The following is a 144179-nucleotide window of genomic DNA, read 5'->3' as shown; positions in this document are numbered from 1 at the left end:
TAAAAATTTGAAAACTAGGGCAGCACAAAACAAAGGTATGAGGGTTTTTCACACACTTAGGGCCTTTTTATGGATAGTTTGAGAGCCAAACCCTAAGAATTTAAAAGGAAAATACCACCCACAGAATAGGGCATAATTAGGATAACCTAACAATTTTCAGGATTTGATAAGATAAAACCCTAATTTGCAAGAATCAAAGACTTAATTGATTTTTCACCCAAATAATAGAAGCTTTTCTATACCATGAAAAATCATACCAACAAAAACCTTATGGCATTTTCTTTTCTTCCCTAAATTTATTTCTGTTGGCCTGCAACCTTCCACGCCGTCAAATCTCTGGCGATCTACGGTGGGTGCTTTCTCACATTTTGAAAATGCACTACCTTTACATAATGCGGGGAATCCCCTTTGCGACACGTGGATCGATGAGTCCTTTCATTTTGTGTGGGCCGTAGGAAGGAAGAAGGTTAGTCTAGTTGGTGATTCTATTGGCGCCCGCTTTCTCGCATTTTGAGTTTTGTCAGACTTCCTGACAATTCGGGGAAGCACTTTTCGGCGGCATGGCAAGTGGGTCCATCTTCTTTGAGCCACCACAGACAAGGTAGACAAGGTGGCTGGTGAGTTGGCAGTTTGATTGGAGCCCACTTTCCTACTTTTTATTTTCTTTCAAACCTTCTAAAAATGTGAGAAAGTGCCCTAGTGACACATGTCCATATGACATCATGGTGGATATTCACGAAGGTTCAGAAGGTATGAGTTATGTGCACCGTCTGATGCAATCAGATCAATGGCTGGTGCATGCCTACAAGATGAAGTTGCAAGAAGATTAAGGAATGCAGGCAAGTGCCTTGGTGACACCTGTCCCATGACATCCTATGTTCCCAGTCGTACCTTCCACCATCAGATCTTCAAGGATCAACAGTTGGCACATGCCCATAAGATGAAGTTGCAAGGATGTTAAACAATGTGGGCATGCCCCTTTGTGACATGTGGCTGGTGTGACATCATGGGCCCACCTTTCTCAGAAGGTGATGATGACTTGTCCTTGGTGGCAGTTGTTAGACAAGTCAGAGTACAACAAAGGTGTTTCATTGGCCCGTCCAGCTGACTAGGTATGCAGTCTTGTAGGATTTATGATCATCGTAGATTTAAAGAGGATCAAGGGTTGGCGCTTCCCTGCATTAACAAGATGCAAGGAGATTAAACAATGCGGGCAAGCACCTTGGTACCGCGTGTCCTCCTAGGGTTAGGTTTATTCCATATGTTGCAGGATAATACCAGGGTGGATGCTAGATTGCTGAGTTGGATGCCAGGTTGTGCTGAGTGTTTCATGGGCCCATAAATTTTGAAGGGGCAAGTGTAGTATTATAGGGATCTTTCACAATTGTTGATCTTGTAGAGATCGACGATCAGTGCTTCCTTGCATTATGGAGATGCGAGCTAATTAAGAAATGCGAGCAAGTGCCTTACTGTCGCATGTCTCTATGGGACCTATTTCTTGTATGGGTCGCCAAGGTGGTGCCAGTTGTATGTTAGGGTGATGCCAGTTGGGGCCGAGTTAGGCTGAGACATATATCAAAGTATTTTGTGGGCCTAGAATTTTGAAGGGAAAGCACAATATACAGAGAATCTTTCTCGATCATTGATCTTCTGTAGATCGACGATTAGTGCTTGCCCACAATATGGAAGTGCATGAAGATTAAACATTGTGGGGAAGCGCCTAAACAACACGTGTCCCAACAGACCTAGCCAAGGTATTAACAGTTAGCATTGATAATTAGGGCTGGTAGATACATCGTGGTCAGGGTTTGAGGAGGTGGCACAATTAGTTAAAAGATATGGTCAACCAGAGTGGCAAAACAAAGGAAAATCATTGGCCCACATGGCTCATCCTAGTGGTAGAGCTCAGTTGACTTGCTAACCCTACTAATTCATGAACCAAAAATGAAAGAGATCAAGTTTTCTGATGTGATCTGATCCCTGTGATGAATTCCAACCACCCTTGAATGAATGCTAATCCCAGGAGAACACTCCACCACCCCAATTGATCTATCTACCTAGCCAAGACAGTTTAATGGTGCTGTTTCTGTCTTCTCAGGGCCCTATTTCAATAGAGATAAAATATCATTACATCTAGATCTGTGCTCATATTAGATTTTCTTTAGATCTCCACGATTATTCCCTGTAGGGCTTAATGGCAGTGGTTGTGGAGTAACTTTAGTAAGAGGACATCACAGTTATGCTTGAACTATAAAGGCAATTTTTGTAGATTTTGTAAAGGTCGACTCTTCTCTGTTTTCTCTGATATTACTCTACAATTTCATGTGTAAATTCCCTTTGCCTCTAAATCATATGGCATTCTGCCTTATCTCCTTTAGCCATTGATGTAAAGTGAAAGAAGTATTTTCCTCTCATTGGAGTTTTGTGGATATCTGCAATCTTGCATGACTATATCTCTTTTGGCCTATGAATGGTATATAAGTGAATCCTCTCTTTCCTTGTGTCATTCATTTGGGTTTTTTGATCTAAATGTGATTGTTAGATTAAAGCAAGTCTAAATGTGTATATCTTTTGGTGTCATGATGGTTCAATAGTGCATGTATGGGCAGAGATTGGCTTGAACACTCTATTTTGGTGCATCACCTCCTTAGGTTAGAGTAGGTAGATTTTCTTTCATGCATTCCTACTCCCTTTTCCTCTCCAAGAGTAGTTAGGTGCACCTTGATAGTAAAGGAAGCCGGCCTTCTTCGGAGACTCAACCTCATAGTTCAAGTCCTACAGCTTGGAGGTTGTTTCCATGTTTCACAAGGTTTTCCTTAGGTAAAAACTTTGGACGTGGGTGCAAACCTCTGTGACAAAAGACAACAATGGTTACACTTAGTTCAACTTTTCTTATTTCTTTGTTTTCCTCAATATGAGGTGCTGAAACAATCTTTCTATCTACACTTGTGTCTTTAGCTTCACCTTTTTCCTCTGTACCTGTGAGCCTTTATTGCTCAACCTTTGGAGTGTTAAGGATGTCAGCATGTACTAGTGACATACTTCCTTGCGAACTCGACACACTTGAGCTTTATCCACTATTCTAATAATCTTCTATGTTTATAGTTGTTGTCTTTTCTACCTTGGTAGATAATCCAAAAATTCTTTTCCATAGCAATTCATCTTGATGTGCTAATTCTTCCATTTTATTTTGTAAGATCAAAAAATATTCTATACTTAGGAACAAATCTGTAGACACCTAAATTTGTCCAAAACCCATTTCATGACCAATTAAATAAATATTTATTATTTATTTAATTCCCCTACCTTAATTAAATAAATTTTACATTTATTTAATTATGTTTGCCTTTCATTGATTTAAATAAACTAAGGTTTATTTAAATCCTAGCCTTCCCAGTTGCATCCTAACCCATTCCTTCTAATTAAGTAATTCGTTTACTTAATGAATTCCTTGCCTAATCTCACTAGGAATTAAATATTACATTTAATCCTATTTGAGCATATGGCTCCTACATTTAACCCTCACCTAACCTCACTATCCTACCTAACCCATCTTGCTAAACCTACCCACTTCCTTAATCATGCTTGCTTTGCATAATCATCTTGCTAATCACCTTTTAATCCTAAGTGTGTTCTCACACATGTGTGAGGAATCCTCACACATGTGTGAGAGATGTTCACACTTTCCTCATCCCTCATGTCTTGCATGCCTCTTGTACACTTGTCCTTTTGCATGAGAGTCAAGTTGTCTCACACATGTGTGAGAAGCCATCCTTCTCACACCACTTGCACACTTGTCCTCTTGCATGAGAATCAAGTTGTCTCACACATGTGTGAGAAGCCATGCTTCTCACACCTCATTGATCATGTCACCATCAAAGGTTGCTCACACATGTGTGAGCATATTGCCCCCTTTGAATGGTCAAAATCCTAATCTATGTGGAGTCTACTTGGCCTCCACCTCATGGACACCTCATCGATCCTGAGAGATCCTAGCCCTCCATCTTGCATTCAATCTCAATCGTCCATTGCATCCATTTTAATATTAATGGAGAGCCCTCTCCTCATTTTCAAAAGCACTATCTACCTTATTGTTATGCTGCTGGACTCGTGAGCAACCACATCCCATGAGAAATGAAATCATCTAGACTTGATGGTTTCATGAGGTTTGCATAGTGCTATTTTTATGTTCATGTTATCTTTATTTTACATTGTTTTCTTTCATATTTTGAGGTTTTTCATGATAATGTAGGAAGATGCATTAGTTGTTTAGTGTTTTCCTTTAGTTACATTTTTATGCAACACAAAATCTGCTCTTATACTTTTTCCAAAAATGTGTCCTATTGTTCCTGGGATAGATCAGGCATAACCTTGACTGATGTGTTAGTCCTTATCTTTTTCTCCTCTCCTTCTGCCTACTGCCATCTTCTTTCTAATCTATCATACAAATCCTTAGGTATTTTCTTCTCAATTTCACTAGGAGCTAACTTATGATTAGAAATCATATCCATCATAGCCTCCTCAAATTTTTTCTATCAACATTCTAACATTTCATACTTTACAAATCTAAAATTAGATAATCTTGAAGATCCTCATAGATTTGCACACACCTCTTCAATAGATTTAGATAGCCCTTTAGGTGGTCCTCTAACCAATCTCCTTCTCTTTTTTCTAGGGGCATTGGGCTCAGTAGTCTCTTTTACTCTCTTCTTTTTGCAGACTGCTCAACACTAGTAGCTATCCTAGTCCTTGGCTTATTTGGTGATGGAGGAGAGAGGGGTGTCACTATTGGCTTCTTCTTGGTTCCTTGAGCTTTCTTGCTTGGTAGAGTGACAATAGCTATGGCTTTACCCTTGTCTCCTTCTACTTCTTCCTCTTCCTCATCACCACTATCTTTTTCTTCATCCTCTCCAAGACCTTGTGTTAACTATAGTGGTTCATTTCACTTGCCTAGGGTGCCCAATTTTTCTTCTAGGCCTTTAATCATTCTTTTTCTTTTCTTCTCCTTAGGAGCAATCTTGATACTTATAGTTATTCTTGCTTTATCTTCCTCATATTTACAAAATGGTTTAACCATGGTGTCTATCTCTTCATTCAATAATGCAAAAATGTTTGCACTCACTAGATTACTGTCAATTTCATAGTCAAAACTTTGTAACCAAGCCTTCCTCAACTTCACTGCCTACATAGATGTGTTGTCTGTGTCTACAAGAAAATATATGTCTCTGTAATATCTTGTGACCAATTCTCCTGGTATCCTCATCCTCATTTTCATTCTTTTCTTAAATTCATCAAAGTAAGCATCCATAACATTCTCAAAATTTTCTCCTTATTGAGTAATGTATTCATTTATCTATCTTGTTATTGGTGTGTCTTGTTACTAAAAAATATCACCAACAATAGGAAAATACTTTTGGATATAAAAGAAAATACATACAATGAGGGATCCAAACTTAGACATTGAATTCTTTTCTTTCCTTATAGATGATAGATTTTCTACTAGTTGTAATTTTTGTAGCTTGGCAAGATCAAACTCATGATCTTTCATCACTATCTTCCACACTTGATCCACTGCCATACACAACACAATATTCAATTTGCTTGACTAATAAAATTTTGCGAGCTATAACCCTCACTGTAAATTCAAATAATGGATAAAAAATGTTTGTAATGGATAGACCTTGTTCATTCCACTCAGCTCCAGTGTTTGCCTCGACTTCTTTACGACTCAGGCATCGCATGATTTTCTTCTTATCTAGGGTTGGAAAGTCAGTGACTCTGTAAATCATTTTCTTCAAGATCTCCTTGGGTTAAGTCTTAAACCAATACTTCATGTTGTGGATCTTGCTTAGAACAATCTTAATCCATTTGATCTTGAAATTCTTTGAGAATTATAGGGCACAAGTTAACCCTTTCGTCTCGACAACTTTATATTCATCCTTCAAAATTCCTCCATTGCATAGCTTCACATATGCTTCTTTGATTTCATAGTCTCCCACTTCTTTGATTTTACACATGTAACAACTTCTAACATCATGAATCATAATAACTTGCGATGGTATCAAAGATAGCATACCCATTGAATCTCCTTTCATCATAATTTTTGGAATAGCTCCAAAACTCGATGAAGGAAAAGTGTCACTCTTCATTAGTTAACTTTTACTAACCTCTTGGCTCATTCTAGTGGTAGATGAATCTGCCATATTTTCTATTAGGGTTCAAAGTCTCTTTCTCTTTTGAATTTCTTGACATGATTCAAATCTTCACTTGTTCAGGCTTCTTGTCCAAATTTCTCTATGCTCTTAAAATATGTATGCAAGCTATGAGATAATGTTTTCAAAATTTGATATATACCTTCTTTTGATCAATTTAGGGTTTCCATTAATGTTTTGTACTTAGGTAGGTGGAAGCTAGTTGTCTTGATCGATATTTTCCTTTTGAACTAGATCTTTACTTTACAGCTCAGTCTCTTCCATATCATTTACTCTCTAACATTTCATTCGGTCACTACCATTTCATTTAATCTCTAACATTTCATTTGGAGGTGCTTGGTCTATGTTGCAATGCTCAATCAACATAAACAATTTTATAGATGCTTGACAATCCTTCATGAATTTGTTCTTAGACATCTTTATATATGTAGCTATGAACTTTGGCACATTTCATGTAAGGAACTAATGTATGATATATCAATTGAATATATAGTTCCATATATACCTCTCTTACTTAGTTTTAGATAACATGATCACCTTCTCCATTAGATTAGGTGACCTTAGCTCCATTTTCTCCACTATTTCCATCTTATGTTCACTTTTTCCATTTTTGATTCACTGCCTTCTTAATTTTCTCAATGTCTACTTTCCCTTTGCCTTTGTCTTTTGTTTGGTTCATTGACTGTACTTGAATCTTGCAATTCTTGATTAAATGCCCAAACTTGTGACATTTAGAGCATGCATTGTTAGGTGCATTATTCTTCCTCTGATTTGTCCAGTAAGGCTTTTTCTAAGATTTGCATTCATATACTCTGTGCCCATACTTCTGATAGTTATAGAAATATCCTTCAAATCTATGTGTAGTATATGCATTCCTTATTCTTGACCTACACTCATGTATTTGATGTCCTTTTTTCTTGTAGCAAAAATAGTAACCAATAAACTTAGGTTTTGGGTTTTGCATACCATGTTTGCTTTGAAAAATGTTTGTAGTATGACCAAGTTTTCCACAATGATAGGATGTTGGTTTTTCCTTTGGTTTTTCATTCCTTGAGTCTCTATTCTTGGATGATTCTCCTTGCTCAGTGAATGAATGTCTTGACCCATTAGAACAACTATTCAAAGTTCTTCATTGCCTCTTTAGGTTTGTTGAATTTCTCCATATATTATTTCTCAATTTTTAGTTCATTCTCCAGTATGTCCTTATGTGATTTGATATTTTCAATTTCCACATCCTTGTGATTCAATTTCTAATTTGCAAGCATTAGTTGATTCATCATGTCCAGTTGTGTGTTTGTGAGCTTCTACACATCTAGTATCCTTTCTTCAAGTATGGTAGCCATTACTTTTTTATCTTCCTTGGCCATAGTCTTGTCTTCTTCAGCTTTCTTCTTTTGTTTAGTCACTTCACACAATCTTATTGATTGGATTTCATGTTCTCTTTTTAGTCCTCTTATTATTGTAGACACCCAAAATTGGCAAAGACCTAAAAAAATTGCAATTTTGATCAAACAAAACAAAATTTAGGATAGAATCAGAGGAAAACAACAAACTTTCAAATCAATTGTTACACCAGGTCGTTAATCAATCAAATCATCTATCAAATAAAAAAGGACCTAAATCAACTTTAAAAAGGGGAAAATCAATTCACAAAATCATAAAATGAAATAAAAAAGGAAAAAGGAAAAGACAAAAGTTGAAAATAAATAGAACATTTATTAAATCAATAAATCCATTTATCCTCACAAAAGTGAAAATCCTCCTTTTTACATTTAAAAGAATTGGGAAATCCTCTTTTATCCTCAAAAGCTAAGTCTATTGGACTCTTCCTCTTGGTGCCTTATGAGATATTCAAAGTTTCACCATTACCCCCAGTCAAAAGTGAAACCTTGATTCTTACCCCAACCCCTTCTAAAATCCTATAAATAGGAGGAGAATTCAAGAGTAAAGGGATCCAAGTTTTATGTATTTGCACTATAGGCACATTTAGAGTTATCATCTTTTAGCATTGTTATTATAGAAAATTCATGTCATTTTGATAGCATTTTAGCAGTCTTTTTTATGTTATTTAGTATCATTTAGCACATGTTTAGTCTATTGCATGCTCATATCATAACATTCTAGGGTTATTACATAGATCTTGCATACATCTTTGTAGATCTCAATTCATAGCATAATCTCATTCTATAAGTGTTACTGAGATGCTTGTTTGAGAGCAATCTTAGCCATTGTAGTTAGGAAAACATTCAATGTTCATAAAGTCTCTATTTGACAATGATTTCTTGGGTTTCGATTAGTTTTTTGTCATCTTATTTGCACTCTTCTCTAAGGTCTCATGAATACACAAATTCACCATGTACAAATTGGCATCCACCATGGGGCTTCATCTTAAAGCCTCTCTGTTCTTCAAGTTTTCTTCCTAATCTTTACTTTTTCTTTTAGATCTGTATTTTTCTCTAGTTTTTGGTGCAAATCTACCCATTGCAGGTTCTACAACATTTGGGAAGCTTCATAACAAGATCAACATATTTTCAAAGATGTTACTAATCTCACAAAGATTAGATCTGCCATTTTCTTGATGTTGTAGTACTTTTAAACATTGTTTTAATGCTTTTGACCAATCTTTTAATGCATTTGAAGCATTATATCACACTTTTGAATCTTTTTGTAGTGTATTTTCTCTGTATTACAATGCATTTGCTTCTTCTTATAGTGCATTTGATTATTCTTGTAGCGTATTTACATTTTTCTATGACGCATATGCTATTTTGTGTCATACATCTGATTTGGGTTATTAATCATCACATCTAATGTTAAGATATAATTGTCAATTATTTTTTAGATCTCTTCTAAGTTAACAAGAACTCTTAGGTTGCTAGAGTCAGGAGGCCACAATGAAGACCCTAAAAAATGTGCCTAGCCTCTACTAGCTTCAAACCAGGTAAGTAGACCCAGGCCCTCGTCAATTAGATTGTGACATTTCTAAATCTATAATCTAGTCTAAGTAATAAGTTTGATCTCACTAATCTGATTAGAAGTAGGCCTATGCTCTCAACTCACAAGAGTTAATTAGAATGCCAAACCTTCTATGAGGGTTAGTAACAGTCAAACAAGGAATGAAAAAACACCTAGCTTAATGAGGAGCCCCTTTGTCTTTTGTAGTTAAGGGGTCAAAATTGAACAAAATTTTGGCTATCATGTTTGGGAGATCAAAGTAGTAGGGATATGCTCTCACTCTCTTAGAGTGATCAAACTTCCAAACCTAATTTTTTTTCTACTTTTCTTGCTTTTTACTAGCTAAGTTTATTTGCCATAGAAGGGTTACCTCTTGAGATTCTCCTTAGCAAGGTTGGTGAGAGGGAATGCCTTCCAATCTTGCATTCTTAATCAAATGCAAGCCAACCATGTTCAAAATATAGCCTTTCTCTAGTAGTCTCATGAGAAATTGCACCAAACCTCCTTAGTGTTGGTGGGAAGCTCTTTGTCACAGAGATGTAAATTCAAACATTTTTGGTCAAACACTAAAACCTAGTAGTCTCTAGACTTAGACAACCTTGTAGGAAGCCATTTCTACCATTTTCTAGGTGTGTGTTAGTTTAATTTATTGTTATTTCTAATGCAATTGTGTGTGGATGTGTTTTCTTTAATATATAATAATTTCAATTTTTCAAATCACAATCCCTTTAAGAAAACGGCTAAAATAACCCAAAACAATGCATCCAATCCACAAAATAGTAGATTTGACCTCTTCTATACTACATTTTCACCTTGAAACAATGCATATGACTAAAATGACAACACATTTGAATAATGAGCTAATGTATATGCCCTACAGAACAATGGCTAGTGAACTGTGAGATAGCACCTATACTCATTGAAATAGTGCATCCAAGACTTTCTATAGTGCAATTGTGGGAAAATGCTAAAACAAGGACTATCTGCGCATGCAATTTTTACGAATAAACTATAGATTTGGATACCCTTTTCCCTTGTTGACATTTTGCCAAACTGAGAGTTTCAGAAATTGACTGTCACCATTTCTCAAACAAGCAATGTTCTAACTCCAACATAGGCCCTTATCTAATAGTTATTGTTATTTTAGCCTTGCATTATTTTAGCCTTGCACATCAAGTCAAAAATGAACCAAAAACACACATCCATTCCCTACCTAACTTCATGAGCTTGAATTTTTCCATTATCAACATTGTCAAACATCCTTCTGAACATAGCTTGTTGCTTAAAGAAATATGGTCTACAAGAAATTCTCATGTTGTCAAAAATGCAAATGAAGTAAGGGAATCCTATCTACATCTCATGCCACTACAAAAAAATAGTGTAGCCATGAAACATAAATGATCACCTATATGGGTGAGTGCCATAATAGCCAAAAGAACCATCAAATGTACATGATCTCCAAACTTCAGTGAGCCTGTTACACCTACCAACTGTTCACCAAATATAACTACCCACATCTTAGATAATTCCATACTCTAAGTATGGAATTTGTCCATGACACAACTTACCTAATGTAGTTGTTTCCTAGAAGCCTAAGTGGGTAAGCCATGGGGTTTGTCTCCTAGATTCCTTCTAACATTAAGTCCTTTGATCAATTTGCCTCAGTCTTCAAAGCATAATATTCCTATAATATCAAAAGGAAAGTTACCATGATTGATTTATGCAATACCAAATAACTCCCCAAAGAGTCATTCAAAGTTTTCTTGCAAAGTACCATAGAGACATCCTAGACAAGGAGAAGATAGGCATCTTCATCAACAATCTCTTAAAACCTATGAATTATTGGTTGCAACTTCAAGGTCCTAAGGACTTTAAAAACATGTTAGAAAATGCATAACGATGTCATCAAGCTATCAAAATGTGGTAAGGGTTTCTCAAAAAAATCCTCATAGGCTCACAATACATCTAATCAGTCCATTGATAAACAAAAGTCATGGTGGAGAAATAACAACAAAAACACAGTCAATGATGGGGTGGTTGAAGCTAATCATGTTAAACCACAAACTCAACCCCATCTAAACCAACAATATCCTAACGTCAATAACACTAATTTGAATACTAGAAAAAACCCACCTAGACAAGATGATTCCTGTCCATTTTACTAATGTAATTTAACTACTCCTTCAAATTTTGATCACCAAGTATCTTATAATCAAGTTCCTCCCCTGAGAGGATACCAATCTTCTGATATACCTAAGGAATATACACCTATTGGGGTGTCTTATGAGAGTGCATTGCAAACACTCTTAGTTGATGAACTCTTTGTACTCGCTGAGGCTAAGCCCTATGAGCCACAAGTTAAACCAAAGTGGTGGAGTGACAAGAACTTTTGTGCTTACCACCAAAATAGGGGGCACTTAACCGACAACTGTTATGCCCTTAAAAGGGCTATATAAAAATTGATCAACAATGGAACTATTGAAGTGAATAACCTCCACAATAATAAAGACCACACAACCTTAAAAAACCCTTTCATGAGCCATGAGAAGGGTGAATCCTCTAGAGAAAAATAGAACACACCTTCCCATGACAAGGTTAATTATGTTTATCATTGTGATAATACCATCAAAATGATCTTACGATTTGATGATACCGTAAATTTCATCATAATTAAAGATAAAAATAAGAAACAATCATCAGACACTATTACCCAAGGTCAAGCCTTTAAATTCATTCTACCAGGGTGTGTGATGGGTTTTGATCATGCAACTACGAGTTCCACCTTACCCAAATACAACTTGGTCAACTAGTTACTCAAGACTCCTGCCCATATCTTTATTTTTGAGTTGTTACAAATTTTCCCTAAGCATAAAGAGATCCTCACCAAAGCCTTGGTGCCAAATGACTTGGATGTTAGCAGACTTCAAAACATGGTAAGTAACCTTGTTGCCCCTCATTGCATATCTTTTTCAGCCCAAGATGACATGTTTGTCATTCATCTGCAAAATTCTCCATTGCACATTGAAGTGTTTATCCATTGAAATAGAGTCAAGAGAGCCTTGGTTGATGGTGGGGCAGGCCTAAATATTTGCACATTGAATTTGGTAAGAGCCTTAGGGTATACTGAAGATGTGGTTGATCCAAAGAGAAAATCACCATTAAGGCTTATGACAATGAGGAGAGATCCTCCAAGGACATGGTTATTCTGCCAATTAGGGTAGGTCTAGTGGTAAAAGAAACTATTTCTCAAGTCTTGGACTTAAAATTAACTTACAATATCCTATTAGGAAGGTAATGGATCCACGACATGCAAGTTGTTCCTTCCACTTACCATCAATATCTCAAATTTCCATACATGGGTCAAGAGGTGACCATACTTGGGGATCAAAACCTTGCCCAATATTGTAACTCCCTTATTCCTCATAACAGGGAAGCAACCAACATGCTGACATATGACATCAATTGGTCCACATCAATAGACATTTTGTGCTCCACTAGCCAAGATAACGACCACTTATCCACATCAACTAAGGGTAAAGAGAAAGTTGGTTGTTCAAGTTCTTCTATTCCTTCACCAACATCATCAAAAACCCCTAAATAGTTACATTATGAGGAAACATATAGGCTAATTAAAGAGGGGTAGGCAAGTACTCAGTCTCATTATTGTATCCCCCACTCTCTTTGAGATCTCATGGAAAACCATCATCCACCACTACACCTTATCATGCACATTTTTTCAAAGAAATTGGTGTATCTTTAGATTCCATAGAAGAAACTAGTGAACAAATAGAAAAAAAGGACATATCCCCTCATCTATATGGAAAAGGTTTTGATTAAATGAAAAATATAGGATATATGGGTGATGGCCCTTTAGATAAAGGGAATGACATCATTAAACCCCTAGTAGCACAATTTATGTCTAACAAATCAAAAATAGGGTGAGGGTACAGTAAACAAGACAATGCACAAACCACTTCTAGGTCTTGTTCCAAACATAAGGAATCCTCCTCTTCCACCTTGGTATGGGTACCCAAGGAAAAATATGTCAACAACCAAACAAAAATTGGCAACAAGAATGTAAATCTATCCATCTTGAATTCACATCATACAAGGGAACCATTCATGGACATCTCTAATAATTTTTAGATGATGATGATTCCACTAAGTGGGAATTCAAATCATTATCTGAAGAGTCCATTCATGATAAAGAATATGATTTTGTTCACATTCCCGCATCCAATAGTTTCATTGCACAAGGATCAACCTCTTGTCTGGGCTTTACTTCACCAAGAGCCAACACACATCATAACAACTTAGAGGTTGATACAAAATAGACACAACACATCACATCATATTAGGATGATGAACCTATTGATGGGTTTCAATTTCAAACATTATTTCCTGACTTCTTTCTAGTAGAAGTCAAAGATGAGTACTATGAGCCACTCACTAGCTCTACTTTTCTTGATACTTTAGAGGAAGCACATGCTATAGACTCGATTGATATAGTGTATGAACCATTAAATGAGGTCATGTCTTTAAACCTTGCCAAATCCTATCCATATTACCACTCCTCTCCTTAATCCATCTTGAGCTCATTAGCTGGGATACAACTGACCCTCGCCATATTCCCAATTTCGACATTGACCACAATGTTTTTGTCTACCTTAATGTGGTTGAAGTGTCTTATTTATAAAGAATAGGAGAAATGAATATATATGGGTTTGATATCAATCATCTTAGCCATACCATAATAGGCTAAAAACATTAAAACATTAATGACCAACACTAGGTTGTAGCTGATCTTGAGAAAAAAATCAAAATAAATAGAAATGATGCATCCAACAGTGAAAACCCAACTGTGGTACCCATAGATGAGATGATTGATACCTTACTTAAGAAATTTGAGGAAAGATCATATATCCTAATTGAACCTATAGAAAAATTCAACATTGGGATAAAGCAAGAACCAAGGATAATCCATTTGGCACAACCTTTAAACATAGAAGAAAAAAATGAATTCATTAACTTCTTCAAAAAGAGGTGAACAAACTTTGCATGGTCTTATGGAGACATGCTAGGGTTAGACCCAACTCTAATCCTGCATGACCTCAACATTTCTCCAAAGGCCAAGTTGGTTAAGACAAAGCTAAGGAACAATGCATCCCCACATAACCTTGCTAGTCAAAATAGAACTAGAGAAATTACTCAGCACCAACTTCATTTGACCCTTAGTTTATGCATCATGGGTATCAAATATTGTGCCTATCTCAAAGAAAGATGGTAGCATATGCATTTGTATTGATTTTTGGGATGTCAATAATGCATGTCCTAAAGATGATTTCCCCCTTCCCAACATCAACACAATTGTAGATTTGATAGCAAGCCATTCCATGTTTTCACTCATGGTTGGATTTTTAGGGTACAACCAAATTTAGATAGTTTTAGAGGATCAAAATAAAAAATGTTTACTTGGGCATGGGGCACATTCTATTGGAATGTTATGCCTTTCAATCACCTCCTCCATAAGGACATCATTTTAAAATGGGATAATCAATGTCAGATGACATTTTTTATCTACTCAAAAACTACTTGATGAATCAACTTGTGTTGGTATCTCTATTATTACACAAACCATTATTGCTCTATATTTCCCTAATAGATAAATAAATAGGAGTTCTCTTGGCATAGGAAAATGACCAAGGCAAAGAAAGAGTCATTTATTACATCAGTCACACTTTGGTCAACTATGAGCTCAATTACACCTTTATTGAAAAATCTTGTTTGGCCATTATTTTTGCTTCACAAAAGCTATGCCATTATCTTTTGATACACAAGGTTAAGCTCATATCCAAGATTGATCCCCTCAAGTATCTTCTTAGTAAGACAACATTAATAGGCAGATTAGCCAAATGGGTAATGATCCTGAGTGAGTTTGATATTCAAGTATATCGATAGGAAAGCTATAAAAGGACAAGCCATCGCTAACCAATTGGCAAATGTGCCCATAGAGAGCTTGAATCATATCCTAGCTAACTTTCTTGATATTAACATTCTTCAAATAGAGTTGGTCACTTGGAAGTTCTACTTTGATGGTTCTTACACACATCATGGTTCAGGCATTGGCATTTTTTTCATTACGCCCCTAGGCGTTACCATCCCCAAGTCCTACAAACTACTTTTCCCTTGCACAAACAATATGGAAAAATATGAAGCCTTAGTTTTAAAACTCAAACTAGCCTTATAATAGAAGTTAACAACACTAGAAGTTTATGGAGATTCTTAGTTGATTATCAATCAAGTCACATACACGTATCAAACCAAAGATGAAAAATTGTTACCTTACAAGCACATGGTTGATAGACTTAAGGCATGCTTTGTTCACATTCATTTTGAATAAATTCAAAGATACAAGAACATAGCAACAAATTCCATGGCCTCCTTGGCATCCTTGCTTCAAGTACCAGATCAACATGAGCGATATGAGTTCTTAGTAGAAGAGGTGCTTCAACCTGTGCTTACTCAACTTGATTCCCGCATTATCTGCCATTTAGACACCCCCGATTCCCCTTGGTATGACTCCATCACCACCTAACCTCTAATATAACACCATTCCTATGAGATCTCAGGAAAAAAAAGGTGTAATTTCATTTGACAGACCTCACGTTACACTTTGGTAGCTGATATGCTGTATAGGAAAGGTCTTAACAGTACTTTGTTTGGACATCTTGAAAAGGATGAGTCTAGAGTTGCTTTATAAGAAGTTCATGTAGGCATCTGTGGGTCACATTTTAGTGGGTTTACATTAGCAAAGAAAATTCTTAGAATGGACTATTTTTTGCCAACTACAGAAAAGATTCTATCGACTTTGTTAAAACTTGCAAAAAGTGTCAAATCCATGGTAACCTTATTCACGGACTAGCACAAGAACTTAACCCTGTGGCCACACCATGGCATTTTTATTAGTGAGGATTTGATTTGATTGGATCCATCCACTCAACCTCCTTCGATGGATATAAATGGATCATCACTGCAACTGAATATTTCACCAAGTAGGTTGAAGTGGCACTACTTGCAAACTCTATAAGAAAACAAATATCCTCATTCATTTTAAACCATATCATTTGTCAGTTTGGCATACCTCATGCCATCCTAACGAAAAATGCCTTGTATTTTAAAAATTAAATAATTGAGGAATGATGTGAGAAATTTTATGTTATACACCATTCCTTGTTAATATCTTATCCCCAAGGCAATGGCCAAGTAGAGGCCACCAACAAGACCATTATCAACATTCTTAAAATAATTGTCAATGATATTGGTAGAGATTGACATTTACAACTAAATCTTGCCCTCTATGCCTATAGGACAAGTGTTAGGATGCCTACAGGTGCTACACCCTCCTCCTTGGTTTATTGTTGTGAAGCCATTCTTCCTTTAGAGGTTGAGATCCTATCCTTGAGAGTTTCTCTTCGTGATATCCTATTTGATAAAGACTACAAACTATCCTATCTAGAGCAGTTAGAACTATTATAAGAACATCAGTGTACAACACATGATAATCTAAAAGTTTATCATAATAGGTTATCTAGACACTATAAGAAAAAGGTCAAACCTCATGTCTTTCAAATTGGTGACTTAGTTCTCCGAGAAAACCTTAAGAATCAGGTAGCTAGAGAAAAGAAAGGAAAATGAGAGGCCAGTTGGATTGGTCCTTACATTATCATAGAATCCTTTAGGACCACTACCTAAAAACTTTTAGATTGTGATGGAGAAGATCTAGCAGAACCCATCAACAACATCCATCTCAAAAGGTTTTATGTATAAAGCCTTGAGGAAGCACCTCATCATTGAAAATACCAAAAAAAAAAACACCAAAAAACATTCAAGAAAAAAAATGGTACAAAAGGAATGAGAAATATCACTTTTAGTTTAAAAGGAGTGAGAGATAACACCTTTGGACTTCCATAAACAACACAAGTCTTTCAATTCCGAAAGACAACAAGGCATGACACAAGAAACTCTCTCTGAGATAATTTTTTCTTGTTTGTAGCCTTCTCATAGTTGAATTCATTTTACACATACCCAGTTAAGAAACACTTGTGGGTTACAGTTTAGTGGTTTCTAGGCATCAGACATAGTTCATAGTAGTGGAGACAACCACAAAAACAATGATGAAAGGAGACAAGCAACTTAGAGGAAACATGGAGTTTGATGATGTTCTAAGATATGACAAACATGAATTGTAGGAAAATCAGTGCACATCTCAACTATATGCCATGGCCAATAGTTTGCTATACCCATTTTAGCGTTCATAAAATATGTTTGAAGTCCCAAAAATCCTTGTTTTCTTGTATTGTCTCAAATATAATCGCTAAGCCCACTTTTACTCTTTTTTGGGCCCTTTTTGGTCTCTTTGACTCTTCATATGCTCCAGCAAGGCTCTGGTTATCTCCCTATTCCAACAAATCTCACTCACATCCTTATTCCACTCCCACGAGTCCAAAAATTATTAAAAATAATAAAAAATCGTTAAAATTTATCAAAAATAATAAAAAATTTAATAATTGCCAAAAATATCTGAAAAATCCTGAAAATATCCAAAACAGACCAAAATTCTAGCCCAATATCGCCCAACTCAACTCAAATAGGCTATTTAATGTTACATAAATTATTTTTATATTTTTTAAACAGATGATCTATTGATTTCATGTCAAACTGGTGTCCGTCTATAATTGTTACTCCTTTGGGATAGGTTTACATACCTCAACCAATTTTATATGAAATCAATGATGAGTCCCACTACATTGAAAAATATTTCAATATTTTATGGAATATTTTATTGACCTATTACCTTTGGAAAAAATGATAAACAAGTCACTCAATTAATTAAGAAGCAGAGTAGTTATGTCTTCAAACATCTTCCCGGGCTTTGGAAAATCTAGCACAACATGAATAGCAAAAAAGCTCTTGTAGAGTCCCTTTTCTTTCCTCCTGCCAAGAACAACAATTCCTTGCGGATTTCCAATCTTATTTATGTTGCAAAGGCCATGATTGATCTAGATCCCTTCAAAAAATATATCAATGCTATCCTGAAAGGCCTAGATATCCTTCAAACTCTTTCATCATCACATAACAGGGGGCACAGAATAAGTAAGTGTACGTTTGAGAGATCGCAACATCTCCTCACCTTTTTAGGCCCCTCAAGTGCCTTTTTAGGCCCTCGAAGTGCCTTTTTAGGCCCAAATGCCTTTTTCAAGGCCTTGTTTCAACTTTTTAGGCCCCTTAAACACCTTTTTAGGCCCTTGAAGTGCCTTTTAAGGCCCAAATGCCTTTTTCAAGGCCCTATTTTTCCTTTTTAGGCCCAAACATCTTTTTCAAGGCCCTATTTCACCTTTTTAGGCCCCTCGAATGCCTTTTTCAAGGTTCCTCTTATGCCTCTTTCAGCCATAAAAGCCTCTCATAGGCCCAAATGCCTTTTCATAGGCCTCATGAGTATCTGTCTTAGAACACACCTAGAGAAAAATCCCAACTTTGGTCTTAAGCTTGTTTGTAAAGGCTATTAGTATATATAGAATTGTGCCTTACAATTCGTGGCTTAGCATTTCTTGCTTTTTCCACCTTAAACACCATGACTCTCCAAAAGTTACACAAGTTTGTACTCATGTTTCATTGAGAGCCCACACTACCATTCAGTTACCACACATAAGTGAAGGTCGATCTTCCACTACATATCCTATCGTTCCCACTTTTATGGAGATTAACAAACCTTTCAAATATTTTGAAAAACATCCAAATATTTTCAAAAACTCCAAAAACCTTCAAATATTTGCAAAAATTCCAAAAACATCCACATATTCCTTGAAATGCGAAAAACATCTAAAAACATATCCATGAAAACAACAAACATGGAAATGACAACGTTTGTTAGATGTCTCAATTACATAGTTCATTAACATGCGCACCAATAACCCTCTTGATTGCCCCAAAAACACACTTTTTATTCTATTATGATGACAACAACACTATTACATTCCAATAACATTTGATAGATCATTTATTTTGGCCTCCCTTACGGAGGTGGTAGGATAGGGTGTCCAATCAAGGGCATTTTTGTAGACCCAGTCCTAGAGGATGAGATCCTCAATATCATCCCTCCTTGCACTCATATCACATTCATGGGAATTAAAAATCTCCTACTGTGAAATTGAGTGTTCAATGATTGTGTGAATTCCCTATCTACAAACTGTGTCTCTCATCACTCATCCTTAGGGAGTGACTGATGATGAAGCCTCATATAATAGGTAGCTTTCTAGTGCACTTTTTTAGTCCATTGCATATCCACAAAAACATTCTTCACCATCTTGTTTACACCTGGCACAATGATTGCTCATTGGGCCACATCCCGCTCCTATTGCATCTGATCAGTGGCCATTCTCCAATGCTCCACATCTATTTTTACTTCACTCAATCGCTACTATAACTACCTCACCTTTGACTCACTCAACTCTAACTTATCTTGCAACTACAAAGAAAAGGGTGTTTGATCTTGCAATTTCCTCCATAAAAGACTTAGATTGTGCTTACAATAACACTAGTTCATTCTATACACTTTCCAAACCCACTTGCACCATGCTCAGTGATTCTTGTAGTCTTTGCACTTGTGATAGCTCCACTTGCAAACCTACATCATTTTCCCCTATTCTTGACTGTTCCACTCATAGTTCTACTTCCAATGACTGCACTTGAGCCCGTTCTAAATTTACCACTACCTAGAGTCACTTTTCTTCGGTTTGCACTCCATTTTTGTGAGCTTTCTTCATCAATCCCAACAAAAATGTGACTTCTTGGTCTGTATTATCCACTTAGACTAGCTCCATGGCCAACATTTTTCGTAAGTCCTCTACCTCACTTGTCATCTGCGCTCCTCCCTTTGTCTTTGGCAGTGGCTTCACTGCACTCAATCCACCCCCCTCCTCTTTCAATGACTTTTTTCCCAGAATCTTGTGGCTAACCAACTAACTTACTACACTCATTACCTCACCCACGTTGACATCTTCTATCACTCTTTGAGATTTTCCCATAGTCTTCTCCAGAGATTTTATCCCCCCCACCTCTGTCGCTACTTCTAACATGCTCTTTGTTACCCTAGGTAGAATATTATCTGCCTGCATCATCGATTCCTCATCCAATACCACATGCAATGCCTTTTGTGCTACACTCCTTGACAACATCATTAATGCCAACAATGGCATTTCTTCCACCTTGACTCTCGACCCCTCTGATTGTGCTTGCACCAATCCCGCATGACTTGATTAACTCTACTCATGAACTAACGCTTGAAGTTCAAACTGATACACCAATTCCTGAAGGTCCACCAACTACATTTTTCCCTTTGTCCTTGCCTCACCCATCCTTCCTAGCTAACATCACCCTCCTATTGTAACTGATTTGGTGAGCTCGACATGCTTTCACTTACACACTTCCTTGGACTTCCCAATAAACTCAACGATTGCACTCTTCCCTTTAGCATGTTCATCTATATATTATCCACCTATTTATGGCCATCACACGCCACACATCACACTTAACTATCCTTTCCACATGTCTTCACTCTGCATCCCACCACACCAGTACTAGGTAAACATGCCACTTGACCCTAACAGTTAGACACCCTACTCTACGCCGACACATATCTTCCACCACAATCACAAGATCCCACTGCTAAATTGTTGCTAACACCTCTAGACTCCTACAATAGTTGCATCCATGAGGAATTGAACAAACTTGGCACTATTGCGCACAAATTTCAGTACCACTAGTTCACAAATAACAATTTTTCTACTATTATGAGCTTCTAGGACCTCGATGATGTACTTGACTAGAGGTACCATGATGAGGTCATGATATTTTATTTGCCTTTGGTTTTTCACTGTTTTGCTCCACTGATCCTCAAATTTTATGCATTATTGGTGTCCACTTCTAAGTGCCTCCTCTCGTCTAGAAGGCCATGTGTACCTCGACTAGTTCTATATTATACCTTAGATGAGGTTCTTTATCAAACATGTGACTATTTGTGTGCCTGCTTTCATTTGTAGTGGCTATAACTTTGGATCTTAATAGTTGTCTTATCTTTCATGTACATTTCTGGTGTTTGGTTGTACTTCTCGATGTGATACATTATTCATATCAACATAGCTGAGCTAGTGGTGTTTGTCCTGGGTCACTTTTTACTAAATGCTCTATGATGACAATTAATTCACATCTCTTTACAAAAAGTTACAGTTAATTGCATTCATTTAGTTTTCATTTTCATCTTGGGTTCCTTGAAAATAAATGGTTTGCAAAAAATTTAGACAAGCTTAATTAACACCATTCAACAAAATGGTTACGCAATTTGGGGAAAGCTATCAAACAACAAAACACAAAACAACATGCTTGTGCATGGTTAACACTCACCTATTGGGGACTTGGTCTCATCACAACAATACCACCCTTCATCACACTTCATTCTTGCATATCATTATTCCACCTATTGCATTATGTGATTTTTTAATCTCAAACAATTATGGTCATTAATTTATCTGCTATTTCACCTCATGCTTCTTTACACCACATCATCTATTACATTGTGTGGCCTTCAAATCTCAAATAATTTTGGTAACTATTCATTACACCATTCATCATATTTTATACATTCACTATTTCACTATTTTTACTTGGATCTCAAGTTTCATTTGTGACTTTTGAATCTCAAATATTGAGCCCCATCCCTTCACGTCTTTTCATCTCTAGGATAATCATTTCCTTCTGTACATTTCTTTCCATCTATCATTTCATTTACCATTTCATTTCTTTGCATTTCCCCACATTTCACTTTCTATATCACTTCATTCATCATATTTCATTTCATTTCATTTATCATTATTATTTCATTTCTTCATGTTTCATTTATCCCTACACTTATTTCTCACTCCAGTTATCACATTTTATTCATCATTTCCTTTCATTTTACCATGTTTCATTCACCATCTTCTTTCACTTTTTCATATCATATCATTACACTTCATTTATCATATCATTTCATTGTATTTTATCATGTCTCATTTACTCACATTTTATTTGTCATTTCATTCCTCATTTCATCTAATCTTGTTACCTATCATTTCATCACACTACATTCCATTTACACATATCCTACCATCGCATTTCACTTTTCATTCATCCATCATTTTACATTTTATATTTTACATTTATCCATATCCATTGTTTTCCTTTTATTTCATCCCCTCTCGTTTCCTCATTACATTTCATTTCATTATATTTCATTTACATTCCATTTCATTTCATTATATTTCATTCACCCATATTTCATTACATTCGTGACATTACATTACATTTATGTTCATCACCTTTCATTTAATTTATGCATCTCCTTACCTAACATTTCATTCACACATCTCATTAGTACATTTTCATTCATACATATCATGTTATTATATATACTACATTAATTATCCATGATACATCAACATCTATGATTATCATATCAATTAAATGACAACATCACATGTATACAAGATTCCATGATACGACAACTGCAACATCAAAATGTCTCCAAGATCAAATAATCATATATCAAAAGGATCACATCAACATGAAAATCAAAGGTCCCAACATATATCCACATAAACATAAAAAGGTCACAAAGTACATCCACATGGACATCAATAGATCCTCATCAATGATACACATCATAAGTTAATAAAAGTGTGATACAAAATGATACATAGATCAACCTTGTGTCTTACAGTCTGCATCATCTATCTATATCTACTATGAAGGCCCCTGATCACTGGGGACACTATTCTCATCTCGAGGAGCCTTCTCTATGACACTTGTTGTCAGTGTAATAGGTATGGTTGTAGTCATCTAATTGGTCGTAGCCCCATCTATCCTCAGTGGCGGTGGCGATGGAAATGGCCTCGGTGACATCGTAGCTATAAAAGCCTGAAAAATACTCATCAACTCACTCATCCCTACCTCCATGGAACTCATTCGAGTCTCTATATTTGATGAATCAACTAGTCTCTTTGGTGGTATATTCCCCTATGGTGGTGCCTATTGCTACCCTTATGGCTGTAATTCTTGTGCCCCTAGAGTGAGAACCTATATCTACGGCCTCTGTCACTAAATAAATTGCACATCATCGAGTAACCTATCCCTGACCTACTCTATCCTACTCTAACTCACATCATCTACCCACTGACTAGACCTTGCACAACTATCTATACCTCCCCTCATCCTCACTCCACCCACTACTACATTTGATCTTATTTTTCGACCAAAAATTTTGACCATCAATTAAAAAGATTTACGTTGGTCAGATTGGAGAAGGGAAAAATCCTCTTTTTAAAAATCTAAGCCCTTGTTGGTCAAAATTTCAACCAACATGGGTTTGACTTCAACATGAAAAAACATTTTTCATTTCATTGATGTTTGAGAGCGAACGAAGGAGCTGGAGCTGTGTAAGGGTTTTCTTTTGCATTGTGGTCGGAAAAGATATGAAGTGGCAGCCCATCTTTTTAGATCTTGAATCCCATCCAATAGTTTAAGAAAGAGTTTCCTCTGCCTCTCATTCCTCCTTTCCTACTCGAAAAACCATTTCAATCCCCGGCTGGTGCTTGCTTTCAATGAGAAGATCGATCAGGGAAGGAGGGAGACAATGATATGATTGGCAGATAATGAGATTTCTTGTCCCTGGCTTGACACTGCTTGTGCATCTCCACCTGAATCTACTTGAAACATTTTTTATTTCATTGACGTTTGAGCGCGCGAAGGAGTAGGAGTTGTGTAAGGGTTTTCTTCTGCATTGTTTTCTTTTGCGTAACACTTGAGTCCTTAGTCAATGATTGGGCCAATGATTTCTCTAAGAATAAAAATGCTCTATGGATTGAAATTTTCTTTCCCTCTCTCCTCACACTGATTTTGGGAGGTTCCTTTACTTGGATTGCATGGGTGGTGTTCGACAGTGACAAGTTAAAGGAGTGGGAAAAGCTAATTTCTATAATGAAGTTTTGGATGTCTCATACAATACTTGAGGGTTTTCATCTTCTATTATGTATTCATTTTTTGTGTAAGTTCTTTATGAGCCATTATAATACATTTTTCTACCTAAATTTTAGGATTGGGAAATCTAGATTCATTTACTAAAATCATCTTCTAGTATTGTAAGTGGTTCTTATCTACACCATTGCTCACAAGTTTTGATAAGTGAGGAATTTGCACACCTCTAAACTATCTCTGAGGTCTTAGGATTCATAAATAGCCCATATGTGTAAGCATTTGACTATACCAAATCTACTTTACTATTTTGAGGCCAAGTATCATCTTTTGGCAATAACCTATCTCTACCTACAACAAAACTAGCTTTATAGGGATTCATATCAGGCCCATCTTTAATCCCTTTTTCAAGCTTAAATTTTTACAACCCCTCACACCTTGTCCAAGAACTGGTTGCATTATCACTTGCAGATAGAAGCATTTGCAGTAAAGTAGAGGAGCTTTTGGGCCCAACTCCTTCCTTTTTTCTTTTGTTGTTCCTAGGTGTTTAAACTAGAGAATGCCTAGACACTTCCAAGATACTTTAAGAACTCTAGAGAATTCTAAGAGATGTCAAGAATCCTTCTATTTTGGTGATGGTTGCACATTCCTAGCTCTGTTTACATATGGCTTGAATCACCCTAACAAAAACCAAGCCCTCTTTAAGAATGATTAGATGCCATTATAATTTCACCATCACTATTTGGGGATAGATAAAAGTTCCTAAAATATAATGAGGGATTTTATACCATGAGATATCTAAAGAAATATTTAATAAACTAGGTTCAACTTGGGTGCCTAAGAATCTTAGAATGGGAATGAAAAATGGGGGTGTGCCACAACAATACCAAGATGATATATAGCTTGGATTTTTTCCTTAGATTTCAGAGACAGAAGTGGAGCATTTTATACCCAATTCATTTGGAAATTTAAATGATGCACTAAGTGATTACACAATTTCAGCCCATCCTTAATCATTTCCATAACAATGCCTTACCTCAACTTGCCAATTGTTTGGCCACTCTAGATGTACCAAAAAAGGCTTAACTATTTGGGAGTTCAGGCCTCCATTATCATCTTAAGCCATATGTTATAAAGGAAACTAACTATAACTTTGTATGGTGCATCAATTGAAAAATATTCTATGCTACTAAAACTTAAATTTGTTTGGAATTCTTAGAGGCCTTTCATGTGCCTTCTCTTTTTTTTGGGCTCTATTAGGGATAACATAAAAAAATAGCCAAAATTTTGCACTAATTGACGTAGTCTTTCATCATCTAATCTATAATTTGTTCACCCTCGAGTGAAAGTTGAATAATAAATCTTGATTTTTGTGTAACCTTATGATTCTGGAGTATGGGAATATTGTAATTCACACTTCTATACTCCAATGGCAAGGAAAAGATAGAGAATCTTAACATTCACATTCAAGGTTTGCATTATTTTCCACATTTGTGCACTCTTCTATGCATAAACAACAATCAAAATCTAAATATTTTGTGATATAGACGAGAGGAAATATAATGAGTAGCTAGGCAATATTGTAGGTTAGTTGTGCATGTCAAAAGTGCTCTCTGCATTAGAGTTCCAGACTTTGAAAATATTTCCATAAAAAAACCAAATATCTAACTTGTGGCTGCAAACTAGAATTTCATACCATTGAGTAATTTTTTGCATCTGATGCAATTTTACATGCACAAGAAAAAATTGGAATAGAGTCTTCCATCACTTTATGGGCTACTTCACCAACACCAATTGTTATTGCTAGCAGACCTAAAAGAATTTATAAAATTCTTTCATCTCCCAAATTAGAAAATCTTGTGGAATAGCAATAGAGCTACTATGTAAAACATTTCTAACTATAATTTACTTGCAGCGTGTGCAGCAAGAGCCACCTCAGAAGAAGACCCTTTTTTTATCGATTTCATAAACATATCGAGCAAAGTTTCATTTCTGCAAGAAAGCTAATGGTTTAGGCAAGTATCCAATTTACATAACAATTGTCCATAATTTTAAATGTGTAGTATTTTTAAGTCCATTGTAAATGCTTACAATGTTTTTGAAAATCACTTATTTGTAATGTTGTAGTACTATAATTTTGAGTATTTTCTCAATTTAACATTTTTGGTATATTTTGTCCAATTCTGATTGTTTTAGACCCTTGTATGTCACAAAAAATAATAATTTTGGCAATGTTCATAAGTATATCAATGGGCATAAAACATAGAAGTAGGAATATTATCCGAATAAAGACAAACATAAGAATTAAACATATGGCATATTTGACAAAGATGATATTCTTACTTGCTTTCTACAAATTCATATTGAAAATCATTCATGAAAGCATTGATAAAGCCTTTTAGACCATTTTATCTAGTTGATATTAAAAGGAGAGAAAGCTATTTGTATTAGATATCCATATCACAAAACTACCATATTTTTCTTAGTGTATATAGTCCCTTTTGGATAGTTTTGCCTCATTTCGAGGCAACTATACTCAAATGTTAATTTGTTTCTTGGATCGATTTTGTGACAGTTTTTAGCATCAATGTTTTGGATCATCCTACGTGATCTATCATCGTTACTCTCTCATATCCTGATGATGGATCATGTAGTATGATCCGAAACATTGATGCTAAAAACTGTCACACAATTTATCCTAGAAACAGATCAACATTTAACATGGATTGTGAAGATATGGTAGACTTACTTGTATTTAAGTCATGTCAATTATTCATGATACATTCTTGGACATTTATTATCGTGGAATCTACTTTTACATAAACAAGATAGGAAAACATGGCTTCATGCCAAGCAGATCTTCATGCTAAATCTTATAGTTTAAATCTCATTGTGATGATAAAATAGAAAATTTCATTGTACTTCAACCATGAACTTTACATTGGTTAGCATGGAGAATAAATAGAAAGCAAGCACAAATTAGTAATATATGCATACTTTTGATTTGTATATTTAGCAAATAAAAAAAGAACATAGATTAAATATGAGGGGTTCCAAGCAAGCTAGTTAATACTAGTCTCTTTCTAATTTATTCCTCTGATACAAAACTTTAGGAATACTCAAAAAATTGTTCCTTCCTGGTATCCAATTAAACATCTTCACCTTAGTTCAGAAACCCTAGGTCTAAAACTGAATACATGCATGCTGAAGAAGTTATAAAAAAAATCAGATAGAACTCAACATATCTTAGGAAATTAAAATATACATCAATATGGTATATTTGAAACATGATTGAAGCATTTCATAAACCTTTGTAACTGCTCCTCTAAAACCTCGCACTTGGTAATGGTATCTTTGCATTGCATGCGCTCCTCCTGAAGCTCTAGCTCCAAAGCACCCACTTTTTCAGACAACTCTTTCATCTCAATTTTTGTTGCCTTGAATTGAGATTTAATATCTGATTTATGTGAAATCATGGCTGCTAGTTCATTCTCTAATAACTACTGTGATTCCTTAGCAGATTCAAGCTGCATTTGCAAGTTTGCCAACATTTGTTCTGATTTAGTAAGTTGACTTTCTGCGAGTTCAAGTTTCTCTTTAGTTGCAGCTAGGAATGTTAGGAATAAGGTGTCTCAACCTTGTATAATTCCTATTCTTATTATTTATTTTGTAAAATGTATTTCTTGCAAATAATGTTGATGTGTCGACATCTTGAATTGTGTGTAAGGAGATCATGACTAAAATGGTTATGACGGATTCCTATGACACGTAAGTGCTATGTTAGGAAGATTCAATGACAGGTGAAGACATGTGGCAACTAAGATATTTGAGTACTTACACTCTACCCCAATAGTGGGGTTCGGGGCATCGCCCAAAATTTTTTTTTGGGGTTCCTATTTTCTCGGAGAATGGTAAAACCCTAATATGATTTACCTTTTGGGAGTATCCCTAAAGTGAACTGCATGTTATAAGAATTTTTAGGGTTGCGAAGAGATGTGAAAAAAGGTGTATTGTTGGTACTGTGAGTAGCTACTGGAGTCTTTTGTTGTTGATGTTGAACTTGCATTGCAAGTGTATTGTAACCTCGTGTTGAAGATAATACATTGTAAAAGTTCTGAAGGGGTGGGGTTGTTTTACCAAAAGGTTTTTCTCCATCGGCAAATCCTTGTGTTATGTGTTCCTTTCTCTGTCTATTTTTTGTATGCATGTTTGGTTGCAATATTTTTTTTTACATGATATTGAATCTGTAAGTGTAGAAGATTTTAATAGGATTTGCATAATACTTTCCTTATGAGATTAGTGTAGGAAGCTGTTTTCGCACCTGAGTTTCCTTACAAGGAATACCTTTTAGATTAGCATTGTCACTCTTCAAATGCATAAGTTGTTCCTCCAACTCTATAACTTGATGCTGGGTGTGATCAAGCTTCTCTTTTATTACAGTGAAGACTCCTTCCAGATTAGCATTCTAACTCTTGAGACATATGAGCTCCTCTTTTAACTCTCCAATTTTGCTTACTTGGGCCTTCAACTCAGATTCCAAAGATGTTTTTTCTACTTGAATGCTGTTAAGCTTCCTAATTATGTATAAATTGCCACTAGCTAGTTGAAAGCGTAGGCTATTAGCCTTTTCTTCTCCTGAAAGATCTTGAGCACTTTCTTGTCTTGTGAAATTATATGTACTAATTGAATTACAAAGAAAACTAGACTGCATCAGGTTGGGCAATTGGTTGCCAAAATCTATACCTTCATTTTGGAAGATTTCACTGATACCAAGAGCAAACATTTTCCTAAATTGAGATAACAAAGATATTAGTTCAAAAATTAACTCTATAATGTTTTCTTTACACTACAAAAAGTAATCCACTAACTGAGAAAACTCCTGAATTCTAAAAACTAGTTTATCAGTATCTGATGATTTAAATTTTTTAGTCTTTTGAGGGTCTTGGGCTATAGATTGTAAGAAATTAACGATGCTAACAATAGCAGTTGCAAACTCTACATCAATAGAACTAATTCTAATCCTAGTATCAGAATGAGAAGTGAAGTTAGCTTTCACAGAAGACCAGATATGTGTCTGAGAATCTCTAGTACTTTGAGCATCTATTGCCATGGCATATTTGACCTCATCTAGTATTTTGTGCAAGTTTGCACCCTCAACATCAACAAAAAGGATCATATCATGCTTTTCTTTGAGACTAACTAGGGCAGATTCATTCCAAGTGTTTCTAGCTTGCAGAACAATTAGATTTTCTTGTAAATGGTTAATTTTTTTTAACAACTCAAAGCATTCTTGATTGACAGTTTGAAGCTTTGATTCTTTTTGTGCAAGAGCTTCTTCTAAGAAAGCTCTATCTTCTTGATTAGATGAAATATCAAAACTTCCTGAAACATTCTTATCAGTTATATCATCTAAATTTCCTACTTCTGCCTGATCCAATCCAGTTGAATCCATGGAAGCCAATCTCTCCATCTCAAGGAAATCATCCATCAAATCTACCTTGGACACATCACTGAGCTTCTTAGCTTTGCCAATGACCTTTTCTATTTTGATATGATCTAGCTCTGCAATCAGTGCTGAAGCCCATGACTCTGTACTAGGGTCACCATTATTCTTGTCCTAAAAAATGGAAGACAAGCTTGGTGGATTGCTTGTGCTTTCATTTCTTGATCCTTCCAAATGCAACTCAAGTGCAGGTTTTCCTTGCCTTCGCCTCAAAGATTCCAACTATTGTTTAACAGTGGAGAGTTTGGTACCTATTCTAGCACACATGACTCTAGAAGCCTTAAGCTCACCATTTTGCTTTGAGAGAGAATCTTTTAGCATCTTGTTCTCTTCTTCTATTGCTGACACTTTTCTTGTATGGTATTCAGTTGCTTTCTGAGAATGTTCTTTGTGTCTATCATTTAATGTCTCTACTAAAGAACATGGTGAACTAGCACCCTTACTAAGTGACCTCCTCAATTTGATATCCCCAAACTCCCTTCCAGCAGTATCTACTTCAAGTTTCATTTGAGCCAGTGTAGTAGGCCCTGGTAATCATTTTTTAAGCATACCTCTTAGCCTCTGACACTCGGCCTCTAACTTGGTAACTTTCTTAACTGTTTCTATTTGCTGCTTGCTAGTAGCTTGGGCAGATTTCTTACTAATATCCCTTTCATCAATTATTATGCCTAGTTCTTTGTTAAGTGCATGAAGTTTATATTTGAGTCCAACATTCTCACTTTCTAACATCTCAAGTTTAGTTTGAAGAACTTTAGCCTCAGACTCAACTTGGTTTCTGGCTTCTTGCAAATCAGATAATGCTTTTGAATTTTCCTAAAGAGATGTGGATGCTGCATTAATTCTTGCTTTTGCCTTATTTAGCAGCTGCTCTAGTTCTACTATTCTAGAATCAAGCTCACACTTTGATTTGTCCCATTCTCTAGTCTTTTTCACCATATCCTCATGAAGCTTCTGTTCTTGTTCCTCTTGAACTTCTAAGCTCCCGTGAAATTACCTGATTGAGTGTCTATATTTTTTTAAATCAAATCATATTTGAGGGTTCATGATGAAGAAACTCTGAAATTAAAGCTCAATATTTTGATTCTATCACAACTTTTTGTTTAGCATGTTTAACAAGAGAAAATCCAAACATTATTGCATCAGGAGAGAAAGTATTTGATTTTGTAAAAGTTTGTTTACACTGTATTTATTAATCAGAGAAAATATAGGAATTTCCTCTATACAGATTCATTAGTACTAATTCAGAAGATTTCACAACTAAATTTTGCCCCAAGCAATTCTCAAGTGCCACAGTCAAGCTTTGAGACTATCAAGAGAGGTAAAGGGCAACCTAAACAAAAATCTTCTGATTGTGGGAAGGATTAGTCTCGCATGGTGGATTGTTATGGAAAGGATAACCTCAAAGTGTTGAAGGAAAATTCATTGGGACCAAAGTTAAGGCATGAGCATTTGTCTCCTGTAAGATCTTTCCCAAGTAAGAAAACCTGTTGATTGTGTCTTTGTCTCCACCACAAGAAAATCCAAACTCCAAAACTCATAAAAAACATGAATTTGCAATAGAATGCCCTAATTGTCATGTTAGTAGATATCGATTAGATCAAATAACAAAAAAAGTGCCTCACAAGGTTCTTCAATAGATTCCCATTATTCCACGTCTTGAACGGTTATTTAGGTGCGCTAGCTTGGCACAATTTATGGATTACCATGCACACAATAAAAGTTAGGATGACATTATGCGAATTCCTGCCGATGGTTCTACATTTAGAGAGATAGAAGAAACATGGTCACACTTTAAAGAAGAACCTTGTAATTTGAAACTTTCATTGGCGGTGGATGGTGTCAATCCATATGGAGATATGAGATCTGTTTACTCAGTATGGCCTATTTTTGTTATTAACAATAACATTCCTCCTTGGATGTCCATAAAGAGGGAGCACATAATGTTGTCAATGATTGTGCCAGGTTTTTTTTATTTTATAGTTATCTAAATTAATTTATAAATAGTGCATGAAAATGGTTATAATAATTACGTAATGTTTATGTTCATTCAATTGCTAGGTAAATACTAAGTTAAAGATATGAATATGTATATTGAGCCCCTAATTGACACGTTGTTGAAGTTATGGAATGGAATCACTATGTAAGACATCTCTAGACTGTTAGGACATAAAAAATTTCAATTCCATGCAATGCTTGTATGGACAATACATGATGCCCCTGGGCTAACTCATTTTTGTGGTATGTTATATTGTTAAGATCACATATTTTTGGTCTATTATAGTGCTTACACATTACTATCAAATGCTTAAGTTGCGCATGATAATTGTACATGATCCAATTATACGTGATCTTTTAGGTCTTCAGACAAAGGGAATTGGGCTCTCAAGGAGGTTGGAATTTAGAAGGGGAGCTGGAAATGTTTCTTAGATTGACCAAATTTTAGGAAATGAGCTAGAAATGAGGAAGGTTTTTGCCTAAGACTTTCATTTTTCTGGAACTTAACTTGATTTTTCAATTGAATGTGCAAGAATCCTTAAGCATTCCCTTGTTCTATATAAGATTCTTAAATACTTTTGTCTTTAACATTTGCATCTTTCTATCCCACTTGACTTACAAATTGAAGGAATTTCCACTTCTACTCGTGCTTTTAGTTTGACTTGTTTCACGATTTCTACATTTCCATGACCCACCTTGACGACTCTCTTGTCAATGTCTCCATGAAACTTTGTAGGAAACTTGTTAACAACTTCCTTGGTGATTTTCTTGATACTTTCTACCATTTTCTTCCAATCCTTGATGACTCTTAGATCGTGGGTTAATGACTCACACCTAAGCCTAAAATGACCATACCAGTAAGCAAGTGAGGGGGTCCCCATTTGCAATGGGGAAATATATGAAAAGGTCACAACACTACTATTATACACACACCCATTTGCAGTGGCCTTTTTTTGTTTCTACTATTTTGTAGGCTCTTCCCTTACCTTTCTATTAATCATTGTACCGACTTAGCAATTAATCTTCTCAGGTTCACCACATGCTTCAATTAAGCCCACTTTTTTTTGTTCTCTTTGCCCCATGACTATAGCTATTTTTCTTCACTCCCTTGCTATTTTACTTGCTATACATTCCACTGCTTTTAATCTATTTCTAATTATTTCAGCTAGACATTGGTATAATTTCTTGGATTAGGAGAAAATAGATTTCATTGAAGTTTATAAAATAAGCATATGTTTGCATGTTATTCGTTGCCAATCTTTGCATTAGAGTGATGCCTGCATCATCTCTTCACTCTTTCTTGTTGTTGAAATGCATCCTCAACCAGTCCTCTTTTTGAATCTTTTCTCAAACCAACAAGTGTCACTGTGTTGTTGATCACTCTTCTACCACATTCAAATTCGTTGAGTCATTTGTATTATGTTTAGTAGATGTATTCCTATTTTAAGCCATAGAATATAAATAAAAAATATGCAAGTATTATGTCAGTGCTTAACAATTCAGTTAATTGTCCTAGGACAAGTTTTTCTAGTTTGCTTGTATTATATCTGATGTACGTTCCAACCTGTTGACTTATTCTTGGTCATTCATGGTTGTTAATAAAGTTTCTACCTTTTTTCTTTCTTTCTTCGCATTCTAATGTAGGCTGTTACAAAAGCAAAGTTAGGTTATGATCCATTGGAAGTAAATCATGAGGATATGGTCAGCTTTGTAATGGAAGAGCCACAAGTCAGTCATAATGATACACTTGAATATTGATGCCAATTTCTTGATTCACTCATTTTGTTCTTCACTAGTAGGAGTAAAAGATAATATTGTATTGCTATTTACATTGCTTTTTTAAATTATTTGCCAGTGTACTAGTTATATTGCTCTCCATTTCTAAGTGCCATGATATGTTCTTTTGATGCTTATTTTGTGTAGACAATGGCTTCCTATTCAGTATCTGATGTAGTTGCAACATATTAGCTTTACATGACATATGTACACCCTTTTATCTTTTCTTTAGCAACAATAATCCTTATGCCCCCTAATGAAGTTTTACGCAAAGGAAATGGAACTCTTTGTGAAATGTTGCTTATGGCTTAGGTGATTAATCCAAGCTAGATCTTATTAAGTGTTATAATGCTTAAATGCTTTCTTCAAGTCCCAGATTTTCATTCCAAAATAATTTGTTTATTTTCTTTAGCGATTTCATCCTTTTTGTTCACAATTTTTTTGAAAGGTGCAGTGGATGTTGTTGCTTATCCCTTCAGATATGGTAAGTTTGAATGACACTTTAATTTGATTTTTAAATTCAATTGTGTAAATATTTTTAGCATCATCATTTTGGATCAAATGAATTTGTAGTTTAGCATCAATGTTTTGGATCAAATGAATGTGTGGTTTAACATCAATGTTTTGGATCAAATGAATTTGTGGTAAGCATAATCTTGTAGCTACATCAACATTAATCTATTTGAAAAGTAAATTTTTTGTTTTTCAATTTGATTGTGTATGGTATTTTTAGGATCAATGTTTTGAATCACACTACAAGATCCATCACCAAGAGACAAGAATGCAAGAGTGAAGTGTAACAAATGATTTGGTACAGGAGGTGGAAGTGCTAGTGGTCCCATTGGGGGGCATTTTCCACATCAAGGTTCATGTCAACCAATTGGAGGTATGGGATCTGGTTTTAACTTTGCTGGTCTTGAAAATCCAGTAAGCTAGACTTTAGTTGGAGATCAACTATCTCAAACTGGCTTATTGACTCAGGTAATCATGTATATTTGCTAGCTTTTCTTTGATAGGTAGGAAATACTGATAGTTGTAGAAAGCTATGGGAAATGATTTTTAAACATTCGACTGAAGTTTGTATTAATGTGTTATGGTAGTTGCCTAATCAAGGATTGAGTCAAAGCCTATGGGATGGGAAATTAAATCATATTATTGGCTCCAAGAATTGATTTTTGTGTATTCAAATCTGATGTATCTTCTTTCGAGCTTGTTATTCCTCATTAAATACTAGAGGTTGTCAAAATCAAATGTGTTAAAGCTAGATTTGAGATTGTGTTGGATAATCTTGCCACACATCTCAGATTTAATTTTTGTGTTTTTTTGAAAATTATTCAAGATTGGGAAATAAAAACCCAATAATCTAAAAGAATGCTACAAAATCACATTACCAACTATCCAATATTATTATTAATTAAGTGTAAACTTAGTCCCATCACAAATTAAGATACTAATAAAGATACTCATTGTATTCAGGTGATGTTTCCATCTCTACCGTCACCTATCATTATTTGTAGCAACTTACACATATTCACTAGTACATTGTGATCTTGTTACACCAAACATCTGGAACCAGATTACTTGAGCAGATTACAGATTCACATTGAATGATATTTCTCATCAATGCTTTGGAAATATAAATTGTAGAATTGACTATAAAGAAGCAAAGATTGAGTTTCATAGTCAATATTAAGGCATTGTTATATCTCAAATCACATGTATAGGAATGAGAAATGTTATAGTTCTAGATCCACATTAGCTCTCCAAGTGGTAGGCAGCAAGCCTCTATTTCCCATTGTGACTAGTAATTCAACTATGCTTTTCAAACCTCTGATTTTGTCATCTAGCACCAACCTTAAGCCTTCCAGGTGATCTATGTTGTTTAAATCTCTCTCAAATATTGCTTATTTATTTCTTGCTATTGTCAGTCCCAATTGTGGGGACAAATTTATCAATTCACCCCTTGTACCACAGTTATCTTAGTATAGCCATGACAGTCAAACAGTGAAGGCTGAACTTCTTTTGAGATTCTCATGCATGGCTTTGAATACATTCTTGTCACATTAAATGAATAGGCAACTATTGTTGCTAAGAACACATTTTCAGTCTACTAGTCTTTTGTTTTTTTATGATTCATAGTGTTAGTTTATAGTTAATAAATTATGATATTAGCTTATCCACCACCTGTGAGCATCATCTAATTGCAATGAGTGCTAAGTGTTCCATTTATTCTCATGAGAGATGAGTCCTTGTGAACTATTACTCATGAAACATGGGCCAATGAGTTTGACTTAAAATCTACAAAGTTGAATCCGCATAGCAATATCATAATTTGACTTGTTGTGGAAATTTTTTATGCCTTTAGATCTAATGTTTGGAGGCCTTTGTTTTATCTTCTCTTTGATCAATTGCTGGGTGTATTTGAATTAGGCACAAGTTATAGGTTGTCAACTTTATTAACACTTATATGACAATCTTTTGCAGGAGCAGTCTTAGAAATAGATATATATCAACTTGTTCAATTCTTTTGGGAGGTCAATAATAACCCCAATCATAGTATCAACAACCCCATCTGTACAAAGACTACTAGTTTTTAATCCTTCATTCTTAGGCTATTAAGGGTTAGCATCAAACGTTTGTGGATAGAACTTAGGGTTGCTTACATTCAAGCCTCCCAAAACTTCTAAACAACAAGTAAATAGATTTTCATGTAATTCAACCTCAATTTCTTAAGGGATATTTATCTTGGGCTCTGAGAAACCAGTAATTTGGCATTCATATGAAGGAGAGTCATTCTTGGATCTTTCATTTTATGAACTTTACCTATCAAGGATAGGAGTTGTGGCAGAAAAGATCAAAGTTGAGGAGAGGTCAAACCCTCCTTGATTAGCATATTTGTGGCCAAGGAAGAGCCCTATAATTAGAGCTTTAAACATTCTAAAATTTCTTTTTGTAGCTTATTTTACATTTCATAATTTTTAAAGGACATAAGTAATAACCCTTTGTAAAACCACTGTACAAAATGTAATATGAATGTTAAATCTCTTGCCCCATACATTAGCAATCCTTTCATCTAGAATCTTTCTTGTAGGGAGAGTCTAAAGCAACAAAAATGAATAGCCACATTCTTTAATTTATCCTATTCTCTATCTAACACAGAGACCATATCAGAACTTAGAACAACCACAAGGGATTTAGGGCTAGAAGAAGGGGGCTTAACATCTCCTTTAGCTTATTTACCTTCATCAAGCCTTTCATCCTATCTAACGTTGAACCTTTTTCGACTATGGAATAATAACCACCACATCCTTTGATAAAATGTTGCGGAAAGATTAACTTTCTTCTCTACCAATTATAGCATTCAATGCACTCTTAGCCATGGGGGCCTTAGGAGCTCCACTAAAGGCCTTGTTACTGCTAGGAATTAAAGGATGGGTGCATTTAGGTTCCTTAATGGAGTATCAATCAAAAAAAGAACAAAACAAAAGATTCAAATAAAAGTGGGAAAAGACATAAGTGAAAGCATCAAAACAAAAGAGAACCCCGAAACCCAAAATGGAAGCCCAAAGAACTAATGACTAGCATAAATGGGAACCAAGAGGATGAAAGAGGTAGGAGAGCTTTGAAGATAAATGTCAGAAGACTGTCTATTCATTTTTCACTTCACAGAGCTTACCATAAAGTTAGCACAGCTACCCATTTTGTGTAGCAACATTGTTTTGATCCTGCAGATGTACTTGGAAAAATGCAACATCCTTATTAAAATATTAGATATTGTAAAAAATATAGTGCACGTTGACTGAGGAGATAAAGTTTTTATTAACCATCATTTACTAGATGTTGGCCTCAGCTTGTGGCTCTTTTGTTTAGGAACAATGGAGTACTCACATTTTAGATGTTTTTTTGGTCCAGTAACCACCACAATGCAACAAATTTGGAGGAGGTGATGCCAAAAAATATATCTAACATGTTCACCTTGGAAAAATCTTCATTATCTTGTTTTATTGCTGTAGAACTAAGATGGTGGCATTTTCTTTTAGTACAGAAGAAGTTTGTTGTCCTCACCGCAGTTACAATTGATCATAACATATTTTGAAATGTTGCCAATCCGATATAATAATGTGAAGGAACAAGCACAGGTAGATTCTATAGAAATATTCCTCTTTGTAATCATGGATACCATATAATTATATTTTTTTGGTTTCCTTCAAACTTGATAAGAGTTGTGAAAGAATCATGAAAGAGAGGTGCTTATACTTTCAACATTTCTATTAACTAGTTTTGGTCTGTTTGAAGTTGAACTATGATGATTGATTTGAATTTGCATTCCTTTTGGTGCTAAGATTCTTCTATCATACTAAAGGAAATTACTACTTTGCAGCTTATAATACATCAAGCAATTGAAATTTCATTTGAGAGAATCTCCTCAACCTTATAAATCATTATTGTACCATCAAGTTACTAATTTTTTTAAACAGTTTTATTTGTGTGATAGAGTTTATATTATTATTTAATTGACTCAAAGTGCTAGTGAAATATGTATGCTGATAAAATATTTAATAGATGATAATAATTGTATTCAAAAATTGATGGTTGTCATTTACTTGACATGTTTCCTTTGTATGCATTTCTATTATCATAACATCTTTTCAGGAATTCACTAGCACTATTATTGATAGGTTTTGTCAGCCAAATTTGCTAGACTTTTTGTTGTATCAGACACAAAAGTGATTTTCTTACTTGTTTACATTTACTCACTATCTCTAATTACCATGGCATTTGCACTAAGCACCATGTTTACAAAGGTATACTGTAATAATCACCCTTTTCTTATGTCTTTCAGATGTTTATGCATTGGAAAAACAATGTGAATAAAAATTATTTTTTGGTAATTAATTTATTTTAGCCATATTTTAGATGTTATATGACTTCAAATTGATTGTGTTAACAATGGTATATACTGGTTCTGAGTAACTTATACAGGTTAGGAGAACATTAAGTGTGTCTAGAGCTCTTATGAGTCTTGGCAGCTTGATCATAATTCTAGTAGAGTTGTTGTAGTGGTCAACTGTAGTGTGTGCACTTCTTTCTGCATTCTCGCCAATAGGGTATATCTCAACCTTGTCTTTTTAGCAAGTACAAGAATAATCAAACTTCATTGGCTTAGTGTTACTATATTATGCTTAACAATTTATGCTCAACAATCTGTAGTGGATATTTTCTTAGCGTTACTGTATTATGCTCAACAATTTATGAACAAAGAGATTTAGGATTTTTCTAATACCAATTATTCTGGATATATGATGTATATTTTGATCTTTATTTTTGGAATGCCATAATTTCTCATGGTTATTACTTTATTTCATACCAAGGATTAATGCCCTGTTTGCCCTGTAGTGGACACATGCTACTCTATACAACTTGGTATGCCTGTATTAGGGTTAATGTCATACAAATGATAGTGACAGAAAAAGAGATTCAAAGATTTACTTATTAGTGTACTGATAAATTTGAAAAACATTAACCGTTCCTTTGTGATATTTCTTAATTACCATGCAACATGGTTGAAACATTTTCAATTGATGACCATTAAATTTAATTTCCAATCTAAATAATATGTCTAATGCAGTTGAGGATATTTGTTTTTGTGAGCCCAGCCTTAGTTGGTGACCACTGACAATTGTAAAGTGTTGTCCAAGATTTGTGAGCCTAATTTTGTGTGAATGGTAGGATTTATATAGAAGTTTGTGACTCTTACTTATTTTTTAGTGTTTCCTTAATACATTTGGCCTTGATGTCATGATATGGTCAGGAAGAACTCTCCTACAAGTCAGTTCATCACCACTTAGAATTTTGTGCACTTTTATACCAGACTTGTTATGTAAAGTTTTACATTATGCAGAATTGGAATTAGTCCATCTTAAGGGATGAATCATTTAGGTAATCTTGTTTATTGTTCTATGCCTATTTGATTATTTTCCATTAACATAGGTCTCTTTTGTTAATGGTCACTGAGCATCTTTTTGCATATGCGGTTAAAATGTCTTAGCATTATTTTTAGTTCATAAAAATAGACAGAGAAAGTTATATTATAGGAGTATCAATAAACATTGTAAGTTTGTAAGCTTACAAGCTATCAAGGAAGGCCAGGTATCCTAGACCAGACACAATCATGGACCAAACTATAATAATTATTATCTACCAAAAAGTGTCATGACTGCCATGAGGACTAGCAAGATCCTAAACAACCATGTCTATCTTAAGAGTAACATACACATCCAAAGATTAATAGGCTTAGAATGTCCTTTAGTTATTGACTAAAGTAGATTAAGTTTTAACAATAGCATGACTTAGAAATGTCAACATATAATATCAAAATCTGGTTGCATCAGAAGAGGACTATTACAGAGATCTTGAAAGCTGACAAGGGATCTGTATAAAAACTTTTGGCACTGCTTGTGATTGGCTGATGAGCTTTTCTCTGTGGAATGATTAATGGGACCATATCTTCCAAATGAACAATTCAAATACTGTTCATGTTCAACAATCTTCATGTGATATGAGATTTGAAGACATATTTGCCCCTAATTTAATTGAATTCTTATGATGTCTAACTTAGCTTGATGAAGCAAACACCTGCCAAGTGGTAGCGTCTCCCCAACATTGATTGTGGATCTTGGAAAGTGATTTGAGATGATTTCTTGTTTTAAGTATTATTACTTTTATTATTAATATAGAAAATAAATATAGCTTTTGTTTTCAACTTTTTGATACTTGCATATTTTCTTTCATTGCGCTGTAACTTGATTTTTTTTTTGTTCAATAAAATGAGATCTAAATGGGTCCCTCCTGTATTTGTAAAAAGCAAGACATTAATTGGCACCAAACAATGTTATACATAGAAAACTTTGGAGATTATGTCCACATCTGCTGCCTTATTCTACTAAACATTGTGTGTGTGTGTCTATATATATATATATATATGAGAGGCTACTAACAAGAGCTTTATAGTGAATACACCTTGTAGTAATTTCCAAACCATTATTAGGTGAATAAGCTTCTAAATATATATAGAATGGAAGTTATGCACTAATCATTCAGTGGGCCTAGAGTTTGACAACTAGAACCTTGGCATTGATTACTTGGGCAGGAGAAACAGTAGGTGAAGTGCCTAGAACTACACCTTGTTGCTGCTCCATTATGCTTGAATATCTCTATTTCTGTTATACTGACTTATACCATTTAAAATTTTACATGCTTCTTTTTCTTCCTTCCCTCTTGCTGGTTCTCTGCTTCACATAAATTTCTCATCTTAAACACATCCAATTTTATATTGGTATCCTGAGAGAAAATGTAGAGTTAAGACAATTTATTCTGGGGGAGCAATGTTCTTGTGTAGATGTCGAAGAGCTCTCTTTAAGGACTTCCTTCAAAAATTTTGTCAGCCCTGCGTTACCTAAACTCGTATTAGATGAAAAATTGATAATTGTTTGTCCTCTCTATCCTATTGCCTTTACGATTAGATATTGCAAATGTTCATTATCTCGCTCTTATTTTTTGGACCCCATATTAATACAAATGGTTGATCCAACTATGTTTACAATCATTGAGGACAATGAAAAAGTAAATAAATCACTTGCATAACTATATATGGTTAATTGATAAATTAAAGCAAGAAAATAACAATTAAATAGATAAACATGCTGGAACTAACATCAGATATTATGATAAATGTCATAGTAAATGTGGAATCAATTAAATTCAATCCATGGGTACTTGGTGCTGAATTTGATGTTGTCACCGTGAAGATGTCAGAAGTCTATTCGTCATGATATCATAATTTTAGAACTAGTTAGATGACTATTACTAACCTAGAAATCCGACTGTAAAACTCCTTGTTAAATTTCTATTGGTGGATGTGATCTCTACAAGTGAGGACTTCAACTTTGTGCAAAATTGTTACTGTAATTTGTGGATTAGATCTAGCTAAATTCTACTGTTTGGATTTTTCACCACTTTATATGCTCCATGTGATAAGGAACTTGTAGTGTTGAGAAACACCTTTGAGAAATCTGCTGAATTGCAAGGGTTATGATCTCCTTGGTTGGACTCCTAGATGGATTGACTGAGTGATCAAAAAAAATCAAACAATAAGCAAGCATGTAGTATGCCCATAGGACAATGATGCAATGCTAGCATCCATGTGCTCAATGTATGTTTCTTACTCTTGCAGATGATTTATTTGAATTGGTTTTAGTCCCTATACATCATCGTAGTGTGCAATTTGGAATAACTTGAGCTTCAATTATCTCAAAACTGCTAGTCAAAATGTAAGCATGGGTTTACAATAAAAATTGACTTGATGAGTGAACTCAAAGTCGACTTGGCGAGCGTACTTGAACAGTCAACTTGGTGACATGACTTGGTGGGGTGACTTGGCGAGCGTACTTGAATAGTCGACTTGGTGAGTCGACCAAGTGAGCTGACATGGTGAGTGGGCTTAGAGAAGCAACTTAGTGGGGCAACTTGGCAAGCACACATAACGAGCCAACTTGCTGAGGCAAGGTGGTAAAACCACTGGGTGAGCCGACTTGGTGAGTTGACTTAAAGAGTCAACTCATTGAGGTGACTAGGTGGGGGTGACTTGGTGAGATGACCTAGGGGGCAGACTTGGTGAGCAAACATAAAGAGTCGACTTGGTGAGTGTACTTGAATTATCGGCTTGGTGAGCTGACTAGGGGATTTAGCTTGGCGAGCTGACATGGTGAGTTGACTTAAAGTGGTGAGTTGGTGGGGCAAGTGGGGGTGACTTGATGAGCTGACCTTGAGAGTTGGCCTTGAGGGCAAACTTAGAGAGTCAACATGGTGAGTGTACTTCAATTGTTAGCTTGGCAAGCTGACGATCTAACATGGTGAGTGGGCTTAAAGTGGCAACTTGGTGGGGCAAGTTGGAAAGCCGACTTAGTGAGGCCACTTAGAGATGTGACATGGCGGGTTGACTTGGTGAGAAAGCTCAATGAGAAAACCTAAAGAATGACCTTGATGAGGCACTTTGGTGGGGTGACTTGATGACTGAATTCAAAGAGTCAACTTGGCGAGCATACTTGAATAGTCAACTTGGTGGGGCAAGTTGGCGAGCTAACTTAGTGAGTCCACTTGGTGAGGTGAGATGGTGAGTCCACTTGGTGCAGCGACTTAGCGAGCTGACTTGGTGAGCAGACTTAAAGACTAACCTTGATTAGGCACTTTGGTGGGGTGACTTGATGAGCAAACTTAAAGAGTCAACTTTGTGAGCATACTTGAACAGTTGACTTAGTGACATGACTTGGTGGGCTGGCTTGGCGATCCGACCTGGCATGCATAGTTGAATAGTAGACTTGGTGAGTTGATTGAAAGAGTCAACTCATTGAGGTGACTGGGTGGGAGTGACTTGGCGAGCTGACTTGGAGAGTTGACCTAGGGGATGGGCTTGGTGAGGAAACTTAAAGAGTCGACTTAGATCAAAATCTGGCCAAACTTTTGATGGATGCCTATAGCTTATCCCAAAGCTCTCATTTAGTAGTTATGAGATGATCAATCAAGAGGAAATAGTTGAGAGCTTAGAGTGACACAATTTTTAGATGATCATATGAAATGAAATGGGTGTGCAAGTAGAATTAAAGAAACTAGAAAGACATTGTGTACAGATGAAGGCATGAAATGGATGGTTTTAGAGCACTCATCATAGACACTCAACATTTAGTACATATCATCATTCGAGATCAAATGGGTGTATGGGATTATATGCATAGTGAATAATAAAGGAGGGAATTAAACCCTCCCCGAGGCTCATAGTTGTTGAGGTCCACTTCATCCATGGCCCTTCCTATGGAATTTCCATCTAAAACTTTTGTAATGAGATAATGTATTATGAACTCTTCATCAGTGGGATAGAACGTGAACCCAGGAGGCAGTTGTGCATCGCCCATATAGTGAATAATAAAGGAGGGAATTGAACCCTCCCTAAGGCTCACAGTTGTTGAGGTCCACTTCAGCAACAACCCTTCCTGTAAAATTTCCATCTAAAACCTTTCTAATGAGATAATGTGTTATGAGCTCTTCATCAGTGCGATGGAACATGAATCCAGGAGACAGTTGTGCATCACCTAGTAGTTTTCTACCAAGCATTGGTCAAAATTTTGACCAATGCTTGGTAGAACATGTGCTAGCAATTTCAAAAGTTTTCAACCAACGTATTGGTCAAAATTTTGACCAACTAGTAGGTTGGTCAAATTTTTGACCAAAATTTTTTTGACCAATGTGTTGGTCAAAGTTTGGTAAAAAATTGGGTCAAAATTTTGACCAATAAAGGTCAAAAAATGAGCCCAAATGTACTAGTGACCTCAACCATAGATCCCCCTCTATTGGTCTCTACACTTGGCCTCATGAGATAACCCTCAGCCGTGGTAACACTACTACTCAACCTCACCCTCCATATCTCCCTCATATCCTCTCTCCACCCCTGGCCTTGCCTCTAACTTAGCCTTGACCCCTACCTCTCCCTCATCTACCCTCATCATCCCCATCATCCCCTCAACTTTACTGATCCTCAATCCTAGGTATCGGCTCTACAAAATTTGTATATCTCAGGAATGGATGCTAGTGGAACCATCATGCATAATCTCCCTCCATCCCTCCATCCCTGTGTCTGCCTCCCCCTCTCTCAATGCACATACCTATGGTGTCTTTATCATCTACAAAAATTCCTCCCTATAGGCCTCATACTCCAAGGTCGGCCCCCACACTAGCCTCTCCACCTAAACTTGTGCATAATGTGTTGATCCCTATGGCATGACCTACCACTGACCAAAATGTCTCACTATTCCTCTAAAGAAAAATCTCTTGATCAATGCAAGAATATGGCCAAGAAAAAATCTCAAACAAAATAAGTATACCAACTCATCATCATCCTTGTCCCATTCCTTATTAAACCTATATGGCCTCCACACTATCTCATCCATATCATCCAACATCCGTTGCAAATACTATTCCTTACTTAGATGGGGCTAAATGATCACACCTGAATAGGTATATATGTATGGCATATCCTCTAGCCATTGACGCACACATAGAAACCAAGTAATAGGAAGGTGCTCCCATGTCCATATATGTAATAAGACTAAACCTGTTGATAGTGATGAGGCACTGGAATACACAACCTGGTGCAAATCATGATATAAACGAGCCAATATGTAGTTTCCCAATGAAAACCTCTATGGATGATCAATCATGTCATGGATAATCCTACCCCATCTCATTGGACATCCTTGTCCTCACCTATCTAGCAGCAAAAATCCACCTATAAATCCAGCCAACACAGTAGGTAGCGGGACATAGTGCGACATTTTAAACTAGGATACACTATCATCCTCGATGCTATCATCACCAAATACATCTCTGAATGCTATCCTGTCTACAGTCTAATCATAGTACACAAGTCCACCCACTATAGGAATCTTGAGAATCTAGTATGCAACCTTTGGAGATATTGTCATCTCCCCTAGTGGTATGTGGAAGGTGTTGCGGTTCGAGTACCATTGCTAGGCCATAGTTGTCAATAATCCTCTGTCCACCTAGAATTGAGGCATCTATAACAAATAGGTGAATCCACACTTGTCAATCACCTATCAATCTAGCATGGACAATCTACCAATTAGCTCCAATGGACATGGGTACAATCTCTACACCATGAGCTTGTGCCTACATACCTATTTCATCAAACAATCAATCAACAACATTAGCTTTTCTCACAAGTGATCCTCGTACATCAATCAAATGTCACACATCTAGCTACTCAGCTGATGATTCTATCTTGGACTAGTTACTTGTCCTACTTTATATCTTGAGACAGACATGTTTATTTTCCCTACTCTATATCCTGAGAGGGGCATCATTTTCTATCCATCTACAATGCTAGATTGATCCTAAGATATCACTTTGTGACTACCTGATTCCTCTTTTTTTCTTATTATGACAAACCACTATCAGATACACCCATAATCTAGCCTTTTGCACTCAATAAATGCTTTGCAATCTATTTCTGCTATTCAACTCATCATTAGTGCCATTTCTACAAGAAAATGCACTGTAGGAATCATTTGCATAATTTCATGACCCATATGCACCAATACATCAATCAAATATGCTATAACATGCATATGCACTAATAAACTTATTGAAAGCACCATTATACTAAGAAGATGCACTATACAATGTGAAAGCACTACCAAAGTATTGATATGCACTATTTACACATACAAAAGTTCTATTAGAGGTAAAAGCACTAAAACATTTGTCATACATGCTCTAACGTGACCTATCAACACGCCCTTATTGGCCAGATAAACCCTCAAAAGCAAATGCGCTACTCTACAGTTCATATGCACTACATGATACATCATATGCAAGAAAACATTCAAATGTGCTATAAACAAATATGCATGTGCTATTATTTTTGCGTATGCACTAATTTGTTACAAACCAAGGGTTTCATATGTGCTATTTCACTATGTAGATGCACTATTGTATTAGGCAGATGTGCTAAAAGATTTTAAATGTGCTAAAAGAAATAGTAAAAGCACAAAAACATCTAAAATACCACATTCATGATAGAAATCCATGTAAAAATTGAAAAAATCATGTAAAAATTCAAAAATCTTTAAAAAAGAAGATCTTGACAACTCACCAGGGCATTGTAGTTGGTTGGATGCTCGAACCTATGACCCCTCTTGAATCTATGCTCTCATAAAGGGACCACCATCCTTGTTAGCTTAGAGCTCCAAATCACCAAAAGTCAAAAGGGAGTGTGAAAATGACAAGGGTAAAAGGTCTTTTGACCTATTTAACCCTCCTTAGAGAGATTTATATGACAATTTTTTGCCCTATTCACCCATTAAAACTTATTTGCTCATTTTCTTGAATTGGGTATTATTCTAAACCAACTTGATCATCCTCATCTATCACTTATCCACATTATTGGAAATAAAATTGGAATATTCCTATTTCGCCCATTCTTTTTTCTAATTTCATTTCTGAGGGGGTAGCATACCGAGGCATCAAAATTTTCAAATATAAAAAATGTGCTATCCCAGCCAAAATTTTAACATTAAATCAAATTGGGGCATCCAACCAAGTTATCCTAAAAAAAGATAAAATATTAACATTGAATTAAATATCAAAATCAAACATCAAATCACCAACAATCAAATGAAAAATTATCAACAATCAAGCATCATATCAACCTCAAGTCAATCAAACATCACTAACTAGACATTTAGTTATTAGAATTTGACCTAAAGAGTGAAAATTAGGCAGTCTTTGAACTAATATGCTTCACATATCAGCTCAAAGAGGGGCATTTGTAGACACCCAAAATTGGCAAAGACCTAAAACAATGCAATTTTGATCAAACGACGCAAAATTAAGGATAAAATTGTTAGGGTAAACCACAGACAGAAATAAAAAACTACATGCAAATACAACCAATAACAGAAAATAATAGATCACACAGAAATGAACACAAGGCACCAAGATTTAACGTGGTTCACCTAATCCTTGGGCTATGTCCACCAAAATAGCAAGTCTGATGTTATTACAATCCAGTGATTACAACCTGATTACAATTCGTAATCCCTTACAGCTCAATACTGCTGTAAGAACCAATCTCGCATCACAACATAATGAAAAATATCCAACCCTAAAACCTTTTATACAAGTATTAAACTGCTTTAGGGTTATAACATGTCGGCCATATGTCAGCCATAAATATGAATTATATACTGTAGTATTGATAACCTCTGTCCACATGTGTAAGGGCAACCCAGCATGCAACCTCATGCTCCTTGTGCGCTCCATTATAGTCCTGTTCATGTTTCAGCCACTCCATTTTCTTGTGGAGTCCTTGGAATAGTTTTCTGTCTACGAATACCATTAGTGGAGCAATAATCTTCAAATTCATGACTACAATAATCACCACCATTATCAGATCTGAGACATTTTAATTTCTTACCAGTCTCATTTTCAACCAAGCATTTCCATTTCTTAAAAGTTTGAAATACATCAAATTTTTGTCTAAGGAAATAAACCCATACTTTTCTAGTTGTGTCATCAATAAATATAACATAATAATGAGAGCCACCAAGGGAAGATACCTGAGCTGGTCCCCGTACATCTGTATGCACAAGCTCTAATTTCTCCTTTTTGTTTTCCTTCCTAGTCTTTACAAAACTCACTCTCTTTTGTTTTCTATACACACAACATTCACAGAAATCCATATTAACACATTTCAGACCTAGTGAAACTTTCTTTGAATGAAGTAATTTCATATCTTTCTCACTCATGTGACCAAGTCTATTGTGCCACAGTGTTGTATCAGAATCTACAACAACTATTTGTTCTCCCTGGTCAACTACAACAATTGTTCCTGAACATTCATTTTTCTCTGAAACAATCAAAGTAGTAGGAACAATATGACCTGTACAAAGATATAAGGTGCCTACTTTCACACCTTTTGCTACTACAAGGGAACCTTTTGAAACCTTCCAATTTTTATCATTAAAAGTAACTACACAACCCTCATCACCGAGTTGCCCGACTGAAATTAAATTTCTACTCAGCCTTGGAACATGTCTTACCTCATGTAGTAGCCAATGATTCCCATTTTGCAACTTAATCTTAATTTTTCCCTTTCCAACAATCTAACAGGGTTCATTATCCCCCAAATAAACAAGCCCAAAATCCCCTTGGACATTATCAATGAAATAACCTCTATGAGGTGTAGCATGAAATGAAGCACCAGAATCTAAAACCCATGAATCATCAACACTCTCTAAAGACAGAAGCAAAGGATCCTCTTCGGATTTGTTACTTACCACATTTTCCTCCTTGTCTCCATCTGATTTATCTCCTTCATTTTTCTTTCGATTCCAACAATCTTTCTTTTTGTTCCCTGGTTTTCCACAGTACTAGCAATCATTTGGTCCTCTCAATTGAGACCTCCTCCCCTTTGACTTTCCTCTTGATTTCCCATGATTTTTAGAGTCACTTCCTCTTTCAGTCATTCTGCCCCTGCTTTGTGCATTCAAAGCACTTCTTGATGTTAATCCACTTGAAGATTTCCTACGAGTTTCTTCACTCAAAACAACATCAATCACATCATCATATTTTAGGGTACTAGATCCAGAAATAGAATTACTCACCGCCATTACCAAGCCATTCCAGCTTTCAAGTAAAGAACACAAAATCAAGAGAGCCCTAATTTCTTCATCAAAATTGATACCCACAGAAGATAACTGACTAGTAATAGTATCAAACTCATTTAAATGATCTGCAATAGATCCACCTTCTACCATTTTCATATTAAATAAATGCTTCATGAGAAATACCTTATTTGAAGCGAAGGGCTTTTCATACAGTGTCGCTAGGGTTTTCACCAAATCTTCTGTCATCTTTGCTTTTGTACTATTAAATTCCACCGATGGTGCCAAGCATAACCGAATGCTTTCGAGTGCCTTTCTGTCCAAAAGATCTCATTTAGACTTTAACATAGTTCCCTGATTCTTGGCTTTGCCTTCCAATGGCTTCCATAAATCCTTCTGATATAGATAGTCTTCCATTTGCATCTTCCATAACTGGAAGTTCTGCCCATTAAACCTGCCAACCCTCAACTTACCCTCATCTGCCATTGCTCCCACTCAACCGTGAGACTCCTACTTAACCATGAGAGTTTCCTGCAGAGGATAACTGAAAGACAACCTTGCTCTGATACCACTTGTTAGGATAAACCATAGACAGAAATAAAAAACTACATGCAAATATTACCAATAATAGAAAATAATAGATCACACAGAAATGAACACAAGGCACCAAGATTTAATGTGGTTCACCTAATCCCTGGGCTACGTCCACCAAAACAACAAGTCTGATCTTATTATAATCCAGTGATTACAACCTGATTACAATCTGTAATCCCTTACAGCTCAATACCGCCGCAAGAACCAATCTCGCATCACCACATAATGAAAAATACCCAACCCTAAACCCTTTTATACAAGTATTAAACCACTTTAGGGTTATAACATATCAGCCATAAATATGAAGTATGTACAATACTTTATTGATCAGTCACCATAATCTAACAATCTCCCACTTGGGGACTGATCAGGCTCCACACTAAACAACAAAAATTAGAGGAAAACAACAAACTTTTAAATCATAGATCAGGTCATTAATCAATCAAATCATCTATCAAATAAAAAAGGACCTAAATCCAATTTAAAAAAGGGAAAAACAATTCACAAAATCATAAAATGAAATAAAAAAGGAAAAAAAGAAAAGACAAAAGTTGAAGATAAATGGAACATTTATTAAATCAATAAATCCATTTATCCTCACAACAGTGAAAATCCTCCTTTTTACATTTAGGAGAATTGAGAAATCCTCTTTTATCCTCACTAACTAAGTCTGTTGGACTCTTCCTCTCGATGCCTTATGAGATATTTACAGTTTCACCATTACCCCTAGTAAAAAATGAAACGCTAATTCTTACCCCAACCCCTTCTAAAACCCTATAAGTAGGAGGAGAATTCAAGAGTAAAGGGACCCAAGTTTAGGCATCTGCACTATAGGCACATTTAGAGTTATCATCTTTTAGCATTGTCATTATAAGGAATTCATGTCATTTTGATAGCATTCTAACATTCTTTTCATGTTATTTAGTATCATTTTGCACATGTTTAGTCTATTGCATACTCATATCATAGTATTCTAGGGTTCTTATACTCATATAGGTTTCTCTCTCACATAGATCTTGCATACATCTTTGTAGATTTGCATTCATAGCATACTCCTATTCTAGAACTATCACTAAGATGTTGGTCTAAAAGAAATCTTTGCAGTTGTGGTTAGGGAAACATGGGATGTTCGTAAAGTCTGTATTTGACAATGATTTCTTGGGTTTAGATTAGTTCGTTGTCATTTTATTTTCTCTCTGCTCTAAACTCTCATGAATACATGAATCCACTGTGTACAATTATGTCATTGAGGAGTTTGTTCTTTTCATGTAAATCTACAGATGCTTTGTCATTTGGATTGATTGATTCAAAGAGTCCTTTAGTTTCAAATTCTTCATGAGAAAAATGTTTTATCTAGATAAAAATTTCCTTTCTCCTTTTTAGGGAATCCTTCAAATCTTGTCTTTCTATCTCGAGTTTTTACAGTATGAATTGGATGTCAATCATCTAATTGTCAATAACCTTGTCCAGTTTGAAAGTCTCCATCTCCAAGATCTAATCACCAAATGATTAAGCTTCTCCCATAGAACAAATGCTCTAATACCAATTTTTGACTGATGGAGGTATAAACGAGATAACTAAGATACTAAGAGGGAGGGTGTAAATCAAAATCTTAAGAACTTTTACTTTTCATCAATTCATTCACACATTCACTAGTTATTCTATGAATTTAAAACTTATAATAATGAACTTGTTGTGTTATGTAAATCTGATCTATCACTTGCATGAAAATAAACACAAAACACAATATTTGTTACCCAGAAACCCTCCAAGGTGAAGGTAAAATTAGGGTGGGGATGACATGCACAAATTTGTTGGAATTATTTTAGAATAACTGGGGGTGGGGGAATTAGTTATTCAAGGTCCAGATGTACAAATAAAACTTTTCTCACAATTTAGTGAACCCATAAAACATTTATACCCATGCATGCATTCATTGTGTATCAACTAAAACTTATATGTTACTGTCAAATCAATTTGCAGAAATATAAAGCATGTAATACAACACATTCATTAGCACATTTAAACAAATGATTTAATGTAGAAACCAAATTTGGTAAAAACCACCAGTAACATGCTACTCCTTTTTCACTCTTCTGAAGTGATGCCCTATGAAAGACCAACCTTGTTAAAGGTTACAATGCACACTATTAAATGTGACCCAATTAAGGAATTTTAATCACCCTGTTAAAAGTGAGCCTTGTTAGAGGGATTTAGGCCATTCACTTGGAATGTCACCCTATTAAAGGATTTTCCAATGACTGTTAAATCAACCTTACTCCAAAGGATTTACCCTAAACTGATACAATTGCTAGAGAGCAATAGTAGAGCTTTGATCTGATACAACTTAGAACTTCACTTGTAGATTACAAATCTATGTTCTGTCCTCAATTCTGCTTGGCTTCCATTCTTTGCAGCTCTGACAGCTTGTTCACCCTTCAAGCATTCATCTTCTTAAGCCTTCTTTCTTAGTATGTCATTGTAGACACTTCTCTTGGGTCACTTAATGAGGCAAAACCCCTTTCTCCTTCTCCTTCTTAGGTTCTCACACAAAAAACTCTCTAACTCTCTCTATTTGCTTCATGACTAGAAATTCCTATATACATGAAATTAGAATATTTTCCCGCTCATTATCCATCATCTAGATTAGGGTTTTGGATGGATTAAGTAGGATACAATGTATCTATCCCATATCTTGTCTTCTCTAGAAACTTCTCTTAGAATCCATTTGAATTTTCTGCCAAAATGGTTTACATAAGATTCTATGCCACTAGTTCATCAATCTTATCTTCCTCCTAGTTCACAAGTTCCAAGAAAATAAACTTATCGACTTTTATTTGGAAAATCTTCGATCTTTATCATAATGTAGCAACTTGGTGTTATCAATCTTTTGATGCTCAACACATAATGTGTCACTCGACATCAACTGTAAAATCACTTGGCATTAACTGGATTTTATTGGTGCTTGACATCAACTAAAATTTACTTAAAATCTATTGTATTGTTCAACATCCACTATAATTTTCTTTAACTTGGCTCCAACTGACTTTTTACTTGGCTTGAACTAACTTTTCTCAACACCTACTATCCACTCGGTCAAGCTTGGCAGAAAAAATAAATTTAACTTGTTCTTCTAAACTTTCTAAGTGTAGCCAGCCATTTTGTAACCTTAAGTAGATCATCAATAAATCATGCTATCACTATCTTAACTAATCCTTGTACTTCATTACATAATCATAACTCAACCTTTCCTCTAGGTTCTTTTGTTACATCTTGTTGATCAAATCCTCCTCATCAATCAACTAAGTGATAGTACTTGAAACATATAAGCAATTGTCTTACTAGCAAATGGAAAGTTTGACATCAGTGACAAAATAATGATTGAAACACATAACAATCTCCCTTATAATAATCTTTCTAATCAATGATCTTTTCAATCAGATTTCAACAATCTCCCTCTTTGACATTGATGGTAAACCAAACCGATCAACCAAGTCAATAACATGATGAACATCTTGTTCAACCAAATTAACCAGGTTAAAATAGTAGACAATACCAAAAAGAAAACTTGTATTGAAATTTCTCCCTCTATTAGCAACTTCCATCTTTTGATTAGGTTACAAAATATAACACCCTCTAAGTTCCTTAGGTTAAAACAATAAGACAATACCAAAAAGAAAACTTGTATTGAAATTTCTCCCTCTATCAACAAATTCCATCTTTTGATTGGGTTACAAATTATAACTCCCTTTGAGTTCCTTCTTATGCCTCTCTTTCATATTGAATTTTCATACTGAATTGATTAGCAGAATATCTCCATCTGATAATGATCCTTCTGATTCTTTGATCAATGTCTCCCTCTTTGTTCTAATCCTTTCTTTGATTTCTTTCTCCTTCTCTGATCAGTTTCTGCTATTTCTCCCTCTTTCTTTTTTTATCTTCTGATGATGTACTTTCTCCACTATTCCTCTTGCACTTGATCAATTTAATGTACTTTCTCCCTCTTTGAAAACAATGCCAAAGACATATACCAAACACTTGGCATCTTTAATATATGTAGTTATAGGCTTTTGCAGGTTGTTCAATTTCTCCCTTAGTCACCTTTCTTGTGACTGATTTGTAGTTCCAGTTCTATGATTACTTTAGGCAGTTCCTAAAGTAAGATCCACTGGATCAATTTGTATTATATGAACATCATCTTGTTTGATGCAAGGCACTCCCTTCATCTCTTACATAGCCTTTGATAGGGATATCATCCCTAGTTTACCTCTTAGATACTCATAAGAATCCTTAGGTAATTCTTTTGTGAAGATATCAACAATTTTCTTTTTTGTGTTAACACATTCCATCTTTACCTCTTTATCCTAAACCAACTCTCTTACATAATGGTACTTGATTGCAATGTTCTTTTTCCTTGTGTGCATTACTCGATTCTTTGATATATTAATAACACTTGTATTATCACAATAAAGCATCACTGGTTCTTTGATTTCTTCTTTCATTCCTTTGAGTAGCTATTTGATCCATACAATGTTTGTGCAATTGATAACAACAACAACATATTCTGCTTCAACAGTATATTGGGAAGTACAACTCTTCTTCTTACTAGTCCATGTAACTATTCTTTTGCCTAAGAAGAGTGCTCCTCCACTAGTGCTCTTTCTGTCATTAATGTTTCCAACCCAATCAGCATCATTGTAGGCTCTCAGTTCAAACTTTTCATTCTTCTTGTAGTAAACCAAACTCTTTTATTCCTTTTAAGTATCTCATTATTCTCTTCACATCCATCAAGTGGTTCTCTTTGAGATTTGTAGAGAATCTTGCAACTATTCCCACAACTAATGCAATATCAGGTCTTCTATGTACTACATATTGCAATTTTCCAATCATGGATATGTATAATGTTTGATTCACCTTAGCTAAATCATCATTCTTTGATAGCTTGAGTCATGTCACCATAAGTGTACTTACTGGTTTGGAATCTTCCAATCTAAATGTCTTCAATATCTCTTTGACATATTTTGATTGAGTGATATATATACCATACTTCCTCTGGTATACTTGTAATCCCATAAAGAATTTGATCTCTCCAAACATAGAAATTTCAAATTCTTGCTTCATCTAATTTGCAAGGTCCTTACACAAAGTGTCTTGTCCTCCAAATATGATATCATCAACAAATATTTTAGATAACATTATACCTTTGTCCTTATCTATCTTCATGTACAAATTATTGTTATCATTAGTCCTTTAAAATCAAATCTTTACAAGGTAAGTGTGAAGTCTCTCATACCATGCTCGTGGTGCTTGCTTCAATCCATATAGGGCTTTGTGTAGTCTACATACCACATTCTTATTATTCTCATCAACAAATCTTTTTGGTTGTTCTATGTAGACTTCCTCTTCTAGTATGCCATTTAGAAATGTAGATTTTATATCCATCTAATAAACTTTAAAACCTTTGTATGCAACATAAGCAAGAAAAATTCTCACTCCTTCCATTCTTGCAACAAGGGAAAATATCTCACCATAGTCAATTCCTTCTTCCTATGCATATCCTTTGCAAACTAATCTTTCTTTGTTTCTTATCACTTCATTTTTCTCATCTAGCTTGTTTTTGAATACCCATTTGGTGCCAATCACATTCTTGTCTTCTCGTCTAGGAACTAGACTCCATGTTTTGTTCTTCTCTATCTGCTGAATTTCTTCTTCCATAGCCTTGTACCAGTCATCATCTTCTAATGTATCTTTTACTATCTTAGGTTCCTTCATGCTTAACAAACATGATTCAATTCTTAATCTATTTCTTGTCATTGGCCTTGCATCTTTGTCTCCAATGATTTTGTTTGTAGGATGATGTCTTTGAACATATTTGGACAACCTTAGTTTAGTTCTTGTAACTACATTTTGTCTCTTAGCTTCAGTGTCATTGTGTACATCTCTATTAGGTATTTTAGCATCTCTTTCATGTATATTTATCTCAAAATTAGAATGTACATTTTCTTCATTCTACAACTTAGCATTTGAATACAGATTTGTTTCTGAATGCAACTCGACATTCACAAGTTGTGACTTGGCAGTTACTGAGACTTGCTATTGATTTGGAACTTGATTTGTAGCATCTTCTTCAATAGGCATTCCTTCATAGAAGTATACAAATGATTTGTATTCTTTTTGTTCTTTTGTAGGTTTAGCCTCATGTACTTCTATAAATTCATCAAATTTCACATTTTTACTTTTCACAATTTTGTTAGTGTTAGTATTTAAACACTTATAGGCTTTGCTTCTTGTAGAGTAACCAAGGAATATTTCTTCTTCACTTTTTGCATCAAACTTTCAACTCCTAACATCTTTAAGAATATAAAATTTTCTTCAAAATACCTTAAAGTATTTCACATTAGGTGGATATCCATACCATAGTTCAAAAGGTGTAGAATGCGTACCTTTCTTGACTTCCACATGGTTCAAGGTATATACAATAGTACTTACAACTTCTCTCCAATATTTTAGAGCAACATTCTTCTCCATCACAAGTGTTCTAGCATAGTCCATTATAGACCTATTTTTTCTTTCAACAATTCCATTCTGTGAAGGGGTCCTAGGTACAGATTTCTATCTTTTGATTCCTCTGTCATTATAGAATATCTCAAACTCATTTGAAGTGAATTCTCCTCTATCTAATCTCAAGAATTTTAGATTTTTACCTATTTATTTTTCAACTCTTGCCAAGTACCACTTAAACATTTGAAAATCATCAAATTTTTGCTTTAGAAACATGATTGTCATCATCCTAGAGTAATCATTAACAAGTAAAATTATGTACTTATCTTCTCTATAACTTTTCACTTCAATAGGTCCATACAAGTTAGTATGAACAATCTCTAGTATTTTTTTAGAGGTATAAGCTTTACTCTTAAAGCTTGACTTTGTCATTTTGCTTACCTGACATTGTTTGCATACTATATTATTAGGTTTCTTCAACTTAAGAAAACCTCTAACTCTTTTCATGTTATTGATACTAACTAGATTATCAAAATTAACATGACATAATCTCTTGTGACAAAGCCGTACATCATCAAATTTTGCAATAAGACAAGTAGCATCCTCTATATCTAGATAGAATAGATTACTTCTAGTTTGATCACCTTTTCTAATCTACTTCCCACTTGTGCCATATATCTTGGCAATTTTATTTTCAAATTCAACTTTGCATCCAAATTATTCAATTATGACACACTTAACAACTTATAATTCAATCCTTCAACATAGTAAGCATTGTCACATGAAATCTTGTTTGTGAGTTTGATAGACCCTTTTCCTTTTATCAAACATGGTGCATCATTACCAAACCTTACACTATTTCCATCATAACAAGTTAAGGTAACAAACTTACTTTTGTCTATAGTCATGTGATGTGAGTATCCACAGTCAATGATCCATTTATCATTCTTGTTCACACAAGTCACAAGAGCAGTTGACTCATCCTCATCAGATTCATCCTTGATTGCAACATATACCACTTCATCATCATGTTCATTAGCAATATAGCATGACTTCTTGCCTTTGTCTCTATAACCTCTCCCATCATCTTCTCTTATGTTTTTGTGTGTGTTTCCTTCTCTATAGTTATTCTTCTATGTACATCTTGCAGCAATATGACCAACTTCATTGCAATTGAAACAAATGATGGGTAACTTACCTTTGAACTTGCCTTTTCCTTTGTGAAATCTTCTTGCCAATAGTACTTCTAATTGGTCAATGTCTTCCTCATATGTGTTGCTGTCATTGGATGCATATTTTATTTATCTTTTCTTCTTCTTCTACTTTACCTCCTTAGAATCCTTTAATAAAAATTTAGCTTTGAAATTTGATTCAAGACTCTCTAGTTTGTAATTGTCAAAATTAGATAGCTCAAATGTAGTGAGTCTACCTACGAGACCTTCAAGGGTTAGATTATTTCCTAGTATAAATATTAACTCTTGGATTGTAGAAAATCTAATAGCATAAATATACAATAATTTCCTCAAGAATTTACTTAGCATAGTATCATCATCTATTTGACTAGTAGCACCTTTTATTGCACTAACAACTTCTTTTATCCTAGCAACATATTGAGCAATATTCTTACCTTCTTCCATTCTCATGTCATCGAACTTACCTCTGAGACTCTCTGACTTGGCTCTTTAAACATTTTTGTCTCCTCCATAGATGGTGGTTAGAGCATCCCACATCTTCTTTGCACTATCACATCCTTTGATGTCATCAAATTTAGCATAGCTTAGGGCAGAGACAATCTCCAACATCACCTGATTGTGTTTTTTTTTTTCTTCATATCTTTAGCAGTTAGAGCTCCTACTGGATCAACATGTTCCTTTATAATGGAAGATTGTGCATGATCTTCAAGTCCTCCAAGGTGTAGCTTCATCAAAATTTGCCACGCAGGAAAGTTATCTCTATTGAGCTTGGGTACTTCTCTTTTAGACATTTTGATCTTTGTGCTTCTAGTACCTTGAAACTAGTCCTCTTAAGAAGATGGCTCTGATACCAATTGTTAGAATTCTTTTAGAATAACTAAGTGGGGGGTGTGGTGAATCAGTTATTCAAGGTCTAGATGTACAAATAAAACTTTTCTCATAATTCAGTGAACCCATAAAACATTTATACCCATGCATGCATTCATTGTGTATCAACTAAAACTTATATGTTACTGTCAAATCAATTTGCAGAAATATAAAGCATGTAACACAACACATTCATCAACACATTTGATACAATGATTTAATGTGGAAACCCAATTTGGGAAAAACTACCAATAATATGCTACTCCTTTTTCACTCTTCTGAAGTGATGCCCTGTGAAAGGCCAACCCTGTTAAAGGTTACAATGCACATTGTTAAATGTGACCCAATTAAGGGATTTCAATGACCTTGTTAAAAGTGAGCCTTGTTAGAGGACTTTAGACCATTCATTTGGAATGTCACCTTGTTAAAGGATTTTCCAATGAATGTTAAGTCAACCTTACTCCAAAGGATTTACCCTTGACTGATATAATTGTTAGAGAGTAGCAGTAGAGCTTTGATCTAATACAACTTACAACTTCACTTGCAGATTATAGATCTTTATTCAGTCCTCAATTTTTCTTCACTTCCATTATTTGTAGCTCTAATAGCTTGTTCACTCTTTAAGCATTCATCTTCTTAAGCCTTCTTTCTTAGCATGCCATTGCAGACACTTCTCTTGGGTCACTTGATGAAGCTAAACCCCTTTCTCCTTCACCTTCTTAGGTTCTCGCACCAAAAACTGTCTAACTCTCTCTTTTTGCTTCATGACCAAAAATTCCTATATATAGGAAATTAGAACATTTTCTCGCTCATTATCCATAATCTAGATTAGGGTTTTGGATGGATTAGGTAGGATACAATGTATCTACCCCATATCTTGTCTTCTCTAGAAACTTCTCTTAGAATCCATTTGAATTTGCCTCCAAAATGGTTTACATAAGATTCTATGCCACCAGCTCATCAATCTTATCTTCCTCCTAGTTCACAAGTTCCAAGAAAACAAACTTGTCAGCTTTTATTTGGTGAATCTTTGATCTTTGTCATAATGCAGTAGCTTAGTATTATCAATCTTCTGATGCTTGACACATACTATGTCACTCGACATTAACTGGATTTTATTGGTGCTCAACATCAACTAAAATTTACTCATCATCTACTGTCTTTCTCGACATCTACTAGAATTTTCTTTCACTTGACTCCAACTAAATTTTTGCTTGGCTTGAACTAGCTTTACTCAACACCTACTATCCACTCGGTCAAGCTTGGCAGAAAAACTTTATTTAACTTGTTCTTCTAAAATTTCTAAGTGTAGCCAGCCATTTTGTAACCTTAAGTAGATCATCAATACATTACGTTATCACTGTCTTAACTAATCCTTGTACTTCATTACATAATCATAACTCAACCTTTCCTCTAGGTGCTTTCGTTACATCTTGTTGATCAAATCCTCCTCATCAATCAACTAAGTGATAGTACTTGAAACATATAAGCAATTGTCTTACCAGCAAATGGCAGGTTTGACATCAATGACAAAACAATGATTGAAACACATAACAATCTCCCTTATAACAATCTTTCTAATCAATGATCTTTTCAATCAAATTTCAACAAAATCTTCACTGCTGCACTAATAAAGTTAACCTATTATGGTTACAATGTTTGATCATAAAATATGATCTACCCTATGAGGGGTCTACCTTATTCAAAGCTTAAGAGACTACTAGGTCTCACCTTGTTAGAGGATTTAAAACTTATAACAATGTAAGGACTCTATTAGGAGATTTGCAAAGATTTGTTAAGGTTACTCTGTTAAGATATTTACCTTGATTCAAGTCGGTTAGACCTGATTTAGTACCTCACTCTTGGTATGCTCTGTAAGTTGATTTTGATTCTTCTCCTTCCTAACTAATCCTCTCCTCTAATATGATAATAATTGTCTTCCCCTTTCACTTCACTACTATGAATACGTCACTTGTTCTATTAAGTGATAACATAACCCTTTCACTTACTTCTGATCTGATCTCGATCCTTCACTTCATTGATCACATATCACTCCTTGTTTGCATGCATACTTCTCTTCTCATCTCCATGACACATGATCTAGGTTAAGATCTTCTCTATTTCTGTAAATATTTTTCTAGATGGTTCCATAATAGCCTCTCCATCTAAATCGCTGATCACAAAATGTTGTGATATGTAATCCATGTCATTCACACGTGAAACTCTCTATAACAACCTCTACAAATATTAAATGTTCATTCCATGTTGACTCAAAAATGTTTTACCTCAAAATCTAGTCCATTCCTAACTTTTATGTAAACTCTACATTGCTCAACCTTTACTACTTTCTAACACTCGACATTTTTGTTGCTAGCTTTGTATTGTGCTCAACACATACTATGTCACTTAGCACTTGTATGCTTGAACCTTTCTCGGTCAATGATGAGCTTAGCTCATATAGAAAATACTCAGTGACTATACACTTTCTCGACTCCTATAGAGCTTAGTTTATACTTGCTTATGTACATGACTCGACCTATATAGAGTAGCTCGGTTGCAATGATGACCATTTGACTCTGCCTTATAAATGACTTAGTGTTTAACACTAATAGACAATAATGGTTAGAGATACCAACAACTATGCCAAATTAAAATAATTTGCAATATCCCATAACTAAGATAGGCTATTGTAGGGATCGAAAACATAGTCTTGTACTATCTAACAGTTTGTCAATACCCCTCAGGATATTTGTGTTATGACCCTCAGAATACTATAGTTGAATTATGTTTTGTGCACCTTGGGGACACTTCAATGCATGCTGGTCGCAAACATTCTAGAGACTCCATGGTCAAAAGAAGTGTGTTAGTAAGGTTCACCCATCCATCTGGAGCTAATGACATAGTCAAATTGATGCCACGAGGAATGGTCTGAAAGATTATATGCACCGTTGCACCAATTCACTAAGGAACATTGTAAGTTTTGGAATCAAGCAAGAATGTTGTGCCAAATGATATCGAATTGGAATCTCCTAGAACTAAGATAGGTTATTGTAGGGTTTGACAACATGGTCTTGTACCATCTTATATTTTGTTGATACTCCTTAGGAGATCCAAGTTATGACCCTTAGAAGATCACAACTTAATATTGTTTAGGACACATTGGGGACACTTTGGTGCATAGTAGTCATGGTTCTTCTAGATTCTCTATGGACAAAACATAGCTATAACTAGGGTTCACTTGCCCATCTGGATCTAAATTCACTGATGAATAAATGTTACGATGTACAAGTTAGGATCAAATCTCTAAAAGCTTCATGGGTTAATAGGCCACATTCATGAAGAGAGTACTAGATTGATATTGACATATCAATGGTTTAACTAATTAGAACATCCAAAAATATGACTAAATCTCAAGTCTCAACCTCTAATTTAGTGTTGCCTGCAAGTTACAAGGATTTATTTGACTGTATTCTTAAAAATTAAGAAGAGAAAACTACATAGGACTCTTTGTTAAAAATAAGACTTAAAGGATAGACAAAAATGAATAATAAAGTCTTGAAATAGATTCTTAGGATTAACAAAATCCAAATGGAACATTGAGAATGGATGGAAATAACATAAGAAAATGAAACTTCTTTACCAAGCCCTTGATTTACACTCAATTTCAAACCTCTTGTCAAAGGATTTTTGCTTTTCTCCCATATCTTGTTGTTTTAGAACCTCAAACCTGATTCATTTGAAAGATTGTTTTTAGATCTTCACTCATCCATACCCGCATATGAGAGCAATTCAACAACAATATTTCATGAAAAAATAGAATTTCTTAAGCCTTTATTACCTCAACTGACCCAAATCTTATTCTAGTCTCTCAATGAATATTTTTACAACATTTTGACATAAATTTATAAATAATTTTCTTCTTGGTATTCCTAGTAAGGTTCCAAGTCTATTCATATTCACCTTTACAGCTCAAAAGTTGCTATTTTGCAACTTTTGAAAAATTATGAAGTTGCACTTTTTGCAACTTTGGCAGAATTTTACACGTTTAAACAAAAATGAATCCTCTACATTATGATCATAATAAAAACATTTAAATGACCTTGAGAATGAACTATCTAGCCTAACTACATGCTCATAGGCTAACTTAGCAATTTGGTCATGATAGCTTATAAAGAAGTGAAGCAAGCTAATGCCTTACAAAATAGGCCTTTGTTACAACAAGATGAAAACAAATGACTCAATAACCTATTGTACTATGTGTGGACATGACACGACCTATGTAATATGTATGATGGTCTATGTACATATGGAGATGCAAAAATCAAACAAATTCCTTACATGAGTGCCCCTACACCATTGAGCTATATAATATGTTCAACATTATAATAAGTCATTGTTAAATATGATTAATGATATTGTTCATGATTAAAGTTTTTCCTTTGTTGAGCATATGTATCTAAGAATTTAGTATATGCTAAAGTATTCCTTTTCAAGTCAAAGGTTTAACTTTTCTATATTAAATTTTTATATGATTTATGATCTTGTTCATTTTTTAAGTTTTCCTTTTGTATTATGCATCTAAACATTCAATATTATTATTGTTACAAACATACTGCAAATCTGAAACTGAAAACAATCCATGGTATCTACAAACTTGACCACTACCCTTGTTCTAAAAATTCATTGTGAAAACTCGCATTTTCACAATGAATAAATAGGATCAAATATCATGTTTCACATCTAATCAAATACGATCAAATATCAAGAGTACATGTCAAAATATAATATATATGCCAAATCAAAAGTAGAGATACAAAATGCGGTATCACCTATATGATGGTCTATATGCACACTACAAATGTCGACTATGTAACAAAAATGATCATTTAATGATCACATCTATAGTGTATCAACATAATATGAATCTATGATGAAGTAGGAACATCAAAATGAAGTTTCTTTGTCACATTATATGACTCACTCTGTGTCTGCACAAGAATAATTCAAATGCTAAGTCATATATTTTATCCAAAAATAATATAAAATTAACTAAAAAGAGGACTATAATAAATTTTGATGGTTGAATTGTTGATTACCTCATCTCATTCTTCTATGTTAGGGTTGAATGATAAGGGTGATGGGTTCCAAATTGAGCAAGAGGGGCTCCTTGTAAAGTGGATAGGTAGAGAATCCATTAGGAGTCATAATGGGATCTATCATGGGGGAGGAGGAATCATAGTAGGATGGACCTATTTAAAAAATTAATTAAATTAATGCACAATCAGTTATAATTAAGACATACTAAAAAACACGAGGCATGAAATAAAGAACAAATGCATAACAAAGCTAGAGCTGGGAATTTTGTGCTAGTAGGAGGCATATCCATTAATGAATCTATTTTAATGTTTACCTAGATGGTAAGATATAATATATGTTATATACTTGAACAAAATTATAAAACACAATAAATCACTTGACTAAACAACAACAGTGGAAACCCATACCTCCTCCCTATGCTGTGTTTGACCTCCTCTTTTATGAGAAAGACTCCTAACAAAAGAAAGTGGAAAATATTCCACAAGAAGTAGAAAAGGGGGTTGTGTTATGCAAAAGACAATTAACACAATTTAATAACACAAAATCTGTTGAAAATTGGTCTAAAATTGCAAATGCATGCAATCATATTTAAATGCATATGATTAATATGTGTAAATATAACTAATGTATACCACTAGTGGTGGTCTTATAGCATTAGGAGGAACCAATGAGGATGACTCAACTATGACAATTTCCTATGTGAATAGTCATATCATATGACATCCAATAAAAAAGGAACCTGAATTCTAATATATTTTAACAAACAAGAATGCGTCTAAAAGAAATTGTGAGAATTTTACCTCTTACCTCTCCTGAACATTAATGACATATGGTGCATTCATCAATTATATGAAACCCATTTATTTCTACATGCATTTACAATAAGCAAGTTAGGTGCATTCATCAATATTGACCAAAAATTTCATGTGTTCAATCATAATCTTTATTAACAAATATAGTAGAATTGAACTTATTTACCTTTTTTGTTTGGGTGTCATTGATGATTTATTCCTCTTTCTCAATGACCTTAGGGTAGGTAGGGTTGCCCTAAAAAAGTCATAAATATAATAAGAGAAATAAATATGATAATCCATGAGTTATATTAAGATTATAAACAAGAGGAGTGCAAGGTATGATATGAAAAAACTCTGTAAGCCAAAGATAATGGCTGAAAGTATCACATCATCAATTTGGGATACCTGAGTCACAAAAAAGACCTATAAAACATTAATTAAATATAAATATTTATCAATAATTAAGAAGTATTATTCTATTTTAATGATTTTTTTCCACTTCACCTCATGTGTTCAAGCTACCTGTGTAGATCTACTTGAATGAACACTGCGGGGTATGCTCCTACCACTCGATGCACCATGTAACATGCATATATATCAAAACATCTAAAATACATCAATCTCATGTATCAATATCTACTCTTCTTTAAATAAAAATGCATTTAATTTAATCAATTTTAGGAAATTAATTAATGACATGTAAAAACACAAATAAACAATCCTTTGTCACCCATCTAGAAAATACCATCATCATTAGATCACCAGTAAGGTCCATCTCCTCATCAATTGATGCATGCCATCTTTGTTGATCTTAGATTGGTTTTGACAATTTAGTGTCAACACACTTAAGTCATTTACTTAGTTCATGCCAAACTAGTAATACATGCTGAGTATAATATGTAAATACAAGACCATGCCGAGTTGTAATAAGTGTCGAGTCACTCAAGTACTTAGTAGATAGACCATGTCAAGTGATTGAAGTGCCGAGTGAACAGTAGATGTCAAGCAGTTCAAGTGCTGAGCCAGAAGCAAAATTACAATGTAAGCCTAGCATTAGTAACTACATATGTCGAGTAACATAGATTGGACATATTTGTTTGTTATGACACAAACAACTATGTAAACCATTTTTCAACCGACATAAGGTCAGATTTTGATTCTTTAGAGATAAGAAAAAATCTACATGCAGATTCCCTATGCAATTACATGCAGAAAATCAAAAAATGGGAAGGTTTAAGTAACAAAATGTATGAATCTCAGTTGTAGATTCATACCTAACCCTAAGCCACCTAAGCCTTCTTAAGGAGGACAAAGCCCTAAACTTTTTCTGAGAGAGAGAAGAGAGCTGAGAGCATTATGAAGGGGTGAATGATCGAATTGAAGGTGTGAACAAGATAGTTTGCACAACATTTAAGGTGACTTAGTAGTGAGAGTGAATTATTGAATCAGTTAAGTGAAGAACAGAGGATAGAGGATACAACATTGTTATACTAGATTGTGAAGGATTAATCAAAGATTGGATAGAGGTGATTTTTTATAAGGCAAGCAAAGTGCCAATTGCAAGATCTATGTTGAGACATTTTGATAGGTGATTTTAGTTAAATCTCCTAAGTGGAGTGGTCCTAATAGGCCTTACCAATTCTTTTAACAGGGTGACATTCCAGGTGAGTGATCAGAAGTCCTTTAACTAGGCACACTTCTAATAGGGTGTTAAAATCCTCTAACAAGGTGGGACTTAATAGTCTTTGTAAGCCTTTAATAGGGCAAGCCTTTCACAAGGCAGATCATGTTTCATGGTCAAACCATTGTAACCTTAATTGGCTACACTTTATTCCTATAGTAGTGAAGATTTTTGGGTGTCATCTATAAGGAAACTTGGCAATAAAGAATATAACCATTTTCACATAACCCATAATAGATGTGAAATAAACACGAAATTAAAAATCCACATGCAAGAGAATAGACAACATACCCACAAAATTGTGACATGAGATATACCCTGAGAAACCCTCATTGAGGGAAAAATCCAGCCTCAAAAAGCATCCATCACCATATATTATTCAGCAAAAAAATACCATTGCAATACAACCATGGAAGCCTTCATGGCCATAGCCACAATTGAGAAAACTATGTGAACAAGCATGAATCCACACATCCCATGCCATGCTTTCAACCTTCACAAATGCTCCCTTGGCTAACCTGTCAAGCCTTGTCCCGCTTGACTCTTGCCTTTCTCACTCTTACTCTGCAACAACTACCCTTGTGGCTGCTTATATAGTAGCAAGTCCCACAAAACTACTAAGTGGTAATACATAAACCATGTGCTAAAACCATGTGCTACCTAACCCACTGACCCCACATTTAATATTTAATTCTTTTCCCCAATATTAAATAATTACATAAAATATCATCACAATGTTACAATACAACTCATCAAGAATATTTCATGAGAATCTTTACATGTTGCATGTCCATCTAGGCAGAACATTACATGATAAAATAAAATAATAAAATATAAAAATATTATGCAATGTGTGCAACACCCATTATCTCAACAATCTCCCACTTGTTGTATACATTGCATAAGGTCAATCCATAGCCACACAAATGAACAAGGGAACAATCCCTCCCCACACATCCACCATCATGGATCAAAGTACATCAAGTGCTCCATCCTGGTACCCACAACAAAATCAAAGTATCCAACATCTCAAACATGAATGATCTCACCTACTATTATGCCACTGCCACTGGACATACATAGAATCCATCCAAAGAGAAAACCACCCAACCTGTCGCATTAGAAGATCATAAAATCCTATACCAACTGAAATTCCAAGCACAAAATAACCTGATCCAAAGGTAATCACATGTATCCATAGTTGTCAAAATATCCATAGCTGAAAGAGCACCCACAACAAGTGCCAAACCCATCCAACTATCCATACCTCAAAGGTATAACAAGTGAATCTCATATCACCGACATATCCAATCTATAACCTGCAATGACAAGCCTCAAGAGCAATACCTACCACATATATACCAAGAAGCTCCCACTGCAAAAGATAATGTCAAATCTATAACCAATCCACTCACAACATCTCAAAGAAGTGAACCCATGTAGTATCAAGGACATCTGCAATACATAAACTAATATTCTGCAAGAACAACTCTCATAACAAGTCTCCAATGCTCTCCCAAGTTCTCCACAACCAAAAAAGGAAAGAGATAAAGTAATAACCATGTCATCTATCACATGACATACATGCACACAAACCAGTGATCACAATCTCTAACCAATCTCAAATCCAATGTAAGAAAAACTAAACATCCAGGAAGATAACCAAGACTAAAGAAACCATGCAAATCATAACCTGTATCATGTCCTTCCACACACACCTCTAGAAGTAAAATGTGCAAGTATGATCTCCTCCATTAAACCCCAACAAGAAGCCTCAACAACACCCAAACCATACCATATAGCTAATCATGGATGTAAGCCTCTCACAAGAAGATCAAACTCAATAAACCATTCCTAAACCAAGAAAAATCCATTCCTAATCCAAAGAAAATGCCTAATATAAAACCATCTCCCAAACTCAACCAACATAACAACATATGCACATGGAGATAACCAATGTGAAACCATCTTTCAAATGAACCCTCCAGAGCTAACTCATGTACCATAGCTCAAGATCCATATCCATGAAAGACAAGCATAAATATAATGCAACTGAGAGAAACAATAGGCTATACCTCTCAAGTAGCAAACTGTCGAGTAGGCCAAGAGTGGGGAATGAGAATGCTCATTAAGATACCCAAGTCTCCAACCAAGACTCATCTAAGAATAATCTCCTCTCAAGTCCATATCAGGTGACTGCCCCTCAGACTTCCTGCTGAAACCATCAACCATCTCAAGAAACACTTCTCTAATCCAAGAGAAATCAACATCACCACCGTCTCTAAGTATCCATGAGCACCTGTAACCAATCAATCCATGCCAACTCCAAATGCAACATAGAAATATCATGAATTATCTAGCTTATGATCAGTGTACTCAATACCAAGAAACTAAACCAAGATCAATGTCAAAGTTCCAACCATTGCCTCAGGAACATAAACATGACAACATGATCTAACCATCTCAATCAAAGAGATAACATGCTCCACATGAACATACTATAACATGTCACAACTGTAAACGCGTATCAAGAGTATACCATGACATAATAATGAAACCATCCTCATACCAAGGATAACATGCCAAATAAAAGCATAAAACACACCTTTACCAAGAACCCCATAAGTCCTCAAGATGCAACTATCTCCATACACCATGAAGAAAACCATCTCCACATACCATGAAGATAACCAAGAACCCAATGAGTCCTTAAGATCTAAACATCTTCACACACCATGAAGATAACAAGTGCACCATGCAAATGTCAAAGACGCTTCTGTAGCAACAGGATCTAAGAAAAACCTCCAACATCTGCAAACACTCAATAAATATATCAATGCCAACAACTCCCACTCAACCATGGTACCAAGTCACCTATGGCATCATAAAATCCATCTCCTACATAAAGATCCAAACCATACCAGGAACTAATCCTGCACTGTTACCCCATCACAATCACAAGCTCCCACTAAACTGTGTATCCGAGCTATCCATGACATCATGAAGAAAAAATCCATCCTCTAACCATGAGAATCAACCAAGACATTAAACCATCAAAGAACTCAAAGTGTACATCATGAGCTCCTCAAAAAGAAACCAAATAACCATGATCCTCAACCAAGAAGATATACCACCATAACTGAATCAAAAAAATCCAAGCTAATGAACATCAAGGATGTACCTATATATCCAATCATGTCATGCCAAAAATCCATGGCACCATGAACCGAGCATCTGTCTCTCAAAGTGTCCAACCTGTCAGTATAAAATAGTCAACCAGAATCCCCCACCATGATTGTACCTAGTAACAACATCTCATCCCTTCTACATGAAGAAAAAATCAGCAAATCATGTGACTTAGGGCATAGAAAACCCAAATCCAAGCCACCAATCTAAATATGCATCAATAATGAAAGATCAATGGGCAAAGACAATCCATAACCAAGCCATAAATGCAACCTGTAAGTATAGACCGCTTACAACACTGCACAACTTGTAGATCCAACAAGTCATCATACATATCCAAACCAAACACTGATAACCATATCATCATGAGACCAATCTGAAATATGAACTGAGTCTATAATAACATCAAATCTTAAATCTCCAATGCCATAAACTCACAATGTTACCATAGTCAAAATATACCATAAACTGTTTAGATAAATATATCACCAAATAAATCATGTCAAACCTGCACCAAATCTAAACCAATGTGTAGAGCTGTCCAAGAGCTTTTTGTTGACTACTTGAAGTCCAAAATCTGAATCCGCATGCCCAAGTTATGCCCTAATTCGTACTTAAAATAAATAACATCTGACTTTAGGGCTCTTAAAACCTGACAAAATGTCAAAATCATAGAACCAAACCTATATTATGTTGTAGTGCTCTGAATTAGCTTTCCAACACCTATAAGAACTCTAAAATTCAATATTCTGAGACAAAGTTATGGTCGTTTTACTAAGACAGTCTTTTTACCATTTTCACTACGATTTTTCATTTTTTATTTTTTTTGTGACGAAAATTCTGACGGGATTAAATTTGACAACCATCATGGGCTAAAATCAGAAAACTCTTTTATTTCCTCTTAACATGGTCAAACTAAGACATTATATATCAAAATTTATGGAAATGTCAACCCGGATCCAATGGTGAGGTCTATTTTTACTTGGGAGGTCATTTCTGCAAGCCGCCCCCAAAACCCTCATTTTAAATGAAACATCTGAAAAACCCTTTTATCCAACAATTTCATATGCCCAAATCTTTTAACATCCCATCATAATAGCAAATCCAAAACCCTTAGATCTACAATAAATCATTCGTATATCTTGCTCTTTCTTTTATCCTCTCATGCATTCCCATGGATTCAATCTAGGGTTACAATAATAAAACCATAGCTTTGATACCACTTGTAAGGAAACTTGGCAATAAAGAATATAACCATTTCCACATAACCCATAATAGATCTGAAATAAACATGAAATTAAAAATTCACATGCAAGAGAATAGACAACATACCCACAAAATTGTGACACAAGATATACCCTGAGAAACCCTCATTGAGGGAAAACCCCAGCCTCTAAAAGCTTCCATCACCATGTATTATTCAGCAAAAAAATATCATTGCAATACAACCATGGAAGCCTTCATGGCCATAGCCACAATTGAGCAAACTATGTGAACAAGCATGAATCCACACATCTCATGCCATGCTTTCAACCTTCACAAATGCTCCCTTGGCTAACCTGTCAAGCCTTGTCCTGCTCAACTCTTGCCTTTCTCACTCTTACTCTACAACAACTACCCTTGTGGCTATTTATATAGTAGCAAGTCTCACAAAACCACTAAGTGGTATTACATAAACCATGTGCTAAAACCATGTGCTACCTAACCCACTGACCCCACATTTAATATTGGGCATTTAATTCTTTTCCCTAATATTAAATAATTACATAAAATATTATCACAATGTTAGAATACAACTCATCAAGAATATTCCATGGGAACCTTTACATGTTGCACGTCCATCTACGCAAAACATTACATGATAAAATAAAATAATAAAATATAACAATATTATGCAATGTGTGCAACACCCATTATCTCAACATCATCCCTACCCTGGTTTTACCTTCTGTCAAAATGTGTGTGTTTAATTGCTTACATGTTTTAGATGCATTTACTTTACATGTTATTTCAGTATGTTGAAGCATGTGATGTATGAATGGTGAAAGTTTTATGTGTCCAAGTTTAAACTCTTGATCCTCCCCCCACCCGCCCTTCAAAAGTTTACCTTTCTTACTTGTAATTCCAATAATTGGTATCAGAGCCAAGTTCTCAGAAGGAAAATCTTTGCAGCTTAGAGGAAAAATCTTGAAATGGAAATCTACAAATTGGGAAAGACCATTGAGAACCAAGAGATTGAGATACATCTTATACTACATCAACTGAATGAATCCAGAGATGCCTTGAAGAGTTCCTTGAAGAGAAGGAAAGAGATTGCTATAGCAGAGATTGACACCACAAAGCTATTTGAAAATGGTAACTCCAGTGAATTTGATGTAGCAATTGTAAATCTAATGGATAAGAATAGAGCACAAGATGAAGAAATAAAAAATCTCAAGTTGGAGCAAGAATCACAAGCTATACTGCTATGCGAGGTGATTGAACAAAACAAGAAAGCCATAAAAGACAAGGCCATGATTGGAGAAGACAAAAGAATGTTGGCAAATAGATTAGAAGAGAAGTCAACAGAGCTATCCAGGATCTCAAACATGCAATTGGATACCTTGAGCCAAATGATGAATTCTCACCATGAGTTGAATGTCAAGGACATTGAAATAGCTACATTGAAGTTGCAGAATGAACAACTGCAAAATGACCTAAAAAGAGAAAATAATTTTTTTGAAAGTTTCAACAAGCCAAATGAAGCCATCAAGTATTTTGAGCAATTACTGAAATCCCCTAGATCTGACAGAGACACATTAGGATTGGCTACACAAGCACTAAAGAAAGAGAATCATCCAAAGCTGCTGAGGAAATGAACAAAAAAGGTAAGAATTCCAAACCTACTATCATAATTGTGGAAAGAAAGGGCATACTGCTAATGTGTGTAGGAGCAAGAATACAAATTAGAATGCTAAGCCTAAGAACATGGTCCATTGTCATAAGTGCAACAAACAAGGTCATCAGGCACATGAATGTAGAATAGAACCATGCATGCACCAAAATTTGAAGGATATTGCTACAACTATTAGAAGTATGGACATAGAGCCTTTGAATGCAAATCTAAGTCCACATGGTCATCAAGCAAGCTAGCAAAGGTAAGAAGCTATGAAAATTCTTATAATTGGAATTACAATACAAGATATAGCTATCATTATTGTTGAGAATATGGAAATGTACCTAAGAATTTAATTAGCACTCACTTTAGTGGTAATTACAAGAGGTGGTTAAGTCAAATCACATGCTTTAGCTATTTGAAGATTGGTCATATTAGCAAGCATTGTCCAACTAGGTCCAAGGTACCAAGTTGTGAATTTGATAAAAGCAAAGGCAAGGAAAAAGTTGAACACATCAGGAATGAAATGAATAAGACATGGAAGAAGAAAGATGGTTGTAGTAGATCAAGTGGAGAAGGGATCACTTCACCTAATGGGTCAAGTGGTCACACTTCATCAAACTAAGAAAACAAGAGGTATGTGGGATTGATATTTAAAGTATTACATCATACATCAATTCTAAAAGAAGCTAGTATTGAAAAGGTTACATTAGCATGTATGAAGGTGCAAGATGTTGTTGAAAACTCAAGATTAAACCTTTAAGTTTTCATGTTGCTGCCAAGCATGAAAAAATTTCAATGGATGCCAAGTGGAATACTAGTTAGTATTGAGCTTCCAAGCTAGCTAGTTGATGTCAAGTCTATAGTAGCTACCAAGTGATGGTAATACCTATAGATGTCGAGTGAATATGAAATCATGTAGATGTCAAGTTTACAGATGTACAAGCACTAAGTATTAATTGCAGGGTTTTTGTAGGGTATATGGTTTTTTTTTTCTCATTTCTCATTATTTCAAATTTGAGCAAGAGCTAAAGGTGCAAAAGGTGATTTAGAAGTTTGTTTGAAGCAACTGCAAAGAGCTCAATGAAAATTTCACTCTCTTTCTTCAAATCTCAAAGATATTTATTCACAAGTCAAGCTATGTAGTTTACTTTGTAGAAACCCTAGTCTGTCATAATGGCATCAAGCTTAAGAAATGTAGAAGGAAAAGAAGTGTTGAATGTGCAATTAGTTAGTAATGAGGTAAAACAATTACATTTCAAAGAGATTCTAGATGTTTCTTATAAACAAGACCCATTAGGCGTGTTATCCATGATTCCCTTGAATGCTATTATGGTTCAGGATGTTACAAAATATTATAACTACAAGATATGTGGAATAGGTGATATGGAGATAAGGGAAGCATACAAAAGATTGTGTGAAAATGGCATCTTAAAAGAAGAGTTCAAAATTGTTGAAAGGAAGGGTTTGACGTGTGCCCTAGAATTCCCCATTGTTTTCAAAATTAACTGGATAAGAATAGTATTGAGTAGAATCCATGATGGATCACTATGGCTAGAGGGAGGACCAATAATTTTTTTAAAGAGAATAATTCATACGGTGACTGGTTTTCCAACCCTAGATCGGCCAAAGACTCTGTGGAGCAATTCTAAAGAAGCAATAGAGAAAAATACATGTGCCAAGTGGAACAAGCATGGAATGACAATAGACACCATCATAGATCCACTGATAAACTTTGTAGTTAGGGTTATATCTCACAAGTTTTATCAATCAAGCAAACTAAACAATGTACCCTATATTGTAGTGGATGTGGGATATAAAATTTTGAAGAAAGATCATACCTATGATCTAGTTGAACTTCAATTGCAACAAATAAAGAAGAAACTTGGAGTAGTTAGGAAGACAAAGAGTGTTAAGTACAAATTTGGATCAATTCTAATTTGCATATTTTTCTATGTATAGAACACATTCCCATCTTTTGGCAAAATAGGATGGAAGACAAATAGGATAGTAGATACTCAGATAAATGAATACATTGAGCAGATGGGTGAAATCTTTGAAACTATCATGACAAGCTATTTTGAAGACTTTAAGAAGTTTATGAAGAAGAGGATGAGAATACCTATTTCCTTAGTTGAAAAACACTACAATGATATATGTTTTCTTGTTGATATTGATTATACATATGTACAAGCTACCATACCTAGGGTAAGATGGCTATGACCCTTAGGTTATGAGATTAATGTTGATGAAGCCTCAGTTGCCATTACCACACTTCTTGCTGAGGAAGTCAATAAAACAAGAAAAATATTTGTAAATTATGATGTCATGAAGTCCAAAGTAGAAATTTGGAAAAGAAAATAAGGGAGATTACTTTGGCCCAAGTAATCCCAAAACTAACAAAAGGGAAAATTGCTAAGGAAAATAAGAAATATGAAGGAAGGTTTACACCAAAATATAGAGCCTTTAGCATTCTCCAAAATGATATTGAAGATGTTGTGAAGAAATCCACTCAAATGTGAAAATTAATTTATGGATTAACAACTATGAAGCAAGGAGAAAAGGACCCCTTTGAGGGTAAAGGTGATGATAAAGAAGAGGATGACAAAGAAGTTAGCAAGGAAGAGAAAAATATAGAGGAGATTAAGCAGATGGACACTAACACAAAAATAGTTGACCAGCAGCGTGAGGAACAGAGTGTGCAAGACACACAAATGTCGAGTGCCAGTCCTCCTCATGACACAAGTGCACCTGTAGAAAATATAATTGTTAAGGATGTCTCTGATGCACTAACTCAGAACATCAATCCATTAACTGCAAAAGACTTGAAAAAGATTTTAGACCAATCTACACTACAAGCTCAACTTTGCACAAATCCAATTTTGATCAGTATAGAAGAAATTTATAATGCAGTAATAGAAGTTACAAGGGATAAGGTGAATACACAAGAACCACCTTCTTCCATCCCTACTATTACTAGTAATCAACCTTTGATTCCAACAATAGACACATTAATCAAGGTTGACACAAGTGAAAAAGAAGACACAATTGAGTAGGGGTAGACTGCCAAAGAAGAGGAAAAGGAGACAACAATAGAGCAAATAGGATAGATAGATACATTTGTACCTGTAGCACATACACAAGGTGCAACTCTAGTCATTATCATAGATCAAGAAAAAGCTAAAGAAGGAGAACAAACACCAAAGGTAAAGGAGCAGGAGGCCATTCAAGCATTGGTAACTTTACCAACAATAGGCTCATCACCTAAAAAATTTCTTTAGAAGCCGAGCACGAAAGCAATACCCCTACAAATCTTAGTGCCAGGATCAAGCTCTTCTAAGGTTGAAAAGGTAATTCACTATGGTGATATAACTTTAGATGAAGAGATAGTGATTCCAAAATTTGATTATGACACAATCACAATTGTTCAAATAAGCAGTTTGCAACAAGTATTAGAGAAGAAGAAACATGAAGAAATGCTTACAAAGGAGTACAGACAAAAGCAAGCATTACAAGAAAGTAAAGACATCTTTTTAGATGCATTCACCTTGCCTACTCCTGAAGAAACCAAACTACTATTGGAACAATTGTTAGATATTGTGGAGAAGGTTAATAATGAAGACCTAGATACAAATGCTAAACTTTTGGAATGGTCTGAAAGAAAGTTCCAAGGAAAAGTGAATGAGAATATATCTTGTGATATAGCACTAACACAAGTTGCTTTGGCAAACAAGGTTGAGGATGTGAAGAAGGTACTTGAGAATATTTTCTCATTGTACACCAAATTGTGTGATCCCACACTCTTCACCCAAGACAAAAGACATAGAATACTTATCCTAGAGATGACTTTAAGCATATCAATTACACAGCTACCTAAGAACCTAGCTCAAAGTGAGAAGCATTTCCATACATTGCTTCAATCATAGAGTCAACTAGTTGTGTTAACAGCGGAAGAGGTTAATAAAAGAGCCAAATTGACATCAGGCCTCTCTCACCCCACACATGGAAATCCTCCACAAGGAATTAGGCTATGCAAAAACATTGTTAAACAAAGATCCCAATCTTTCTACACTAGATGGCATAGTACACCTTGCAGCCGAGCTCGCCATCCAAGTGAAGTCATTAAATGTTGTATGTGACAATTGGGATGTAGCTCTAAAAATAATCATGGAAGTTCATAAATCATTCTTGGAAAAATACACTAAAAGTGTATAGACCCTTTGACATAAGTGTCAAAAAGAGGGAGATAAACAAACAAGGGGGGATAAATAAGAAAGGGGGAGATAGATTAAAAGGAGGAGTAAATAATGAAAGGGGGGGAGATGAATAAAGAAAAATAGAAAAGCATGAACAAAGGAGGAGTAATCAGAACTCCAAGTGATATACAAATTTTGAGAAATACAATGTAGAGATAGAAACAAAGCAATAAAGAGTAGATATCAGCTAAGGCAGAGCATAAAGTGTATAAGTGCATTGAAGGCAAAGAGTATCACTCAGCAAAGACAAATTTACTTATAATGGAGAGCATATTTTGGATACAGAATAGACACATTAAATTAGGGGGAGTTATACATTTTGAGGTATATAGGTATTTGCAAAATTTTGAAAATTTTGAAGTTCTGTATATAAGCTGAGTCATGGATGTGTTATATTTGAGAAGATTAGATTATTTTCATATATTCAAGTGTTTTTGACACTCATGTCAAAGGGGGAGATTGTTGATCTCAGATTGGTTTTGACAATTGAGTGTCAAAACACTTAAGTCATTTACTTAGTTCATTCCAAACTAGTAATGCATGTTGAGTATAATATGTAAATACAAGACCATGTCGAGTTGCAATAAGTGTCGAGTCACTCATGTGCCAAGTCACTCAAGTGCCAAGCAGATAGACCATGCCAAGTGATTCAAGTGCCAAGTGAGTAGTAGATGCCAAGCAGTTCAGGAGTCAATCTAGAAGTAGAATTATAGTGTATGCTGAGCATCGGTAACTACATATGCCGAGTAATATGGATTGGACCTATTTGTTTGTTATGGCACAAATAACTATGTAAACCATTTTTCAACCAACATAAGGTCAAGTTTTGATTCTTTAGAGATAAGGATGAATCTACATGTAGATTTCCTATGCAATTACATGCATCCAATCAAAAAATGGGAAGGTTTAAGCGATAAAATGGATGAATCTCAGCCATAGATTCATACCTAATCTTAAGCCACCTAAGTCTTCTTAAGGAGGATGAAGCCCTAAACTTTTTATGAGAGAGAGAAGAGAGTCGAGAGCATTATGAAGGGGTGAATGATTGAATTGAAGGTGTGAACAAGATAGTTTGCAAAGCATTCAAGGTGACTTAGTAGTGAGAGTGAATTGTTGAATTAGTTAAGTGAAGAATAGAGGCTAGAGGATACAACATTTTTATACTAGATTGTGAAGGATTAATCATAGATTGGATAGAGGTGATTTGTTATCAGGCAAGCAAAGTGCCAACTGCAAGATCTATGCTGAGACATTTTGACAGGTGATTTTAGTTAAATCTTCAAAGTGGAGTGGTCCTAATAGGCCTTACCAAATCCTTTAACAAGGTGACATTCCAAGTGAGTGATTAGAAGTCCTTTTAACTAGGCACACTTCTAACAAGGTGTTGAAATCCTCTAACAAGGTGGGACTTAACATTCTTTGTAAGCCTTTAACAAGGTAGGTCTTTCATAGGGCATATCATATTTCATGATCAAACCATTGTAATCTTAATTGGCTACACTTTATTGCTATAGTAGTGAAGATTTGTGGGTGTCATCCCCACCCCAGTTTTACCTTCTTATTTGGAGGGTTTTTGGGTAATCATATCTAGTGTCAAAGTGTGTGTTTTTAATTGCTTACATGTTTTAGATGCATTTACTTTACATTTTATTTCAGAATGTTGATGCATGTGATGTATGAATGGTGAAAGTTTTATGGGTCCAAGTTTAAACTCTTGATTTACCCCCCCTAGAAATTTACCTTTCCTACTTGTAATTCCAACAATCTTCTCCTGTAATTCATACATGAATGGGATGTTGATCCGAACTCTTTCACATTAGTATCTAGCACATCACACAAACCATGGTAACTAATCCACATATGTTGAATGGCCTGGGGGACTGAGCCAAATAGAATATCTAATGATGAAGGAGGTGGTATAGGCTGGGATGACTCTGGTGGAGTATATGATGATGATGGTGTTGATGTACCCCCTCCTGAGTATAGTTGTGTGCCATGCTTAATGATGACATCGGTCAATGATGCAATTGCATGAAGAGTTTGTAACTCAATAGATTCCTTCACGATTATGGGGATCACAACATGAATCATAGTTTTTTTCTAGATGCTTCCTTTTTTGTGACTGGGAGATTCTACAAGCCTGAGTCTATCCTACATGGATCCCTTCCCTCTATGCTAGAACCGGCTGAAGTCAAAGTAATTCGGCTTCTCATCGAGGATAAACTCACAATATAAATTTCTCAAAAAAATAAGGGCACCTCATTATTATAGGGTGGTTGGTTAAATACCATATACCACCTATCCTGAAAAGCCACTTTGATCCCTCTATAAATACACCATAAATAGGAAAGTGAGGGGTGGTTTCCTCTAGGTTGTTGCTTGTATCGAGATTGGTGATAAGAACAAAATTTTCACATTTATGTATGTTCCTACTTTTCACCTCATCATAGGATACCCCATCCGAATAGTATTCACAACACATTTGCACTAGTGGCTATTTTTCCTAATGTGCCAGCTAGGGTGGAGTGGTGACCAAGACTAGAAGGCCTCAACCTACCAACCAAATTAGTTATTTTGGCACTATTTTCTATGAGAAATTTAACAAGGTCTTCTTCACTATAGTTTATGTGATCTAATGGGATTAATGGAGGCCCTTCACATAGTGGTGGTTGATGAGGGGCAACCATTTGAGGGTTTTGTGTGTTTGAGGCTGCCACTTGAGGGTTTTGTGGTTTATTTTGAGGTGCACTTTTTAGGTTAATATTTATTTATTTGATAGGAGGTAGCCTTTGGTATTGTTTTTGTTTATTGGGTATAGATGTATATGATTATCAAATGATTATAAAAACAAAAATCAATACAAAAATTGTAATATAACACAACATACAATTAATACAATATACAATGAAAATTATCTAACCTTTTCGTGGAGGTGCCATTCAAGATTGTTGGAAAAATAGATGGGTTGGAGGTTGAGAGACCCAAACAACATCGTGTTTAAGGGAGGAAATGATGTTTTTCTCTTTTGTCTGCAATTTTGGGTGTGAAAAATTGCCAAAATGTGCGGGCTAATAAAATTTATTTTCACCAGTCATAATGCAATCGTGTAATTAGTAAGTTAAAATGTGATCACATTATGGATAAGTTGAAGTTTTTTCATAATATTTTCTTGGTTTAGTAATGATCCAATCCCATTTTGAAATTTGATGAAAAGTACACATAATGTGATTGTGTTGTGTGTAGTTCTGACTTTTTTTTCTATAGTATCCACTTTTTTGCACATCATCTTGGTGCACACCACCCTATAATAGTGAGGATTCCTCTTTGTAAGTTTTAAAATTGTAATTAAGTTTTGGGATTATCAATATAATCAATTATTCCTTAGGCCCTTTTATACCTATTTGAAATCCCATTATCTTTCTGAATGTCCTATATGCAAACTTTGACTTTAATATGTTCAAATGGATACGTATCGATGAGACTATGCACTTTTTTTTTGCTTATAATTATCATCATTTATTGTTTTCTCTATTTAAGGGTTCTATCATTTAGAGATAAGTAACTATTTTCCAATTAGGGAGATCCATTTTGTGCCTCAATACTCCATATTGGGGTATCCCATGCACTCATGATTTTTGTCAAAATCTCTCTGCACCCTTTTTCCCTCCACTCAATGAAGAGATAGCTCCTCAAATCTTGAAGTTCATCTAGCGAGGCTCAATAAGTGTCCATCACTCATTGGAATTTCCGTAGGGTTCGTTGCCTCCTAAGGGCATCTTTAGGAGTCAATAATTTCTCTTTTGGCATGCCCTAAAAGACTCTAATCTTAATAATGAATAATTTGGAACAACCTTTAGATTTTTCATGATTCAAGGAGTTTTCCTCAAAGAACCAAGTGATTTAATTGGTTTATGATCTAATGCATGATAAATCTTTAGTCCAAAGGGTTTTTGTGCCTTTCAAAGATCACACCCTCTTATTTGTAAGTCTCTCTAATGGCGATACCATATGGCCAACTTCCCTTTTTTCATCCTTTCCATGGAGTCAAGAGGTTTTTTCTCCCTACTAGCGATATCAAGATCTCATCCTTACCTCAAGAACTTGTATAATACCTAGGTACAAGTAGAGGTTAAGAAATTATTTCCCTCCCACCTAGCACCAAGAGGAGATTAGTTGTAGAGAAATTCTATAAAATCTTCAAGTGGAGTTGAGGGCCATTGAGGAGTATACGTACAATGACTGACAAGAAGAATACAACTTTAGAGTTTTGTACACTATTCAACAAGCCAAAATCTTTGGATACTAATGTGAAAAACTCTTCACTCCACAAGTAGTTTCTAGAGATGAAAGAACCAAGTGGTTGGTTAAAAATATAGAATCATGTCTATCAGCACACAAATTATCTATGGTCCATAAGCAAATGGTAATGATTTTAGAGGTATTTGAAAAAAGGAAGGGTTTTACTAGGCAAGTACAAAAGGAGGATATTCATAAAGTTGTTTCTGATGATTCCTGCCTATACATACCCATAATAAGTGGTAGCTTCATCATGGAAACTACATGCTGCAATTTTTTGAAGTTTCCTTATGAAAGTAACCATGGAGTAGCAAAGAGGAGAAATAAAGACCAAAGTGGAGAAGCATATAAGTGATAAGACCCCACAATCTTCCTCGGATGCATTCCACTCATGGATTTGGACTTGAAAGAGGTTGAAAAGGAGAATGAGATAGATTCCACCTTCTTAAGGGAATTTGATGTCATCTATGTGTCTATCACTCTCTACTCTGAATCTTTGGACTCATATGGTCTTGAGAAATAGCAAGAGGCTACAACCTTCACAATAGTAGATGAAGCATCAAACTTGATTTTTTAAGAAAAATTACTAAGACAAAGAACATTGGTACCTATTAATGTTTCAATATCTAGATATGGGTAGATTTCTTCATTCCCACCAATAAAAATGCTTCCAAAATCTCCATATTTTCTTCTGGTTGCCCCCCCCCCGCCAAAAGTATATAAATTTAAAAAGGATTTTTAGAAATAGAAGCTACTTTAGCAAGCTTATAAATGGCTTTATTTAGAAATCTTGAAATGTAATTATCTATACATAGTAGACTAGATTTCCTACTTTCGAAGAAGTGTTTGTGTGCACAATCGCATGTTCCTTAAGAAAATGTAGCTCTTAGATGGTTTTTTATAAGTGTGTATTTGCACACGTCTTCAGGGTAATTTGGAAAGTGCATAATTTTCCTTTCCTATTGAATAAGGATGATGTCCCCAAGAGCCACCAAAACTATGGAGTGAAATTTCATAGTGTCACAAAGCAGATTCATGATGACCAAATTCTACATCCAAAGTTTCAATAGTAAAGAAGGTGGTGGTAGAGAGTGTCACTTGTCAATACAACACACTTCTATACAATCATTCTTCTTATACTTTTGTGGGAGACCCATGAATGTGTCCCATGTCATGCAATTCATCTCTCTTAACATCATGTGCCTCAACTTCCTCCAAACAAAACATCGATGAACATTTATAACTAAGTCCAACCTAAGGATGTGTCTTCACACGTAGTGACAACCACCAATATGGATTTTACATCATAGGTTTTTACATACCTCCAAATTTAGATGTGAACCACCTTTTGCAAAGGAACAACAAAATACTCATGAGTTGTGCGATGTACCAATTAGGAGTTTATTTAATAGTTGTTTGATGTTTTGATTACAGTTAAGATGGGGTGACTTGTAAAAAATCTATATTAATCTTGATTTATTTAATTTATTTTCTTTTTATGAAAAATTAAATTTTGATGTGAAATAGAGTCATTTTTCAACTCTCTTCGATTTGTGATTTTAAATATATTGTGAATTTTCTCCAAATTGCTTTGGAGAAGTTCACTCTTTTATTCATCACGATCGCTTGAGTGGTTGGATCTTGGTATTTAGAGGCTTGATGGATTCTTTTCATGAATGCCTTAATTTGTAGTGCTCTCTTATGTATTTACATAGATTCTATTTTGTTCCACCCATTCGTAGATTCTCCTCTTACAACAAACTAGGGCCTTCAATATTTAATTATTTCCTCTGTTATTTCCAATGCTTCCTATTTTCTTTGGCTAGACAGGTTAAGAGCTAGTATTCCCCCATAATTTTATAACTTTTGGTTATTTGGTTGACTTTCTATAAGCAACTAGGTATGTAATATTTTGTCTAGTTATGCTACTCAATTTTGTGAGTGTTTCCAAATTTGAAATTTAATGGACATTTGGAATGTTGGGTAAAATATAAAGAGGGTTTTAATTTCAATGACTTTTGAGAAGTTTGATTTTTTGAACATTTTTTATGCTTGCATCATTTTGCATCTCGCCCAGTTTTTGTCAATTATTTGTTCATCATATTTTTATGTGTTGGAGTTTATTTTATTGTATTCCTACAATTACTTCATTCATTTTCTTTGTGAGTTTTGGATTCATGGACAAATCTATACTCCCAACAAAGTGTTTGGTTGAGTTTCCATGCGTGTTTCCTATTGATTTATCCTTCTTGATATTTTCCCTCTATTATCAATTTTATTCACATTTGAGATGCATGGTGATTGGTATTTAAGAGAAAATTATAATAAAACTAAGTTTTCTTAATGGAGTCTTGTGTGACATTTACTCTTGGCTTGAGGCCAATCGAGTTCCCTTGTGTATTTTGGATTTCATGACTTTTTCCTTTGGTTTTTTGGAGTTGATATATCATCCTTTCTTGATTTTGTAGGTTCTTTTGCCTTTGTGTTGGCACACTCCATGTTAAAGGTTGATCACACATGTGATTTTTGTTTGAAATGCTTTTGGGAAATGTAGTTGAGTTCCACTCCCATGTCGATGTATAATAACTCGTGCTAGACCAACAAATTTTCTGTGTTTAGTGGATTTTAGAGTTTGAGTCTTACCTTGAATTACACTATTTTTATTGTATGCTTTGTGCCTAATTATTGTAATGAGATTATTGTATTTGGGTGTTTGGGTTGTAGGTGGAGTGCTTCCTTATTTGGATCCCAAATTGTTTCTATGGTCCTATTTCTTTTTCTACTTTCATGACAATGTAATAAGGTTTTATAAGACTAGGAGTTGGGTGAGTCTTAGGTCTTCTAGGGTTGCAAATTAGAATGTAACATGTATTTTAATGTTTTTTTGAGCATATTTGCATGTTTCAACTTCACACAAGTTGTAACAAGGTTTCTTAATATCAAACTAGTGTATCATCACCATTTTGCAAGTGGTAGTATAGGAAAAAATTGTGAAACAACAACACTTTCACTATTTCACAAGTTTTCCAAAATGCACTTAAAAAAACTATGATTTCATTATTTTGTAGGTACCAAAGCTTGCAAGTTGTGAAATAGAGAACCTTTTTCTATTTCACAAGGCCACTAGAATGCAAGTCGTGAAATAACGAAGTGTGGTCAGTCAATGGTCATTCAATTCAAATTCCTAGTATGATCAATTAGAATGTGGTTAGATAGGTACAAGAAGATATATATGGTCAATTCAAGTTGTATAAAGGGAGATTTGTAGAATTTCCATGGAATTGGAAACTTATTCATGATTTTTCTAGAGCATTTTTCATGTTTTAGTGTCTGTAACATTTCTCCCTTAATATTTGTAACTTATGGTGTACATAAATAAGGTGAAATAATTTCTTTTTCTTGTGGTCCCATTTGAATTTGGTGAAGTAACAACATAGGAAACCAGTAAGTCATTGAATAAGGTCCAAACCCATGATCAAATATGATTTTGATAGAAACTATGTGCAACTCTTCATTCCACCATTAGGAAAATGAAAATCTTGGTGAAATGAAGAGTCTCCTTGTAACAATAATGCCCATGGTAGTTTTGGGTCAATTAGTGTGTGTCATGGTGATCTTGGTTGATAATTAAAGATTATATGTCTCCACGTGGCTAGCTAGATTGAATGTAAAAAAGTATGCAAGTATGAATATAAAAGGAGAGAAATCAAATTGAGGTGGATTGTGTTTGATTGGTTGTACATATAGGGAATTTATGTACAGTCTAGAAGAGCGAGTCATGGAGATATCTTGATTGGAAAAGGGGTAGGATAGGGTTATTGGTGACCTTATATTGTGGATTGCATTGGATGAAACAAAAATCCAATTGTGAACTAAGGAAGCAAGTCTTGGTTGGAAGGTTCTTGGTAAGATATGAAATCTAGTTGGGTAAAATGACTTTAGTGAAGTGCTAAAAAACTCTCCACCTCACTTGTCACACAAGGGTGTTGATTAGAGGTGAGTTAGTGTCTGGCAACCTTTGGATTTTGATTCAAGACATGGTGTCTAGCCACTATTGGGTTATTTTGATTCATGTAATGGAACTCTACTAGATTCCTTGAGTGTATCCATGTTATTATCAAGTAGTAACTTGGATTATACTATGGTTAAGGTTGTACTTGGATATTGGCCCACATGCTGAGTTATTCTCATGTGTATTTTTACTCCTCACCTTGTGTATTACTTTTAATTTCATGTGACTATTCTCTATGTGTCTTATATTATGTACATTTGTGTTTATACTTGGGATTTTTGTTTCATCCTTGAGTTATGCATTTGATTGGTCCATGTGTGTGTGTTTGCCTTGTGTTTTTGGTTGGGTTAGTATCTCTATGAGAGTGGTGGGGTGGACCTAAGGGTTCCACATGGTAGGGTGGCATTTTATTGTTATAACATGTTAGGGGACCAACATACAAGTGATGGCCTTCTTATAGACTCAAGGAGTGGCCAAGCTTTAAGATTTCCATGTTTTACTTAACTCACATTGTACATATTTATATTCTCTTCAGTTATGTTGATTGAGTAGTCTCATTAATTCTTAGGTACATGATCTTATATACACTTACAACCATCTAATTCTTAGAGTAGATGGAAATAAAGTAGTTGATGAATCAAAATTTGCGTATTTAGTACTTCTTATTGTGGACCTATATTTCATTTCATATCATACATTCATGTTGGGAAAACCATCTAGTCATTGGATTGATTTACCTTGTCTATTGCATGTTTTGGGCATTAACGACTACCTACATTGAATCTTTCTTGATTATTTTGGATGATGAAAAAATGGCAATGCCATAATTTGGTTTTAATTCCATTTTATTGTAGAGCTCTTTAATATATTTTTTGCACATTTTGAAAAGAATCAATAGGACACTGGACGTGAATTTTATGACCTCAGGAAAGTCTGAATACAAATTTTGTATGTCTAATTCCAAAATATCATTTCTACTCTCTTTTAGTCTTTTGCGGGATGAAGGATCATTTCTAGACATTATTTACTCCTCTCTGGAATGAATTACCATTTCTAGTCTATCTTTAGACATATTTAGGAAGGGTTATATATGGTCTTTATTTAGTCATGTCTAGGATAGTGACTACTTTTATACATCTTAAAAACCTAATTATTGTTCAAGATACCCTTTTTATTATGGTTGGGTTCTATAGATGTAGTCATCTAAACCAACCCAAAACATCTTACTATGTTTAAATTGGGTATTCAACGGGTGCTTCTAGGTTGGATTCCTTAAGGGCCTATTTGGTTACAAGCATAAGAATAGGAAATTAGATTAGAAAATAGTAATAGGAATGGGGAATGGGAAATGGGAATGGAAAATAGAAATCTCAATAATATTTGGTTCCCTAAAATTTAATTAAGAATTTGTTTTAACTTTTTAAAATTTGTCAATTTTTTCATATTATATAAAACACTATGAATCATTTGTTTTGGATCTTTTGATATATGAGACTTGTTGCAATTTGATTTGTCTCCTTCCAGCAGTGATTAATGAAAACATCATATACAGTTTTGGGAATGGGATAATTTCAGGAAGGAATGGCCTGAGATAGCATGGGTGAAGAGCGAGGAGGGAGTAGAGTATTTGCTATGGAAATCAGTGATCTCAGCAACGACATACTTCTGCATTATACATCTACCTCCTCACTGATAGAGGCAGTCGGTCACATTAGCTATGCAACCAACAGAAGAGGAGATTGATCTTGACGTACAACCAAACTCTCACTGATGATAGAGCTTCTATAAGGCTCAAGAGTGTAAGAATCAACCAATAGACTCGCTTCGTTTGCAGGAATAACCCCAGCAAGTTTAAAGCCTTGAGTTTTGCCCAAAAAGTCTTTTGTCACAATTTTGCAGTAGTTAATATTTCAAATGGGGAGTGGTACCCATGTTTCCCCCAATCAATCACATATTCTTCATCTCAAAATAATCTCGCATTGGAATTCAAATTTTTTTTTTTTTAAATTATCCATCACCCGCCTTCAAATGTGGCCCAAGTTTTCCACAAATAGCCACACAAAGGGAACCCAACAAACCATTAGTTGCACAGCATTCAGACAAACTTAAATCTCCAAATTTATTCTTAGATGACCGCAAATGGTCGTGGGTAAGAGCTACTGGCAACTTAGAGCACATTGTTGTTGAGAATGTCCAGACAAAGTATTTAGAGAGGAAGTTAGCGAACAATCCACCAGTGACCGTTTTAAGATCTTCTATTGCAAAGGGTAGTGTCGTGCTTGCAGGCAATGGTTATTGGCTGCAAGTGGCAGATCTGGACATGGTGCCACGATGACATATCTGTAGTTTGGAGCAATCTTAAAAGAGAATGTATGTATTTCTATTCTCCATTCCAATAACAGGTATTTTTGGGAAGAGATCTATGAGAATGGATCTATGCTCATTTCGGAGCTAAAATGGGAATACATATTCCTATACCCATTTCTCATTCTTTACACCAAACAAAGAACATAACCACATACTCTAATTTTCAATGACTATTTTGGTTGTATTCCTGCAACCAAACGGGCCCTAAGGTCCTTGCTTGCATTTTAGGCCTTGTTTATGTTTTTTGTGGGATTGAGTTGTTATGTATCATCTCTCCCTTTTAGCCGTGAATTTTTTTTTTATTGTCCTCTCGTAATCTATGGGTATTGTTCAAAGATTAGGATGAATAGATCACAAATGTGTGTTCTCCATTCTTAGTGTTTATAAAGTGCTTGGGGACCTTTCGAAGTTCTTGTAATACTTCCACTGATGTAAAAATATGTGATGTTTACAATGTTACCTCGAGTATGGTTTATTGTTTATGTGATGCACTTGGTTACCTAAAGTTTATGTATGATTAAATTATATTTCAAGAAGAAAAATCTTGAGTGCATGTTTTGACCCTTTTCTCCAAGGGTTCCATGGTGGGGCATTACACATTCTCTCTCTTCTTTAACAAATTTAGTGGGTGAGAGAATTGACAAGTGAGAGGAATAACATGTTAAATAGTTGACAATGTGCATTATATTTGAAATTGAATGGTTCAAATTGATCCTAAACAACTATATAAATTTATAATATGCATTAAAAAAATAAAAAAGATCTTCAAAGGATTAAACTAGATAATTTGTAGGTTTCTTAGGTGAAATTGTTCCTTCCTAATGGTACGAGAAGTTTCTCTAGTAACACTATTTGATCTTGTAGTGGTACCAATGAATGAATTAGAGAAGGGCCTCTTCCTCTTTTTATTTTTTAAATGTACAACATTAGATAGGGCATCAAATTTCCAACCATGAATGTCAAAGAAGAGGGGATGATAGGGGTGCCTCTACAACATTATTTACTATAGTAGGTCATGATTAGGCCTATCTACTATATTATTTGTAGTAGACCCACCCCCTATGCTAAATATATGTTATTCTATACTATGTTGAGAGAGAGTGCATTCTTCTTTTATCATTCCCAAAAATCCATTCATTATTTTGAAAAGGTCGACTACTATAAAAATTGATGATGGTGGGCTTAAAGTGTAATTGGGGTAGGCCCCTCGCCATCCATTCTTGCATCCTTCCATTTAGTATAAATTAAGGATAATTTGTATAAGAAATGTACTAATTGTACAAAGGCACTAGGACCAGAAATTCTATGGCAAAGAGGCCTCTCATCCAGATCTCACTTTTGAGAAAAAAAATCCATAAAAAGAACTAGTTTTTAGTCTTGAGAGTAAATTAATGGAAATAATTATTTTAAATTTATTACTAGAAAATTCACAATTACCTTAAAAGTAGGATACGAATTAAACTTTGTTCTTGTCTAACCCTCTAAAATTGATGAAACTTTTTGTCAAAATAAAAAAGTCTTGTACTTCCCAAAATGGCCTTAAAAAATTAAAAAATCACCTTATTTCTTGCCTTCATGATGCAAAATTCAATACTTGAACCCCACTTGTAATAAGATATATTGTACACAAAATAATAAATGATGCAAATGCTTGATAACAATATATCTCTTCAAGGGGGAATCTCTTAATCTACTTTCAAGAGGATATCTATAACAATCTTTTTGATTTGAATGTAATAATCGATAAGATGATAATAACTATCTTCTGCCTCCTATAAATACCGTAGTTTTAGATTAAGGTAAAAACAGGTTTTGAAGGGGACCCGAAACCCTTAACAAGAAATCAAAAGATAAACCATTAAGTTCCACTAGGTTTTACAAGGACCTGAAACCTACAGTTTTAAAAGAATCAAAATCAGGTTTTATAGGGACTTGAAACCACAAAATAAAACCATAATACAAGACCAAGTTTTACAAGGACCTGGAACCTAGTTTTTAAAACGACAAAACTAGATTAAAAACCTAGACAATCGACTAGAAACTAGGACAACTACCAAAGCAGAGACTAAAAACTAGAAACACAAAAGAACTGCTATTACGGTTTTTTGATCATTTGGACTACCTCTTTTCCGGCCTCCGCAATACTTTGGATGATGTTAACTGCAAATCCCACAGTGCCCTCAGTAGCTTTTTTCCTAGAGCTCTGTCTGGTTTGTTTACTTGGACCACCTGGAGATATGATTTCTTCATTAGTTCTCTTCCCTAAGCTGGCAGCAGTAGCACAAATGCTGGAAGTAACCTGCTCCATCTTATTACTGCTTTCTTTGATCAATAACCAAAGGTTGTTTTCATATTCCTTTAGTTTGTCTGATATATTACCAATCAGAATTTCCATCAAGGTGGTCTTTGCACGATCAATTTCTTGGTTCTGCTCAATTGTGGTGACTTTTCTTTTCAAGTTCATTAATTTGTTATACACCCAGGAGTCGGTTTGAAGGGAAGAGTCTACCTTAAGCTCAGCAGTATGCAGGAAAGAAAGCCTAGTGTCTCTACTAGCATAATCATCCTTATCCTCTCCCATATCTTCCGTACCCCTAGACTCATTTTTCTCTTTCCTTATGTCTTCCTTCACATTTTCACATCCTTATTCAAGAGTTCCTCCTTTCCCTTCTCCATTACTTCTTCTTCTTCATCCCTCTCTCCCAGGGAATGTTCACTCTAATTAGTATCCTTACCCCTATAAATATCGTATTTATGGTTTGGATATAGCTTACGTTTACTTGATATCTAAATATAACACCTAATATTACCACAATTATTTGTTAAAGAAATCAATAATGATCTTATAGCTTATTTGAGTGTTAAGATAGCCATAAGTTGACTACCCATAACTCTATGCATCTTTTAGGATTCATGGTATAGCACAAATACTATGGTGATCCTTATGAATTATAAATTCACCCTAATCACTTTATTGTTAGTAAAGTACCATGAATAAAGAGCTAGAAGAAAGACCAAATTTTGTTAATTTTCATAAGGATCACAAGTGATTTCATATTTGTGACCAACGTTTTTTTTAATTAATGTAACAAATAGGTAGATGTCAGGACACATAAATATTTGTGACAAAACTTGATATTAATTGCTTAATAGGCTTCTTCATTTATGTTTTCACAAAAGTTCACACCCTTTCCTAACATGTTACCCTCAAGAAACCTTCTAAAACATGAAAACAACCTCAAAGTGTGGGACTTGTGTATGTGAGGTATAATCTTTGTAGAAGGTAATTTTCCCTCCAATCAAAGTGAACCTAAACTAAAAACTTGAAGGAAAGGGGAAGAATGATGCACAAATTTAAAGGAGGTCAATGCACCATATTGAAACTATGGTTCTTCCTATAGCTTCATATGACACCAAAAAACCCTCTCAAACACTCACAAATTTCATTCTAATCTACCCACCAAGGACTCACATAAAAATATGAACTGATGGGATGCTACAAGGAACGAAACAATCAAACTATAACACACATGAGAAAATTGGACACAACATACAAACTTGAAAGACAAAATAGAAACACGCAACACAAGGATAGATATACACACAAGTTAGCTAAATGGTGAAAATAGGTTAAAGAGGGATTTCCCATTCATGTAAGGAAAAGGTAGATATACAAGTTAGGGCCATGACCAATGCAAAAGAAAAAAGGATAACCCAAGAAATATATACAAAGTTTTCCTTTATAGATTAGGCATAAATCTGAATAGAATAGTTAAGTTCAAACTCCAACCGTAATGGAGTTAGGATACAAAACTAAAAGTTGAAAAATCAAATCAAAAAGTGATCTCTTGTGTATACATTTGATAATGAAAGTGACAAAGAACAACCATAAATAGAGGCACTATATAGAAAGAAGGGACAACCAAAGTGGAAAAAACCAGATAAAATTTTATTTTTGAAATGATAGGAACTGGGCCAATAAATTCCCATTTAGTTAAAAAATCAATCCCATACCCTCAGCATGAGGCAACACGGTGAGGAAATGTGCTTCTATCAAGTGTAGAAGTCAAAAAAATTAGTTTGCCATTAAATAGTTTGTCCTCAAGTCATGTCTTAGTCACAGCTAACAAAAAATATCATGAGTGAAAAAACACAATATGTTTGCTAAAAAACATATATTGGAGGGACAACAAAATATTACCCCAATGGAAAAGATACAATGCTCTTGGTCACGCACTTGGACACTTAATATTTTGCAAACCTTATATTTAACTATGCAACACAATGAAATCTAAAACATTGATCTTGGAAAAAGGTGATCAAAATTTAAATCATACAGGTACAAAAATACAATATTTTTTACCAAAAGAAAGTGCCTCCAAGGATTCCTTGCACATCCATGCATGCAAAATTTTTTTGCAAAGGAACTACAAATATGTGAGGTGCCAAAAATACACAATGTTTTCATCCACTTGAAATGTCTACATTGCACAATGCACTTATCGTGTCAAAAAAATACTACATATATCCCGTAAAGGCCTCTCAGATTAGTTATCCATTTAGAATAGTGGTAGAAAAAATAGACAACATTTTTTGAGAATCAAAGGGGATATTTTCCTGCTAAGCATGTGATCAGTGGCCTTGAAGCAATCCATTGGGCATGGAGTCACCAGGGTCAAAAATATAATATACTTTCTACAAATGTGGAAAACAAATTGAATTTTCATCTTTGTCACAACATGAATTTTATAACTTTTCAATCTAGGAAAACATCAAAGTTTTTATATCTTGGAGGGAAACAACATTTTCCCGTACACTTCTTGGAAATTTGAAAACTCTACTCTATTATATATAGTTTTATACAAATTAAAACATAAAATAAAGCCATTAACAAGCATTTTGATGCAGTTTCCCCTTCTAACAAGTTTCTTGTTCCTTTCATGCACGTAGGCAACAAGACAAGGAAACAAGAATGACATGCATATAAAATCTTGCTAGAATTTTCTTCTGATGATGAGAACAAGGAAGCTCTCTAGCACTAGAACACTCTCTATTTGAGCAACAAAAACTTGCTCCTCCTTGTGATAATCACCCTCATGCTTTCAAAAAAATTATTACTAGGGATGAATTGTAGATTGTTTCCAAAGCTAGATGCTTTATGGGGCATCCTCTTGATGGTAATCAATCCTGGAAATTAGCATTAACCATGTTAATATTGTTGTGTTGTACAACATTGGTATCTTATTGGCTTGAAAGGGGCTTTGATTCTTTCCCTGAAAGATGGCATCGTCCCTTTTTACATATTCTTTTGTGAGCCACCTCCCTTGGAGTTTCTGGCATGGAATCAATCCTTGAGAAGAAGTCCATTATGATGCTAGAAAAACCATCTTCTAGCTTATACCTTGAATCTACATTTTCTTCACCCCTCTACTCATGTTTTTCTTCCTAGTGTAACTAATAGTTTTGCTTCACTTTTTCTTGCAATGGGTCTTATCTTCCTTGCCCATCTAAAGTTTGGTCAACTATGATTTGTTCCTCAAAGATACGAATCTCTTCTTTTTTCTTCTCTTCCAACTCCTTATCAAAAATGAAGGGGAGTTCTTGTGATAAGAGGATTAGGTCCTCTTATTTTGAAAATATAGACTCTTCTTTTTTAGCCTCAAAGTCCTCCACTTGCATGAAGGGAGGATAATAAATTAAAGGGCCAATTCCTCTTCCTTCTTTTATTGCTTCATAGATAACATGTTTTTGAGGATCATCATTTCAAATGTGTACAATGACAACAACCTTGACTTGGTCTTGCTTTGTGGAGGGTTAGCAACAATGTTTTGATGACCTTGAAGATCGGGACTATGACCTTAAGAGGGTCACTTGTAAAGTGAGAAAACTTGTGTCTGAGGGGATCTTGTGCTTTATATGCTTGCATTTGTGCACGCTTGAGCCTTGTCTTTGCATTTTCTACAATAACCTTTCTTGCAACATTCTCAAACTATTTTTTTTGTCTCCCACTCTCGAGAGTAAAGGAGAGTCTAATAATCTAGCTTTTTTAATGAGGAGAATCTTGATAAGTGTATTCTTCCTCGCATCCCTCTTGTTGGAACTCCATTTTTTTTTTTCATACCAAGCTCTTGGCGCCTCCCAATTTCATAAAGTCGTATGTTAAGGTCTAACAACAAATCACTTCGGTCTTGGAGCATCACATCCATGTTTTGAATCTTTTTGTAGTTCATGTCAATGTCCAAAATCATAGCTTACATTATGGCTACAATTTTATCATTTGTGGATGTTGGAAATAGTGGAGAAGGGGAGGAAGGATATATATTTAGTGCATATCAACAAAAAAATTTGTACATGAATTTGCATCATAACTAGGTTGTGGTTGAGGTTGATTTTGATAGTCATAGAGCTGTGGAAGAGCAATTTCATGATATAAGGGGAAAATATATGCTTTCTAATGAAATGAATGAATTTAAAAGATTTGTACACGCAAAAAATTCATTGAGAACTTTATAAACAAATGTGAGATTTGATATTTACACGTACCAATAGTTAAACTACTTGAAACTAGTAAATTATGCACTAACAGTCACCAAGGTGTTTGATCAAATGCCTTCAAAGTATGATGAAACTAAGAATAACACCCAAATTCTCAATGAATGAAATTTATATTATTTCACCAAGGGATCTTTTTAAACCAATTTGAATCTTTGTCCCATCAGACATGCCAAAAATTGTTGTTACAAATGTTTGCAACCTTTCTTGACATATTAGCCTCAAAAAACCTTGTTAGACATGGAAACAGACTCCAAGTGTACACATGTGAGACTGAATATTCAAAGAATCCCAACTTCCTTCCAATCAAGGTGCACCTAAACTACAAACTTGATGAAATAGAGGGAAAAAAATTGCATAACTTTATAGGGGGCAATGCACCAAATTGAAACTATGGTTGCTCCCCACTTTTAGATCCGCATTACACCAAAAAAAAATTCCAAAAATATACAAAAATCACAACAATCTACCCTTCAAGAACTCATATATAGGTTTGAACTAATGAGATGCTACAAGAAAAGAAGCATTCACAATACAAAACTTGTTAGAAAATTAGACAACATATAAGATTGAAAGGAAGAAGGGAAACATCCAACACAAGGCAAGATATATGCAAAAGCTAGCTAAATGGTGAAAATAAGTAAAACAAGGATTTCTCATTCACGTAGGGAAAGAAAAAAAATACAAGTGCAAGGAATAGCTATTGCAAGAGAACAAAGAACCCCAAAAATATGTATAAAGCTTGGCTTTATAGACTAAGCATAAATTTGAATATAATATTAAGTTCTAACTCTGACCACAATGGAGTTAGGATACATAATTGAAAGTCATATTATATAAAAAATGAACTCTTGTGTGTACATTTCATCATGGAAGTGACTAAAATCAAGAAAAAAATTAAGGTACTCTACAGAAAGAAGGGATAACTCAAGTAGAACAAACAAGAACAAATATGGTTTATGTGTGTATTTGATCCATGAATTGATAGAAAATGGGTCAATAAATGTCACAACAATCAAGAAAATTAAGTACATACCCTTAGAAAGTGGAACCAAGGTGGGGAATGTGATTGCATCAAGTGTAGAAGCCAAAAAACTTTAGTTCAACATTGAATACTTTGTCCCTATTCATGTATAAGTCATTAGCAAAAAAATTTGTTGATGCGAAACACACACAACATTTTCTCCAAAAGACATACAACAAAATATTATCCTAATGGTGAAAACACATGACATTTTTGCTCATGCACCTACATACTTGATCTTTCACACATAGATTTAATCACACAAGCATGATGAAATATAAGTTGTTTATCTTGGAAAATGTGATAGCCATTTAAATATTGTGGGTGCAAAAACACACAACATTTTCAACAAGAACCACATGCCTCTAATGATTCTTCACATGTTTGTGCATGAACATAGTTTCATGAAGATGACATATATCACTGAGTTGTCAAAACATACCATTTCCCCTCATCTCAAAAGTGCATAGAACATAGTAAAGTTCATGTGTTAAAAACATATTGCACTTATCCCATTATGGTCTCTCAGATTTGTTATCCATGTGGGGATATTGTTGAAAAAATAGCAAAAATTTCTAGTAGGTCAAAGGGGATGCTTGTGTTTTGAGTATGTAATTAGTGGCCTTGAAACAATCCATTTTTGTGTCAAATCACCCGAGTCGAAAGTTCAACATATTTTCCACATATGTGGGTAACACATTAAAAAAATTCATCTTTGTAATAATATGAAATCTATAACTTTGCAATTTCATATAAAATTAAATTTTTCTATCTATGTGAGGGAAATAACTTGTGCTCATGCACTTCTTAGTAAGCTAAAAATATCTACGCTACTATGTATAATTTTTTTATATGAAGCTATTTACTGGCTTGTTGAAGAAGCTTCCTTTCTAACAATTTTCTTTTTCTTTTCATGCACTTGGGTAACAAGTCATGGCAACAAGAATAACATTTATTTAACATCTTGTTAAAATGCCCTTTCAATGCTAAGAACAAATAATCTCTCCAACACTGGAACATTCTCTATTTGATTAACAAAAAATTGCTCCTCCTCATGATAATTACTCTCATGCTTTGATATAATCATGACTAGAGGTAAATTCCATATTTGTTGCAAAGCTAGACTATGTGTGGGGCATCCTATTCATGGTATTGACTCTAGAAAATTAGCCTTGACCATGTTATTGTTATCATGGTTGTTGTTGTTGTTGTTGTTTGTAGCATTGGTATCTTGTTGGTTTGAAAGTGTCACCCTTTCTTTTCTTGAAAAGATGACATCCACCTTTTCCAACTATTTCTCATGAGAAACCTCCCTTGGAGATGTTAATATGGAATTAGGCCTTGAGAAGAAGTTCATTATGATGTTGTAAAAACCATCTTTTATATCATACATTAATCTACCTTTTCTTTAGCCTTGTACTCAATTTTTTCTTCCTACTACAATTAATGGTCTTTATCCTCTTTATCATGCAACAATTTTGATCTTCCTTTCCCTTTTCAAGCTCGATCAACTATGATGTGTTCCTCAAAGATAGGAATCCCTTCTTTTTCATTCTTCTCCTCTAGATCCATATGAACAACGAAGGGGAGATCTTGTGAGAAGAGGATTAGATCCTTCTCTTTCAAAGAGATTGACTCTTCTTTCTTAGGATTAGATTCCTCCACCTCCATGATGAAGGGATGATAACCAAATGAAGGGAATAAGTCCTCTTACTTATTTTCTATTTCGTGCATGATAACATATTTTTAAAGCTCATGATTTTCAAATGCGAACAATGACAATAACCTTGTCTTGGTCTCCCTTTGTGTAGGGTTAACAATAAGGGTTGAGGGGCCTTAAATCTTGGGATGGTAACCTTTGGAGTCTCACTTTTAAAGCTAGAAAACTTGATTTTAGAAGGCTCTTATACTTCATCTTCTTGCATTTGAGAAATCTTGAGCCTTGTCTCTTTATCTATTGCAATAATATCTCTTGCTAGGTCCTCCTCAAACTTCTTTTTGTGTGTCTTGCATTCTAGAGATTAGAGCATGGTAATCCATCTCTTGTTGATGTGGAAAAGTTTTATAGGTGTTTTTTTTCTCATATTTTACTAGTTGGAACTCCATTTGTTTATGCATATCAAGTTAGTGCCTCCCTATTTCATCAACATTCCCGTTGAGGGCCAACAAGCACACACTTTAGTCCAGAAGCATCATGTCCATGTTATGGATCTTTTTACACTTCATGTCCATGTCCAAAATCATGGCTACATGTTTGTCATTTGAGGATGTTGGAATTGGTGGAGCAAGGGTGTGAGGATGATATATAATTTGAGCTTATTGGCCATTTGGTGTTGCAAATGAATTTGGGCCATACCCAAGTTGTGGCTAAGGTTGATATTGATAGTGGGAGGGATGAAGAATAAAATTTTCATGATACATGGGGGAAATGATATATATTCATATGAAATAAATCCGTTTAAAAGCTTCGTACAAACTACAAATTCATAGAAAACTAACAATAGAAAAATATCATATTTGATCTTTACACATACCATCACTTAGACCACTTGAAAGTAGTAGATTTTGTACTTAAGAGTCATGATGGTGTTTGATGAAATGACTACAAAGGCTAATGACACTAAAATAACACTTCAATTTTTAGTAGAAGTTTATATTGGTCCACCAGGGATGCATTTAAACTGGTATAGATATTTGCCCCATTGGGCGTGCCAATTTTTTTTGTCATAAATGTTTGTGCCCTTGCCTGACATGTTACCCTCAAGAAACCTTGTGGAATATGGAAACAACCTCTAAGTGTGGGACTTGCACATGTGAGGTTGAATCTTCAGAGGTTGCATTCTTTCCAATCAAGGTGCACCTAAACTAGTGACTTGAGGGAAAGGTGGAAGAAGGATTGCATAAATTAAAGGGGGTTGATGCACCAAATTGAAATTGTGGTTGCTCCCTACTTGTAGTTGTGCATAACACTAACAAAGTTACCCAATCATACATAAATTTAACTCTATTATACCCTCCAAGGACTCATATAGATCCAACCAATGATATGTTACAAGGAAAGAAACATTAGTAATATAACACTTGTGAGAAAATTATACACAACATGCAAACTTCACTGATAGAAGAGAAACACCCAACACAAGGTAAGATATATACACAAGCTAACTAAATGTCAGAAAGAGATAAAACAAGTAATTTCAATTTATGTAAGAAAAATGCATATCTGCAAGTGCAAGGCATAGCCACTACAAAAGAATAAACAACCCATAAAATATGTACAAAGATTGCATTTATAGTTCTGGCATAACTTTGTATACAACAATTAAGTTCAAACTCCAAGTAAAGTGGAGTTAGACTACAAAATTGAAAGTCAACAGATCAAATAAAAAATTTATCTCTTTTGTACATATAATCATGAAAGTGACAAAGAACAACCAAAAATGAAGGCACATTGTAGAAAGAAGGAACAACCAAAGTGGAACAACCCAAAACAAACCTAATTTTTGTGTATATTTAATCCATGAAATGATAGGAAATTGGTCAATAAATGCCCTTGGACTCAAGAAAATCAAGCTCATACCCTAAACAAATGGCAACAAGGTGAAAAAATGTGCTTGTGTGCTTGTAGAAGCCAAAAAATGCAACCTGACATTAAATACTTTGTCCTCATGTGTCTCAGTCAATGGAAAAAATCTCAGGAGTGTAAAAACACAATATTTTTTCCAAAAATCATATTTTGGAGACACAAAAATGTTGCCCAAATGGCAATAACACAACATTTTTTTGTCACACACCTTATATTTAACTATGAGCAGTTGATCTAGTAAAAGGTGATTGACATTTAAATCTTGTGGGTGTGAGAATACAACTTCTTGGACCAAAAGTAGATGGATCTAATGATTCTTCGCACATCCATGAATGAAAATACTTTTGTGTGTAGGCATCGTAGACACAAGGGGTATTGAAAACACATAATATTTTTGCTCGCCTAAAAAGTGCAAAAACATAGTGCACTTCTTGTGCCAAAAATATACTACACTTAGCCCATAAAGCTTTCTAAGGTCAATTCTGCATGTGGGTTAGTCGTGGCAAAAATAGCCAACATGTGATCAATGGCCTTGAAGCAATTTATTAGCATGGCAGAGATGCTTGCCTAGTAATCATGTGATCAATGGTCTTGAAGAAATTTATTAGGTATGGTTTCACCAAGGTTGAAAGTACAATTATCTTTTTCGCAAATGTGAAAATTGCATTCAAGTTTCATTTCTATTCCAACATGAAATCTGGAACTGTGCAAATTGGGAAAACATTAAAGTTTGTTATCTCTGGGAGGAAACAACTTGTGCTTGTGCTCTTCTTGGAAAGTTGAAAACATCTACTCTACTATGTACAAATTTTAACAAATGAAAATATCAAACAAAGTCATTAAATGACTTGTTGAAGAAGTTGCCCCCCTAACAAGTTTCTTGTTCCTTTCATGCACTTGGAAAATTAATCAAGGCAGCAAGAATGACATGCATATAACAACTTGTTGGAATGTCCTTATAGTGATGAGAACAAAGAAGCTCTCCAGCATTTAAACACTCTATTTGAGCAAGATAAACTTGCTCGGCCTTGTGATAATCACCCAATGATTTGAAACAGTCATAACCAAGGGCAACTTGCAAATTCATTGCAAAAATAGATGCCTTATGAGGTATCCTCTTCATGGTACTAGGTCTAGCCAATCAACGTTGACCATGTCATTGTGCTTGGCAACATTTTTATCTAACTAGTTTGGAAGTAGCTTCCCTCCTTTTTCCTAAAATGATTTCCACCTTTTCCAGTGTTGCTCGTGAGTCACCCTCCTTTGAAATTTATGTAATACTTCTTCCTATTTTCCCTCAAGTTAGTAGTTTAGGTGCACCCTGAATCGAAGGAAGTCGACCATCTCTAAGATTCAACCTCACACATGCAAGTCCCACACTTGGAGGTCACATGTGCAAGTCCCACACCTGGAGTCATTTACATATTTCACAAGGTTGCTTGAGGGTAACATGTCAAACAAGGGAGCAAATATTTGTGACAACAGTTTATTTTCTCATTAACACCAATATTTTTTTTTGTCAATACCAATTTGCATGGATTCTATTATGTAATTCCCAAACATTATATTTAGCTTGTGGTTTGTACTTATTCAAATACTCTTTCTTTTATATAAAAACCTTGGAACAAAAAATATCTAAAATGTGAAACTAAATAACCTAATTTCAAGCCTAGAACACCTTTAATTGAGCTAAGGAATGCATACAAATATTGAAGGACAACACAAATCTTGATACCTTCAAGAATGCTCAAGATTATTGATATTGTTAAAAGTTAAAATAATTCAAATTTATCATATTTCCAAACTCCATTTAAATTTAATGTAGTGACTTTTAGCTTTAATTGTGTATATTTTAAGCATTCATAAATATTGTTGAATGTTGAAAGTTAAAATAGTTAAAATTTATCTTTCCAAACTCCATTTATTTTTAATGTAGTAACTTTTAGCTTTGATTGTGTATATTTTTAGAATTCATAAATAGACACAATCAGTATCAGAAGTTACTACATTGAAGCTAAAATCTGTGCTCTACCAAATACTTACATTTTATTTGCATCTAATTCCAATATTTAAAAATATACTTGAATTAGATATTTATAGATTTGGGATGATCATGGTGATAAGAATTTTCGAGTGATTATTCCGGATAGGACAACATAATTAGAGTAAATATTAAAGAGATGGGGGATTAAAACTTTCTATTTTTGATAGTAGGGCAAGGATTGCGTAGGTAACTTATAGAGCTTTATGAAAATTTTGTTTATTTAAACAAAACAAAAAAATATTTTTTAATAATATTTGAAAATGATCAAATTATTTCAGAGTTATTCAATAAATGTTCGAAGTATATCTTATGTGATGATGGAGGATATGCCGCAATGCATTTTAAATGCTTTGATTCCCCAGTTCCAATTCTTTTACCAATCTTCCAATTGTGATCTTAGTTTGGTTTGAGGCATGACCACCCCCATCTCGCACTGAAGGTGGTGTAATCCTATGATTGTGAACAATCTGACATCTATGCCTTTCACAGAGCTCTGATGGATCTTGACACATCTATCCCCAATTTGTCGTCAAAATGATGAGTACGAATATGGAAGAAATTGGAATCTATTAGCAAAGGTTTGTCACATGTAGTCAAGCGCGTTCATTTTCATCGTAATTCGTTCTGACAGTTCCATCTTTCTAGTTTCTCCTTCACACTAGGAATCAAGCCTTAGTGTGTGATGTTTAAGTCGTTCGCAAAAACTGTTAGAGTAAAAGTTGGTCTTTCTTGCATCATTCGTCACATAGGACAAAAAGAAATAAAATGCAAAGAATAACTTGACCGTCCAATTCTATAACACCATAAAAATGCACAAAGAAATATCCTGAGTCAGACTACCAGAATCAACAATCTCAGGCACTTCTATATTTAGATATCTTACCAGAATATCTCAACAATAGATAGACCACTTGGTTTCGAACAAGCTTTTCCTTATAGAACATCACTATGACACTAATAACACGTGTTCTACCACTTCTGCTTTCAGATACCGCAACATAAAACCTTTAAACAACCAAATAATTTAAACCAAACAAATTGGAAAAAGAAAAAGGAAAAAAAACATAATGACTAGTCACAATGATGATAATAACAATTGTCGTTAGTCAAAAACCAAAGATTTGATGAAAGCTAAATCCTCCAAGCTGAACATAAAACCGGAGTTTACATCACTGGCTGTATAACATGACAACTCATTATTTATTCAATCTAATCTGAACTAATATAAATGTTACAGAGCTTCCAAAAGTTAAAGTCGCACAGAATATGAGAATGGAACCAGTTGTGAGTCAAAGCATCTGTTACAAGTCTCCATGAAATAATATTTGTAACCTTATAAAAGCCATGGGATAATAAAGATGAGACCTGATCCATAGCAGGTACCTTGTGAACCATAACAGATTTCTCGTAGAAAACAAAATAGTTCCTTCATTCAATTGAAAATTATCGCTGCTTTGTGACCATTTTCATACAACTAACTCCCAGCTTTTTATTGTTGAATGATGCCTTCATAGAAATTACTTCTACTACAAAAAATTGCAAACTCTACATGGCATCTAACACATTTCTCGCACCCTGTTAAAGAGAACTCAGACAATTGCAATTCAAATTAACAGGTCATTCACAGTGCCCTTTGCTACCAAGGGGATTGCTCAACAAGGTTCCATCTGAAGACTTTCTTCAGCCATATGGAATGCAGAAACCTGAATATTCTAGTTCAATTCAGTCTATAAGCTATGTTGTTACACTGTCCCACTGCATACCATGTGCATAAATTGAGTGCACAGAGCATCTTTGTTCCGACTCCAGGATTAACTTGGCTCAGGAGGAACAAGCTTCATACTGCGCATCCACTCACAAAAACTTAAATCATCAACATGGAAGAAGCTACTTTTTAATTTCGTCCTTTGTTCGGATGTTAAACTACGCAGTTGTGGAAATCTTGCTTCCTGTAAAATAGAACAGAAGAGCAATCGTTAAATGATCTTTATTTGAATATCCCTTAGATAAATTGTTTGCTTTTGAATAATATAGAAACTAATCTCAACCTGAACATTAACTTGCTAAAACTGAAAGTACAATTACGGTAGAGATAAATAAAAAGGGTTCAGATGAGGGGAAAAAAGAGAAGAGAAAAAGGGAAAAAGAAAATGGTAGAATTTATAAGTTGTCCAACATACCTGTTCATATGGAGGATCTTTATGTGCCGGTATTAATCTCGATACAAAATACCTTGCTTGGGAGCTTCCTTCCTGCAAAGAAATTCAGGAACTAGTATTTATAAATTGCTTTTAGGTAATGTTTAATAAAACAAAATTTCCAGCAATACAAGCTCTACGGAAATGTATTATTTCCCTTGCTTCGGTCATTTGATTTTTGTTTAGAATTATCCCGAGCATATGCTTATAGATAATTTGCACTTTTTAAGGTCACACTTATCAAACAAAACCTTTAGGAAAAGATGCCAAGAATGCCTGTTTGGCATACAATATGAAATGATATGCTAAAATTTGTGACCAGTTGCCAAAAAAGCAATATGCAAGGATGTTTAATTCACACCATCCATCTAATTCATGTGAGGGAGTAGTTGATATGGAAATAACTGCAAGGCTGTTATGATTGATCCACTGGCCAAATATTGTGCCATTCTATTCAACATGAAGCTTTCTGAGTATTTGGAGCATAATTGTGTCAAAGAGGGAGACAAGCGGGTGGCAGGGGAATTCCAATCCATTAATCATATATTTCTTTCAGGGGCTTTCAATAATTTTCTAATGGAGCAGCCGGATGCATATATGATACAGCCCAGATAACATCAAATACTGTACCTGTGTGCCCAAAAAACATTGATTTTCCAATCATGCTAGCTACTATATGATTTGATTTTTTTATAAAAATTGATGTTAATCTTCCCAAATTAAACAAAACCTACGCCAAATTAGGACAAATGAAATGTCTCTCTATTTCAATGACCCATTCATTTGGGTTATCTTCCAATGCAACTCTACTATTTTTGCATATTCTAGTGTGTTAAATAATTATTATGTAGCATTTATGTGTATCTATTGCTTTTAAAGTAATGAAAAATATTCTCTAATAACTTGGAAAATTTGTTAAATATATCTGTATGTGTTATTTATTAATATCATATCCAACTGTATTCATATTAGGCTGTATCTGTATTCCATACTGTATTTGCATCGGTGTCCATGCAACCGTATTTTCTAATCTAGAGATTGTGTGCTAATAAAATTTCAGATTCCTTTCATTAGTGCTATCATCATGCTTTCTGAAAGACTTCCGCCATTTTCTGTCTTTAAATAGTTTCTGTAGCTTTCCTTGAGAGCAGCTTTAGAGTCAAAAAAAGGTTGTACCCTCTGTCATGCACTCTCTTTGATGTTTACACAGATGAGCTTACAAATCTTCCTGGTGCATCACACATGATGATGACTGCATATTAGATTGTGTTTCGATTGCTATAATGTATAATGTTTCTTCCCAATGAATTGATCCCCTACTTCTCATCTCTTAATTGTTTATGATGGCAACTTAATGTCCTTGCTCACTTCTGTGAGCCTTTGCAGCACATGGTCTACCTCAGGAAAATTATGGTTGATCTCACTTTGACCCCTCCTTTTTCAACTTCACATGCTTCAGCTAGTGTTCCCAAAAACCTCACTAATCAATTTACAAATTCTAAAAACCTAGAGATCAACTAATCATTTTCCCAAAACAGGCACTGGATAGCAACATTACACCCTGGCCCAAAATCTGAAACTGGAATAAATTTGATCCATCTTCATCTTTGTAGCTCCAGCAAAGCTAAGACGTATGCCAGAAGACCCAGAGTGACCCTAATTCCCCGTATGTGCAAAATAAACTTGAAGCCAAGAAATATAACTTAATAGATAAAAATATTTGAATTCATAAGCTCTAGTGGATCACCTAGAATTCTGGCATCCACTTCTTGTTTCAGTGATTTGTACCCTTGCTCTGACAGAATTCTAATAAGAAAAACTGTATCTGGAAATTGAAGCCTTGTCCCCAACTACTTGCAATACATTTCCAAATCCTTATACAACCATTCCTATCTTACAAATACCCCTCTATTTGTCTTTATAAGAACCTAAAATTTCATTAATTTTTCCACGTATTTCTTGGCCTTATCTTCAGGCATCCAGCACGTGTTTTTTGTTCTTTTTTCATTTTACCAAGTTTCCTTTCATCCTACTCGTTAAATCACGTTTAACAAGGCTAAAACTAAAATAGTTTACTTCAAGTTTCTTAACTAGTCTTGAATTCACCATGTGTGTTAATTAGCTCTGCATGCTTTTCTTTCTTTCATTCATTTAAACTTTAAAGCTATTAATCAGTTTAACAATTACAATTTATTTTCTTTCTTTCAAACATTTAATCTCTAGCATAAACCAGCAATTAAATTGGTTAATCTAGGTAGAGCTTTGCATCATACAAGTATTTTCATGAACCAAATGATTTGACCTTATTCACCCACACCAGAAACAGCAGGTCTTCATCTGATTTGAATTGCCTCTTGCTTCCATTACTCTTTTTATTGCATATATACAAAAAAATGAAAACTGCAAAAATAAATCAGGTTATTCTTCTTTCTTGTTCACTACAGTAACTAATCAGTTATCTCACTCCTTGGTATGACTACAATGCATTCATAGTTGCCTTCATTCAATCGTAAAGACTAAAACACCAAACTAATCCATGCATGTTTAACATTATATTGTTGAAGGTTATTGAAAGATTCTCAAAAATGACTTATTTGCATTGCCTTTTCTAATTATAGTATCTTAATTGTGTCATTTACATACTGTAAACATATAAAAATTATCAAAGAATAGCAAATTTGAAATTTCCCTTCACAGTTGAACATATAATTCACCCTAGATTTGTATCCCAGCAATGAAATGGTTAAACATTGTTTCTTCCAATCTTACATTAATGCTTTAATGTCATAAATTATAATGGTATGCTTGATCTCCGCCACTAACTTTTCACAGATAAATGAGGCACTTGAATCATACAGGTTCAGTCATAGCCAGGAAATATTCAACAACTTGCATAAGCTATCATGGTGCTGCTTTTGTTATCTACGCCATAATTTTATTTAGTGTAATAAGTCAATAGAGTAAGCAAATTCAAATCCCCCATAGTAAGGAAGGATTAACTCACCATATGAAAACCTGCGGCCTATAGTGTAGATCGGAATCTGACATTTGTAGGAACTCAGAATCTGACATTTGTAGGAACTCTGCAAAAGCCAGACAAGGGGCCTAGCTTCACAAAGCACAGAAGGGTTGGTAAGTTCTCCCATTTGTGGCTGACTCATTTATGTGAGGTCACAGCATGCATCACTGCACCCGATTGTACTGAAGTAGACCACAACCTCTCCCTGCATAAGGTTTCTTCAAATTCACTTTACATTCTGTACTGTTATTTGTTTTATGATATCTATAAAGAACAAAGTACCAAGACCTTAACAAACATGCATAGCCTCTTGAGCCTTAACACACACAAGATTGTCTTGGCCACTCTTTTTGGTGACATTGTCCATCCGACCTCAGTTACCAGGTTCTGTTGTTTAGGCCCAGGTCCTGGTACTGGTTCTTATGGGGTACTTAATGGGTTCTTTGTAACCCAGGAAATACCGCAGGACAGTAGGTCAGTTTATGTATGTATTTCTGATTTGATCATCAGCATGCTCTTGTATCAGCTTTAGATGGTGTCTTGCAACAGTTTGGTAATATTATTCAAGTCAAAATTGGTCTATTTGATGCCTTTACTTTATGACAGTAGTGAACAGCATTCTACTTCAATTCATTTGAAGGTCAGGGATTGATTTTTTTATTTGTGGATCTGAGTAAATTACTGTTGATAGATTTGTAAATGCCAGCACATAGTTATGTTTATTGATCATGTTCGAATTGATGTCAATTTGTAATGCATGCAAGCTGAAACTATATCAGTAATACAATTATTTATTTATAATTATATTGGCCATTATGGATTTATGAGTATCACTCTTCTTTTTATATATGTAACTTCAATGATTGAACATATATACACACATATACGGAACAACCTGAATCTGCAAGGGGGCGGGGGGCGGGGGGGGGGGGGTAGAGGAATTGTCGTACCCACGTACCCAAACTCTGTATCCGTACGAGAACCAGAATCCAAATCAGCAACTTAGCATCCGACCAGTCTCTCTTTCCTTCAGCAGTCTTGTCTTGTAGGCTCCATAAAGAGCAATATGTAAAGTCTTCCACAAACAAACACAAACTCTTACAAGCTCAAGACTGCCTTAGCTCCTCTTTTCAGTCACACCGTATATGCAACCAGCCCCTCTTTTCAGTAACATTGTTGTCTTAGATCCCCACATTGTTGCAGGATACTATTTTGACAGTGGATTTAGTAGGGCATATACAGGCTTCAATACCTCTCAGGATGCTACTAGGTTCTAATTCTCCTACAAAATTAAACCAATAAGGTAATAGTAGCCTACAATTACTTGAAAGTCCAGCTGACTCTTCCATCTTTATCTAGAAGCCTACCTGTTTCTAAGTTTTTCACACCATCACCACATTGTAAATGGCGACCCCCTCTTTTGCTTTTGCCCCTGTAGCTCTGGACCTGAAGAGCGGGTTGGCATTGTCTTTTGGTCGGTGAGGGGAGTTTTGGAGGTCAAGGTAATGAGGATGGAGATAATGAAAATGCAAGAAAAAGTTGGTTGAGTTAAAAAATTTTGAGTTGGGAGATTAAACATGATAAAGTGGGATTCCTCAAAGCTGGTGGATTTTCCCATAATTTGAGGATTCCTCAAATCCTCCCATACTTCAATATTCTGCCCCTCTAAGTTGCTGGCTAAGATCCTGATTCAATGTGCGTTTGAGATTTGGGTTTGAAATTTGCTCAAAATTTTTGTGGGATGAATTTGAATTCGCTCAAGGTCTGTCCGTGCAAAAACATGTTTTCTTTAATCGTGTGTGTGTGTGGTTGGGTGTGTGGGTGTGTGTCAAATATCTCCAACCAGCTCTAGGGCTGAGAATTGAGGGTTGGTTTGCAATTTGTAGTCTTTGACCAGCGTATCATCTATTTTTTTTGTTTTCTGATGTTCTGATTTTTTGGAGTTTTACATTTTTCTGTTTTTTTTGTTTTGAATTTGTTTGCAACCCAAAGATGTAATTCTGAGACCAACAGCTGCACCTCTAAATTACAAAATCAGATGCATTGATCTATAGACGAAACTGAAACAATAAGTGCTGGGAGCCCTACCAGGTCAAGAAGTGATTTTTGTTACTAATGTGAAGTCCCAAAAGGATGATTAGCCAACACAGTACTGCTGCTACAGTCATAAACTCTAAAGCAGATTGCCCAGTATTAAAAATACTTGGAAAGACTGAGAAAGACATTCATTCTGTACTTTTAAATGACTGACTTGTGGTAGGCGTTAAGTCTGGCCTGGAATTGACTGTTTCTGTGACCTGATCTGTAACTTTCCAACCAAATTTATGCCCTTGAGTCTCAGCTGGGCGTCTCAGCTTCACACTAGACCAGGATGATGCCAGCAATGTAACTTTTGGCTCAAATAATCTGCCTATAACAGCGATTTATATAGTGGCATGATCAAATTCAATCAGCACTCTTCAATTCCTTCCCCCTCCCTGCTGTGTGATTATATCCATGGCTGCTTAATAGAGTTTCTAACACTGAATGGCTCTGATCTGCAGCGACATGCAACTAGAGACTTATCTCTTCTTCTTTTGGCCAAAAAGGATGACCTTATAATCTGATTATTCTCCCTTAAACTGCAAACAAATACTGAATCCAACTCGTGCAAGAATGGTCTGAGCTACTGAGGTTGGCATCTCAGCTGAAGGCTGCAAGGGGTGACGTCCTGGGAGCCTGTAGAGGTGACATGAGCTTCCAGCCTCAAAAAAAACGATTTTCCCAAAACAAGCATGCACAAATGAGCCTCCAATTGTCTTTTCAACATCCTTAAATTTGGGTTTAGTTTTGTACTTATGGCAACATAAAACATGTTATCATGTTTTCTTTTATCAAAAATTTAAAATTGTTAACTTGACAAAATCCTAGAACCCTATGGTTAAGATTCAATAGAGAAATAATCAGCATGGAGTTAATGGACAACTAGAAGAGTTATTGGAAATCTTAAAGTATTATTTTGAACCCTAAAGATTATGTTATCGGCAAATGGAGAAGCTTATTAGAGAAGCCAAGGAAAAGGTATTAACGGTCTATGGAACCATTGAGAAACTCTAATTAGGTCATGAAACAGAAAAAGGAATTAGGTCAACAAGGAATACAAATGAAAAAGAAGTAGAAGTAGAGAGTGATGAGAAAGAAATGCATTTGTATGGAACAGTGACTTGCAACAAGAAGGCAGAACAACAAGCTATCAAAGTGAAAAGTAGACAGTACAGAACAAAGAGGACCTATCAAGCAGTAAAGGAAGGCTAGTACAAGTCAAATTTCTTGTTGTTTATACTTAACAAGTTTGTCAACAAAATTGTTTAATCCTTTAACAAGGTGGTATTTAACGGGAGTTGGGAGTTCTTGTTATGAACTTATTGTAAATCCGTTTACAAGGTGAGCACTATATTAGTGGGATTAAATCTTTTAACAGAGTAGTCTTTGACAAGACTTTTGATACTCTTAACAGGGTATTAAACACTTTTTACAGGGTGTAGTCATTCAGAAGATGACACTATTGTAAGCTCTTAACATGGCACCTTATTACTGCAGTGATGAGTTGTGGGTATCATCCCCACCGCAGTTTTTCCTTTTGACCAAGGGTTTTCTGTGAGGCCAAAATATTGTGTTATGTGTTTATAAGTTTGATGTTTACTTTACTATATGTTGCAATAAATAATGTCAATACAAAGCCTATCGGTAATATTATCAGTTACAATAGGAAATATTGATAAAAGTGATTAACAATTTATCAGATGGTATTAAGAAAAGTGTTTAAGATCAATTTTTGTGCGGTACTAATTCACACCCCTCCCCCGCTGTCGCTACCTTACCTGTAAATTACCAACAAAAATAAGTTCCCTTGAGTAGCTTGACCCATTGAGGGTCTAATTCCTCATTAAAAGTGGCCAAATTATCAAGTTATAACCTTTAAGGTATAACTTCTATGAAATTGAGCCAAGGGACTGTAGGAGTTGATGAAATCCAACTCCGCAGTCGCCAAGATCACCTACATGCAAATAGCTTGCTGAAGAGAAACCGAAAGAGCAAGAGCATGAAGCAAACAATGCAAGAGGAAATATTTCACAATAGGAAAATGAGATTGCTATGTGAATGGAATTGATTTACAATGAGAGAGACCGTTTAAAAAGGCCTCATGGAAGCTTGTAGAACAAGCTGGAAGGAGGTAGAGGACAAAAACGACAACTCAGCACATATCCTCAAAAAGTGGAATATGCTAAAAAAGGAGAAAACTCCCGAGTTGTCAACAACAACCACTACATGCATTAAATACTAAATATGCATTAACCTAAGTAAGCTTAAGTAATAGAATAAATAATTAATAATTAATTATTTACTCTAACACCCCCCCTTAAGTGCAACTTAGGGGAATGCCTTAAGCTCCTAAAACTAAGATGAAATGCATAATGGGTCCCGGCAACGAGGCCATGTTAGGTACCCATGTACAATGCAACCTCTGTAAAACGGAGAAAGAGGGAAAACCCTATGGGAAAAACCCTCCTCCAAAAAAGAGGTAAAAACAACATGCTAAAAAAAACATGAAGTGAAGGAAGGAAGGCCTCAACCAATCCCCCCAAGGACAACTTCCGCCAGAAATGTTTCAAGAGACTCTCTCAAAACCATAAGTACAACCAGCCCCCCCATGAGAATAGACACCAAGCCCCCCCCATAATGATGGAGCTCCTGTAGAAATGATCGAACCAATGAAACTCCAATTCGAAAGGAACAAAGGCACGAAACAAGGAAATCCCTGCGTGAGAGGAGCAATTGGAAAGCCTAGCTGATGTCCAGAAGAGAATGTATGAGGAACCGAAAAGGGAATCCCCAAGGCAGGTGCGATGACATTGTCATGAATGTTCACTGAAGTATCTGCAACAAGTGTACCTGGAGTCTCAATAAATGAAGCTGGAAGATCAGGTAGAGCGGAAGGAGAATCTTGTAGAGAGGAAAAGCCCTCATCTGGTTGTGTTGTGGCAGTCAAAGTAGGGATCTCAGGAACAATACAAAGGTTCAAGTGTCCTGACTGCACCACACGATGTTCCTGCGAAGGAGATGGTGGACCAAAGTGTGAGAAGGTATAGAGATGAGTGGAAGGATCAACTGCCCCTGTAGCAATAAGATCTCCTGTAGCACGATCTCGAATGAAGACTGAATCAGTAGTGAACTCAACTATCTTCCCTGATCCACTGCGTGTAATCTGAGAAATTGAGAGAAGGTTGGCAGACAAAGATGGAACATACAATACATCATTGAATATACCATCTTGGATGTGAACTGAACCTTTCCCACAGACTGGTAATGCAGTGTTATTCCCCATGAGAATGTGAGGAATAGGAGAAGCCTCAAGAGTGGAGAAGACACCTTGAGAAGATGTCATATGGTGAGAAGCACCTGAATCCAGTATCCAAGGAACCTGTGAAGAAGATGCAATAGAAGCCTGTAATGCATGACCCTTTCCAAGATCTGATGTAGATGTTGAAGAGGTGGAAGAAGCCTGAAAAGAAGACCCTTGTGAGGTAGAAGAGGATGGAGAGGAAATAGTGCTCTTCTGAAGGAGAGCGTGCAAATCAGCAATCTGTTTCTCATAGCCATCACATCTCTTCTGAAAACAACGTGCCTCATCATGAGATCCTTTCCCACAATAGGAACAGGTAGGAGTTGCGGTCTTCTTTTTCTCCTTCTTGTTAGAAGATGATGAACTAGTAGAAGAGGGATATGATAGCTGCTTCAACTTCTGTTCCTGTGTAACCTTGGAAAGCAATACCTGTGACTGAGAACTTGAAAGTGAATCCATTTGAGTAATCTTCGATTGTTCACGGGTTAACCGATTACAAAATATCTCAAATGAAGGCATCCTATGTCTATCACCCAAGGCATCCATAGTGGAGTAGAAAGTGGAAGAGAAGATCTGATACTGTCCCTTTAACTTTGAGAGTACCAAAAAGATACATTCATCATCTGTTTTGTTCTTCCCACATCCCTGCAAAAGTGTACGTAGAGATTTGAACTTCATCAAGAAGTCCTCAATGGTGGGAAAGTGATCAGGTGTCAAAGAAGTCAATTCTGCATCTAGCTGAAGTGCCCGAAACTCATTCACTTGTCCAAACAAAGTCTGAAATCTTAGCCAATAAGCCCGTGGAGTAGTCAAACCATCCAAGTGAAACAACAAGCTGTCTGAAATGTTGAGTGCAATAAGCCCCATGGCTTCATCCATCTTGTTCCTGTGTTGTAGAATCTCAAAAGGTCGTTGGAGATTAGGCTGATGCTCATCCAGACAAGACCATAGACCTCTTGACATTAGAAGTCTAGTCATTTGTGCCTTCCATGTGTGGTAGTTGTGTGGTGTGAGACGGGATATAGATGGATCCGCCATTGAGAGAAAGAAGAAGACGGAAGTAGAAGGGTCTTAACTGAAGTAAATTACAGAAAAGAAAGACACCCCCCCACAAACGTACAAAAATATCTCCCAAATACCACAAAAAAACAACTAAGGAGAGCAAAAAAAACTGGAAAGGAACCTGGATTTGTTGTGCAGAAAAATCCTCTACTTTGACACCAAAAATGGAAGCTCAAACGAACTCAAAATCGTGCGAAACTAGCACCAATGTCTCCGTCTCTGAGTCAGCTTTCCGACGCTTCTTTCGGATCGGAAAAAGACCTCCGTATGCTCAAGTTATAGCCAAAAAACCGACTGCTGCTCAAAAAAATACACTTGCTGGAAAATTACAGAAACTGGCATAAATTTGACGGCCGTATGCCCGTCACAAACCTGTCGCCGGAAAAAAAACCGTCAACGCAAGGTGATGTCACATGCCGGGAAAGTGACGTCAGCGCACCGGAATATGACGTCAGCACACCGGAATATGACGTCAGCACATTTGTTCGCAGCCACGTGGCGGTCGGTGGTTGGAGAGGCCGCAGGGCGGCGGAGCAGCGGAAACCGCCGGTGGCGGTGGCGCCCGAGAGGAAAACCCGGCGGCGCCGCTGTCTACGTCGGCGGAGGCAGCTGCGCCCGGGCGGCGGACAAGAGGAGGCCGGGCAGCGGCGGAGCCGGGAGGAGCCGCGGCAGAGCGCGGGCGGCGCTGCCTGCTGCGGCCGCTGCGGGCGACGCGCGAGTGGCGCGGCGGCGGCCCCGCGGTGGCGCGGCGGCGGCGCCCGAAAAAAAAAAATTTTGTTTTTAAAAAAATCCGCGCTGCGTCCGTACGATCCGTACGGCAGCGAATCCGGGATCCTCAAAAAATCGCCAAAATTGCCCTGTCTCCAAAAACGAAAAGCTTTATATGAATCCTGACTGCAAACGGCCTTCCGGATCCAATGGTGATGCCCGTTTGGGCTGAAAGTGCTCCAAAAATTCGCTCTAGCCCTGATTTGAAGAAAAAATGCACAAACAAACTAGGGTTTGTGACTTCGAATCACGGCTTCACAAATCCTTCAAACAAGAAGCAGCAGGGAGGCTCTGATACCATGTAGGAGTTGATGAAATCCAACTCCGCAGTCGCCAAGATCACCTACATGCAAATAGCTTGCTGAAGAGAAACCGAAAGAGCAAGAGCATGAAGCAAACAATGCAAGAGGAAATATTTCACAATAGGAAAATGAGATTGCTATGTGAATGGAATTGATTTACAATGAGAGAGAGACCGTTTAAAAAGGCCTCATGGAAGCTTGTAGAACAAGCTGGAAGGAGGTAGAGGACAAAAACGACAACTCAGCACATATCCTCAAAAAGTGGAATATGCTAAAAAAGGAGAAAACTCCCGAGTTGTCAACAACAACCACTACATGCATTAAATACTAAATATGCATTAACCTAAGTAAGCTTAAGTAATAGAATAAATAATTAATAATTAATTATTTACTCTAACAGGGACCACCTATTATAAAAGAAAGTGATTATACTATTTCACTTTGAGAAATATTTTAATATTACCTTTTTATTCATCAAATTCTCAAATGAGCTCAGAAACAAAAACCAATTGAAACCACCTAATTGTGGATGATGCCTACACTGTCTGAGCCAAATGGTGGTCTTCTCCTAAAATCTAGGAATGCTCTTGCAAAATGGGAGACTGAGCCTGTCACCTAAAACTGAGTCCTACTGAATCTCCTATGTTGTGTGCATCTCCAGGATGTTTGTCAGTGAACTTAAAGTTCCTTCTAAAAAATAAGAAATGTGTTCAGCATCTCCAAAATGTCCCAGTGGTCTTTGAATGCCTCTTGGACAACTCCCAGGCAGTCCCTTAAAAATAGGGATCCCACTTAAATTTTAGGAACCTATTCATTGACTGCACCAAACTGCCTGAAAAGCTAGTGTCTGGTTCTATATGCCCTGTATGAGTTCCCTGAACACTCAATTAATCTACAGGAACTCCAGCAACAGGACAACCTTGGACTTCTACACTTCTGTCTACCCTGTAAGAACACTTAATAATTGCTGGAGAATTCAATTTTATTTAAATAAAATTATAGCAGATCAGTGAATCAGTCTGCTAGGGATATTTCAGTGGTATCAGAGCCTGATCTTGCCAGCCTGTAAGTTGATTGCAATCTGTACAATATTGAAACACTATGGCAGATGAACAGAGAAATGCCAGGCAGAACCAAGTAGAAGAACAAGAAAGAGCAATGATGCAAACACTCATCACAACATAGCCCTTGATAGTCCAAGCCCTCAAGAGACTACAGGATAACTTGGAAAGAATGGAGTTGGATAGGCACAGGGGTAGACAGGGACACAGTAGATCTGTGTCAGTAGCAGGGAGTCAGCACAGCCACAGATCTCATGCTTCTGTAAGGAGCTCCCTTCATTCCCATAGGTGTGAATGCCCCCATACACTTACAGCAAAATAATGATCTCAAAAAAGCTATTGGGAAAGTCTCACTGGTCACTTATGATGGTACGGATAGTACTAGTGCACAAGCTTGGGTGCACAAATTGGATATTTACTTATCTTTACATCCCATGCCTGAGAGGGAGGCTATAAAATTCGCTGTATTACACTTGAATGGGATTGCATATGACTGGTGGCATCATGGGTTGATTCACTCTTATACAGATTTTATCGAGCGGCTTATTACCCGGTTTGACCGGAAAGACACAGAGCTCTACTACAGAGAATTGGCTCATCTTAGACAGACTGGACAGGCTGAAACTTACATTAATGAATTCCAGTGCATTGTTGTGATGGTACCTGATATGCCCCAAAAGCGGAGTGTGATGTTATTCATTGTGGGGTTGCAAGACAGACTTAAGGGATTAGTTTGAGCATTCCAGCCAGCCACCTTAAGGACACCATTGATGTAACAATAAGATTGGACGTTATTCCTATTTTTCAGTCTGATAAGAGACCATTCAAGGACGCAAGACCTCCACAGAAGGCCAACACCTCACAAAATAGGGACGGACAGTTAGCTAGACCCCCTAGGATGCACCCAGAGACACAGAATGATTTGAGGAAAAAGCTTTGCTTTTCATGCAAAGAACCTTGGGAGCCCGGGCACCGTTGTATGGGTAAGGGCAAGGTTCATTTGATTGAGGTAACATCAGAGTTTGGAGATGAGGAGATTCCTGACACTGACACTGAGGACAGTCCCGAGGAGACTCATCAGGAGCAATCTCAGTTGGAATTGGACATGCCCGAGTCATTGGCGGCAGCCAAAGTGACTATGGCTACCTTATTTGGTTATCCCAAATTCCATGCCTTTCAGCTGAGAGGTACATTACAGGGCCAGCGAATCATGAGCTTGGTCGATACAGGAGCTACACATAACTTTATTGATCAGAAATTGGTTGAGAAACGTGGGCTACAATCTGAGATAATTGAGGGTTTTGGAGTAAAGGTTGCAGATGGTGCAATTTTGGGCTGCACTAGGAGGATCTCACAGCTTAGTATTCAGATGGGGGATTTTACTTTGACTACTGACTTCTATATTCTACCCTTAAAGGATTATGATGTTATTTTGGGTATGCAATGGCTACAGGGTATCGAAACGTATATTATTGATCACCACCGCATGCAGTTAGAGTTTTTGTCTAGGGGGAAGAAGGTGATCATGAGAGCAGCTTCAGACAGTGGACCAATGGAGGTGACTTCTCGCAGGATGGAGTCTATTATTAGACATGATGATATGATTTGGGCTACACGTTTTGTGAAGTCCAAAATACCTACTCCTCAGGATGGCAAAACATTTCATGTTGATAATCAATTAGTAATGGACCGACATGGCAAAGTTTTTGGTGACATACCTCTTGGTGTACCTCCAAATAGAGGGTTTGAGCATGGGATAGAAATGGATGGAGCTAAACCAGTGATCACCACTCCATATCGTCATCCTAGGGCATACAAGGATGAGATTGAGAAGACCATTCATAAGTTGTTGGACATGGGCTTCATACACCCCAGCTCTAGCCCCTTTGCTTCTTCTATGGTACTTGTCAAGAAGAAGGATGGGAGCTTGCGGATGTATATAGATTACAGGGCATTGAACAAAAAGACAATAAAAAACAAATACCCTATTCCACGCATTGATGAGTTGCTAGATGAGCTTCATGGAGCTATCTACTTCTATAAGATTGATCTTCGTTCAAGTTATCATCCGATCTGTGTATGATTAGAGGATGTACACAAGATGGCTTTCCGCTGCCATTATGGACATTATGAGTTGTTGGTGATGCCTTTTGGCCTTACCAGTGCACCGGCTACTTTCCAGTCATGCATGAACCACATCTTCAACAAGCAGTTAAAGAAATCAGTTCTAGTGTTCGTTGACGAGATCTTGATTTACAGCCATACTTGGGATGACCACATCAAGCATGTTGAGGAGGTACTTAGCATCATGGAGAACTAGTCTCTATTTGCTAAGCTATCCAAATGTGAATTTAGACATAGAGAGGTTTTGTACTTGGGCCATCTGATCAGTGTTGACGGAGTAAAGTACATGAGGAAAAGATTCAAGCTATTCATGATTGGCCCTACCCCCAGAGCATTACTGAGTTACATGGGTTTCTTGGTCTATGTGCTTATTACAGGTGGTTTGTGAGCGGTTTTTCTCAGTTAGCAGCACCATTGGTTGATCTCACAAAGAAAGGGGCTTTTAGATGGACAGAGTAAGCACAGGGAGTCTTTGATAGACTCAAGGAGTTTATGAGTACCTGTCCAGTATTAGCACTTCCCGATTTCTCACAGCCTTTTGTGTTGGAGTGTGATGCCTCAAGTGTGGGCATAGGAGTAGTATTGATGCAGAATAAACATCCCATTGCCTATGAGAGTAGGAAACTGAAGGATAATGAGAGACTATACTCTACATATGACAAGAAAATGTTGGCTATCATGCATGCATTAGCCAAGTTCAAATAGTACATTGTTGGCAGCAAATTTGTGGTGAGGACGGACCACAACAATTTGAAATACTTCCTTGATCAAACAGAACTCAATGATAGACAGCAGAAATGGGTAAGCAAAGTCCAAGCCTATGACTTTGACATAGAGTTCATTAAGGGGAAGAATAATGTGGTTGCTGATGCACTCTCCAGAAAACCATCTATCGCTGCCATAAGTTCATTGAGCGAGATTTCAGCAAATTGGAAGGCTCAACTTTTAGTTGAGTACTCCAAAGATTAGCAGGCTTGTGAAATCATGGATGGGCTGATTCCAAATGATAGGTATAGTGTTGTAGATGAGATCATCTATTACAAGGGCATAGTGTTCCTTATTCGGAGTTCTCAGTTGAAGGAGCGAATTTTGTAGGCTTACCACAACACCCCTATGGCAAGGCACCCATGGTACAGTAAGACTTATAGGGCATTACGAGAGAGATTCTCTTGGAAAGGATCAAGGATGACATTTTACGTCATGTTCAGAATGTTTGACATGTCAGCAGAACATACCTTCCCTGTTGGATTATTGCAGCCATTACCCATACCGGAACAAAAGTGGACAAGGATATCCATGGACTTCATTACAATTCTTCCTCAAGTACAGGTGAAAGATTGTATATATGTGGTAGTTGACAGATTGACCAAATACACCCATTTCTTTCCTATCACGGTTGACTTCACCGCATCTCAGATAGCAGAGTTGTTCTTCAGAGAGGTGTTTAGACTCCATGGCCTTCCCAAGACCATAGTGCGCGACAAAGACAGCAGGTTCATGAGTTCATTCTAGCAGGAAATTTTCAAGCTCATTAGTACAGAGTTGACACCTAGTACCAGCTACCATCCACAAATAGACGGACAAACTGAGATTGTAAACAAATGGGTGGAGGGATATTTACGCAACTATGTCTCAGGACAACAGAGAGCATGGTTGTGTTGGTTACACCTAGGCGAGTATTGTTACAATACTACCCATCATATGCCTATTTCTATGACACCATTCAAAGCCCTCTATGGTTACGATGCCTTATCATTCGTAGACTTGGCTATTGAGGACAGCAGAGTTCCTCTAGCACAGGACTGGGTTCAAGAGAACCAAAACATTATGAAATCCCTCAAGGAGAACTTGCAGTAGTCACAGAATCAGCAGATCTATGCTGATCAGCACCTTGTGGAGAGGGTGTTCGAGGTGGATGATTTGGTCTTTCTACGACTGCAACCCTATTGACAGAGCACCCTTAAAAGGGGTGGAGCTAAAAAGCTCAAGCCGCGTTTCTATGGACCCTACAGGATCCTCAGGCGTGTTGGAGAGGTCGCATATGAGCTTGAATTACCTTCAGAGAGCAGAGTTCATAATGTATTCCATGTATATCACCTGAAAAAGGCACTAGGGCAGCAGGTTGTAGCATCCCTTGATCTACCCCCATTGGATGCCTGTTTTTGTGGGAAATAACGCTGAAGAAGAAGTGGCTCATCCTGAAACTCCAGCCTTGTTAGCTGATAATGTTATAACTACTTATGATGAGTGGGATTTACTTCCGGATCAGATTAAACAAAACCTGAACTTTAATCAATATTTGAACCAAAAGAGGGAAGCTGAAAAAATCCGTCATGATAGGAGGCCCAGGATGCAAAACAGGGATCTTAAACATGCTATGAATAAATTAACACTTCCCACGTTTGATGGCAGCAATAAAACTACAGCGAGGGCATGGATTCACAAATTGGATACTTATCTGACTCTCAAACCCATGGCAAAAACAGAAGCTATCAGATTTGCTACAATGCATCTTGAAGGAGCAGCCTATGATTGGTGGCACCACGGTCTAGTTACTCAAGATCACGGACTCATCACTTCATATGAGGTTTTCAGCTCAAAGCTGATCACCCGTTTTGACAGGAAGGACATCGAGGTTTACTACAGAGATTTGGCTCAGTTACGTCAGAGTGGGACTTTGGATCATTATATAGATGAGTTTCAGCGGATCTCAGTAATGGTACCTGACATGTCCGAGCAACGCAAGGTGATGTTATTCACAGAAGGGTTACAGGACAGATTTAGAGGCTTGGTCAAAGTCCTAAAACCGAACACCTTGGATGACGCCATTAAGATTGCTCATGATTTGGACACTCCTTCATTGCCGCAGCCTCCTAAGAATTCCTATAAAGGATCCACTTCTTATAAGGGAAACAAAAAACAGCAAAAAACGAATACTCCCAGACTGGATTTCGAGTCACGCAATGAATTGAGGAGGAAGAAATTATGTTTTACTTCCAGGGAGCCTTGGACTCCTGATCACAGATGTTTGGGTAAGGGCAAAATCCACTATATTGAGATCCATTCGGAAGAGGAGGAAGAGGTAGAAGAACCACGGGAAGTGGATAGCAGTCGGGGCAGCGAAGATGAGAAGGAAGATGAAGAACCGTTGGGTAAAGTTAAGAAAAAGGAACAAACTACTCCTGAGCAATCTCCAGTTTTAGCTACCCTATCTAGTGATCCAGCATGTCATCCTTTCAGGGTGAAAGGGGTTGTTAGAGGCCAGCGCATTATTTGCCTTTTAGATACAGGAGCTTCGCATAATTTCATTAGCACACAGATAGTATCTAGGAGGGGATTACAAACAGTGGCCATACCTGAGTTTGATGTTAAGGTAGCTGGGGGAGATGTTTTGAGGTGCACAAAGAAGGTAGCCGGGCTTCAGATTCAGTTTGATGGTTATCTTCTAGATTCTGATTTTTATGCGGTTGATCTGGATGGGTTGGATGCTATTTTGGGCAGACAGTGGCTGAGTACTCTTCGTAGGTATACATTTGATCATGTGACTATGCAGTTGGAGTTTTTACAGGGTGATAAATTGGTGATCCTTAAAGCTATCTCTGATAGCAGTCCCAGGGTGATTTCAGCTCACAGGATGGAGGCTATATTGAGACATGAGGATATAGAGTGGGCCACTCAGTGTTTTATCTCGTCCAAGGAGATTCAGGGTACAGGACAGCGATATCACTGCAACATCCCAACAGTTATAGACAAGCACAGGAGAGTCTTCGAGGATATTCCTCCTGGGATTCCTCCAGATAGGGGATTTGAGCATATTATTGAGCTTGAGGAGGGAGCTAAACCTGTTATTACTACGCCTTATCGTCATCCTAGACATTACAAAGAGGAAATAGAGAAGACGATTAAGGAGCTTTTGGATATGGGACACATCAGACCCAGCTCTAGTCCCTTTGCATCTTCAGTAGTATTGGTCAAAAAGAAGGATGGCACCCTTCGGATGTGCATCGATTACCGTGCCCTGAACAAGAGAACTATCAAGAACAGATATCCGATTCCCCGTATTGATGAATTGTTAGATGAGCTTCATGGGGCAGTTTATTTTTCCAAGATAGATCTTCGCTCGGGGTACCATCAGATCCGGGTCCGGAAAGAAGATATGCACAAGACAGCGTTCAGATGCCATTACGGACATTATGAGTTCTTGGTGATGCCTTTTGGGCTCACTAACGCACCAGCCACCTTCCAGTCTTGCATGAATCATATTTTTAAGAAACAGCTAAGGAAGTGTGTTTTAGTATTCTTTGATGATATATTGGTTTACAGCAGAACTTGGGAGGAACACATACAGCATTTGGATGAGGTTCTTAGCATCTTAGAAGAGAACTTTTTATTTGCAAAGGAATCTAAGTGCGAATTTGGATTGACTGAGATTCTCTACCTGGGTCATGTGATTGGGGTTGAGGGAGTTAAGGTGCACCAGGAGAAGATCCGAGCGATATTGGATTGGCCGCCACCGAAGGATGTGTCAGAGTTACGTGGTTTTCTGGGTCTTTGTTCATATTACAGGCGGTTTGCCAAGGGTTTTTCACAGGTTGCTGCACCCCTTACTGATTTGACTCGGAAAGGGGCTTTTTCTTGGACAGAGGAGGCTATGACAGCGTTTGATAGGCTAAAGCAGGTGATGAGTTCATGCCCAGTACTAGCACTTCCGGATTTCTCTAAGCCCTTTGCTCTAGAGTGTGATGCATCGGGAAGCAGAATAGGGGCAGTGTTGATGCAGGACCGGCACCCCATCGCTTTTGAGAGCAGGAAACTTCGGGGCATCGAGATATTGTATTCCACATATGATAAGGAGATGCTGGCCATAATGCATGCTTTGGCAAAATTTAGACAATATTTGGTGGGGAGTAAATTTACAGTCAAAACTGACCATAACAGCCTACGTTACTTCCTTGAACAGAAAGAATTGAATGAAAGACAACAGAAATGGGTCAGCAAGATACAGGCGTATGATTTTGACATTGAATATGTCAAAGGGAAAAATAATACTGTTGCCGATGCCCTTTCTCGTAGACCACCAGCTCGGGATTGTTACATCATTTCTGAAATTTCAGCGGATTGGAGATCACAACTTCTAGTGGAGTATTCCAAAGATGTACACGCTTGTCAGATTATGGATGGCATACTTCAGGATGAGAGGTACAAGGTGCTGAACGATATCATTTACTACAAGAATAGAATCTACCTAGTGCCTGAGTCTAAATTAAAGGTGGATATTATGCGCACTTTTCATGATGCACCCATGGCAGGTCACCCAGGATTTTTCAAGACCTACAGGCAAATTAGAGAGAGATTCTCTTGGAAGGGGCTCAAGGATGATATTCTTCAGTATGTTAGAGAGTGCCAGACTTGTCAGCAGAACAAGTCAGAACAGGGATTTCCTGCTGGATTACTTCAGCCTCTTCCCATTCCAGCCTAAAGATGGGAGAGCATTTCTATGGATTTCATCACCGGGTTGCCGAAGGTCCAAGGTAGGGATTGCATCTTCGTAGTGGTGGACAGATTGACCAAATATGCACATTTTTTTGCGATATCAGCAGATTGGTCAGCTTCTCAGGTGGCTGAATTGTTTTTCCGAGAGGTTTTTAGACTCCATTGGTTACCCAAAACCATTGTGAGTGACCGAGACAGTAGATTCCTCAGCACTTTTTGGCAGGAGATTTTTAGATTAACTGGTACAGAATTGACTCCAAGCACCAGTTACCATCCGCAGACTGATGGGCAGACCGAGATAGTGAACAAGTGGGTGGAAGGTTACTTGAGGAACTACATTGCAGGACAGCAGAGAGCGTGGGTCAAGTGGTTGTATTTGGGAGAACACTGTTATAATTCCACCTATCATATGTCCATTCGGATGACCCCTTTCCGTGCTCTCTATGGTTATGAGCCTCTCTCTTTCATTGATTTGGCATTATCAGACAGCAGAGCACCGTTAGCCAGAGATTGGATTGAGGAGCAGCAGGGCATTCTTCGAGCACTCAGGGATAATATCCAGCAGGCGCAGAATCAGCAAAAATTGTACGCTGACCGGCATCGCACCGAGAGAAGTTTTGAGGTTGGGGATAGAGTCTTCCTACGTCTACAGCCTTACAGACAGAGCTCCTTAAAGAAGGGTGGATCCGAGAAACTGAAACCCAGATTTTATGGACCATACTATATCACCAAGCGGGTAGGAGAAGTTGCTTATGAGCTAGAGCTGCCAGGTGACAGCCGGATTCACAATGTTTTCCATGTTTCGTGCCTCAAGAAAGCTGTGGGACAACGAATTGTGCCTTCTGAGATTTTACCCCCGCTTGATGAAGAGGGTAAGCTTATTTTGGTGCCGGAAGAAGTAATTGAAAGCAGAGAGAGGAAGCTGCGAAACAGAACTGTCAGGGAATTTCTAATTCGGTGGAAGGACTTGCCTTATGAGGACGCCACATGGGAAGGCGAGTCTATATTGCAGCATCCAGCTTTGAGATTGCTTGAGGGCAAGCAATCCCGGGAAGGGAGGACTGTCATGTCCCCTTCTCCGCGCTAGTGTCGGCGCTGGGTTAATCTATCTCCGCATCCGGATAGATTAACGGCATCAATCAGGATGTTTTACCAGTCACACGGAGAACTTTAATTTAAAGGCTTATCTGATATTAATTTAGACATTCAGTTATAAAGTCACTTTATGTTTATAAAGTTTTACTTTATAAAGTGACTTAAGTCACTACAGGACGAAACAGTGGTCTTTATCCCACATATCTCATGCCAACTCTTTTCCCTCACTTCGAGGTTATAAAAAGGAGAGCCTACATTGGGATTGACACCATGAAGAATGATATTTAACTATTCAGGTAATTCTGGTTGCTTAAATGTGACTGGCTAAGTCTTGGGGACGAAAATCCTCAGGTCTGAAATGTCAAGAAGGTTAGACGACACCCTAGTCTTCTTGGTATAGAATCGGTGGGCAGAATATCGGCAAAGGATGGATCTCCAGATCAGTCAGCAAGTAAGATGTTGTTAGTTTGTTTTGGTTTTGAGTAAAATACATCTGTAGCAACTAAAGGAGGCGTCACTGGGACTGGTCGATTTGTTAGAAATCTGGGAAAGGCGACAGCCAGTTTTAAAGCCCAGTCTACGTGCCCAGGGTCGGGCATTGTTGAAGTAAGAGTGATAGGCGTCTTTGTTGACACGCACGCAGAGGGAGCCGACTGGGCGGTTAGAGGTGATATTGCTTTACGTTTTTTTCTGCCACGGCACTCCACACAGCAACTCAGTTTTCTCTCAGCCGACGTGAGCACCTGGTGAGATACGGCCAGCAGAACGCAAGTATGGGCACCTTCATATGACATGTAGCAGGTTAACGTCGATACACGCAGGCAGAGTCGGAATCAAATACCAAGGAAGGAGTCGGGCGTATATATCCAGGAACCCGTACGTGCCACCAGCAGTAATAAGCGGACATCTCCAGTTGCGGGTGAGTATAACAGTGTGCGATTATTCTGGCAGTATGTAGTGAGATCATAGTATCATGATTATTCGAGTGCATGCGATGCAACATTGGCGTGTACAGAAGTGTCATCGTCGTATCTGCTAGAGGCATCTCAAGGTCTGTTTTATTATATTCCAGGTTTTGGATGTATGGTCATTTTGTGGATTTGTCACTGTGTGTTTAGTATATGTATGATAGTCGAGGTCTTACATATATTGTACCTGGGTCAGCAATCTCTGTGGTTTATATCTGTATCAGACATTCATGTTGCATTCGGTTAAGACATTGGTTATATACGCTAGCTGAAGTTCATTAGGTTTGCTGGGTATCAAAATAAGTTGTCAAAGCTTTGGATTCATTTCTGGTATTTATGTATTGAGAATTTATGCTAATCACAGTCTCAATGAAATGACGTTGACCTTCATAACTGACCACGCATTGTAAGATAACTGTTTGATATATTGTGTCTCTGAATTTTTCCTTAGTTGTCTGGTCTGACAAATAGGTGAACAGTAATATGAACACAAGATTACCCAGAAGACTATGATCTGATTGTTTATACTATTATATTTTATCACTTGAGTATTTATCAAAATTACAAGAGCTGGGCGTTACAGTGGTCTTTCCAGTAAGCTGTTATAGGAAGAAAGTCTCAGGATATTACATAGAGCATTCCTCCAACTAGCACACCAACCCTGTGTTGAGAGAGTAAACTGTTTGGGACGTAACCCTCAACCAGCTGTGATTCAGCAGGTCTTCAGTACTATATTCAGGCAAAAAGCAAGCAGCTTCAGCAATGGCAGCCTTTCTTATCTGATCTTCAGCAACAGCCGCCATCTCAGATTTGACTTTCAGCATTGAGCCGCCTTTTTTGCACACCTGGGCGTTGGAATAAGAACAGATCTGTTGCAAACCTGTAGCTGGCCGCCTATCTATATTTGGCGTTGACTGTAGCTAAGGTACTGGGTTGCTTTTATTTTTGTAACAGACATTATTGGGTTCGTTTGGGTATTCCCAGCTTTCAAGTGCTGTGGTTTTGGATTATTACTATGCTGTTTAAATACTGCTGTTACTAGTAGATATTATAACACATCTATTTTGAAGAGAAAATTTCAAAAATCAAATACCAAACTTCTGCACTTCTGTCTACTCTGTAAGAACACTTAATAATTGCAGGAGAATTCAATTTTACTTAAATAAAATTACAGCAGATCAGTGAATCAGTCTGCTAGGGATATTTCATTTAAAATGATTTTATTGGAAGAAAAGAGGCTAGGTCAGCCTTTTGGAAGAATATGCCTCTTCATGAGACCTAGCACCTAAACAAATAAGGCAGAATCAGTTCATTTCACACCAAAATCAAAACAAAATACCTCTGCATATCAACAGCTAATTGCAGCTTTAATTGACAGCAACCATTTCCATAATTTGCAAGGTGAGATTCCTTAGAAAGCTGTGAGTTATCTCATAAGGTGGCGGATTGACACTAAGGCAGTGATTTATTCTTTATCCAAGTGCTGGGGGTGATACAAGGAGCAGCAGACTGACCATTGGAAGAAGACAAAATCTGTAAGGAGTAAAATTCAAATGTATTACAGTTCCTGTCATTTCCAGATTTTGATTTTGTTGCAATTTCATAGCGCACGGATCTGAATTATGTGTGTTTCAGCCCCTGTTTTCTTTATTCTAAAATCATCATCATCTTGTATAAATGAAGTCAAAAGTGCATAAGGAGGTGTTCCAATTCATGAGAATCTGATGTGAAATAAGGCAAACTCTGATTGGGATTCTTATTCAATTAATCAGTGCTAATGAATCATTTGATCACACATAATAGCTTTCATCTCAAAAAAAAATCTTTGAAAATAATTGAAATATCATAAAGAAAGCTAACAAGGTCAAGTGACTATAGTTTTCATTAGAGCATTCAAAGAAGCATTTCAAAATTCAATGAAGTCTTAGCCCTCTAATTGCAAATTTGAATTTAAAACCTTAATATGCTAATCAAATTTGAAATTCTAAATTTAGTTGAAGAATTGTTATGGCAGGAAGGAATACATCAGGAGCTAATGCTGGGAGCTCAAAGAAGGATAGAGAAGCTCATGTAAGGAAAGACACTGATGAGATGGCACCAAAACGCAGTTTCATTACAAAGCATAAGAAGATTGGAGATACCAATCTCAGACCAGTCAACAGAATCCAAGTGAAGGAAAGGATGTCTAGAGGTTCAACTTCCAGGATGGCCAAGACAATGGTGAAGAATGGGATGGTGCATGTTGCCACCTTCCCTCCTACCATGCAGTGCATCGAATTGGTTCTTGAACATGCCAAGCATTACAAGCCTCAAATGAAGTCAATCGAATATGGGAAAGAAAATACGAAGATCATAACTGTGCTATCAGAAAAGGCTCAGTATGGCTTTCAACATAACACTTCACAAGGAGGGCTTATCACCAAAGAGGAAGCTTTGAAATACTATGAGGATCAAGTAGATGCATATGCAACAAGGATGAACGATGAATGAATGGTTGAGCTATGGAGCCATTACTCTAAAATATTGACGTTAACAAGCTAACTATACCAGACTTCAATGAGGATATTGGGGATCTCATTGCGATGCTAAACAGAGAGTCAAGGGAGAGCCACAAGGTAGCACTTTCAAGCCTCAGATGTCTTACTTTATAGACAAGATCTTATCAAAGGAGGTGTTGTTTGAATGTGCTAAAAAAACAGCAACAATGTTGACCACCAACTACAGATGATGAAGAGCACCAAGAGATTTTACATGACATCTTACCTTGTCTACATGCCAGCTAGGGTATTTAAATTCCAAGGATTGGCAAGTTTGAGGAGGTGTGGAACAGTTCAAGGGGAACACTTAGTGCACAATGCTATCCAGAGCTACACCTCCACAATCACAACAACTTCAAGATTTCCAATGATGCATTTTCCATGAAGATTGTAAGACAGTTGCAAGAGGCTCCACGTGTAAGGATTTCTGAGGAGGCTAAGAAATTATTTGAAGAACATGGATGATGGTACATCCAATATCCCAAGTTCACCTACATTTAAATAATTGGAAGTACCGTTTGTCCAAGGAAGCTCCCTAGATACCATACAAACAAGATGATCATCATGGAGATAGCAAGGCAACTACTTGCCTATGTCAGAATTCAAAAGAACAAGCACAAACCAAGGGTTAAATTGAACTTCAATCTAAGAAGTGACGCTTGTCCATCTCAAGCAGCAGATGAAGAATTTAAGTAGTATGGGATAGGACTCTTGTATCAAGAGCAAATTTTGAATCTAGAAAAAGATCGAAAAATCATATAGGAATAGAAATCTTCACATCCCACATAGAGGACTATTGGGCCAATGCAAAGGATGATTTGGAAGTAAAAAGGAGGATGTTCTCAAGATTGACAATAGATATGATTAGAAAGTACAACTGGAAGGGGATCCTAGTTCCTGATCAATTGAAAGAGGATGATAACATCACTAGAGAAGATTTCAACACCACTACAAACCATGAGTTGGAAACCATTGATTGATATGAAGATAAGGAAGTTAGCCTTGAGACTTCAATGATTGCAATTTCCCTCTTCACTCAGTAGTGGTTGGATGGAAAAATAGCCAATTTAGTAAGAAGAGGAATATCATTGATGTATTATAAGATGGAGGTTGAAGAAATTGAATAAGAAAAATCATCAGAGCAGCCTCAAGCATCAAGTGGGCAGTAGAGAGAACTTAGCAACAAAAGGAAAAATAATACAGAGGCTCCACCAAACAGGAATTAGAAAGAGAAAGGAATCAGAATTGAAGAGCCACAAGCAAAGAGACAGAAAAAACTGCTCCTCAATTCAAATAAAGTGCAACTTCAAAGCAAGGAAAGACAGATGACAATATCAATCGGAGTTTGCGAGAACTTAGCAAGAAAAGGAAAAAAAAAATACAGAGGCCCCACCAAACAGGAATTAGAAAGAGAAAGGAATCAGAATTTAAGAGACAAGCAAACTGCTCCTCTATCCAAAGAAAGTGCAACTTCAAAGCAAGTAAAGACAGATAACATCAATCGGAGTTTTTCAAGATATTCTCCATTGAGTGCCACTAAGTTAGAAGGAATGAGAGAGGGAATAATGATAAGATGGTTGACGTTGAGAGTTCTCTTAAGGCTGACCAGATCCCGCCTCCTAGTTAAGGTCCAAGAAGAGATATTGCAGGCATAACAGTCGAAAGCCAAAGAAGAGAAGAAGCCAACTTGGAGTTACGAGAATGCACAGCGCCTGATTGATTGTCAGATATGATACAAGGAAAGGAAATCAGGTTAGCACGAAATCTAGTCTTCCACGAACGAACCAAGCATGTGGATGTTCACTGTCACTACATACGACAGCTGGTTGAAGACGGGTCAATAGAATTGCAATATGTTCCTTACACAAATCAGACTGCAAACATTCTCACCAAGCCTCTTGGTCCTAATAAGTTTGTCAAATTCAGAGGACAACTTTGTGTTGTGGATAGATTAACCATTAAAGGAGGGTATTACAATAATAGATAAGCTTCTATTATTAGTTAATGGTTATCTGTTTGCAATCTATTGCAAATATTAGAATGTTTTTAATATTAGTTAGTTGTAGTTATCTATTAGCTTTCTTTAGCTTTCTTTTAGCTAGAATAGAACATTTCTATTCTTTACGATCGTTTCCTAACGAAACATCGCTTTATTCTTTTGTATATATAGACCTTTCGATCTCTATTACTAACAAGCAAGTATTTTACCAAGTACTTTGTAATATGGTATCAGAGTCAATACTTTAAAAAAAACTTAAAAATTTATAATTTTTTTGAAATTATCTGCTAAAAATTTTTGAAATCATTTCTAAGATTTTTCTCAATAGCCCGTCTAGGGTTTCCATTTTTTTGAGAAATTCATCTGTAAGAACCTAGTTTTTTGGCTAGGGTTTGAAGATCTGCAAATTGTGTCCATACAAACAAAATCGAAGGTCATTTTTTATCTAGTCATTTTCTTCTACTTGCCTTGCGACTCACACAACTTCTACATCTCAAGCACTGATTTTTCCTGCAAATATCACTGCTTTTTACGACTATTTGGACCCGGGTTTCCTATGAGACAAAAACCACAATTTACAGCCATGTTTTTCTATGCTGTTTACTCCACACATCCGTGCACCTTTTCTTCTCACATAGCCATTGTTTGAGGCATCTAAAGTTTTTTAACAAACCATCAGCATCAGATCTGCGCCCAATCACTGTATTTTTCTGCAAATAGGCCATTTTTTAGGGTGTTTTGCAGCTACGGCCGTTTATTGTCAAAACCCTAAATTTTGTGCTTTGAAAAAATTTCTGATTTTAGATTGTTGGTGGGCTTTCCGAGAGCTCAACTAGGTTGTCTAATTTTTCTAGGTGCCTCGATTTTTGAGCCAGTGGATCCAAAAACTGACAACACATTCTTTCTAGGTTTTTCGAGCTCTCTTTTGGGTTACCCTTCAAATTTTTTGTCTTCCGTTTTTGCCTCGAGGTACATGCCTTAACAAATTTTCACACTTCTTCATTGAAAAACGTGCTATGGCATCATTGACTAATATTCTACTTGAGAGCAATTCAAATTTCAATGGTCGGAATTATGGCACTTAGAAGCAGCGGACAATAGCAATTTTTGAATATCGGAATACCGGTCATATTGTTTTGGGTGTTACACAGCGTCTGACTGCCCCTGGTACTAATCAAAACTGATGGAATCCAAATAATCAAGAGGTGATGATGCTTCTCAAATTATATGTAGTTGATGATCAGCTCTCTCAGATTCTCTCATGGGACTTCCAACAAAGGCAGAGCTTTCTTCCTGAAAAACACTCTATTTTTTATTATCATGGATGTGCGAACATCACTCTAGGCTTACCTGAATAGGATTCAGGAAATCTATGATTAGTTGCTTGCCATTGCTTGAAAAATGGAGTAAGAGGACGTTGTGGTTATCGCTCTCCGGAGTTTACCAAAGTCCTACGAGCATTTTATTGACTCTCAAGATCACATATTTTGGTGTTGGTCTGAAGTTCACTGATCTCTACACACTTTTGCTTCAGCAAGATCAGTGGAAACAACAATTCAGTAGCAATTCCAACTCCACCTCCACAGAGCAAGCCTTTGTTGCTAAATCCTTTTAGAAGGATAAAGGCAAGTCTCAACTGTCTTCTCAATAGAAATCCTCTGCTCCAGATTCAAAAGGCTCCCGAAAGAAGACATTCAATGCAACTATTGCCACAAGTTTGGTCACATGAAGGTTGAATGTCGGAAACGATTAGCTGCCCAATCTAAGCAATCAGGTTCACAGCCCAAAGAGAACAATGCAAAGCACATTGAGCAGACGAAATCTATCTTTTACGCCTTCATGGCTAAAAGACCAGCAGATCATGTAAAGTCATATGACTGGTACATTGATTCAGGTGCGTCTCGTCATTTCACCCACTGCAGAGACTAGTTCACTGACTACCAGCATTACTCAAATTCTATTATTTTTTGTGGTGGAGAAGAGTACACCGTTGTTGGTAAAGGCAACATTCATATTCAGTCTGCTAGGAGGAATCTCATTTTCCTTGATATGTACTACTTTCCAAGGATGGAACTAAATCTATTCTCAGGCAATCAATTGTTGTGACATTCTCCATAGTTGGATGTCACCTTCAGTTCCCATCAGTGTACCATCGCTAATAGGGCGACTCAATCTATTGTTGCAATGGGTCTTGAGGATCATGGTCTTTTCCGACTTACTGATTCTGGCAATTCTCGGGACTTAGCTATGGCTGATCGGCGGTCTTCTGCTAGCACGCTTTGGCATCAGCGGTACAGGCACTGAAATGTGCATTATCTCTCTTAGCGTTCTCGAGAAGAGCTTGTCCTCGGTTTGCCAAAGATTCAGACTCAGGGGCTTGGAGTTTGTGATGCATGCCAGGCTGAGAAGCAACATCACACAACTTTCACCAATGGCAATTCATGGCGAGCTTCTCAAGTACTTCAACTTGTTCATGGCGATATCTACGACCCTATGGTCACTCCTGTTCTTAGGTCCAAGTATTTTCTATTGTTTGTTGATGATTTCAATAGAAAAAATGTGGGTGTATTTTCTTAAAAAGAAATCAGATGCATTTCTTGTATGTCAGAAGTTCAAACTTTTACTTGAAAAAGAGTCTGGGTAACCTATTATTACTCTTAGGTCAGACAATGGGGGTGAATTTTGTTCTAATGAATTCTCTAGCTTCTTGGATACTCATGGCATCAAACGCCAGTTAACCACACCCCACACACCACAACAGAACAATGTAGTTAAACGTTGGAACATAACAATCAACAAGATGGCTCGATCCATGCTCGAACACAGACATGTTCCGAAGTAGTTTTGGGCAAAAGCAGTTAACACTACAGTTTATCTTTTGAACCAGTCACCCACAGTGGCAGTCAAAGGTAACTCTAGAAGAGGCATGGTCAAGTCGCAAGCCTGTTATCAATCACTTGAAGGTTTTTGGCTCCCTTGCTTTTGTTTGGATCCCTAATGCGTCATGCACCAAGTTGGACGCCAAGAGTCAGAAACTTATGCTAGCTGGATAGAATAATCTCCACAAAGCCTACCACTTGATTGACACAGAGACATCTCGTCTCTTGTACAATCATGACATAGTCTTTGATGCACAACGAGGACCATTCATGCATGTTTCTCCTACTCCTGATCCAACAGAACAGCCTATGAAGGCTCTTGATTTGGGAGGTAGGCTTCCATTAGGTCCACTTGTTGGGAGGGCTCCAGTAGCTCCTGCAGCTCCAGCTATACTAGTGATCCCTATACAGACACCTCCAGCTTCTCCTACAGGGTCAGCTCGCTTTGTAGATGCTTCACCTGAGTTTGATCTAGATTCTTCTGATCAGGAACCTGATCATTAAGCATCTCCTAATACTAATGTGTGTCGTTCTCCTCTCTGGCGTAAATGGTGGGCTAAGACACTTGTTGATCTTTGTGATGATGAGCTCATTGATTGGAGAACTGCTTGAAAAAGAGCAAACTTACAGAGTCTATCAACTTTGCTCTCATGGCCAATATTCATAGTGTGTTTGAACCTCAAACATATTTCGAGGCTAAAGGAATTACAGAGTGGGAACAGGCCATGACATCTGAACACTAGAGCCTGCCAAAGAATAACACATCAGTTCTTTCTGATCTTCCACTAAGGAAGAAACCCATTAGTTGCAAATGGGTTTACAAAATCAAATAGAAATCTTATGGTAATTTGAATAACTACAAAGCTCACTTAGTTGTATAGGGCCTTTCCCAGTGTCAGGGCATTGATTATGAGGAAAACTTTTCTTTTACTACAAAGATGAGGACAATCAAATTAGTCCTAGCCATGGCAACACAGTTTAGCTAGAAGGTCCATCAGATGGACGTCAAGAGTGCTTTCCTAAATGGTGATCTCCACGAAGAAGTCTACACAACGCAGCCTCCTAGTTTCGAAGTTGCTACTAAAGACCATCACGTTCTCAAATTAGTGAAAGCTCTCTATGGCTTGAAGCAGGCCCCTAGGGCATGGTACATAAAAATTGATAAATACCTCAGTGATCAAGGCTTTAAGAGGAATTCTTTAGAGTCAAATTTGTACACCAAGATTACTGACAATGGCATCATCCTTTTGGTTATTTATGTAGATGATTTGACCATCACTGCCAGTTCAGCATCTTTGATTCAAGGAATCAAACAAAATTTATACCAATCTTTTGATAAGATTAACATTGGGCTCATGCATTATTGCCTAGGTGTTGAGGATTGGCAACAGTCTTCTGGTATATTCATCTCTCGGTGCAAATATGCCAAGGCTCTGTTAGATAAATTTTGTATGCAGGATTGCAAGCCTGCATCTAAACCGATGGAGAAAGGTCTCAAGTTATCAACCAAGTTTGATTCTCCTCCCGTTTCTGATACTTTATACAGGCAACTAGTAAGCAGCCTCATCTACCTCTCTGCTACTAGGCTTGATATCAGCTTCACAATCAGCTACATTTCACGCTTTATGACAACTCCTAAGGCTGATCATTGGATGGCAGCAAAGCGTGTGCTTCGTTATGTGAAGGGTGCTTTAGATTCTGGACTTCTTTGCTCTCAAAGTTCTAATCCTAGACTCAATGGGTTCACAGATTTGGATTCAGCAAGCTCTGTTGACGATAAAAAGTCAACTTCTAAAAGCGTTCAATTTGGGAGCAAGTGTCATCACATGGACCAATAAGAAGCAGCAGGTAGTTTCTCTCTCCTCTACAGAGCCCAAATACAGAGGTACAATCAAGGCACATTTTGACGTTGTTTGGCTTCATCAAATGCTTGGGGATATGCAAATGTCACCAGCAAGACCGACCACTTTGTTGATAACTAAGGTGTTATAAAGTTAGCACAAAATCCAATCTTCCATGAACGAACCAAGCATGAGGATGTTCACTATCACTACATACGATAGCTGGTTGAAGACGAGACAATAGACTTATGGTATGTTCCTACCACCGATTAGACTACAGACATTCTCACCAGGCCTATTGGTCCTGATAAGTTTGTCAAATTCAAAGGACAACTTGGTGTTGTGGATAGATTAACCATTAAGAGAGGGTATTACGATAATAGATAAACTTTTATTATAAGTTAATGGTTATCTGTTTGTAATCTGTAAATATTAGAATGTTTTTAATATTAGTTAGTTGTAGTTATTTGATAGCTTTCTTTTAGCTAGAATAGAATATTTCTTTTCTTTACAACGTTGCTTTATTCTTTTGTATATATAGACCTCTCAGTCTCTGTTAATAACAAGCAAATATTTTACCAATTACTTCATAATAGAGAATGGTATCATTAGAGGGGAGTATTTGAGAAAGCTTTCGTCCCTTGAGCTTTTCATAGCTTCACTCAAGGACAATTCAGCTCAATGAAAGAAAGCAATTGTTATAACTACAATTGAAATGAACTTAGCAAATTGAAGAATTCAAAATACACTCATGCCTCCAATGAATGAGCTTAATAATAGTGTCCAAGTTCATCAAATTGCCACAAAAAGAAAGAGACGAAGGAAAAAATATTTTGGATGATAATTTGATGTCCTAAGTGGCAAATTAATCTCTCATTGGTTGGTAGATGCTTAATTATGATTGGCCCATGTTTCAGTGTCATTTGGTTAGTTCTCACTATTTTGTAACTTTTCCATTGGTTGATTTTGGGAATTTGTAATGGGATGGCAACCCAATTGGGGTTTGTAAGATTCAATCTGGGCCATTGGTTCTAATTTAATCTTGGTCAATTGCTATACTTGAGCTCCCTATATAAGGACCACTCCTCTCATCTATAAAAGGGAGATGTTGGAGAATTGTTGCCAAGATAATGCCAAATTTGCTCTATTTATCATTGTTGTGTTTTCATGGTGATTTGTTTTGAACAAGTTTGAATTATTGCATGGTACTCTTCATCCTCACTCAGAATAGATTTCAATTTCAAGTTGTTGAGATTGAATAGAATTTGCTTCAAAGTAGTTAATTGAATGAAAGAAACTGGGGATGTATACTTGCTTGACTCGAATTTAAACAAAGTCATTAGACTCTTGCTAATTGTAAGTGTGTCCCATGTGGTTAGGCTAGTGATTGCAAGTACTTAACTTCAATTGATACTTAATCTTTAATTTGCATCCATTGATAGGATTAAAGAAGAGACCATAATTTGAAAACCATTTGAGTATATCTTAGAAGCTTGCACTAGGTTGGTGAAGTTGCTAACAAGATTGAATCTAATAGGGTCCAAGTTAATCCACATTCATAGTTAGGAATAGAAGTAGAATTTACGTATAAGTTGAGAGTTCAGTTGAGAATAGAAAAAAATAAAATTCATTGCACATTGTCAAGCCAAACCTTTAGAAGCAAATTGACAAGCCTTGAGAAACAATGTAAGTCACCTAAGTGATCATCAATGAATCACATTATTTCCTTGAGCAATTATCCACAATAGAATGAACATTGAAGTCATTTCATGATCTTACTTTGCAAGCTTAGCATAAGGAATGACCTTATTCAAGAGAGGATTGAGTATTTGGTGTTTCACTTGAAATGATTTTGCATGTTGTAGTGGAACAAAACTCACATCAAGACTACCTCCCTTCTGTATCTTTGTAAGGAATACATCTCCTCATTTATTGGAAAAATGGTGTTGAACATTTCCAGAGAATATATTCAAACCCAAGCTTCTTTGATACAGTCACCATGCCTACTCTTGTTTATTGGTAAAAGGTTCGGTTTCCCAACATTTTCCAGCCAATTGATTAGTCTTGTACGTGGAGGGTTTACAATATCTAATATCTGTCATATCCTTAAGACAGGAATTTTCGGTTAACTTAAATCATGAGATATAGCAATCTTTGGTGTTAGCAGATACATAATTTTAGGAACTTTCCCTTAAGAGTGGGCAACCTCTTTAAGTTTCACTAAATGCTCACACTAATGATACTACAACCCTAATTTGCTTTTTGAAATTACTTGCACCTTTATTTATCAGATTCCTCCCCTATAAAATTCCATAGATGTCCCCCCTTGCCTTATTCACTGAAAACTAATGATCACCTGGACTTCTTCCCTACAACCTCGACCCTATGATGATTTTCTATAATAAGCATCCCATCTAGATTATAGATGATGCCATCATTTGGTTCTTGCCAGAAAGGAGTGTGCCCCCATCAGTTATGAGTTGATACAACCTAACATATCTGCATGGTTATAGGAATTGCCATATATGTTCTCTGGGATGCAATGAAATTTGGATAAGTATCACCACTTAAAACCCTGAATTGAAGGTCATTCTCTATTTATATTCTTATCTATCCTAATCAATACATGGCAGAACCTTTTTTTCTGATATAGATTTCCACTCTGATGGAGAGGAATTTAATGGGAAACCATGGGTTACCACACTAATTCAACTATATTCCAGATTCCAACCTACTTTAGACAACAGCAGCGCTAAGGAACCATCAAATGGTGATTCACATACTGAAACAGGTTAGCATAACAGACTTCTTTGCTAGGTGTTGTTGATCAGTTTTGTCTCCACATAAAGGACCTTCTAAATATCTTTGCTTGCAGGTTAGGCCTCAGGGCATCCCTGAATCAAAAATTTTGTCTCTAGCTCAAAATCGATTGACCTTGAATGTTAGGAGAGATTCCAACTTCTATGGGCATACTGTGCATGCATCAAGGATTGTTTGGTCTTGGTACCTTAGATCTAACCATTCAACTATGGGTATAACAAGTTCTATGGACATACCATGCATGCATCAAGGATTATTCAGTCTTGCCACCTTAGAGGGTAAAACAAGTTCTGCTGTGATGTAATGTCCCACCCCAAAGGTAGAACACTGTAAACTAAAAAGTGTAGTGTTTTTCTATTTGATTTCTGATTTCTAATAGAACTTGCAACAAATATACTTAAGATAGCTTCAAAACTCAAGTTATCAAATACCCAGAAAAGTCTTATCAACTAGAAATGTCATTTATAGGTGAAATTGGGAAATAGCCATATACAGAAATAAATTCCAGATTTTACTACAGAGCTGTTGACGAAAACACAAGTAACCCAATTTAGCAAAATGTTTTACATGTCAGACATAGACATACCCACAAATGGCTCTTTACACTTTATTGAAGATGGATCTAGAAACAGTTGATTGCAGGTCTCAAACACAAGGTGGCAACCACATAGGTCACTCAGAAAACTTATTGAAACAACAATAAATCCATCCTTTCCAAACTAAAACCCTCTCAATAAGGTAGTTTGATTTGACCACTCGAGAAGTGCAACTAGGGACACCAAAGCCTAGGCTACTTGGCCTAAAAACCACGTGCTTTTAGGGAGTTGTTTACTGGCCTAAATCTAATTTTTGCTATTAATAAATCTGATTTTTGCTCCAATCCACTGAGAATGTAGCAACTGTTGTAGACCAACACTGAACAGCATTAGAAGGGTCTCTTCAATTCTAAATGAAGCCAAGAAAGGTGTGGCCAGACAAGCAGGCTGCTCTCGCAAAAATAACCAAAGAAATGCTCCAAAAAAAACAATTTCTTACTACTCAATTGAAACCCTTTACCTAGGATTTCCTCATACACCCTTGGAAGATCTTTTGCAACTGCAGGCGTGATGTCCTATGAAGGGTTTCGTCTCCACAAGCTTCTCCAAACCCTTAGGCTCAGCTAAGCTCCTCTCATGAGACAAGAGAGAAATGATCAACTTAACATAGTGTAGAAATGTCTCCAAGTTACGTTTATAAACCTCCTCCACTTTCATGTGCCCTAATTAGTAATTAGGGTTTCCCACCTAAATCTGATTTTATTCTACTTTTTAATTATTTCCAACTTAAGTGGAGTACCCCTCAAGTCACTTCTAATTCTATTTTTTGATTATTTTGTTTATTTTTATTATACAGTCAACTTTTATTTCTTCTTCTCAAAAGGCACCCAGCTCATAGCTCCTCTCTTTCCAATGAAGGCGCCAACTCAGAGCACCTCTTTCCCTCATTACACATGTATTATAAGTGCACCTTTTTTTGAGAGAATATTACTTACTCTTCAATTGTTTATACATGGCAACTCAAAATATTTCAAGATAATAATTCATATCTTCAAATCAGACCCTCTATCATCTTGTTAGTCTACGAGGACCAGGTGATGTCTAACCCTGATTAACTGTTACTGACTAAGAAGGGGACCTTGCGTGTGGGAAATGATCATGTCAGTCATTCTGAAATAAGCTGTCCTATACATATGGCTTATGACATTAATTTTCAGCTTTGTTCTCTTTCTATAGTCGTTTCCTCACGCAGCCAGTTGAATTTGCACATAGACATGGATCTTTGTACTTATATTTGGATCATATAATTCAATGTTTTAAACACTTGGATAACTAGGTTTACTACTAACTTATATTTAAATGTTTATTTTCCAGCAATTAATTACTTTTCAGAGCCAAGGATTCTTCTTACCCTAGCATAGTTTTTCTGCAGCTGTATGTATGGCCAAGTACATTACCATTTTGATCGTTCCTGGTTATTCACATAATTTTATTTCATTTCTAACTAAAACCTTAAGGAATAAACCAGTGTTGCCACCACACTAATCCTGAGGTAGAGGCGTCCCTATTCCTGAACACCAAATACATAAATATATCTTTAAATAAGGTGGCAATGGATCATGATGAACAATTGTGAGCATATATGAATACCTTTTCTTTGCATATTGATAAATTTTTTAAATAGCTTTCAATGTTTAGCAATGTGAGGACAAATTTTGTAAATCAAGGTTCCAAAGGTTTAGTATTCAAATATTCCATTTCAAATTTAGAAGGCTTCTAATTAGCATGAACCCTTGAAAGACTGATATGACATATGTATCATGCTATTGTGAATATACTTTGGAAGTAATTTTGGGCCCACAAAGCACAAAAGTACTGAATAATGTTAGATAGATAATTACATTTTCTCTTTTATGTTTATCATATGGTTTCAATTTTGTAGACACTGTTTCAGATTAACATTGTCTCGGGCTTATGAAATTTGGCCAGAATTTAAATCCCCAAGTCTACTACAAATGGTTCTTGCCAAAGAGCATGTCAACAAGAATACATTGCCAATGCTGGAATAAAGTAATGCTTCTAAATTTGGGGTCACATAAGAATATTTAAAATTTTAAATGTTTAACTCTCCATTTAAAAGGGTTTTATTCCAACATATTTACAGATATATATAATCACCAAAACAAGTCAAGAGACAAAAAAACTAACTTTAAATGAAAGGATCCGAGGAGCAGGAAACCGTTGTTCTGTTAGTTCCTCGGCAAGTGTTCTGCATGCTGCTAATGCTGCCGCACTCTTTCCTTCCTGAGTGGAAAGATCTGCACCCTGTTTTGGGAAAGGGAACAGATAAAAATTATGAAAGGTAACATTTCTAGACTCATCAGCACATTGCACAACAGACAATTCGGTCACAGCTTAACAAAATTAATATTCCACAAACTTTCATCAGGAATCACAACAAATTAAAAGAATCCAATTGAAATGAATAGAAAGAGCACAAATTAGTACATTTTAACATCCTAAAACCTACATATAGGCATTACACTCGCAAGAAAACCACTCACAACATACAAGTCAAATATATCTCATCCACACATACCATCCATATAAAAACATCAGTTCCGTGATCAAGCACAACCGCTGAATCAGACTGCATGGCAAGATCATATGCAGGCAACTCCTCAAATGTGCCTCCTTCTCGGTGCATTAACACACGTGGGGCTAACATGCGGAGTGATAAATCAAAAGAAGCTTGTAAAAAGAGATTTCTGAGAACTGATCTTTCATCTTCATGACCAATAATACTTCCCAAAAGAGGACCACGCCTTAAATGAAACAGATATTCAGGAAGTAGAGAGAGTTCCTTGGGAAAGCGTCGCAACTTAACTTTAGGCAGTTGTGTTCCAAACTTTGCAGTAATATCCTTAACCCTTTGATCAATTGCAAGTCGTATATCCACAGCATCAGAAGAATCCTTTGCTTGCAAAACTGCCCTTTTGCCAATGAGAACAGCAAGAGCATCAACTTCAATGCTATTTAAGTAGGCTGCAAGGTCAGCTGTAGTTGGCAATCGGATTGTAATAATCCTAGAAATATTTGCTTGATAAACATCCATGTAACAAGCTGCAAACTGGAAGAAAACATGTTTTTCCTTAACATCCCTCTTGAGTTCCATTGTCACGGCAAAGCTCTGAGTGTCTTCTACGCTTAGCATCTGAACAGAAACTGAACTATCATTTTTGAACGTCTCGTGACCATCTGAATGAGACTCTTCACCTGGTCCTATGATTCGACTCACAAAAATGCCATCCGAACAACGAATTTCAAAAATGCCCTCAGACCCTGCTGCTCTTATTGCTGCCCTTTGTAAGTTCACTCCAAATGCCTCTCCAAAGTCATCATGAAGAACTAGCACACCACCTGAAGCTTTTGCTAGAGGTTGCAAAATGGGAATTCTAACTGGACATGTTCCAGCACAAAGCACATCTACAACAGTGTCATGACGACGGGCTTCGCGACCTAAATGATCCATCCATTTCACTGCCTTCTTTTCCAGATATGCATAGTTTGGATGATTTAATGAATAAGGAACAGATCCAGGCCCAAAGGTATTTGGTCCCCCTGCACATATCATTATTCGACTATTGCCTCCAGCCCATTTCACTGTGCCTCGAGACATGTCTGCTGATGGGCCTTGAATAAGGGCAAGAGCAACCTCAACAGCTGTGCCAAGGCATCTATCTCTGGCTACTTCTGCTTGATCACCCCTGAACGGTCTCAATGATGAGAACACATTATGCGCAACATTGAGTGATGCGTGAAGAGGAGCCAGATAAAGGCCAGTACCAAAAATCATTGTTTTCAAAGATTCCTGTGATGGAGATTGATTCCCTGGAAGCATATCTGCAGATGCTATTCCACTTTCACAGAAATCATATACTGAAACAGTACGCCCATATGTAACAATCCCGATCCTTGTAGTTGGAGGAAGGGAATCAACAAAAGCATGAAGAGAACTCTGCAAATGCTGGAGATGAGGTTCATCCAGGCACTCGTCAATGACAAGTATAACTGGAGCCGACATTCTTGAGTCAGAGACAGGGACAAAGCCAGGTCGTCGGGTGCCCGTTTCAACATAATCCACGACAGTTGATGAAAGCTCAGGCCAATTTCGAAGATCATGACTACTTGCTGCTCTGTACTCACCTTCACTGTTATTTAACTTATTGCAAATAATACACTTCCACTCCCCAGTGCTTGGCATGATGCTACAATAGAGGTTAACATATGCTCCACAGTTCTGGCAACGGTATGGACTATGTTGCACAGTTTGAGGACCAGGCACTGTGTCTCTACCAGGAGAAACTATCGCACCAAATCCAATGCCTGAAGTGTTGCTCAGCTTTTTTTGGCTAAGCACCTGCAGAATGTGGACAAGTCACAGAAAATACCAACTTCAAGTCAACAATTAAGGGCATACACAGATACATGACACAAGGACATCAAATACAAATATTAAAAAAGCATTGTCAAGACCTTAGGCAAAGATTAACTAAAATGGCAGAAGCAAAACATTATTCATAAAATATCTGACACTATATGGCATGGAAGTAAGGAAAAGGAGGTCCGATCGAAGGGTGAAACCATGAAAAATGGTAAGTATTGACAGCTCAATGACACTTACTGGTTTCAATCCCATTATGAGATGACCCATCCCACCGAACCATCTCCATTACTTTACATGGCCCACTCATTGCTCACATTGCTAATTTGCTACCATTTTTTTTTATTGAATAAGCACAGTACTCCTCAAACTAGACCCTTCTAGCTATTGACTTGTATTCTTGATGTGAAATCTCCTAACTACCAGATCAAAATAAAGATTCATGCATCACCGTGACACTATATGCAACACACAGAAAAACAGCCGAATTTGCAACCAAAATATAAACAGAAGTCCTGATATTGACTAAAATCAACATCGAATAAAAACTTAGAATTCATCTATTTATTAAGTTTCACACAGTAGTCGAGGCAGAAAAGGTTTTGCTATCACAAGGTAGTTTGAGACACTATTCACCATAGCTGCAGAGAAATGCCTAATCTTGGAAAGAACAATTTTGGATACAAACAATTCTTTCTGAAAATTTGATGCCTCCTCCAACTGTATATCAATTGATGTCCTGTAATTGAATGGTTCCTATGATAGCATAACATTTGAAGTCTTTGCATTGCTTTTTAAATCATCATAACCTTGTCTATTGTACAATGTAAACATTCCTTCAGAGATAATACACCTAGATTTTAGTTTTAAACAAACTTACAACAAAAATTATCTAATTATCATGACCATGAGACTTTTGAACTAACAGCATTGAAATAGAAAAAAGTTTAAAAGATAACTGTAATGCAGTACAGTGTCTGGATGCAAGAGGAGCTTTACTAACTCATCTGTTATCATGAGAGGAGCTTTATTACTACCATTACCTTCATCCTAAGGAACCAAATGTGAACAAACAATTACATGTGCTACATGCTTCTATCTACTAGATTTAAATCCACACTTTTGGCAACATGGAAACCAGGAAACAAAAAACAAACTCAAAAATGTATAAGTTTCTCCATCTGATTACATAATTATGGTCACTAACAAATTCGTAAATGAGTTCAATATGAAGCAGAACAGTCTGGAGCACCCAAAAAAATCGAATGAACAAAACATTTGAAACCCAACCACAAAGGGAACGATTAGCAGACCTCTGCCAAACAAAGAAAAACTTGAGGAATGAAATATGATGCAAGTATAAAATACTTAGTAAAACTTCTTATTTCCAAAAGGTGGCAAATAAATGTATCAAGGAATGCAAAAATTATAGGAGGAAGAACATAGGATTGACCATTTAAGTTGTACATTCTGAGGAATACAATGAGTAGATTTACTTTTAATTAAAAAATCAAGTAATTTGTCAATTGGAAAATCTATTTTTCAATTGAAGTTCAATAGACATTGGTAAAAGAACGGCGATGCAGACCTCAAAACCAACTACAAATTAGACCCAGCAGAATAAACACTACCGCTCTGAAGAATTTATCAACTGGCAAATCTACTTTCCATAATTCTGTTTAAAATAAAATGCAAAATCAAAACTAGCTTTAATTCAAGGAATAGGTTACTTGGACATACCTTATGTGAGGAGAACAGCACATAGGGGGATGCTGCAACCAAACTTGAGTTATCAAGATTAGCATCCAAATCCACAGACAGTGGCTCCGGCGTCCCATTGGAATAGACTGCAGGAGGCAAAGATGATGTAGGAAGAAGCGCCCCAGAGGATTTCCCTTTACTGAAGCTGAAGGGAATATTGGAGAATTGGGATGTTCCAGTGCCAGGATGCTGTGTTATTGGTTGTACGGGACTGAATGGTGCTGCAGCAGGTCTAGCTGGGGAGCTGAATATTGGAGGACCCGGAGGGGCATTGAATTGCGTAACAACAGTACTAGTTTCTTGTATTTTACTTCCACTGCCACTGCCCTGTTTATAAAGCATGTGGGACATTGTACTGATGTCAGGGGTCTGGGATCCATGCACACTGGCCGGAACCTCTGTGGATCCATTTAGGATCTGATATGGGCTAGTGCTAGGAATTGGGCTTGCCCCCCCAATTTTCCCATCTACTGATGCTGACATAGAAGAAGACGGTAATGAAGATGCCGGTGAACCACCGACCGCAGGCAATGATGATGTGGACACCCCCACATGATGAAATCTGTCTGTTGACGGACTACTTTGAAACCTGTCATTTGAGAGATTTTGTGCTGTTGGGGTTTGAGGGCTAAACCTGTTGGCCAAAGGGGACCTGAATGCAAGAGGTGGGGTTGTTGAAGAACGCCTTTCTAAAGAGGGCGCAGGTGTGCTGGGAGGAGGTACAGAATTCGAATTCTGGGGAATTTTTGCCATTATAGATGGATCTAGTCGACAATTGTTTCAATTCAATGAAAAATCTTGCAATACCAAAGCTGAAATATCTGTGCGTTGATTTTACCTGGGTTTTACTTTTCCTAAAAGCCCACTCAAATTCTGCGCTAGAAACATCACTAAATCTGATCAAATTTGGCCAAGTTTTATATCAGTTTTGGCCGAATTTGACCAGATTTAGGCCTGATTTTCGTGTGGGTGGTTCGGATCTGTGTCCCCAAAGCACGGAATATCATCGAATGCTCTTTAGAAAGATCGCTCGATCTTGCCGTGCCCGTCTTCAGTTTTTTTAACCTTGCTATGCGTACTATTTGTTCTTTGTTTTGTTTAAATTTGTTGTTGCGTTCCTCGAAGTTGAACTAAGCACATTGCGTTGCGCTGTATTCTGTATTTTTTCTTTTGTTCTAATATATGGCTATCCTCGAATTAAATCTCTTGTTTAATTTATCGAGTGAACGTTACAAGCACTATATTGTTTTATACATTACAAGCACTATATTGTTTTATTTTAAGTTAAGTTATTATATTTAATATAGTATTAAATTTTTTTGTTTTTTTAAATTTTATATCTATACACACGTACTATGTGTATTTTTATAATTAATATAATATTACTAGTTAGTGCACTTTTCTTCTTTGTAATGGGTATAAGAGATATAGAAGGCTAATTAGTGAAAATTTTAGTTATTTTTTCACATACACGTGTAGAGAACCTATTGATTAAGCAACAAAGGTCTTAATACATGTGTGTGTCTAGAGAGAGAGGGGAAATCCTTCAACAACCCCTTCTAAATATAGTTTCTAAATAATGCAAAGTCCATATATAGCAAAAATCAAATATTTTAAAATGATATTTTTTTAGAATAATAATAAATTAAAATATTATAAAATTAAAATAAATACTAAAACCGTGACCTTAAATCTAAGCCTCGTCAAAATTCCAACCATAACCCTTATCATTATAATAACTTACCCCTAAAACATAACATATTTAATTTGTAAATATTAAAAAAAAATTAGTTGTCTTTATCATAATATTTTATTACTAATATATTAATGTTATGATTAAAAATAATAAAGTACTCTATTAATTTTAAATCAGGCTTCATAAGCACCCTTTATTATCATGAAATACATAATCAACAAACAAAATACAATAAAAATATGTGAATTTCAAACATAAACCATTAGGTGGAACAACATTACCCTAACAATTAATTCTACTATAATCAACTTCCATAGGTCGGGTGTTATTATTTGTGGCTTTGATGTAGTCTCTTCTTTCCTATTGAAAAAATATTTTTTGGTAGTTTGATACTTATGACTTTTGTGAAGGAAGTGCCTATACTCATCAAACCATTGCTTTCCTAAACTTTTTGAATGACACGATCTCATATTTGGACCATTAACTGGACATGCAAATTTTCCCTTCTTTAAAGACCTACAAGATAAT

General features: G+C 36.2%; 1 protein-coding gene and 1 pseudogene across 2 annotated transcripts; both read right to left on the bottom strand.

Annotated features, from left to right (window-relative positions):
• Positions 1 to 28518: 28518 nt before the first annotated feature.
• Positions 28519 to 89040, bottom strand: LOC149580449 (filament-like plant protein 4; annotated as a pseudogene).
• Positions 89041 to 100842: 11802 nt separating this feature from the next.
• On the bottom strand, positions 100843 to 143110 carry LOC149580448 (Sec23/Sec24 protein transport family protein). Of its 2 annotated transcripts, XM_089791049.1 has the most exons (5): positions 141935 to 143110; positions 138350 to 140170; positions 137959 to 138075; positions 101846 to 101917; positions 100843 to 101614 (listed from the first exon to the last, which is right to left on the bottom strand). In XM_089791049.1, the coding sequence occupies exons 1-5, from the start codon at positions 142706 to 142708 to the stop codon at positions 101477 to 101479; spliced, it is 2922 nt and encodes a 973-aa protein (XP_089647175.1). In that variant the 5' UTR covers positions 142709 to 143110; the 3' UTR covers positions 100843 to 101476. The 2 variants fall into 2 exon arrangements, with proteins under 2 accessions (XP_089647175.1, XP_089647180.1); XM_089791054.1 differs by lacking the exons at positions 100843 to 101614; positions 101846 to 101917 and adding an exon at positions 104906 to 105087 and having other exon boundaries at positions 141935 to 142856.
• Positions 143111 to 144179: the final 1069 nt, after the last annotated feature.

The sequence above is a fragment of the Cupressus sempervirens genome, chromosome 1 (genome assembly GCF_028749045.1).
Source record: "Cupressus sempervirens isolate cs-2001-9-10 chromosome 1, ASM2874904v1, whole genome shotgun sequence".
Taxonomy (NCBI): Eukaryota; Viridiplantae; Streptophyta; class Pinopsida; order Cupressales; family Cupressaceae; genus Cupressus; species Cupressus sempervirens.
The sequence above is the reverse complement of the archived record's forward strand: the minus strand, read 5'-3'. Positions and strand labels throughout refer to the sequence as shown.

Bases quoted from the DNA above. Each gene is read 5' to 3' on its own strand.
- LOC149580448 (XM_089791049.1), bottom strand. From the start codon at position 142,708: ATGGCAAAAATTCCCCAGAATTCGAATTCTGTACCTCCTCCCAGCACA. The intron at 101,918-137,958 runs GTTAGTTTTTTT...ATTTCTTTGCAG, and splicing joins CTCGGATCCTTTCATTTAAA to GAAGGAAGCTCCCAAGCAAG. The intron at 101,615-101,845 runs GTATGTTGGACA...TCTATTTTACAG, and splicing joins AAGATCCTCCATATGAACAG to GAAGCAAGATTTCCACAACT.